The sequence below is a fragment of the Bubalus kerabau genome, chromosome 6, assembly GCF_029407905.1.
Source record: "Bubalus kerabau isolate K-KA32 ecotype Philippines breed swamp buffalo chromosome 6, PCC_UOA_SB_1v2, whole genome shotgun sequence".
In the NCBI taxonomy this organism is placed as follows: Eukaryota; Metazoa; Chordata; class Mammalia; order Artiodactyla; family Bovidae; genus Bubalus; species Bubalus kerabau.
In genome coordinates this window covers 107,815,861-107,960,039 of record NC_073629.1, presented here as the reverse complement: position 1 = coordinate 107,960,039, position 144,179 = coordinate 107,815,861, and the positions used below count along the sequence as shown (strand labels likewise).

General features: G+C 44.2%; 3 long non-coding RNA genes and 2 other non-coding genes across 5 annotated transcripts in view; 1 reads left to right on the top strand and 4 right to left on the bottom strand.

Annotated features, from left to right (window-relative positions):
- The window catches only part of LOC129656301 (uncharacterized), a 19,945-nt gene extending 6,035 nt beyond the window's left edge, over positions 1-13,910 (bottom strand). The window contains exons 1-2 of the long non-coding RNA XR_008716315.1: positions 12,214-13,910; positions 11,282-11,475 (exon numbers count right to left, since the gene is read on the bottom strand). This is a non-coding gene — a long non-coding RNA (uncharacterized LOC129656301). The remainder of the gene's footprint in view (positions 1-11,281; positions 11,476-12,213) is intronic.
- On the bottom strand, positions 4,998-5,070 carry TRNAG-CCC (transfer RNA glycine (anticodon CCC)). The gene has a single exon. It is a non-coding gene; the product is annotated as a tRNA-Gly (tRNA).
- Positions 13,911-50,042: 36,132 nt separating the features above from the next.
- LOC129655656 (uncharacterized) lies at positions 50,043-117,958 on the bottom strand. Its single transcript, XR_008716071.1, has 5 exons — positions 117,875-117,958; positions 67,534-67,667; positions 53,671-53,740; positions 53,158-53,341; positions 50,043-50,347 (listed from the first exon to the last, which is right to left on the bottom strand). It is a non-coding gene; the product is annotated as an uncharacterized LOC129655656 (long non-coding RNA).
- Positions 67,568-67,640, top strand: TRNAG-UCC (transfer RNA glycine (anticodon UCC)). The gene has a single exon. It is a non-coding gene; the product is annotated as a tRNA-Gly (tRNA).
- Positions 117,959-118,205: 247 nt separating the features above from the next.
- Positions 118,206-122,366, bottom strand: LOC129655655 (uncharacterized). The gene is made up of 2 exons (XR_008716070.1): positions 121,859-122,366; positions 118,206-118,467 (listed from the first exon to the last, which is right to left on the bottom strand). It is a non-coding gene; the product is annotated as an uncharacterized LOC129655655 (long non-coding RNA).
- Between the last annotated feature and the right edge of the window lie 21,813 nt (positions 122,367-144,179).

Sequence of the window (144,179 nt, the reverse complement as noted above, 5' to 3'; positions counted from 1 at the left end):
TAAGCAATGTGATACATGCCAAGGATACAAATCTTATAAAATTCCTATTCTCAAGAGCTCATTGTCTAATGGAGATATAGACAATGCAAACAAAAATGGCAACATATAAGTCTTGTGTAAGACAGAACAATGGTCGCCAAAGAGGTCCATGTCTTGGTCCTGTGTCTGGGAATTTGTGAATATATTACCTTCAGATCAGATCAGATCAGATCAGTCGCTCGGTCATGTCCGACTCTTTGCGACCCCATGAATCGCAGCACACCAGGCCTCCCTGTCCATCATCAACTCCTAGAGTTCACCCAGACTCATGTCCATCGAGTCAGTGATGCCATCCAGTCATCTCATCCTCTGTCATCCCCTTCTCCTCCTGCCCCCAATCCCTCCCAGCATCAGAGTCTTTTCCAATGAGTCAACTCTTCGCATGAGGTGGCCAAAGTACTGGAGTTTCAGCTTTAGCATCATTCCTTCCAAAGAAATCCCAGGGCTGATCTCCTTCAGAATGGACTGGTTGGATCTCCTTGCAGTCCAAGGGACTCTCAAGAGTCTTCTCCAACACCACACTTCAAAAGCATCAATTCTTCGGCACTCAGCCTTCTTCACAGTCCAACTCTCACATCCATACATGACCACAGGAAAAACCATAGCCTTGACTAGATGAACCTTTGTTGGCAAAGTAATGTCTCTGCTTTTGAATATGCTATCTAGGTTGGTCATAACTTTCCTTCCAAGGAGTAAGCGTCTTTTAATTTCATGGCTGCAGTCACCATCTGCAGTGATTTTGGAGCCCAGGAAAATAAAGTCTGACACTGTTTTCACTGTTTCCCCATCTATTTCCCATGAAGTGATGAGACCAGATGCCATGATCTTCGTTTTCTGAATGTTGAGCTTTAAGCCAACTTTTTCACCCTCCACTTTCACTTTCACTTTCATCAAGCGGCTTTTTAGATCCTCTTTACTTTCTGCCATAAGGGTGGTGTCATCTGCGTATCTGAGGTTATTGATATTTCTCCCGGCAATCTTGATTCCAGCTTGTGTTTCTTCCAGTCCAGCATTTCTCATGATGTACTCTGCATATAAGTTAAATAAACAAGGTGACAATATACAGCCTTGACGTACTCCTTTTCTTATTTGGAACCAGTCTGTTGTTCCATGTCCAGTTCTAACTGTTGCTTCCTGACCTTCATACAAATTTCTCAAGAGGCAGATCAGGTGGTCTGGTATTCCCATCTCTTTCAGAATTTTCCACAATAAATCTGCCTGCAATGCAGGAGCCACAGGTTTGATCCCTGGGTTGTTGGGAAGATCCCCTAGAGAAGGAAATGGCAACCCTCTCCAATATTCTTGCCTGGAAAATCCTATAGACAGAGGAGCCTGGCAGGCTACAGTCCATGGGGTCACAAAGAGTCGGACACGACTGAATACATAAACTACTATATTATTACCTTACATGGCAAGGAGCACTTTGTGGATGTGATTTAGTTAAGGATCTTGAGATGGGGAGATAATCCCAGATTATCCAGGTTATTGTAATCACAGACTAATCATCACAGTCCTTATATGAGAGAGGCAGCAAGATCAGAGTCAAAGAGAGAGATCTGAAGATGCTACACTGCAGCCTTTGGAGATGAAGGAACGGATCATAAGCTGAGAACTCCTCCCTAGAAGCTGGAAAAGGCAGGGAAGTAGATTCTCCTGAAGAGCCTCCAGAGGAATGCAGCCCTGCCCACACCTTGATTTGGGGCAAATAAAACTCATTTTTGGACTCGAGAACAGGAAGAGAATAAATTTGTGTTAAGTCACTACATTTGTGGTAATTTCATTACAGCAGCAACAGGAAGCTAACGCACTGCCTGGCTGAGCACCCGGTTCTTATAACATCTCCCGGCGTGTAAGAGGTACCTCCAGGTGCTTCTCTGGTGATGCTTCCAGGGTCAGGTCCTGGGGAGCATCTCAGAAGGTCTCCTTGGTGTGCTAAGTCCCACGGCCTCTCGTGGCAGACCTGGGGGAAGAATGTGATATCTCTGACTGGCCACAAATTCCACCTTCTCTTGGCCTCTGCTGCTCCTGTCCAGCCACCTGGTTGCTCCAGGCTGAGGCAGGACAAAGAGAGGACCAAGATGCAGTCCCTGCCCTTCAGAAAGGGAGGCATCTGAGAGCACCTGGGGTATCTGAGCATGCCCTGTAGCCTGGGGCCCTGGTGAGGAATGACTCCACCTCTCCCTTCTAGGTTTTGACTAAGACCTACCCAAATACATTTCATACAACCACCCAACCCACACATTTGTGTGTGTATGTATGTACATGTGTGTGTGTGTAGGACTATACTTAAGTCTTTGAGAGATAGCACTTAATACATGTGACATGTTCTGATTATGTTTTATTCTATGCTATGTTTTACTATAAAAATGCTGGTGCCAACTTTTATTAAAGTGATTTTTCAACCCACTGCTTTTAGATGGTTGTGCCAACACCCCCTTACTGGTCTCTGTCTCTAAACAGTGGTTCTCAAGCAGGTATTATAGTTGCCTAGGAATTTTTAAAAAGGCCCGTCCTCCAGAAATTCTGCTGTCACTGGTCTGGGGAGGAATCCAGGCATCAGTATTTCCGCACAGATTCTCAGGTGAGTCACGCCTGCAAAGCAGGGCTAAGAATCACAGCTCAAGAACCATGGCTCTAGGCCCACACCCACCAACACATGAATCTGCTGAAAGTTGATTCAAGCAACGACAAGTACCTTCTCAGAATATTTCATTGCAGCACACACTGCTACTGCTACTGCTGCTAAGTCGCTTCAGTCGTGTCCAACTCTGTGCGACCCCATAGACGGCAGCTCACCAGGCTCCCCCGTCCCTGGGATTCTCCAGGCAAGAACACTGGAGTGGGTTGCCATTTCCTTCTCCAATGCATGAAAGTGAAAAGTGAAAAGTGAAAGTGAAGTCGCTCAGTCATGTCCGACTCTTCATAACCCCATGGACTGTAGCCTACCAGGCTCCTCCGTCCATGGGATTCTCCAGGCAAGAGTACTGGAGTGGGGTGCCATTGCCTTCTCCACACAAACACACACAATTCCAGACCCCTTGCCTCTCATGAATAGGTCCCATCAGACATTTGCAGGCTTGTTTTCCGGATACCACACCCTTTGCCCTGAAGCATTCTGAAGATGGTTTCCCACTGTCTGCTCCTAGACTGGAAAAGCCCTTCCCTGTGTCCTCCTTCAAGCCCTGACTCAGGTTACACCCCCTCTCAGGAGCCTCCCCCACATGTCCCTGTTTCCCCCAGTCCAGCAACAAAACTCAGCCCTCAGCCACTATGCTCAGGGATCACCTATTACCTACCTGCCTTCTTCACTTGTGTTATTAACTGTGCTTGCTTATTCTCTGTATTCTTGATGCCCTGGCATGGAGGGCCTTGCCCACTAGGGAGAAACTGCCTCTCCCAAGGGCTTGTTAATTACCAGAGACAGTAAACGACTCCCCTGCAACTGAGGCTTTCAGATCAAACCAACCAACCCAAACCTACCCTCCAACCACTTTCTTTATTGGACTCTCTCGGGGCTCTTACACTCTGGGGCCAGAATCACCCCAGGACCATGTGACAGACAATTTAGGACAGCCCCGCACCCGCCGAGCCTGCTGAAATTATCCAGACTAGCAATTCTGAAACCTGCCTGCCCTGCCTTGCCCAGCGCTCCCCGTCTCTGCTCCTGCCTCCTGAATAACTTGGTGCTTCCGCATTTGGTCTTGCAGGGTGTAACCTGCCCCCCCCCCCCATCTCCTGGGAGCTGCGAGTAGCACAGTCTTTTCAATGGTAACTATGGCTGATCTGTTGCCCTCACCATACCTCAATAGCAATAAAGTCTACCTTTTAAAAACAATTGGTCTATGGACTCCCCCAACCCCTTCTACTAACACGGTCTTGCATTGAGTCCTCCCTGAATGACAGGCTCTGCAGTCAGCCTTTTCCCTGCACCATCTCATTTGTCCTTGGCAGCCTGGTGAGGCAGGTACTGACCACTCTCAATTTACACAAGAGGAGCAAAGCCAGCCACTGACAAAGCCAGGATTCAAACACAGGTCCATCCGGCTCCCAAGTCAGCTCCAGGTTCCCTCTATAGGAGTGGTCTCACACTCAAAGTCTCCAATCTCAACCACAGGATCTTTGCAAACAATACTGCTAGGCACAGCTGTGCAGCAGTCACAAAGGGCCTGGCATGGAGCAAAGGGACAAGAGGAATCCATCTGCTGTTGCTTGTCACACCAGATATCCTTACGCTGCTTCCTTCCAGAAAGGGCTCCAGAAGGGTTTCCCACCCAGGTGCCATTTAGACTAGCCTTATCGAAGAACCATAGCCCATTAATGCCTCCTGATCTCATTTCTCTATTGCATTGTGTGGAGAAAACACACTCTGAAGGGCACCTACCACAAACATCAGGCTGTCACAGATGTGTCAAACCAAGGCTCCAGGCTTCAAGCACTGAGATCAATCCTGACCCTTCCCTTTAATTAATTCTCTCATCCCCGTCGTGTTTAACATAGACTGGAGCCTGTGCCTCAGATGAGTTCATCTGGCTCTGCAAGAGGGGATTCCCAGAGATGCTTTTTTCTGAACAAGCCGTCTTGTCAGTGTAACGTCTGTGAGTATAGCTTTCCACTTGAGCTCTGTTATAATACCAAGTGGTCCTTGTCCCTTGAAACTAGCCTTAGGAGTTACAAATGACACCCTGGTGAACAGCTTAACGCTGCCTACTATGAGGCCATCCTACCCCTCCTACCCATGAGCAGGTTACTTACTTAATGCACTAAAAGGGAGATGGGGTCCACCCAAAACAAAGTTCAGAGCTCTTGCCTTTTAAAATCCATATCTCAGCTCTTCCACAAGAATGTCATTCTTTTAAAAAAAATTATTTATTTTACCTGGCTGAGTCAGGTCTTAGTTGCAGCACATAGGATCTTTAGTTGTGGCATGCGAACTCTTGGTTGCAGCATGTGGGATCTAGTTCCCTGACCAGGGATCAAACCTGGGTCCCCTGCATTGGGAGCACAGAGTCCTAGCCACTGGACCACCAGCGAAGTCTCATGAATGTCGTTCTTATAGATGATATCTGCACACAGTATCACTTCCATGGACAACATCCAGAGGAACTGTGGGCATTTAGTGGGGACCCAAAGATGGCACCAGAACAAGGGTCCTTGTTGCCCCAAATCCTTAAGCACAGGAACTCCTGAAGTCACCAAATGATGCCATCTGTGCCCTGATATCACAGTGTGACATTTTCCCCCATAGAGCCAGGGAGCTCCACAGTCTCACCTGGGAGCGCAAAGGCTGGTGGCCCCTGTAAAGAGGGGACCCTGCCTCTGGTCCAGAGCCTCATATGGCTGGATCTACATGGCTTCAGAGAGGGCTGCTGAGGGGCAGTGCCCTGAAAGTCAGTCCAAGCAGGAATTGTTAGCTACAAAAGGAAAGAAAATGTGTTTCAGCAATCATGGGGTGCCATATACAACAGTCAACAAACACAGGATTCCATTGCTGGCGTGACCCTTGGCCAGGGACCTCTCCACCCTGTTTCCTACCCACCCCACCCTACTCCCTTCCCCTTGACTAACTCTTTGCTCCAGGATTGGGTGCAGGGTGGTTTTCATCTCAACTCCTCCACTTACTGATTGTGTGAGCTTAGTCACATTGTTCAGCACCCCGAGGCCTCAGTTTCCTAACTGGTAAATTGGAGGTAAAAGTAGTTCTTACCTTATAATATTATGAAGGGTTCTTGAATGTAAAAGGCTTAACTCTGCCCAACATAGTGATAAATGCATAAACCAGTCTCAAACTTCCTGGCCTTCGAGTGTGTTCTTCCCTCTGCCCCAAATTCCCTTCCTTCTTCTTAGCCTGGAGAATTCCTACTTTCCTTTCGAGGTTCATCCCTGATGATATCTCTTCTAGGAAGTGTTCCCCATCCCCCTCCAAGCTGTCTCCATGGCTTCCTCCGTGCTCCCACACAATAGTGCTCCCTCACCAACAACAGCAGTAAACACACTTGGGTACCATTTTATTTTCACAGTTCTCACTGAACTGTGACATCCTGAGGGCAGAAATTATGTCATCCACCTTTGGAGCCCCAAATTGTGGTTCCATTCCTCTTATAAAGCAGACACTCAGTAAAAGTTGGCTGATTTAATCTACGTAATGGATTAGTTGTGTTCGTTAATGAGGGAGAAGCAAGGAAAACACACAGAGGGGTCCGACAACCACGTAAGGCATAGCGGGATTCAGCGTCTCTTTGAGAAATGTAAATAATAAACCCTACAGCTGTGATGTTCTACCCTACTGATTTAATTCATCTGCGGTAGGACCTGGGAATCCAATATTTTTTAATGTTTCATATGTGATTCTGCTGTGTAGCCAGATTTGAGGACTACTACTCTCCCATCCTGTCCTAGGAGTTCAAAGGAGAGGCAACTCCTAGGACTTTCCATATCCACACAGCCTGGCCACATCCCTCTAGGAGTGGCGTCTACCCACAGGGGCTGGTCTGTTGGCTCCAATCTGGCCACTGAGCATCATGGGAAAGGTAGAACAAGTTAAGAAAGATGGAGAACAGTATGTGCGGTGCTGTTCTGTGCTTGGTCACTCCGCCATGTCCAGCTCTTTGCAACCCCATGGACTGTGTAGGCCACCAGGCTCCTCTGTCCAAGGGATTCTCCAGGCAAGAGTACTGTGGGTTGCCACGCCCTCCTCCAGGGGATCTTCCCAACCCAGGGATTGAATCCAGGTCTTCTTCATTACAGATGGATTCTTTACCATCTGAGCCACCAGGGAAATCCACAAATACTGGAGTGGGTAACCTATCCCTTCTCCATGGGATCTTCCCAATCCAGGAATAGAACCGGATTCTCCTGCATTGCAGGCAGATTCTTTACCAGCTGAGCTATCCGGGAAGCCTTGGAGAACAGTATGGAGGTTTCTTAAAAAACTAAAAATAGAGCTATCATATGACCCTACAATCTCTCTCTTGGGCATATATCTGGAGAAAAACATAATCCGAATGGATACATGCACTCTAGTGCTCATTGCAGCACTGTTAACAATAGTTAAGATGTGGAAGCAACCCAAGTGCCCACCTATAGAGGAATAGTTTAAGAAGATGTAGTGTATATACCCTGTGGAATATTACTCAGCCATTAAAAAGAATGAATTAACATCATTTGCAGCAACATGGATGGACCTAGAAACTGTCATACTGGGTGAAGTCATAGAAAGAAAAATATTATATGATATCCTTTATGTGTGGAATCTCAAAAGAAATCATGCAAATGAACTTATTCTCAAAACAGATATAGATTCATGGTCTTAGAGAACGAACTTATGGTTACTAAAGGGGAAGAATGGGAGGAAGGGATAGTTCGGGAGTTTGAGAGGGAAATGTACACACTGCTATATTTAAAATGGATAACCAACAAGGTTCTACTGTATAGCACAGGGAACTCTGCTCATTGTTATGTGGCAGCCTGGATGGGAGGGGAGTTTAGGGGAGAATGAATACCTGCATACGTGTGGTTGAATTCCTTTGCTGTCCACCTGAAATTATCACAACATTGTTAATCAGCTACACTATATTTTATTTACATAAAATGAAAAATATTTTTAAAGAAAAAGGGATCGACAGGTGGGGTGCAGAGGACTGGTGAGAGGGGTATGGGCTGAGGAACAGGATCCAAGTCAGGCCAAACTCAAGATCTTTCAAGACCCATGTCGACCCTCACTTCTCCTGAGAAGCCTTCACTTGAGCATCTCCATGCCCTAAAGCTCTCTGCAGTTTTCCCCAGCTCAGAACTCTTCTGTGTGTATCATCCTTGAATCTCAGGGACCCTCAGATAATGGGTGAATGCCAAGGTAAAATCAAAAGTCTGAATTACAGAGCATTTTAAAACCTGAAAAGAAAAGCAGGTTAGCTGCCTTCACATGTAAAAGGTTCTCCCACTAAAACCTAACAGATTGGACCCAAAGCTTCACAGAGGAATAGGAGAGTCATCTGCAATTAGCATGCTGCTATATGTAAACAGCAGCCTCAGAGTAGTTGAAAATAGTTTGTTTGCTTGTGTGAATTAACATTCCCTTGCAATATTATGATAACAATGGTCTACCTTAGTTTCTCTGCACACCCCACCTAATCTTGTTTACATTCTTATTAATAGTGAAAAGGAAGCCTGGTTTTTACTGGCTTCAAATCATCCTAGACTGCAAACCACTGAAGTCTGAATTAATGAGCTTAAACCGTATGCATTTGCATCCTGAAGCTGTCTCAGCTGTCCTTACACAGGCTTTCCTTCAAGGACCATCTCTCCTACCTCCTTCCTCATGGCAGATTCTACCATGATCCTATCTGCAGACAAGAAAGTAGAAGCACAGGAAGCTGATGCAAATTGCCTGAGTTGCACAGCATTCAGGGGAATCTGTCCTGGGATCTGCGTTCTGAATCATAAACATCCCAGTCCTGGGAAAAAGATTCAAATTCTAGCTCTGCCATCAACTGTGTTCTCTTGCACTAGTCAGCATGCCTGACCAGCCCTGGTGCTTCCCCGTGTGGCCCTCCCAAGCATGGTGTGCTCCCACTCTGAGAAACTCTGAGTAGCAAACTATCTTCTCAATGACAATTGTTCCCTGATCTGTTGGCCTCACCGTACTTGAACTTGGTTCCACATCTGTGAGATGGGGATAAAGTCGCTGACCTCTCAGGTTTGTTACAGGGATGAAATGAGATGACGCATGTAAAGCACTTAATGTAGCATCTGCCGCACTGTAAAAACCTAATGATAGGGAGTATTATAACTAGCCGTGTTCCCATTGTTTTATACTCTTTGCTCCTAACTCCCACACGTTACAGGTAAGGAAACCAAGACCTACAGATGTGTGGCATAGGCATCAGGCAGGGTTATGTGGCAAGTGGATGAATGGGCAGCACTGAAACTCGGGTCTCCTCCAACAGCCCCTTTCCAGTTGCTGGATTCTCATGTTGGGGTCCTGCCTTCCCTTCTACAGATGCTGTGAATCATCAGGACCAGTCTTCACACAAACACACACACAAACACACACACAATAACACACACACACACACACCCTAACTCTGTTTGCTCCCACTAAGGAGGTCTTGTTTTTAAGGCACACCTGTAGATGAAACCATCAAGGTTTTCTTATTCCTTTGCTCCCCAGTTTACCTAACGTGCTTTTCAACATGTGACACCAGTAACAGGAGATGGTGTGAGTACACATGGCTGCCTTTATAAAGCCTGTAATCCAAACCATTCAGGGGAACAGAGTGCGTTCCATCCAAGCCCACTTTTCTTTAGCTCTCTAGTTCTTTTCTAATTCTTCAAAAGGTGTAGGAGGGAGGGTGCCTCCACTTCTCCTACCGCCCCAAAATGTCAGCAGCAGCAGCTGCCTGGACTCACTGCAGCATAGAACACAGTGGAAACCTCCCAGAACCAAGAGTTCCCTCCCTCCTCTACACCAAACTCTGTCTCCCGGCTGTGATGTCCTTTCCTGGGCCAGGACCATCCAATACCCAAGTCTTTCTGAAATTAAAACCCCCTGGATCCAATTTGAGCAACACAGTAATTTAAATAGTATTGGATTATAAGCCAAAGTATAAAACAAATATCAGTGAGTCCATACAGAGATAAATAAACAAGTGCATGAATCGATAAATAGGAGGAAGAGGCCAATCTCTCGCAGAAGAATTCCAAATAACTTATGTAGATGCTCTGCCCTCAAGAAGGTGGAACTTAACTCCCCATGTGTACATGTGGGTTGTGACCAGTGACATCTTTCTGAAGAAGACAGTACAGAAGGGAGGAATAAAGAGTCACTTTTCAGTGGAGAAACCTGACCCACATGACCTCAGCCAGGTGATCAAGGTTTGTATAAACATGATAAATCATGTGGGTTGTATGTACCTTGATATGATGAGATGAAAATGGTATCTCACCTCTGGGGTCATCCCTCCTAGGCTAAGCATGAGAAAAATATTGGACAAATTCCAGCTGAGGAACATTCTGTAAAATACCTGACCAGCACTCCTCACAACTATCAAGGACATTAAACAAACAAACAAAAAAAGAGAATCCAAGGAACTATCACAGCCAAGAGGAGCTTAAGGAGATAGGATGACTAAATGTAATGTGGGATCCCAGGTGGGATCCAGGAACTGAAAAGGAGCATTAGGGGAAAACCGTCTAGTCAAGGCTATGGTTTTTCCTGTGGTCATGTATGGATGTGAGAGTTGGACTGTGAAGAAGGCTGAGCACCGAAGAATTGATGCTTTTGAACTGTGGTGTTGGAGAAGACTCTTGAGAGGCCCTTGGACTGCAAGGAGATTCAACCAGTCCATTCTGAAGGAGATCAGCCCTGGGATTTCTTTGGAGGGAATGATGCTGAAGCTGAAACTTCAGTACTTTGGCCACCTCATGCGAAGAGTTGACTCATTGGAAAAGACTCTGATGCTGGGAGGGATTGGGGGCAGGAGGAGAAGGGGACGACAGAGGATGAGATGGCTGGATGGCATCACTGACTCGATGGACATGAGTCTGAGTGACCTCCGGGAGTTGGTGATGGACAGGGAGGCCTGGAGTGCTGCACTTCATGGGGTCGCAAAGAGTCGGACACGACTGAGCGACTGAACTGAACTGAACTGAAGGAAGTCTGACTGAAGTGTGGACTTCAGTTAATAAAAACGTATCAATATCGTTTCATTAAGTGGGATCAATCTACCACACTAGGTAAGATATGATGATGGGGACCTGGTAGTGGGTTATATGGGAACTCTCTGTACTTTCTTCAGACTTTTTCTCTAAACTATTTGAAATAAAAATACATTTCAAAAATAAATCCAAACAGAAGAAAACCTCCTTAGATAGTCCAAGACAGACCTGATTTTGTTGCATGACCTCGGAATCATGAATAATGCTGTTGATGGGGGGGACCCTTTGTTCACCAGTCTCAGAGTTCTCAAGGTGGGGCAGTGGGAGACGGAGCCTGTCTCCCCTTTCCCACCAACTCCCTTTTCATCTGCTTTCTGTTCTCACCTTTCACACAGCATTTGCCCTGAAGCAAAGGATTCCTCTGCTTGAATAAGCAAAAATGACTGACCTGGTCCAGACCCATCGGAAAATGTCCAGAGAAAGGAAGGGGCATCTTCTGGTAATGCACCAAGGGCATGACAGAGCTGGAGCTGGGACCCCACAGGGTGGGCACCTGAGACCATCCCCCAGGTATTACCCAGGATCTCACCCGTGAGCTTGGAGTTCCTTGAGGCAGGGACAGTGCCTGGTTCAGCTGTGTCTGTGGGACTCAGACGTGGGACAGGGACTCAGACATGGGACAGCAAGTCCTCAGGAATGACTGAGCAACACTGTTTCCATCATGTGATTGTTCCAAAATGCCAGTGCCATGTATAACCAAATCACTCTTCGGGAAACCTGAAACTAAACCACACTGTAAATCAACTATATTCCAATATAAATATTTTAAAAGAGATAAACCCTCCAAATACCATTTTGCTTTTACTAAAATGCCAGTACCATTCAAACCTAAAAATCCTGCTGGCATATCAGAGAATTTCAAAGTTAAGGCCTCTCTGGTCTGTGTCCATATATCTGGTTTTACTAAAACAGTCTCTTCTAGCGAGCTTATGTACTGGAGATCAACTTTAGACATTCATGCATCCATCCATTCATTCATTTTAAAAGATTTATTGAGCATCTCCTACACATTATGAACAATAGCAATAATAACAATTCATACAATAAGCATTCATTGAGTACCAGCTCTGCGTCAGGCTCAGTCCAGGCATGACAGATACAACCCTGAACAAGAGAGACACATCACCTTTCTGCCTTAAGAGGTATCCCTAATTGTTATTCAATGCTTCCTGAGTGCCAGGCATTTGTGCTCAGAATCTTTCATTTAATCCTCACAATGGCCCTAAGAAGTCAATACTATTGATGTTCCTGGTTTTTTTCTTTTTTTTAATTCTTAACTATTTTAAACAATTTTAAAGGTTACACACTGTTTGCAGTTATTACAAAACATTGGCTAGATTCACATGTTGTACAATACATCCTTGAGCTTATCTCATACCCAGTAGTTTGTACTGCCCATTTCCCCACCCCTATTTTTCCTCTCCCCACCCCCACTGGTAACTACTACCTCCTTCTCCATACCCGTGTCTGTTTCTTTTTTGCTATATCTGCTAGTTGCATTTTCTTGATTTCACATATAAGTTATATTTGTGATAACAGTATTTGTCTTTCTTTGTCTGACTTATTTCACTTAACATAATGCTCTCCAAGTCCATCAATGTTGCTGCAAGTGGCAAAATGTCTTTCCTTTTTACGGCTGCGTAGTATTCCATTGTGTGTATGTATGTATGTATGTATGTATGTGTGTGTAATATATCACATCTTCTTTATCCATTCACCTGCTGATGAACACTTAGGTTCCATATCTTGTCATTGTAAATAATGCTGCAATGAACACTGAAGTGCAAGTATCATTTTTAATTAGCGTCTTTGCTTTTTGGGGATATATACTCAGGAGTGGAATCACTGGGTTATATGGTAGTTCTATTTTTAGTTTTTTGAGAAACGTCCATACTGTTTTCATAGCGGCTGTACCAATTTACATTCCCACCAACAGTGTATGAGGGTTCCTCCACATCTTTATCAACATTTGTTACTTGTGTTCTTTTGGATGATAGCCATCCTGACTGATGTGAGGTGATATCTCACTGTGGTTTTGACTTCCATTTCCCTGATGACTAGCAACGCTGAGCATCACTGCATGCACCTATTGGCCACTGGCATTTTCTCTTTGAAAAAATGTCTATTCAGTTCTTCTGCCCATTTTTCAATAGAGTTGTTTGATTTTTTGATGTTGAGCATATATGCTATTATATATCAATCCTTGTTGGTCATATCATTTGGAAACATTTTCTTCCATTCAGCAGGTCTTCTTTTTGTTTTGTTGATTGTTTCCTTTGCTGCACAAAAGCTGTCAGTTTAATTAGGTCCTGTTAATTGTCCCCATTTTTTCAGATGAGAAAGCAGAAGCCTAGTTACTTGTCCAAAGTCACTCCTTCAATAGGTAGTCGAACTGGGATTTGAACCTGGGCATTCCTTATTGAGAACACTTGTCCTCAGTGTCCACACGGGGAGTCAGCGAGGGTCCTGGGTGCCTGGCTGGTGAAGAAAACACTCCAGGCACCACCGTCAAATGGAAAATAAAGCAGCCTTTTATTCCCAGCAACTGGCCAAGAGCTGACGTCCCTTCCTCACCCCCTTACGTGCAGGACTACAGGAGGACCCTGAGGCCGGGAGGAAGGCTCTGCCAGGAGACCTGAGCAAGGTCTCCTTCCTCAGCGCTCCTGAAGCTGAGCCGGAAGTCCCTCCCCGCCGCCCCGCCACCCGCACCCCACGACTTCCTCCCGGGTTCAGAGGCAGAAGCTGAGGAGAGGAGGGTGGCGGGGCGGTTGTCTGACGGGATTAACAGGCGGAGGAGGTGCAGAGCCTCTGTTCCTGCCTTGAAGACACAGACACCCCACCCACTAGCACAGTTTGTTCAAGAGGATGTCTTTACTCTGACCAGATTATCAACACGTGATGAGAGGTGCTCAGTCAGGAAGGGCTGAGAGGGGGCCCTTCCCTGGGAGGAAGGGAGGCCCAGTGCTTTCTTGTCTCTGAGCAGAGAGGAGACAGGAGGAGAGGGGGAGAAACGTATCCTCAGGGCACCGTGGGCACAGGTGACACGAGGAGAATAAGACGTGGTTTCTGTTCCACAGTGACTCACACGAGGGTGAAGTCCACTAAAACTTATCCATGAGTAACAATCCAGCAGGACTGATGAGCTGGTTAAGGGGTAGGAGGGGTTTCCTGGAGGAAGCATCAGGCCTTCATCCCAGGTGGGTTTTGAAGGCTGTGTTGGAGTCTCCACCCAGAGAAGGGGTAGGAAGAACTCAGCAGAGAAGGCACAGAAGCCCCAGTCTGGAGACTATTCTCAGGTGGTGGGTGTGCCTGGGGCATGGAGAGTCCTGACAGGAGCCTGAAGAAACTCTGCTGGGAGGATGGGCTGGAACCAGACTGTATGGGGCCTCGTGGGATGCTGGCGAGCTTGGCCTTTTTCTCCATGAGCAGTGAGCACAGGGGCAAGTTCTGCGTTTCTTGGTTTTGTCAGGGGAGGGAAGAGTTGTGGGTTGGGGGCTTATGCAGTCCTATTTGTGATTCAGAAATTGATTCTGACAATCACTCTGAAGAATTCACCATCATTCAAGTAACTGTGTGGCACCTACCATGCCCCACACTCCATAGAGGGCTGGAGATAGAACGGTGAACAGAACAGACATGATCTCAGCCATCATGGAACCTAAGGACTGGCAGAGGACATGAACATTAGGTAAGTATTTTGTCCCGATTCTGACAGATCAACTGAGGTGAAACCCAGAGGGTGATGAGTATCTATATCTAGGGAACATATAATCTACTGGGAAGATGAGAAGGCTTCCCTGAACAAGCAGCATTTAAGGTAAGACCTGGAAACTAAGAAGTATCTGCTCAGGGGACAGAAGCAAAATGTTCCAAGGGAATGAAGGCCATGTGGTGAGAGGAAGACGGCACAGCAGAAAAAGCACAAAGTGGCCACATGCCTGGAACGCAATGAGCGCTGGAGAGGGTGGCTTTAGATGAGATTGAAAAGAGAGACAGAACAGAGCCTCGAAAGCCAGGGTGAGGATTTAGGACTCTATCTCACTATCAGGGTCAAACCATTAAAGGGTTTTAAGAAAGATTGTGACAAGATCCCATTAGCATTTTGGAAAGAATTTTCTTCCTGTTAGAATTAAAAAAAAAAAAAATCGAAAGGGTGCTCAGTGAAAGCAGGGAGTCAAGATGAGAATTTAGGGATTTCTCTTTTTAAGTGAAGAGGAAAAGGGAGGATGTGATTCTGAGAATCTGAGCTTGGAGGAAGCAGATGGCAACTTAGGATCAGGAGGGAGCCCATAGGAGAAAGAAGCAGATGTCGGCAGGGACCAGGAATGTCTAGGCAAGAATTCCTGCCACCCTCACTATTAGAGAACAAGAAAGCAGAGGTGAAACTTCCCAAGAGGTGGGAGGAATTGGGCTGGGGAAAAAAAAGACCCAGACAGGCATCCTGGCATCTCTAAATCCACTCCAAGGGAGCTGGCAGGAAGGGGTCAGGAGTCTTATAAGCAGCTGTCCTGACCCCCAAGGGACAGAAAACATCCTCCCAGCTGGTGTGTGAAGCAGAACAAAGGCACAAAAGTTCCCCACTGGCTGACATTTTGGGGAGCTCACAGAATGGCGAGCTTCTCCTATCCAACCCCGGCACCAATGAGGAGCTGAAACATATTGTACCCATTAGAAAAGAAATGCAAATCCGAGAGTCAGGCATTTGTGTCCATGACAACAGGGGGAACGTATTTTGGCAAATCTGAGTTCATTTATATTCAAATAAATATTTCAGTCTATGACTCTGGCACTTTTTTGCATGAGATATTTCAGAACCATATTGAATGTTGCTCTCATGCTAAGAACTTGAGAATTAAAATGAGGGCCAATTTCAGAGTCTGTCAGGCTCCAAGATTTGGAGTTGGTTTTACCTCAAGGAATGAAAAGGAATGATAAACGAGGGGGGTGATTCAGCACATTTGTATATAAACTTTTTGAACAGGAAAGGCCGTTCCAGTATTGTCCCAGGAAGCCCCCTCTTTGTAAAAATGGAACAACAGACCCAAGTCAAATCCTTCTAGAATTCAGGGCTCCTGATTCTCCAGCCAGTGTTGTCTTCAGTCCGCCCAACCAGTTGATGGAATAAGAAGAGCAGATAGGCTAAGACTTCAATACATCATCAATTGTTTCTTTTTCAAGGGAGGTTGTTTTTCCTTAATTATAAAAGCAATCTATGCCTTTTGTGAAAAATCTGTATTTTACTAAAAACTCCAAGGTATTATCTCTAGTAAACCCTGTAATTCCCCATAAAATCACTAGTCAGTTTTAACATTCTCTTTCAGCCTTTGTTCTGTGTCTATATCTTTTACATAGTTGAAATGTTAGCTTGCCTACAATTTTGCATCAGGAGCATTACTCTGAGTCATTAAAAACTTTCCTTGTACAAAAAAAGTTCATGGATGAAGAACATTCCACCCATAAATATACCGTAAATTTACTAAATCATTTATGTAATTCACTGTTGGGCATTTTAGGTAGTCTCCAATTTTTTTTTTTCCTTTACATAACACTGTGTTGGATACCTTTATGTTTAAGTCTTTATTTACCCATCAGATTACTTCCTTGGACTAGATTTCTAGACATGCAATTATAGATCTAAAGAGTATAAGCATTTTAAAGTCTCCTGGTGTATATTGTATTCCAGAAAAGGTTGTACTGTTTGCTAGTGGAATGTGAAATGCTAATCACACTATACTCTTACCCACAGTTTACACACCACTGAGGTATCGAGGTCAAGCCAGTGATGGTAGGATGAGAGAGGTCCAGATGAATAATCTGCTACCATGGTTTAGAGGAGTAAGGAGAGGTATGTCTGCCTTTGCAATGGGAAAATTTCCCTAATTAGATGCTGATTCTGCTGCTGGGAGAATCTCCCACATTCATACCCATTGGTGACTCCTGACTGGGCTCTCAGAGATTCTTTCTTGTCCGTTACCTTCTGTAGCCACATATGAAGTGGGTGTTGAAGAGTATTCCCTGCAACTTGTGCAACTTTTGCAGCTGCTTTCTTCCTGTGTGGGATCAGGAACTCAGGAGTTGATTTAAGACTAATCAGCCAAATCTCTCTTGAGCTCATCTCTCCAACTGTGTCCCCCAGAGCAACAGGCTCCATAGACATGTGGTCTGTCCTCCAAGTCCTCATAGGTAACAGTTGTACCAAAGGTTTGCCCTCTATAACATGGGTCTCTGAGCTTCCCAGATGGCTCAGTGGTAAAGAATCTCCCTGCCAGTGCAGGAGATGCCAGTTCAATCTCTGAGTTACGAAGATTCTCTGGAGAAGGAAATGGCAACCCACTCCAATATTCTTGCCTGGGAAATCCCATGGACAGAGGAGTCTGGTGGGCTACAGTCCATGTGGTTGCAAAAGAGTAAGGGATGACTTAGCAACTAAACAAAAACAACCATGGGTCTCCATATTTTCCTTGCTGTATGTCACCTGATAAGCAACAAAATGTACATATTTCAGGTTTTTATAACAGCCATGTCCTACTTCTGGTATCAAATTCTGCATTAGTAAAAGTAATGCTTTGATGCTGGATCATAAAAACCCTCAAAATCTTAGAAGATTAACAGCTTTCACCTTTTTAAAAATATAATAGTAATAGTTTCCTTGAAGTCCAAAAAGAGGGTCTTGATCCAACCCTAAGTGGGCTGCTGTCCTCCACTAATGACTTCATTTCCCAGGTTCTTTTTATCTGGCAATTCTGTCATTTTCATTCCTTGCCTTCTGAGGTCATCCCACTCATTGGTGTCAAGGTGGGAGAGGGAAAGAGCATGGAGAATTGAATGCTGGAAATTCTTGTGGCTGATCTGAGTTCAGTTCAGTTCAGTCCCTCAGTCATGTCAGATTCTTTGCAACCCCATGGACTGAAGCATGCCAGGCCTTCCTGTCCATCACCAACTCCCGGAGCTTGCTCAAACTCATGTCCATTGAGTCAGTGATGCCATCCAACCATCTCATCCTCTGTCATCCCCTTCTCCTCCCTCCTTCAATCATTCCCAGCATCAGGGTCTTTTCAAATGAGTCAGTTTTTCGCATAAGGTGGCCAAAGGATTGGAGTTTCAGCTTCAGCATCAGTCCTTCCAGTGAATATTCAGGACTGATTTCCTCTAGGATGGACTGGTTGGATCTTCTTGCTGTCCAAGTGACTCTCAAGAGTCTTCTCCAACACCACAGTTCAAAAGCATCAATTCGTCAGCACTCAGCTTTCTTTATATAGTCCAATTCTCACATCCATACATGACTATTGGAAAAACCAAAGCTTTGACTAGACGGACCTTTGTTGGCAAAGTAATGTCTCTGCTTTTTAATATGCTGTCTAGATTGGTCATAACTTCTCTTCCAAGGAGCAAGCATCTTTTAATTTCATGGCTGCAGTCACCATCTGCAGTGATTTTGGAGCCCAAGAAAATAAAGTCTGTCACTGTTTCCATTGTTTCCCCATCTATTTGCCATGAAGTGATGGGAACAGATGCCATGATCTTAGTTTTCTAAATGTTGAGTTTTAAGCCAACTTTTTCACTCTCTGCTTTCACTTTCATCAAGAGGCTCTTTAGTTCTTCTTCCCTTTCTGCCATAAGTGTGGTGTCATCTGCATATCTGAGATTATTGATATTTCTCCCGGCAATTTTGATTCCAGCTTGTGCTTCATCCAGCCCAGCATTTTGCATGATGTACTCTGCATATATAAGTTAAATAAGCATGGTGACCACATATAGCCTTGACATACTCCTTTCCTGATTTGGAACTAGTCTATTGTTCCATGTCCATTCTAACTGTTGCTTCTTGACCTGCATACAGATTCTCAGGAGGCAGGTCAGGTGGTCTAGTATTTCCATCTCTTTCAGAATTTTCCACAGTTTGTTGTGACCCACACAGTCAAAAGCTTTGGCATAGTCAATAAAGCAGAAATAGATGTTTTTCTGGAACTCTCTTGCTTTTTCGATGATCCAGCGGATGTTGGCAATTTGATCTCTGGTTCCTCTGCCTTTTCTAAAACCAGCTTGAACATCTGGAAGTTCACAGTTCACATACTATTGAAGCCTGTCTTGGAGAATTTTGAGCATCACTTTTCTAGCGTGTGAGATGAGTGCAATTGTGCGGTGGTTTGAGCATTCTTTGGCATTGCCTTTCTTTGGGATTGAAATGAAAACTGACCTTTTCCAGTCCTGTGGCCACTGTTGAGTTTTCCAAATTTGCTGACATATTGAATGCAGCACTTTCACAGCATCATCTTTCAGGATTTGAAATAGCTCAACTGGAATTCCATCACGTCCACTAGCTTTGTTCATAGTGATGCTTCCTAAGGCCCACTTGACTTCACATTCCAGGATGTCTGGCTCTAGGTGAGTGATCACACCATCGTGATTATCTGGGTCATGAAGATCTTTTTTGTACAGTTCTTCTGTGTATTCTTGCCACCTCTTCTTAGTATCTTCTGTTTCTGTTAGGTCCATACCATTTCTTTCCTTCATTTTACCCATCTTTGCATGAAATGTTCCCTTGGTATCTCTAATTTTCTTGAAGAGATCTTTAGTCTTTCCCATTCTATTGTTTTCCTCTATTTCTTTGCATTGATCACTGAGGAAGGCATTCTTATCTAGCCTTGCTATTCTTTGGAATTCTGCATTCAAATGGGTATATCTTTCCTTTCCTCTTTTGCCTTTTGCCTTCTTTTCTCAGCTATTTGCAAGGCCTCCTCAGACAACCATTTTGCCTTTTTGCATTTCTTTTTCTTGGGGGTGTTCTTGGGATGGTCTGGATTGGTTCACATCAATTCCACAGACATTCTGTTGACTAGAACTTAGTCACAGGGCCAAGCTAAACTGCAAAGGAAAATGAAACATGAGTTGTCTCTAAGCCAAGGAAGAAGACAAATGGCTTTAGGTGAATTCATAGTGGTGTTTTCCATACCTTTCAAGGTCCAACCTCACACCTGCACAGCTCATCTCATCCACCTCTCCCTAATCCTGGCCCTGTCAACAGAGCCCATCTTTAACTAACATGCTGACATCTTGTTCAACATAGATTTTTTAAATTAATTTTGACTTTTTAAAGTATTATTTGTCTTGATGACTGAGTTTGGGGCTTTTCTTAAATTTTGCATCAAGGTGAGTGTCCACTCAGCTCACCTAGATCCCAATCCTGCTCATGTTGTATAATCAGGAAGAAAAAACTCACTAGGCACTAATTTTTCCCCAGTTAGTGGGACTCATTTTCCACTTTTTTCTTTTTGAAAGAACAGCTCACCCATGAGGGCCCTCCATCGTTTATTATCCCACATATCATTGTGGAAATAGCATTAGACATGGAGGCAAGTCCTAGCTCAGCCACTGACCAGCTAGCTGTGTGACCTTTCACAAGTTGCTTGACCTCTCTGTGTCTGCTTGTTTATCTGTACAACAGGAATCACAGTCATGGGTCATGGGGTTCCTGGGCTAAATGAGAGATCACATGGGAAAGACCTCAGGCCCAGGCTCATGGAGGCATTTGACAAATATATGCAGGATCTAAGTCAAGAATGTTTCATGAAAAGCCCAGTCTATGTTATATAAGAAATACAAAATCAAATTTCTGTCCTCGTGGATTTTGTACCTTAATGAAGAATCAAATGGAATCCTGTGTGCAAAGAACTTTGAGAAAGAATCAAACCATTTGCACATCCACAACCACAGAGAGGCCAGGTTGTGGCTTCAGTGTCCTTGATACTTGTGGTTTTAAATAGACTGCTTGGTAGAGCAGGAGAGGGGAGCCTAGATTGCAGTGGGTGGTGATACAGCTTCATTTTAAGTGCCGTGATCCCCCTAGCAACACCTATCAACCTGAGACTCCACCATGCCTTGTATGAGATACCTGCCAGGAGCTCTTTCCCAAAGGTTTCATAGTCCTTGCTACAAAACATTTTTAGCACATTTAAACCAGCATTTAGAGCATGGATTAAAGTGGTCCTGTGACATCATGTGGGGAATATATAGAAAACTTCCCTGAGCGGAATATTTGATTTAGCCTCCTTGTCAACCACACATCTGTCTGGAGCAGCTGCAGACCAAGCACTATTCCTGGCACTGTGGGCAGAAGGAGAAGGAGGGGCATAGACTCTGCCCCTAAGAGGCTCACAGTCAAGGTGGGAAGGCAGGATAGACACGTGGAATGGAGGCACATCTTTATTACTCAGAACTCTTTGGGCTGCAAGTGACTGATGCCCTATTCAAGCTAGCTTAAGCAAAGAAGGAGTTGATTAGGATGGGGCTGTCCCAAAGAACCTGAGGAATAGCCAGAACCCAGGACTTGAGTGTGGCTGGACCTCTCTGCATCTCCCTCTCTTGCATGACAACATTCTTTCATCTCTTGTGGCCTGACTTTCTCCCCACACACAATGAAACGTGTGGTTGGGCTGCCAATAGCTTCAGGGCTTGAGATGGGATGACCTCAGCTGTCCCCAGAGAAAGACAAATCTGACACCCCTGGTTCTGAATCCAAAACTCCTGGGGAAGGCATTGATGACTTCTCTCGACACGGATGCCACTCCTGAACAATCAGTTGTTTCCAAGGACAGAATTATAGCGCGTCAACATGGCTCTTGAGATGGTTAAGTGGATGGAAGAGGGGCGGTTCCTGGGAAAGAGGGGCTGCCGAGACACCTGGCAAACCACATGATCCTCCAAAAATGTCCCCAAGAGAGGGACATTAACAGAAGGTCAGAGAAAGAAGTGAAAGACTTCAAACCCTGGGCTGTGGTAGTCAGGGATGGATGGCTTCTTGGAGGGGGAGGGCCCAGCTGAAGCAATATCACATGGATTGCACGTCAAGATACGTTGTCTGAAAGAAGACGAAATACACTTGCCCTTTCCTCCCTTCTCCTACAGAGGGTGAGTGTGAAGGAGAAAGGTGATGAAGCCCTCAGAAGCCAGCCCAAATATTTTCCAGATACCGAGGTAGCTTTTACCCACATGATCTCAATTAATCCCACAAAAAGCCTGTGAGGGAAAAATGAGCATCCCATTTTACAGATGAGGAAACTGAAGGTAGCCAAGAATAAGTAACCTGCCCCAGATCACACACTCTTAAGTGGAAGCGCCAGGTTTTGAGCCAGGTAAGAGTGGGACCACCTGGCTTGGCTTGGTGCCCCTCCTCTGCTGCATGCTCCTAATAGTTCCTGGAAGGATAGGTGCTTCAAAAAAAGGAAAAAAAAAACAAAAACACCTCTTCACTTCCTCTGGAACACTCTTTTAAGATGATATGTTAGTCCAGGTCCTCTGAGATTTGATGTACAAAAACTTCCTAGGGAAATAAGCTGTGAAAGAAGTGGGAAATGTGCCAGGAGAGGCTGGGATATAGATCTCACCCTGAGTAAACGGGAGAGGAAGGAAGCAGGGAATAGAGGGAGGGAGGAAGTAAGTTTTGGTGGAAACATCCAGGACTATAGTGAGATTTCAAGCCAAGTGCAGCCATCAAAGAGTTCTCGAGCCAAAGTTACCCGTAAGTGGAGACTTCCTTGGTGGTCCAGTGGTTAAAAATCTGTCTTCCAAGGCAGGGAATGTGGATTCAATCCCTGGTCAGGGAACCAAGACCCCACAGGCCTCAGGGCAACTAAGCCCATGAGCCACAATGAAGACCAGCACAGCCAAAATAAATTTATAAATAAATAAAATGCCAAACTGTTAGGGGAAAAAAACCAAACAAATTTACCCATCAGAAGGGTCCCATGTCTCCTAGAAACAAGATTGCCTTGGTATCCCCACCATGTTCTGTCATCAGCTGGGGACAGCCTATAGGAGGCATGGCCTCCGGCAAACACATGAAGGATTTCAGAGCTCAGCAAAGGGGCTTCTGATCAGTTACATCCCCAGCCTCCAGAAATCTGAGCGGTGAGCTCACACAGCCTTCACAGAAAGGCTGCCTCAAACTAACATTCATTTTTAATCATTGTCTGGAAGATACAAATATCTTATTCCCAATGTAGGGGATCAATAAATGATTTAAAAAGTAAACGACGAACTCTTCGGTCCCTTTTTTCTTCCACAATTGGTGATTGCCATCCTGTTTTCCCATTTAGCCTTGGACAGTTCAGTTCTTTTCTAGCCTTTGCCTTCCTGATTGTGTTCCTACCCAATAATGCTATTTCTTTTTCTATTTCTCTTGGAGACTGGAGCCTTCTGATATTTGTTTCCTTTCCAGGTCTAGGTATGATTGTAGATTTGATCCCAGAATGATAGAAACCCCAAATGGTAAGACTTTAAACTTTATAATTTATTCCCTGTGGTGGGCATCTGAAGCACCCCGCTCCTCCTCCACCATAACAATCCTTGTGATAACTTCTTAAAAAGAGCTCACATAGTAAACTGCAAACTCCATCAAGGTAGGAGCTATGACTAACATAGTGTATCTCCAGATCCTTACTGTGGTTCTTGTCTCAATAAATAACTCTTACACTAATAAATCCCCCAATCTAGTCTAAACCTATTTGATGACTGACTGATTGGTTTATTTTTACCCAACGGACAATCTAATGATATTTCAACATTTCTAGATTATCAGTTTCACTTAGTAATGTGGTTGATTGCAATTGATCCCCATTGCAAGCAATCTCAGCTCTATGTCTACTTTCTGGGTGAGGACTCCAGGATCACCTGAGACGGTGTGATTTCTGCCATTCTTTATTCTACCACTGCCATCATCAACCCCAACCATGACCACGACAAGGTTGCCTTTAGACTAAATAGAGGAAGCATCTTCTTCTACATCATAGACAGCCTTTAGAGTTTGTGCATGGCAGGCTTCTGAAATGTGGCATGATCTGATTTGAGATTCAGCAGGCTACACCCAAAATCAAGGAGGCTGTACCAACTGATCAGAGGTTAGTTTAGTGAAAGAATAAGGGTCACTGTGATGTGGTTTAAAGAGCCCTGAACTTAGAATCAGAATTCAAGATCCATGATTTATCATTCTCTAATCATGGATGGCCACATATATTCATTCTATCTTTTACCTTATTTGTAAAGGGAGGTGATCACTCAACTCAAGATTAATAAAACATAAATGTGAAGGGAGAAAAAGAAGATACCAAAAACATGAGCCATAAAAGAAAAATTAATAAACTGGACTTCATAAAAAGTTAAAACTTTTGCTCTGCAGAAGACGCTCACAAGAGAATTAAGAGGCAAGCTACAGAGTGGAAAGAAATATTTTCAAACCACGTATCTGACATAAAATTTATATTTGGAATATATAAAAAATTCTCAAAATGTAAGAAACTGGCAAAGGAACTTGACTAGACACTTAACCAAAAAGGATATAATGGGGTCAAATAAATATATGAGAAGATGTCTAACATCACTAGTCATTAGGGAAATACTAATTAAAATCACAGTGGATAGCACTTCTCAACCAGTAGAATGGCAAAAAAAAAAAAAAAAAAAATATTGACAATACCAAGTGCTGGTGAGGATGAGAAGCAACTGGAACTATCATAAATTGCTGCTGGGAATGCAAAATGGTACAGCCACTCTGGAAAAAGTTTGGCAGTTTCTTATAAAGATAAGCATCCACTTGCCATATAGACCTCAGCAATCCTACCCCTAGGTTTGGATGTTTAGCCCAGAGAAGTGAAAATGCATGTTTACACAAAAACCTGTATGTCAGTGTTTAGCAGCTGTTAGGGACTGAACGTTTGCGTCCCCTGCCTCAAATATTTTCATGTTGAAATTGAATCCCCAATGTGATGGTATTTGGAGGTGGGAATTTTAAGGGGGAAATTAGGTCATGAGGGTTGACCCTCATGAATGAGATTAGTCCTCTTATACAAGGAACCCCAGAAAGCTCTCTCACCTTTTCTGATGATACAGTGAGAGGTGGGAGGTCTGCAGCTTAGAAGAGAGCACTCATTGAAACCCAACCATGCTGGCACCCTCATCTTGGATTTCCAGCCTCCTAAACTGTGAGAAATAAATTTCTGTTGTTTGTGAATCCCCCAGTCTATGACAGTTTAGACAGCAGTTTTATCTATGATAGCCAAAATCTGAAACAGTTCAAATCCCCTTCAGTGACTGAATGGAAAACCAAACTGTGGTATATCCATACATAGGAAACTATTCACAATTAAAAGGAACAAACTATCAATAAACACAACTTAAATGAATCTTGTAGACATTATGTTGAGTGAAAGAAGTCAATCACAAAAGCTTACATACTGTATGATTCCATTTATTTGATGTGCTTAAAAAGACCGATGGTGGGGTAGAAAGCAGATGAGTGTTGCCAGAGATTATGGGTGGGGGAAGGTGTGCTGATAAAGGGAAAGTCCAGGAAAATATTTAGGGGTGACAGAAGTGCTCTGTAGTCTGTAATGGTGGGTACATGAATCTATTCCACGTGTTCAAGTCCTTGAAACTGAATATTATAAGAAAAAGAAAGTTAACTTTATTGTTTTATTTTAAATTATATTGGTGGTTTATATTTCTATTGGACAGTGCTTGTCTAGTCTCTCAGTAGAATGTTATATGTTTGCCCTAAGCCAGAGCAGAAATTGTCATCCTGATACCCTCCTCTCCCAATGTCTTTGCACTTCCCACAATGGTGATATAATTTCGTATATAGTTGTCTGTCTCCACCCCAGACCATAAGCACCATGTGGGCAAAAATGTGACCTTCATGCCCAGTTCCTAGAACAGAGGAGATGCTCAGTAATATTTGTTGAATCCATCCATCCATCCATCAGTCAGCAGGCTGCACACTTGAATTTTTGGAGAATTAAGATAAAATGTTAAATGTGGGTGTACATTCTGCTTTCTTTAAAATGGGTAGCTAACAAGATCCTAGTGTACGGCACAGGGAGCTCTGCTCAGTGTTACATGGCAGCCTGGATGGGAAGGAAGTCTGGGGAAGAATGGATACATGTATGTGTATGGCTGAGTCCCTTTGCTGGCCACCTGAAACTATCACAACATGGTTCATCAGCTGTACTCCAATATAAAATAAAAAGTGTTTAAAAAAAACATTAAATGGGGTGCTTTTGAACCCCTCCCATCCTCTGATTATCACAGGGTCCCAGGGCTTGGCCCATGGTCTTTGAGAGAGCTGAGACCGGGGCTAATAGAAGGCCCAATCAGCTTTCAGCTGAGAGCCACAGAGGAAAAAGGAACTGATGCCCAAGTCCTAGGCAAGGACAGCCGGGAAGCTCACCAAGGAGGTGGGAGGCGGGTAATAATAGGCTCTAGATTCACGAGTGAGCCTCAGAGAGGAGACAAGACAGTTCTGTAGATCTGAAAGGCAGGGTCTGGAAGCAAAATCTTCAGACAGGGAAGGAGTCCTGTCAGTCCACAGTATCGGCTCACATTCCTAACACTGTGGTTTATTATTCTTTAGAAGGTTGATATTCCCAAACTAAGTGGGGGAAATATGATGCGTGCTGTCACAGATATAAAGTGGCCATGTTTTCAGCGTGGCGCACTTTCCAAGGCAAATGAAAATTGTTATGAAAACAATTTATACCGAGCAGACATGCATGATTGCCCGTGATGACCTTTTGCCAGAGAAAATGGGTCTGATAAAGAAAAAATGTGGGCTCATTAGGACAAATTAGAAAAAGCAAATGATTGCTCTTAAATTATGGAAACTCCAAGACTGAGAATCTTGCTGTCCTTTTAAGACATAAAAACAATAAAACACAAAAAGAAATTGTTTATTCAGAGAAAAGCATTGCAATTTGTGTGAGGAGATGTAGTTTTGTTTCTTGGGCGGTTTGAAAATGAAGGTTTTCTGTAAACTAAATGAAATTTAATTGACTTATTAACTCTGCAATGAATTCTCCTTCCATAAATCTAGCAACAACTAAAAATAGAAGAGGGAAAAAAGCACTGAGAATGAGCAAAATGACACTTAACTTTGTATAAATGCTATCCAAGGGATATTTCCATCAGTGCAACATGACAGAATCGGGGGCACCAAATGGGTGCTTCCAGTAGAAGAATGTAGATGCCTAGAATTGGGGAAGAAAGGTGGGAGAGCAGTGGGAGCGAAGACCTCACTCAGGAAAGTCTGAACATCCTGCCACTTCCCTGATAATCAGCCACAGGCATATCACCCTTCGCAGTTTACAAAGAGCCTTCACAGATATCACTTCATCAAACGCATGCAGAAATTCTTCTCATTCATATATGCCCATTTCACAACTGAAGAAACTGAGACTGGATAAAATTAAATGATTTATCAGCTAGTAAACGCCACGGGTAGTATGAAAGTGTAAGACTCTCCACGCTCTCTCCCAAGCAATCCCCTACTCTCACTCTGATTTAGGTAACTTTGAATCCTCTGACCCAGAATTTACTGATTCACATATCACTCTGTAGGGAAAGTCAGGAAGAAGCGGAGAAGAAGAAGCCTTTTCCATACAAATCCAAGCAGGTCTCCAGAATAGTACTCAGAGAAGAAATACGTATCAGAGAAAATAACCTAATTCCCTAATCAGATGCCCCTCAAATCTCAGTGTTTAAGCACAAGAAAGGTTTATTTCCAAGTCAGTGAGTGGGACTGTGCTCCAAGCCGTCACTCAGGGATGTGAGCTCCTTCCATCTGGTTGCTCCATCACCTCTTAGGGACTAAGCATCTTCCACTGGATCACTGCAAAAGCCAGAAAACCAGACAGAAGGAGCATGTGCCGCGTCTCAGGAGGGGCCGAGCCTGGAAGCAGTCTTACTACTTCCGTCCATGCTCCATGACCAAAATGAGTTACATGACCCCACCTCCATGCCAGAGGAATGTAAGCTGTGGAGGGAGGGGAAATCACAGATATTGATCAAGCATTAGCAGTCTCTGCCACAAATTTTTAAGTGTCTCTTTGAGTGTAAAATATTTTCCCTGGTGCCCATGAAAGACCCTCTCTATGAGCCCGCAGGCAGACCCTCACATCTCTGGGTGATTTCCCAAGTGGGACCACCTGACTACACAAGGTTAGACACAGGACTTTTATTTTTTTTTTTTTAGGTTGAAGGAAGTGGACCTTTCAGGCTTATACAGCAAAATCTCTCCATATATTTTCTTCCAACATAGCTGAGTGAAAGGGCAAACAGAAATTTGAAAGCGATGATTGCTTCCTTTGTAGGGGAGAAGGATACCCACTGAGTTGGGAACATATATGAATTCTGATTTGCAATCATTTCCACTATTTATGAGGTCACTGGACTTACTCCTGCTGAGTCCAATTTACAAAGAGCTTTGGTTGGATCAGGGAAAGGAATATTAGAATCCCGTTGACTTCATGATGGCCAGAGGACGATAGATACCAAATGCAAAGAATGTATCAATGAACTGCAAGGGAGCAGACACCTCCACATCAGCTCCAACATCACAACCTGCTTCATCTAGGTGGGTGGGAAGACAGATCTCTCGAGGGAAACTATCAGGGTTGGGTGCACCAACTTTGCAATTTGACTACACACCCCAAAATCAGACGGAGAGTTTTCCAAGTTTAAAAAAAAAAAAAAAAACTTGCATGAAAGGATTCAGGAGGCCTAAGATAACTGAAAGAGCTTTTTTTAACACCATCATCACATCTCACGCCCAGGGGCACTATCAGATGTCACCTGAGCACTGGTCTTTCTGGTTCTGACCTCTCTGTGGTGATCTACTGCCAAATCCCCAATAGTCTGCTAAAGTCCCACATACGTGCATGTGTGCTAAGTAGCTTCAGTCATGTCTGACTCTTTCAGACCCTACAGACTGTAGCCTGCCAGGCTCCTCTGTCCATGGAATTCTCCAGGCAAGAATACTGAATTGGGTAGCCATTTCTTTCTCCAGGGGATCTTCCTGACCCAGGGATCAAACTTGCATCCCTTGCCTTGGCAGGTGGGTTCTTTACCACTAGCGCCACCTGCTGCTGCTGCTAAGTCACGTCAGTCATGCCCGACTCTGCGACCCCATAGACGGCAGCCCACCAGGCTCCGCCGTCCCTGGGATTCTCCAGGCAAGAGCACTGGAGTGGGTTGCCATTTCCTCCTCCAATGCATGAAAGTGAAAAGTGAAAGTGAAGTCGCTCAGTCGTGTCCAACTCTTCGCGACCCCATGAACTGTAGCCCACCAGGCTCCTCCGTCCATGGGATTTTCCAGGCAAGAGTACTGGAGTGGGTCGCCATTGCCTTCTCCTGGGAATCCCCAGATGTCCCACAGGCATATCTGTTTCAGCACATTCAAACCTGAACTCATCTCTCCAGCCCAGCCCAGCCCCCGTGCCTGCTCCTTCCCCACCATCACCATCTAGGTAAACAGTGCCTCCCCATACAGTCACCCAAAGCACTGACCCAAGAGTGAAGGATGCCTCCCACTCCTTCACCGATGGCTCCACTCAGTCCTCAAGTTCAGCCAATTCTACCCCCCAGATGACTCTCAAATTATTCTCTCATTCATCCTGGAATAAAGCAACTGCCTCTTCTCTGGATTTTCTGACAGTGAATTGCCACTCCACCCCACCCACCCCACTGCCACCAAAAGAAATCAGCCCACTGCAACACTCCCTTGCTTAAACCCTTCCAGGGAATTCCTTCATTTGCTTGTAAGGCTCCTTCTCTGTTTCTCCCCCAGAGGTCCTCTCTGGTGTGATCTCTGGTCATTCTGCCCATAGCCCATTCGACCATGCTTTTACGACACTAGGTGACTTGCAGTTCTCCTGACTTTCCTCCTGACTCTGATACTTGCAATCATGTCTTCTTCACATGCTGCCCACCTTCCACCCATTCTCTATGGAGCTGCCTTTAACACAATGATCAACTCATTTGAAAGCCTAATTAGGATCCCAGTCTAATGTACCTGCCGATCTTCTGGAGTCTGATCACTCCTGTTCTTACCTCTATGATGGCACTTGGGATGCTATGGGGTCATCAGAAACCTTCTTCCTTCCCACTTTGCTCCCCCCACCCCACCTGTGGGATCCTTGAAGTGGAAACACTGTCCCTTGAGTTCTCTAACAGTCCACACGAGGTCTAGGGAGGAATAGAGGCTCAGTACATGGCCAATTGCTGAATGATCATGTGAATTAGAAAATAAGTTATGTAGAAAGTGTTAAACCCTATTCAAATGTATTCATCCCCCAAGAGGGTGGAGAAAGGGTGGTAACAGGCTGAGCTTGGGCGAGGACAGCTCAGATAAATCAAACAATCTGGACAATTCAGTCACCACGTGCCCAAGAGACGTGTATTGTTATCAGAGAAATAAAACATATTCGCTCATCCCCAAAAACCAAACACTCAGTCACGCTGCAAGTACACGCTTTGAAAAAGATTCTGTAAAAATACAAAGCAGATGTTGTCACTGATACCGTAGTCAAACAGAGTAAACCCAGAGGCGAAAACAAAAGCCTTTGTGAAAACTTCTGTTCTGGTTGAGATTGCCTAGTGCCTAGGATCAGACGCTCACGCAAACCAGTGTGAATCAAAAGGTGGCTTGAGGGTTTTTGTTTGTTTATTGTTATTGTTTCTAATGGTCCCAAAATAAGGTCGTGCGGAGATGAGAAGCACGGCTCCAGACGGAGACCCCATGGATCCAAAGCCAGTTCTGTCGCCTTCTGGCTGAAAGGCTAAGTTGGGCAGGTCCCTTCTCTGAGCCTTTCCCGCACCCTCAAATAGGGTGGGAATAGAATCGAGCATAAGGTTGTCAGGGAGGTGACCTGAGATCACAGACATAAAGGCTGAGCACAGTCAAGGCTTAATGAAGGTGATGTGAGATCATGAATAAAAAGGTTTATTTGCCAACACAAACAAATGTCTGTTCACCAATAAATGTTCTAGTGTTTATCCGGGAGAATGTTCCAGAACACTCCTGGAGGAAGGAAGGCAAGTGAGGACATATCAGCAGCAGCTAGTATCTCCACCTCCGCTTCTCAGCTCATCTGCCCCATTTACCTCCCTCCTTAGACTGACTTCCTCCACTGACTGTCTGCTCCCCAGCCTCAGCCTGGCAGGGTCTCTGGCCTGTCCTGACCCTGACCTTCCCAGGGTTCCTAGCGAAGCAGCCCCAGGCAGGGTCAGCCTCTTTGAGCACCAAACATTTCTAGGAGAAAGACAATGTTTGGAACACAGGAGATCAGGTATACAAACCTGGACCAGCTATGTGGGAGTGAGGAAGGGCAGGGAGGAGGGCGGGAGAAGGAGAGGAGAAAGGACAGGACTACCTCTCATTTTCATGGGTTTTACAAATCCCAGCTCCATCATTTAGGAACTGTGTGAGTTGACCACACAACTTAATCTCTTTGAGTCTCTGTTGCTATTTTGTTAAGATAATCCTAGATTTTTTCACATTTGAGCATCTTAAAATTGGGATGTACCTTACAATTGATGTTTGTATTTAATGTGTGTCCCTGACCTCACCTCAAAAGATTAATAAATGAATGGTGTACCTTAGAATCAAGGAATTACAAACCAAGACCTGTCACACAAGATTGTACTGCAGATTGCATGAGCCAATGTGAGTTAAGGGTTTGGCAAAGTATCTAGCATATGAGCAGATGTCCAAAAAGGGCACCATGTTATCACAATCAGGACACTGAGACTCTCTCCCTGTGAGTAGGAGCCTGAGCAGAAGAGGCTACTTTTGGAAGGGTAGATTTCTGGGAAAGGCATGACTGGAATGTCAGACAGTTTCAACCAGGTAGAAAGCTAGCAGCTTGAGAATTTGCTGAGAAATAACCACATGTTCAAGTGTAGAGTTTTATTTGAAACAGGGTTTGCTAAAAACAGAGGAGCTGGGTGGTGCAGTGTATGGAACCTGGTCTAAGAGTAGGAGAACTGAGTTCCAGTCCCCTCTCTACCACTGCCTCATTGTGTGACCTTGAGTAAGAGCCTTGCTTGGATTCTCCCAGAAGCAGACTGAGGGAAAGGGGTCCTAATGCAAGTGATTTGTTTGGAATATAAAAGAAACACTGGTGGGGCATAGGGATATGAAACAGGGACGGGAAGGCAAATAGTAAAGTGTGCATTGCTGTTGTTTATTCACTAAGTCGTGACGACTCTTTTGTGACCCCACGGACTGTAGCCTGCCAGGCTCTTCTGTCCATGGGATTTTCCAGGCAAGAATACTGGAGTGGGTAGCCATTTCCTTCTTCAGGGGATCTTCCTGATCCAGGAATTGAGCCCACGCCTCCTGAATTGCAGGCGAATCCTTTACTGCTGAGCCACCAGGGAAGTCCTAAAGAGTGCATTATCACACCAGTTACTGCGTGGGCAACAGAGCTTCATCCCACCACCTGACTACAGGTGGTCAGGGTAGACCTGTAGCAGCATTATCCCATCCTCAGAGAGCAAGGAGGCTGGAGTATTTATGTACCCACTCCTGTCGATCATTGGCTGGGGACTGCTCAAGAAGAGCACTTAACTCCCTGGGCACATTTGTGAGCTGCAGAGGTAAGAAAAGTGAGCTTTGACAACCAAGGAAAACCCTCAGGCACAGAAATGTGGGTGCTGGCTGGTGTGAGTTGACGTAAGTGGGCTGAAATGGTAAGGCAAGGGGAAATGCACAAGGTACCAACAGCATCTGCTGCAGAAAATACATCCTCTTTAGTCTCAGAGCCCCATCTGTGAAATGGGGCTCTGAGACTGAAATTTCACATTTTTATTCTTTAATGTAACCATATGTCTGCAACCTGGGTGTATTAATCCAGATCCAATCAAGAGAGAAAAAAACACACGGTAATTTAAACAGGGAAAGTTTAATATAAGAAATAGTAACTATAGCAAGTGAGATTACATCAAACTCAAAAGCTTTTGCAAAACAAAAGAAATCGTCAACAAAATGAAGAAGCAGCCTACTGCCTACTGAATGGGGGAAAATATTTGCAAATCATAGATGTCAAAAGGGGTTAATATCCTGAATATATGAAGAATTCATAAAACTCAATAGTCAAAAAAAAAATGGGCAGAGGATCTGAATAGACACTTTTCCAAAGAAGACGTGCAGACGGCCAACGGGTACATGAAAAGATGCTCAACATCACTAGTCATCAGGGAAATGCAAATCAAAATCACAATGACATATCAGCTCACACCTGTTAGAACGGCTGTTATCAAAAAGACAAGAGGTAACAAGAGTCGGAGAGGCTGTGAAGAAAAGGGAACCCTTGTACACTGTTGGTGGGAATGTAAATTGGTGCAGCCGCTGTGGAAAACAATATGGAGATGTCTCAAAAAGTTAAAAATAGAACTACCATATGATCCAGCAATTCCACTTCTGGGTATTTATCCAAAGAAAATTAAAACATTAATTCAAAAAGATATATGCACCCCTATATGTTCACTGCAGCGTGATTTACATTAGCCAAGATATCAAAACAACCTAAGTGTCCATCAACACATGAATGGATAAAAAAGATATGGTATACATACACAGTGGAGGAGGAAATGGCAACCTATTCCAGTACTCTTGCCTGGAAAATCCCATGGACAGAGGAGCCTGGCGGGCTACAGTCCATGGGGTCACAAAGAGTCTGTCACAACTGAACACATCAACACACACATACACAAAGGAAGATATTGCTAATTCAGCAATAAAAACGAATGAAATTTTGCAGTTTCTAACAACGTGGGTGGACCTTGAGGGCATTATGCTAAATGAAGTAAGTCAAAGACAAATACTGTATGATCTTATATGTGGAACCTAAAAAACAAACAAACCCAAGAAAATAGATACAGAGAACAGACTGGTGGTTGCCAGAGATGGGAGGTGGAGGATAGGCAAAATGGTGAAGAGGTCAAAGGTACATATCTCCAGTAATAAAATAAATAAATCCTGGGTATATAATATAGTGACCAGCACGACTACTATAATTAATACTATATTGCATATTTGTAAGTTTTTAAGAGTATAGATTTTTCCCTTTTTTGTCAACAACAGAGGAGAGTAGATTTTTAAAGTCTTCATTATATCCAAAAAAATTCTTTCTGTAATGTATGGGGACAGATGTTACCTAGACTTATTATGGTCATCATTTAGCAATACATATATTGAATCATCATTATATGTATGAAATAATATAATGCTATATGTAATTATATCTTAATAAAAATTATTTTTAAATTTTAAAAAAACAGTAACTATAACCGGAGTAACAAGTTTTTGCTGTTTTTTTTTTTTTCAAATAGGAACAACAAAGGGTAAGTAAAGAGAACTCTAAAGTATATTGGACTAGCAGCTATAAGGAGCAGCCAGGACTACCCAAGGACTGAGCTACAGCCCCCAAGGAAAAGCCCCAATCCTCACCACCTGCACTGAATCCCTGAGCTTTTCAGGGAGTGTCTGGGTGAGCTCCATGGAGAGGCAGAGCAGCAGCCCTCTTTCCAACTCTGTGTCACACATCTGGACCTAGAGCCTAAAAATGTGTAAAAAACAGCAATTTTCTTAAAATTCTGTTGATGATTATCTTACCTTGGGACAAAGTAAAGATCAAATAGGAGGTATGTTCACGTTCTCCAAAAGCTGAGACAGGAAAGCAAAAGGAACTTTATGTTCACAAGCAAATGCTGATATAAATACAATATATAAATAAAATAAAATATAAATATAAATAAATAAAATATAAATATAAATTTTCCAGCATGACTGTATTTTGATGCACTACTAAGAAAGATAGAAATGACTGGCCTGTGAGGCCGGCCCCCTCCCACCTCCCCACACCACCCCCCAACCCTGCTTCTACTAGATAGGACTGGGAGTGCAAAAGCCAATGAGAAGTAAATCTTAATGAGTAGCCAGTGTCCACATTTTGACATCAGAGCAGGAGAACACTCTAAAGGCAACAAGATCCAGACCTAGGCCAGAGGTTCTGCATGTGTCCTGCTGATTTCGATGACATTTTGAGACCCCACTCAATTTGCCGGTACTGGGGGAAGTCTTCTCTCTGCCTTATGTTTCCAACTCATGTCATAAAGGAGGCTACATCTAGCAACACTCACCTCCCCTCGACATCCTGAACTTAATTCTCTTGATGAAAGAGAGATGGCTAATCTGATTGGTCAGATCCAGACATTCATTGAACCATATTTTACGAATGGACAAAGTTTCTGTGGTTGATGGCAAGATATAGGACATCCCATTCCTCCTCCTTCCATCCTTCCTCCTAAAACATGGGGCTTTTTCTGCTTCCTGGCCAAGCCTAGCTCTTCCCTAAGCATTGGCTTTAATTCATACAAAGAAATTTGAAAATAAGCAACTTTGGGCGAGAGAGACCAATGATAAGCAGACCCCACTTCTGATGAAAGTTAAGGAGAGGAAGGATAATGACAGAGTCCCAGTCATAGCCCCAGACAGCTGGAACACACATCTTACTTATCTGGATAACACTGAGACCTGGCTGAACTTCTTGGCTTCCTGCATTAACAAGTTCCTAATGCCAGGTGCCAAGAAGTAATTTAGCCATGGTCCAAAAGAAGCCACCTCCGTCTCAGGGGAAGAAAGCCAGATGCTGGAAGGAGCTCCCCTAAGCTTAGGAAGGCGAACTGGAAGGACAGGATCTCAGTTTTTTCTTCCCATCACACACCAAATGAATGGGCTCTGCCCCAAGCTGGTGCGTGTTTAGTGCTAAATCCCATCAGCGCATTTGGGTGTTTCTCTAAGTAAGTGAAGTCACTCTGTCGTGTCCGACTCTTTGCGACCCCATGGACTATAGCCTACCAGGCTCCTCTGTCCATGGGATTTTCCAGGCAATGGTACTGGAGTGGATTGCCATTTCCTTCTCCAGAGGATCTTCCCAGACCAGGGATCGAACCCAGGTCTCCCGCATTGTAGACAGACGCTTTACCGTCTGAGCCACCAGGGAAGTGGCTGCCCTTAATCTCTTGACTATCTGCTGAGGAGACGTCTCCCGTGAAAACAGTGCCTCCATTATCACTCTGCACCCCTTCTTGTCCTAGAAGAGTGGTCCCCAACCTTTTAGGCACCAGGGACCACTTTCGTGGAAAACAATTTTTCAGGAACCAGGGGTGGGTGTGAGGGATGGTTTAGGGATGATTCTCATAGGAGGGTGCAACCTAGACCCCTCACACGGGCAGTTCATGGCAGGGTTTGAGCTCCCAGGTGGCGCAGTGGTAAAGAGTCAATGCAGGAGGCTCAAGAGATATGGGTTCGATCCCTGGGTCGGGAAGATTCCCCTAGAGTAGGAAATGGCAACTCACGGCAGTATTCCTGCCTGGAAAATTCCATGGACAAAGGAGCCTGGTGAGCTACAGTCCAAGGGGTGGCGAAGAGTCAGACACGACTGGGCGACAGAGCAATTGCTACTATTGACGCCATTGATTTGACAAGAGGCAGAGCTCGGACAGTAACGACAGCAATGGGGAGTGGCTATAAACGCAGATAAAGCTTCGCCTCCCACTCACCTCCTGCCATGCAACCCAGTTCCTAACAGACCGGAGACTGATACTGGTCTGTGGCCCGAGGGTGGGGAACCCTGTCCTGGAGGCTGTGTCCTCCCTCTGCTCTGTCTTGGTCTCCCTCTGTTCTATACACACCTTCTGCAGTGTAAAAATGAAATCCTCAATCTAATTATTGTCCACTCAGCCTTCGCCTCAAATGGAACCTCCTGGTGCAGCTTTCCCTGACTCTCCCAAACTAGATAGTGTCCCCAAACATATGTTCTGGTAGCATCCTACATCTTTCCTCTACAGCCTTACCACATCTGTGATTTTAATATTTCGGCAAGTTATTGGTACCTGCCTTCCCCACTGGACTGATACTCCATTATGCCAAGACTGTATCTGTTTTGTCCACTCCTTATTTCACATACATGGATACAGTAGGCACATAATAAATAGTCAAAGGGATGCAGAGTGGTCAAGACTCTGAAGTCAACCCAGCTGAGTTTGAACTCAGAGCCAGGGGACTAATGTGGAATAATAACAGTATCCTTAGGGGCTGTAGGAAGGACTAGATCAAAGTACTAAAAATAGTGCCTAACACACAGTAGGTGCTCAATAAATATTTGCTGATATTAGTATGATTGTCATTAGTCTGATTTGGGTTGGTGGGTGAGGTAAAAGAGGTGTGGACTCTGTTCAGCTGGCATCACTGGTATAGTGTGTGTGTACCAAGGTGTTGCAGTGGGCACTGGCCTCCCTGAGTGCCACTCAGACAGGAGGCTCATATTTCTGGGAAGGGTCAGCTTCCCAACCCAGTAACTAGCCAGAGCATGCTCTCTCCAGAGCTGGGTGACTTTGGAATTACCTCTCATTGATATTTCATGGCCAATTAAGTGGGTGAGGATGAATTGGCATCATCGGAGCAATGTCATCAAATTGTCACTTTAAAGTAATGTATGTTGCGAACAACAGGGTGAGAACAGCAAAATGGAGAGTCTGGGTACTCACGGCAATAGAGCAAGGTGAAATGTCAGTGCGTATCAATGAGGACCACAGGGGTTTCCAAATATTTTTACAGTAACAGAGGCCTTTTACCAGGAGGTCATCTTATAAGAGATCCAATGTATAAAACCTTGAGTGGGGCAGATTTACTTGAATCGGGTGCCCCAGGGGCCTAGCTGAGCTGATTCTGAGCTGTCCTGAGCTTTGGTTGGGAGGGAAGGCATATTCATAGCACCCATGCAAATAACTTCTGTGTTACCAGGGTCAAGTTCATGGGCAGGTGACCTGTGCAATCATCCAGGGCCCTATGCTGGGAAAGGCCCATGTTTGATTTAATGCTCTGCTATAATTGTCTTAAAAATCCTATCATTTTTAAGTAATTTTTATTGGAGTACAGTTGCTTTACAATGTTGTGTTAGTTTCTGCTGTACGGCAAAGTTAATCAGTTTCCCTGGTGGCTTAGTTGGGAAACACTCCACCTGCAAAGCAGGATACTTCCTGCAAAGCAGAAGACCCAGGTTCGATCTCTGGGTCAGGAAGATCCCCTGGAGAAGGAAATGGCAACCCACTCCGGTATTCTTGTTGGGAAATCCCATGGACAGAGAAACCTGGAAGACTACAGTTCGTAAAGTGGCATAGAGTCGGGCACAACTTAGCAACTAAAGCACCACCATACATATATCCAATACTTTGGCCACCTGATGTGAAGAGTGGACTCATTTGAAAAGACCCTGATGCTGGGAAAGATTGAAGGTGAGAGGAGAAGGAGATGACAGAGTATGAGATGGTTGGATGGCATCACCGACTCAATGGACATGAGTTTGAGTAAACTCTGGGAGTTGGTGACGGACAGGATAACCTGGCGTGCTGCAGTCCATGGGGTGGCAAAGAGTTGGACACGACTGAGCAACTGAACTGAACTGATGCATACATCCACTGTTTTTTAGATTTCCTTCCCATTTGAGTCACTGCCGATCACTGAATAGAGTTCCCTGCACTGTACCGTAGATTCTCATTAGTTGCCTATTTTATATATAGTAGTGTATACATGGGGAGAAGGCAATGGCACCCCATTCCAGTACTCTTGCCTGGAAAATCCCATGGATGGAGGAGCCTGGTGGGCTACAGTCCATGGGGTCGCTAAGAGTCAGACACGACTGAGTGACTTCACTTTCACTTTTCACTTTCATGCATTGGAGAAGGAAATGGCAACCCACTCCAGTGTTCTTGCCTGGAGAATCCCAGGGACGGGGGAGTCTGGTGAGCTGCTGTCTATGGGGTCACACAGAGTCGGACACGACTGAAGCGACTTAGCAGCAGTGTATATATGTCTATCCCAATTTCCCAATTTAGCCCACCTCCCCCTGGTAACCCCAAGTTTGTTTTCTACATCTGTGACTCTATTTCTGCTTTGCAAGTAAGTTCATCTGGACCACTTTTCCTAGATTCCACATATAAACACGGTACATTTTTTGGTAGAGATATTTGTAGAGAAATGTAAATCAAAACTACAATGAAGTATCATCTCACACCAGTCAGAATGACCATCATCAAAAAAACTACAATAAACGCTGGAGAGGGTGTGGAGAAAAGGGAACAAATGTAAGTTGGTAGAGCCACTATGAAAAACAATATGGAGTTTCCTCAAAAAACTAAAAACAGAGCTACCATATGATCCAGTAATCCTGCTCCTAGGCATGTATCTGTAGAATATGATATTGAAAGGATGCATGCAGCCCAATATTCATAGCAGAATTATTTACAATAGCCAGGACATGGAAGCAACCTAAATGTCCATCACCAGAGGAATGGATAAAGAAGATGTGGTGCATATATACAATGAAATATTACTCAGCCAGAAAAATGAATTAATAGTGCCATTTGAAAATCTTAATCATTTTTTTTACTTTCATTAAACTTTTTCTTTTATATTGGAGTATAATCAATTAATGTTGTAATACTTTCAGGTGGACAGCAAAGAGACATATGCATATATCCATTCTCCCCCAAACTTCCCTCCCATCCAGGCTTCCATATAACACGGAGCAGAAATCTTAATTGTCTTTAACAAGGGCCCCCACATTTACACTGGACTCTGAACCCTGCCGATTGTGTGGCAAGCTCTGGCACTCACAGGCAGGATCCTTTTCTTTGAGCTTCATTCCTTTGGGGCTGGTCTGGGGAGCTAGGGATGGAGCAGGAAGCTCATATTGGTCATCCAGCAGGTCTGAGCAGTGGAGACTCATGGGCCTTGGGATCAGACAGATCTAGTTTTTAGATCTTATACTCCCTACCACTGTATGACCATAGGCAAGTCACCTTTCCTCTCTGGGACTCAGTTTTCTCATCTGTCAAGTAGGAACAACACATCCTTCTCCCTATTAGTACAGTGGGATCCAGTGAGATACCAGATGGTTCCCAACGTTTGTTGCCACCACTGATTTCCTTTCCCTGTGCTTCATCCTCAAAGGTCCCTTTTAAAGATCCCCAGAGCCATCTATCATGCTGGCTGACCACAGACTCTGGTCATCACAGGCTCACCAACATGCCAAGCACGGGGAAAAGAGGTTGCTTTCAGAAGTTCTTCCTTCTCCCTGCTTGCCTGCCCCGCTACCACAAGGCTAGAGCAATCTTTCAAAACCACTGTAAGTTTCCAACTCCCTCTAGATCGAGACTAAATTTCTTTTATTTTTTAATTTGTTGTTTAATTGGAGGAAAATTGTTCCACAATGCTGTGCCCATTTCCAATGTACAACACAAATCAGTCATAATTATACATATATCACCTTCCTCTTGAGCCTCTCCCCACTCCCCCCATCCCACCCATCTAGGTCATCATGGAGCATCAGGCCTGTTGTACAGAATGAAGTAAGTAGGAAACAGAAAAACAGATATTATATATTAATGCATATGTATAGAATCTAGAAAAAATGGTATTGATGAACCTATTCCAAGGCTAAGGTTCTTGATCGTCGTACTGTAGAGCTGGGGAGTTGGGGTTCACCTATCTCCCCAACCTCCTTCCCTTCCTCTCAGCACCTGCACACAAATCCTGTTGAACTTCTCAGAAAACTTAACTCACTTTTACATCCCTCCAAACTTTTATTCACTCTTATTCTTTTCCTAAAATGCCCTCCCTCCAATCCCACCCTCAAAAACACTCCCCTTGAAGATACAGACCTCTCTGAAACACTTCCTGCCTCTCTCCCCACTGGGTCCCCTATTCTCCCACAAGGTCTTGCACATGAGTGCAAGGTCTCCCATGAGTCTTACTGGACTATTTATGTATCTCTCACCATGAATCCACACTTAAGGTCATGGGTTTGGGGGACAGATCACCCAGGTTCAAATTCTGACTCGCCCACTTACCAGCTACATGATTATCTCGTTGTCCAGTCGCTAAGTCATATCCGACTCTTTGTGACCCCATGGACTGCAGCACACCAGCCTTCCCTGTCCTTCACCACCTCCTGGAACTTGCTCAAATTTCTGTCCATTGAATTAGTGATGCCATCCAACTATCTCATCCTCTGTCATCCCCCTTCTCCTCCTACCTTCAATCTTTCCCAGTATCAGGGTCATTGCCAATGAGTAGGCTCTTCGCATCAGATAGTCAAAGTATTGGAGCTTCAGCTTCAGCATCAGTCCTTCCAACTAATATTCAGGGTTGATTTTCTTCCTTGCCTCATGCCTCAATTTCCCCTATAAGATGAGGAAAATAGCAGTACCTGTTTCCCAGCATTGCTGTGAAGACAAAATGAGTTCATGAACCCCAATACAATTCTAGCTATTGTGGTCATCCCTCAGTTAATCTTCACACACCATTTACTACCTGCCCGCCACTGTGCAGGGTGCTGAGGATACCATGGTGTACAAGACACACATCATTGCTGCCTGAATTTCTTGGTTTTTAAAACAAATAGCCATAAATTCTTTGCCTTTTTCTCATTGAGAGGTAGAGGCAATGTTCCCTCCCCTTGAATCCAAGAGGGATTTTGGACATTTCAATCAATAGAGTATCATGCAAGCATTGCTAAATAACTTCTGAGAGTAAGTCATAAAAGATCAAGCAGCCTCCACCTTATTCTCTCAGCACAGTCATCCATGTTAGCCACAATGGAAGAAGTCCACCTGCTCAGAGAGTTCACATTTTGCTGCTCCAGGAGATAGCCAGAATCAATTGCCAGCCACATATGGGGGCTATCTTGGTGTCCAGCCAATCTGAGCCTTCAGATAACTATAGCCTTCTTTGCAACCACACAGGTGACCCCAAGTGAGAAATGCCCAACAAAACCTGCTCCAAATTCCTGACCCACAATGCCATGGGCAAAATAAAACAGTTGTAGTTTTACATCACTACAATTTGATGTCATTGTTGTGTAGCAATTTCTACTGCAACATGGGCTCACTTGGCTGTGGGATCCTCAAGGAAAGAAGTCATGTTTTATACACCTCTACCTCTCCTATCGGGGGCTTCCCAGGTGGCTCAGTGGTAAAGAATCTGCCTGCCAATGGAGGCGACACAGGTTCGATCCCTGGGTTGGGAAGATGCCCTGGAGAAGGAAATGGCAACCCATTCCAGTATTCTTGCCTGGGAAATCCCATGGCAGAGGAGCCTGGAGGGCTGCAGTCCATGGCGTGACAATGGAGTATAACATGCTTTAGCAACTAAACCACAATGAGCATGCTCAGTCGTATCCAACTCTTTATGCTCCCATGGTCTGTAGACAGCCAGGCTCCTCTGTCCATGAAATTTTTGAGTCAAGAATACTGGATTGGGCTGCCATTTCCTACTTCAGGGTATCTTCCTGACCCAGGGATTGAACCTGCATCTCCTGTATTGGTGAGCAGATTCTTTACCACTGCACCACTCAGGAAACCCAATAACAACAAAACAACCCCGTGTGTGTGTGTGTGTGTGTGTGTGTATTCCATGTGTTGATAAACCTTCTATGTAGGTGTTATGTTAGAAGAATGCTGGAAGACTGTTCTATGCAAATCTGTGAGTTAGAAACAAAGATAGATCATTTAGAGATGTTCCGAGATGTTTCTTAGAACTGATCTCAATTCTTCCAGGAGATGTTGCTTAATCAAGAATTTGGTTGCAGTAAATTGCCATGAATGCCATCTGTGGTATGCAGAATAATGGCCCCCAATGATATCTACACCCTAATTCACAGAATCTGTAAATATGTTACGTTAAAAGAACAAAACAGAATCCCAGTGGCTCAGCAGTAAAGGATCTGTCTGCAGTGCAGGATATACAGGAGACAAGAGTTCAGTCCCTGGGTTGAGAAGATCCTCTGGAGAAGGAAATGGCAACCCACTCCAGTATTCTTGCCTGAATACTGAGGTCAGAAGAGACTGGCAGGCTACAGTCCCTGGGGTTGTAAAAGAATCAGACAACTAAACCACATGACTAAACAACAAAAAAATGGAATTAGGGTTGCTAATCAGTAGATAAGGAGATAAACCTGAATTATCCTGGTATGCCCCATATAATCTTCAGGGTTTGTAGAGGTAGAAGAGGGAAGCAGGAAAAGTCAGAGGAAAATGTGATCATGGAAGGATGGTCCAAAATGTACAGTGTTACACTTTGAAGATGCAGGAAACAGCCTTGAAGAGCCAAGGAATATGGGAACGTGGCTAGGGGGCAACAGCCCCTTCCTTTCTGGGCACAATGGGTGACCTCTAAAATATTTTTTTTAAAAAGCTAGAAAATGGATTTTTCCCAAGAGCCTCTGGAAAGAAACACTGTACAGCTGACATCTTAGTTTTAGACCACCTCTGACTTCTGACTTACAGAAATGCAAGATAATAATGTGTATTATTTAAAACCACTAAATTTATGGTAATTCGTTACAGCAGCAATAAAAAAGCAGTACACTAACTTTATAAGCATGTCTTGATTCACCTTTCCCCATCTAACTCTATAAGTAAATGTCTTGATTCTTTAAAAACAAGGCCTCTTGCAGCTCTATTTACAGTAGCCAGGACATGGAAGCAACCTAAATGTCTATCAACAGAAGAATGGATACAGATGATGTGGTACATATACACAGTGGAATATTACTCAGCCATAAAAATGAATGAAATTGTGCCATTTGCAGAGACCTGGATGACCCAAAGACTGTCATGAGTGAAGTCAGACAGAAAGAAAAAAGCACTGTTATGAGTCAAGTAAGACAGAAAGAGAAAAACAAATATCATATATTAACATGTATATGTAAAACCTTTAAAAAATGGTATAGATGAACTTATTTGCAAAGCAGAAATAGAGACACAGACTTACAGACAAACATATGGATACCAAGAGGGGAAGTGGGGAGCAGAATGGATTGGGAGATTGGGATTGACATATATTTATATACTACTTCTGCTTTATTGACTATGCCAAAGCCTTTGACTGTGTGGATCACAATAAACTGTGGAAAATTCTGAAAGAGATGGGAATACCAGAGCACCTGACCTGCCTCTTGAGAAACCTATATGCAGGTCAGGAAGCAACAGTTAGAATTGGACATGGAACAACAGACTGGTTCCAAGTAGGAAAAGGAGTGCGTCAGGCTGTATATTGTCACCCTGCTTATTTAACTTCTATGTAGAGTACATCATGAGAAATGCTGGGCTGGAAGAAGCACAAGCTGGAATCAAGATTGCCAGGAGAAATACCAATAGCCTCAGATGTGCAGATGACACCACCCTGATGGCAGAAAGTGAAGAGGAACTAAAGAGCCTCTTGATGAAAGTGAAAGAGGAGAGTGAAAAAGTTGGCTTAAAGCTCAACATTCAGAAAACGAAGATCATGGCATCTGGTCCCATCACTTCATGGGAAATAAATGGGGAAACAGGGAAACAGTGGAAACAGTGTCAGACTTTATTTTGGGGGGCTCCAAAATCACTGCAGATGGTGACTGCAGCCATGAAATTAAAAGACGCTTACTCCTTGGAAGGAAAGTTATGACCAACCTAAATAGCATATTCAAAAGCAGAGACATTACTTTGCCAATAAAGGTCCATTTAGTCAAGGCTATGGCTTTTCCAGTAGTCATGTATGTGTGTGATAGTTGGACTGTGAAGAAAGCTGAGCACTGAAGAATTGATGCTTTTGAACTGTGGTGTTGGAGAAGACTGTTGAGAGTCCCTTGGACTGCAAGGAGATCCAACCAGTCCATTCTAAAGGAGATCAGTCCTGGGTGTTCTTTGGAAGGACTGATGCTAAAGCTGAAACTACAGTACTTTGGCCACCTCATGCGAAGAGTTGACTCATTGGAAAAGACTCTGATGCTGGGACGGATTGGGGGCAGGAGAAGAAGGGGATGACAGAGGATGAGATGGCTGGATGGCATCACCAATTCGATGGACGTGAGTCTGAGTGAACTCTGGGAGTTGGTGATGGACAGGGAGGCCTGGCGTGCTGCAATTCATGGGGTCGCAAAGAGTTGGACACGACTGAGTGACTGAACTGAATTGATGTATAGAAGAGATAGCTAGTGAGACTGTATAGCACGGGGAACTCTATTCAGTGCTCGGTGGTGACCTAAATGGGAAGATAATCCAGAAAACAGGAGATAATTGCATATAGGTAATTCACTTTGCTATATAGCAGAAACTAACACAACATTGTAAAGCAACTGTACTCCAATAAAAACAAACAAGGCCTTTTCCCTCTTTGCTTCTCTCTGCCTCCCCAGCCCCATACACCCTAATTCTATGTGGCAAGAGGTAGGTGAGAGGACATATTTGCTCAGTCAATGAATACTTTTATTAGCCGAGATTTTGGAATACCTTTGATTGCAGATTCAAGAATGCAATTAACATCCAAAAAGACTCAGGACCTTCTGGGGTACTTCTCTGATGATTCAGAAGATCCTTTATCTTATTGCAGCTCAGAGGGTATACTCATGGGAACCAGTGTGTAAACATACAAAGACATGAGTTAATCCCCTCTGCTCTTCAGGACTCTAAATGTCCTCAGGTATCTAAGAACAGCAGGACATTGTTGCTGGGCCATAGGAAGCAACATCCCAGTGAGTGAGGAGCTTAGTCAAGTGGTTCCAACTCCATTTCCTGTCTCTGTGGCCTTGATTAAGTTTCTAGACCCTCTAGGCCTCAGTGACCTCCTGAATAAAATGAGAGACTTGAACAGTGTTGTCCCCCAAAGTCCTATCTGATGTCAGATTTTCTGGCAACTCCTTTCCAGCATTTGTCAGGAATTTCTGGCATTTAGAAATGCTCAAGAAATTGGACTTGCAAACCGGCCCTTCTGCTGATGACTGATGTTTGGGTTTTAAGGCTGTCACCTACTGATGGGTTGAAGGAAAATATACAGTCTTGATTAGAAATATGACCTCACAGCTTAGCTTCTTGCCCCAGGGGGAGGCCTACACATTGGAAGAAGGAACCTAAGCACCCAAGGAGCATATAGATGCAAAGGACAGGAAGAGTTCCAGTCAAGAGATGGCTGAGAGTTACTTTTAAATGATTCAGAAAGAGACACCAGACCAAGACTTGCCCGACAGTCCAGTGCTTAAGAGTCTGTGCTCCCATTGCAGAGGGCACAGGTTCCACCCTTCTCGCACCCTGTGTCCAAGGTGTGGCCAAAAACAAATAAACTAATTAATTATTTTATAAAAGAAACACCAGGCTGAAGACCATGATTTAAATCCCTGCTCTAATTCTTACTCCAAGCAAGTTACTTCTCACCTCTGAGCTTGTTTCTGTCTTTGGTTTCCATTATAAAATATATCATACAAGAGAGGGCTTAAAACACACATGCAGAATTATTATTGTAGAATAATAATGAAATGAAAATCCACATACACAATCCCAGTTAAGAAGTAGATAGAATGGTGTCAATATCTTAGAAGCCCCCTATGTACTCCTTCTCTGACTTACCTGGTCCCTGGTCCCACCCCACCCTAAGGTAACCACTATCCTCAATTTGTTTTAGTCATTCTTTAGGTTTTCTCTGTAGTTTTACCATTTAATTATGGAGTCCTAAGCAAAATATTGGAGAAGTAAATGGCAACCCACTCTAGTACTCTTGCCTGGAAAATCGCATGGAGGGAGGATCCTGGTAGGCTACAGTCCAAGGGGTCGCAAAGAGTCGGACACGACTGAGCGACTGTCTTGTCTTGTCTTGAAGCAAAATATTATTGTACTTTACTTGTTTATGAGTTGTCAATGAATAGAATCATACTATAGATTTTCTTCTATGACTTCCTTCTGTCATTCAACATTTATTTGTAAATTCATCCTACTTAATGCATATAACAGCAATGTATCCATTTTTATTTTAGAATAGTATTTCATTGTATAAGTTTGACAGTTTCATTATTCATTATACTATAGATAGGCATGTTGGCTGAGTCCATTATCTTTGCTATTATAGAAAATGATGCTATGAACACTTTTGTACACATCTCTGATATATAAATACAAGAGTTTCTTTAGGGTATACTCTGGGAATGGATTTGTTGGCTCATAACTTGTGTATGTTTAGCTTTGCTAGAAAATTCCAGTTTTTCGAAGTAGTCGCACAAATTCACATTCCCAGCGGGAGTAGCTGAGAGTTTCTTATTCTACATCCTTACCAATTCTTGGTACTGCTAGAGGTTTTTTTTTGAGCGGGGCAGCGGTGGGGGGTTGCGGAGGGGAATCTAATAGACATGTAATAATATCTCTGTTTTAATTTGAAGTTTGCTGATTACCAGTGAAGTTGAACATTGTTTCATATATTTATTGCCCATTTCATGTTTCCTCTTGTGGAAAAGATCTGTTTATGCTTTTTGCCTGCTAGTCTATTGCAAATGTATTATTCTGACACACTGCAACCGTTCTTCAGTGTTCTGTGTATTAATCCTTTGTTGGTTATGAGGATTATCATTTCTTTTCCTAGGGTGTGGCTTATCTTTTCACTCAGGTGCGTCTTGTGATGAATACGCTCTCAATTCTAATAGAGTCAAATTTGTTAATCTTTGTCTTTATAATGTGCATGTTTCATGACCTCAAAGTTTTGAAGTTATTCTCCTATATTATGTTCTAATCATTTTCTAGTTTTTCTCCTTTATTTTCAGTGATATAATCCACATAGAATTTATTTTTGTGTAGATTATAAAGCAAAAACCAAATTCCTTTTTTTTTTTTTTCAGTAAGAACTACCAATTTTCTCAGCACTGTAGACTATTCTTTTCCCACTCATCTGCAATATCTGCTCCATCAAGATTCCATGGACATACAATTTGTTTCCAGGCTCTTTCTTCTTTCCATTGACCTCTTTTTCAATTACTTCCTTGATTATTATAGCTTTATGATAAATGTTACTATTTAGTAAAGAAAAATCCCCTCAACTTAGTCTTCTGCTTTAGAAAGATTTTGGCCCTTCCCTACACCATATAAATATAAGAAGCAGTCTGTCAACTTCCCACTACATTGTAAATCTAATTGAAACTGCATCAAATCAAAAGAGAAGTTTGGGAAATTTATATCTTTATAATATTGGATATTTTGTCCAAGAACATGATGTATCTATTTATTTAGGTCTTAACATATTTCTGTAAGATTTTATAATTTTCTCCATAAAAAATTAGTAATGCATTATATGCACTCCTAGATACTTTTATATTTTTGTTGCTAATGTGAATGATTAATTTTAAATTAATTTTCCAGCTGATTGCTACTGGTATATACAAATTCAGTTGATTTTTGTATATTGATTTTGTATCCAGCAACCCTGCTAAAGTTTCATTTTGATTCAAATAATTTATAATTTCTTTTGAGTTTTCTACATAGCCAATCATAGATCTGCAAATAACAATTATTTTTGCTTCTTAACTCCTAGTCCTTATTCTTTGTATTTAATTCTTTACACCTATATCTTGGCAGGAACCTGGCAAATGGGATCAGTTTTACCATTATTCCTATTTTTACAAATGAGGAAACTGAGCCTCAGAGAGGTTAATTTGCCTAAGGTCTCACACCAAGAAATATACAAAATCAGGACTCAGACCCCAGTCTAGCCATTCCAAAATCCGTATTTTTATCCCCTATGCCATGGATTTCTTTTTCCTTCCCCATCATGCAAATACATTTGAAGTTTGTAAAAGAAAATCTTGGCCCATAAAAGCATTGGTCTGTCATTGTGTATAAGAATTTTTATTTCTTTGCTTCTTTTAAAGAAAAAAAAAAAAGATTATTTTGAATTGGTCAATACATTTGTACCCTCTTGGACACATGGAAAAAAAAAAAAACACTACAGGGTGAAAGGGCCTCACACACTGCTTCCCATATCTTTGCTCATTCTATCCTAATGGCAGCCAGTAAGTTGAGTATCAGTATCCTAGTTCTGCAGTGAGGAAACTGATGTTCAGAGAAATGAATGTAAAAACGCAATGACCCAAACAACGAGCTTTTCATGGCAAGGAGAACAGCAAAATGTGTCTATCGTATTAACAAAAAATTGAAAAAGCCTCCAAGTATAATTTGCGACTTGGTTTTACAGCCCCAGGTAAATACAAAATGATGAAGCCTGGGAAAAGTTCCTTGTGTGTTCCCTGCAGGTCCATGAAGACAAAGAACACCTCTGTGGAGTTCTTCATGGGTACTGAGAAAGGAAAGAACTGGGAAGTCATTTGCTCTTTTGCATGCATGCATGCATTTAATAAATAGAGTATTTATTACGGGCCACCCCTCTGAGTCCTGGAATAAATTTGGGGAATACAGCTGGGAAACCAGACACAGTTCTTGCCCTCATGAAGCTTTCAATCCAGCAAAAGAATTAGGCATTAAGCTAGTAAATCACTGGCCCACTTTCACAGTGCCCATCTCCAGACTCCACCATCAGGCAAACAGAAATCCTGTGTGAAGCTCATGCAGATTGTGCTGCGCTTCCGAGTCTCCAGGTCCCCCTGCAGAAGCAGCCACAGCCCTGGGGCAGGGAGGGGAACTCCCTTCCTCTCCCCACCTTGGTTTCCTGAAGTCCTGATGCTGCTGGGAGCCTGTCCATCAGAGTGCCAATCGCAGGGGAAATTGAATCCAGAGGCTCTTTCTAGTCGTGTTTGCTCACTTTTTTCTTAGCATGATCTTTGGTTTCATTATATTTAGGTATTTCTTTTATTTATCCATGCACCAGGAAAAAAAAAAAGGAAGATGCCTCTTTTAACCAAGCGTGAAATGTATTAGGAACCTAAAGTTGAGAATAATGAACTTTTTTTTTTCCTCCTGGAAAGCTAGCCTACAGGAGAAAAAAAAAAAAAAATCCATTCAAATAATTTCGTTTAGTCCTAAGTATAAAATAACCGAAGTCAAGGTGTCTCTGCTGTTATTATTTTTTCTGATGTTTTTGACACCCGCGTGTGGAGTTCTCTGGCGTTCACAGCTTCCAGAGCTGTGAGCTCCCACTTGGTATATTCGTAATACTCCTTAATATTTTCATTTTGATGTAATTTGCGGCCCCAGCTTTTTAAATATCCGCTCTGTAATAATGTTTAATTTCAGGGGTCACTCCGCCAAGGAGTATATTAAAGCTTATAAAACTCATTTCCAAAGCTCAAATATCAAGCTGTGATCAGGTTAGGAGGGCAGCGTCTGTGAATATTTCATCTTTTATCATGCTGATAATAAGGAGATGACAGAGGCACATTATTACAATGAGAGAATTGCTCATTTCAGGCCTGGTGCTGGAAGCTGGGGTCTGCAGTGTGTATTACTCAATAAGAGCAATTCTGATATGAAAAGCAAGTTTACTGAGGCACCACTGTGTCTTATTTGATTGGAATGAATAATATATGGAACTGCCGTTCGGGCGGCTGCCGGCCGGGGGAGGGGAGCCTGGCACGGAGAGGTGCACTTGGGGATAGACGGCGAAATAATTTATCAAAGGATATGTTTTACGGCCTGAAAATAAAGTTAAGATAACCACTGTTTATTAGAATCATTATTTCGGAAATCTGTATTCTGGAAATCTTCAACACGTGCCGGCTTACGCCCGAGAAGAATCGTGATCCGATGCGTTTGGCTGGTGGAGAGGCCTTGTAATTATGTATTTGCACACAGGAGCTGAGTGAATTTGACACCCGGGCCGATTCCTGCCACATTCTCCATTGGCAACTTTCATTATTGCTTTGCGTCAAGCCAACTTCATCAAGCGGGAACCTTAAAACTCTGGTCTTTCCGGGGACTGAGATGATGAAAAGCCATCAGGAGAGGGAGCATCTTCTGGCTGCTGGAGAAAATCAGGCATGGACCACCTCTAATTACTTCCCCCCATGCTGCCGCCACCACTGCTCCCACATCCATCCTCTCCTCCTCCATTATCGTGGAAGAGGAGTGCCCCCTCCGTTCTCTTGGAGGTATATCAACCTCCTTCCCATTTGTTCTGACCTCCATATAGACCATTCTCCTATCTCCAGGGTCTTTAAGGGCTCCCCCTCATCTGGTTCCTTCCCTTCCATTCATGAATGTGATCAAATTCCTCCCATCCTAGTAAAAAATATGTTTCTTGACCTTCCATCGCCCTCCAGCTATCACCTTAGGTCTTGTCTCACCATCTCCTCCAAGTGTCTCATAAGAATCAAATACACCTACTGCCCCATCAATTCCAATGATACCACTCCCGCCAAGGCCATGGATGTCCTGCTAATGGCCATATCCTCTGGGCAATTTGCATCCTGCACCTAGCTTGACCTCTCAGCAGCACCTGTCCCCCTGTATCAGGACACCACTCTCTGCTGGTTCTCCTCCTTCCTAACTTCCTATTCTTTCTCTGGTTCCTTTCCTGGAAACTCTTCCTGGCCTCCCTGAAGGTAAGAGGGCTCTGCAAGACTACCCCCATGCTCCCTCCTCACTTTGCCCTCTCTGCTGAGCAGCAGCTTTCTCAGCTGTAACTGTAACTAATCACATTGGCAGCTGCCTCCTGACATGAGCAATAGTAATTGGTTTGTGATCTAACCTCTTTCTAGGAGCTCCAGATCCATGTATCCCCCTGGGTGCCCCACTGGCACTGCAAACAAAATAGGTGGAAATTTTAGCACACACAAACAGGGACTTCCCCAGTGGTCTCATGGTTAAGACTCCACCCTTCTACTGCAGGGGCATGGGTTCAATCTCTAGTTGGGGAACTAAGATTCGACATCCCACGCAGCCAAAACACACACACACCTTCCTTCTCTTTCTCCCGATTTCTCTGAAATGGCAACAGAACACTGAGGGAAATTCAGTTCAGTTCAGTCACTCAGTTGTGTCCAACTCTTTGCAACCCCATGGACTGCAGCACACCAGGCCTCCCTGTCCATCACCAACTCCCCCAGCTGGCCCAAACTCATGTCCACCGAGTCAGTGATGCCATCCAACCATCTCATCCTCTGTCATCCCCTTCCCCTCCTGCCTTCAATCTTTCTCAGCATCAGGGTCTTTTCCAGTGAGTCAGCTCTTCGCATCAGGTGGCCAAAGTATTGGAGCTTAAGATTCAGCATCAGTCCTTCTAATGAATGTTCAGGATTGATTTCCTTTAGGATTGACTGGTTTGATCTCCTTGCAGTGCAAGGGACTCTCAAGAATCTTCTCTAACACCACAGTTCAAAAGCATCAATTCTTTGGCATTCAATCTTCTTTATGGTCCAACTCTCACATCCATACATGACTACTGAAAAAACCATAGCTTTGACTAGATGGACTTTTGTCGGCAAAGTAATGTCTCTGCTTTTTAATATGCTGTCTAGGTTGGTCATAGCTTTTCTTCCAAGGAGCAAGCATCTTTTAATTTCATGGCGGTAGACACCATCTGCAGTGATTTGGAAGCCCAAGAAAATAAAGTCTGTCACTGTTTCTATTGTTTCCCCATCTATTAGCCAAGGAATGAAATGACAGGACCAGATGCCATGATCTTGGTTTTCTGAATATTGAGTTTTAAGCCAGTTTTTACACTCTCCTCAATCACTTTCATCAAGAGGCTCTCTCTAGTTCCTTCTCGCTTTCTGCCATTAGAGTGGTATCATCTGCATATCTGAGGTTATTGATATGCCTGCCGGCAATCTTGATTCCAGCTTGTGCTTCATCCTGTCTGGCATTTCACATGATATACTTTGTATATAAGTTAAATAAGCAGGCTGACAATATATAGCCTTGATGTACTTCTTTCCCAATTTTGAAACAGTCCATTGTTCCATGTCTGGTTCTAACTATTGCTTCTTGACCTGCATACAGATCTCTCAGGAGGCAGGTAAAGTAGCCTGGTATTCCCATCTCTTGAAGAATTTTCCACAGTTTGTGGTGATCCACACAGTCAAAAGTTTTAGTGTAGTCAATGAAGCAGAAGTAGATGTTTTTCTGGAACTCTCTTGCTTTTTCTTTTTTTCTTTTTTTTTTTTTTCTCTTGCTTTTTCAATGATCCAACAGATGTTGACAATTTGATCTCTGGCTCCTGTGCCTTTTCTAAATTCAGCTGTACATCTGGAAGTTCTCAGTTCACGTACTATTGAAGCCTTGCTTGGAGAATTTTGAGGATTACTTTGCTAGCATGTGAGATGAGTACAATTGTGCAGTAGTTTGAACATTCTTTTGCATTGCCTTTCTTTGGGATTGGAATGAAAACTGACCTTTTCCAGTCCTGTGGCCCCTGCTGAATTTTCCAAATGTGCTGGCATAGTGAGTGCAGCACTTTCACAGTATCGTCTTTTAGGATTTGAAATAGGTCAGCTGGAGTTCCATTATCTCCACTAGCTTTGTTCTTAGTGAAGGAAGTTGCACAAACCAAAACACAGGACATCTTCCTCAACACCTCCATTCTCCCCATGTCCCACTTACCAGCAATCAAGTCCTATTGATTCTTTTATTTTCTAGAAAACAAACAGATCTTTTGCCATTTCTGATTATAAAAGTAATACACATTTTTTCGAAGTTTTTAAAATTGTACAGAAATAACAAAGAAGGTATAAATCACCCAACACCCTCCATCCATAGATATTCAGTTAACATTTGATATATTGTACACACATCTAGGAGAAGGCAATGGCACCCCACTCCAGTACTCACCTGGAAAATCCCATGGATGGAGGAGCCTGGTAGGCTGAGGTCCATGGGGTCGCTGAGGATCGGACACAACTGAGCGACTTCACTTTCACTTTTCACTTTCATGCATTGGAGAAGGAAATGGCAACCCACTCCAGTGTTCTTGCCTGGAGAATCCCAGGGACAGGGCATCCTGGTGGGCTGCCGTCTATGGGGTCACACAGAGTCGGACACGACTGAAGTGACTCAGCAGCAGCACACACATCTAGACATTTCTTTTTAATTTGGACATTCAGTCACTCAACGCTTATTGAGTGCTTACTATAGGCCAATCATTGTGTTGGATATATATGTATGTTTATACACACACACACACATATATATACATTTCCTTTATAATTAAAAATATGGAATCTTAATAGACACAAACCATTCTTAACAAGGCACATCTTTCCATTTTGATTAATATAAATCCACATAATATATCTGAATAGGTTCATAGTATTCCACTTAATGGCTATAGCATAATTTACTTACTTAATCCAGTTCCTTCTGATAGATCTTTAGGTTATATCCAAAATTTGATGTTATCGCTTATATATGGAATCTAAAATATGACACAAATGAACATATCAGTGAAAAAAAAACCAGACTCACAAATATAGAGACCAGACCTGTGGTTGTCAGAGGGGAGGGAGTCAGGGGAAGAACTGGGAGCTGGGGTCAGCAGATGCAAACTATTACACACAGGAAGGGTGAACAGGGTCCTATTGTATAGCACAGGGAGTATGGTTACTATCCTGTGATAAACCATAGTGGAAAAGAATATATATGTGTAACCAAGTCACTTTACAGCAGAAATTAAACACAACATTGTAAATCAATTATACTTCAATAAAATTTTAAAAAGCAAAAAAATGTGGTGTTATCAATAATTTGCAATAAACATCCTTATACATAAATCTTTTCTCATTTGTTCAATTACTGTTTTAGAATAAATCCCTGGAAGGAGAACTGTGGGATCAGGGATATGCACACTTTTAAGGCTTTCAATAAATATTGGAAAACATCCTCCAGTGGTACAAGAACATTTGCTCCCCATCAACAGTATGAACGTTTCCCTACACCCTCTTGACACCAAATATTATCAATCTAATTGGCCAATCTGCCAAATAAAACTTGTTATTGTTTAATTAGAAGGGAATGGCAAACCACTTCAGTATTCTTGCCTTGAGAATCCCATGAACAGTATGAAAAGGCAAAATGATAGGAGACTGAAACAGGAACTCCCCAGGTCAGTAGGTGCCCAATATGCTACTGGAGATCAGTGGAGAAATAACTCCAGAAAGAATGAAGGGATGGAGCCAAAGCAAAAACAACACCCAGCTGTGGATGTGACTGGTGATAGAAGCAAGGTCCAATGCTGTAAAGAGCAATATTGCATAGGAACCTGGAATGTCAGGTCCATGAATCAAGGCAAATTGGAAGTGGTCAAACAGGAGATGGCAAGAGTGAATGTCAACATTCTAGGAATCAGCGAACTGAAATGGACTGGAATGGGTGAATTTAACTTAGATGACCATTATATCTACTACTGCAGGCAAGAATCCCTCAGAAGAAATGCAGTGGCCATCATGGTCAACAAAAGAGTCCAAAATGCAGTACTTGGATGCAATCTCAAAGACGACAGAATGATCTCTGTTCGTTTCCAAGGCAAACCATTCAATATCATAGTAATCCAAGTCTATGCCCCAACCAGTAATGCTGAAGAAGCTGAAGTTGAACGGTTCTATGAAGACCTACAAGACCTTTTAGAACTAACACCCCAAAAAGATGTCCTTTGCATTATAGGGGACTGGAATGCAAAAGTAGGAAGTCAAGAAACACCTGGAGTAACAGGCAAATTTGGCCTTGGAATATGGAATGAAGCAGGGCAAAGACTAATAGAGTTTTGCCAAGAAAATGCACTGGTCATAGCAAACACCCACTTCCAACAACACAAGAGAAGACTCTACACATGGACATCACCAGATGGTCAACACTGAAATCAGATTGATTATATTCTTTGCAGCCAAAGATGGAGAAGCTCTATACAGTCAGCAAAAACAAGACCAGGAGCTGACTGTGGCTCAGATCATGAACTCCTTATTACCAAATTCAGACTTAAAGTGAAGAAAGTAGGGAAAAAACCACTAGACCATTCAGGTATGACCTAAATCAAATCCCTTATGATTATACAGTGGAAGTGAGAAATAGATTTAAGGGCCTAGATCTGATAGATAGAGTGCCTGATGAACTATGGAATGAGGTTCATGACATTGTACAGGAGACAGGGATCAAGACCATCCCCATGGAAAAGAAATGCACAAAAGCAAAATGGCTGTCTGGGGAGGCCTTACAAATAGCTGTGAAAATAACAGAAGTGAAAAGCAAAGGAGAAAAGGAAAGATATAAGCATCTGAATGCAGAGTTCCAAAGAATAACAAGAAGAGATAAGAAAGCCTTCTTCAGCAATCAATGCAAAGAAATAGAGGAAAACAACAGAACAGGAAAGACTAGAGATCTCTTCAAGAAAATTAGAGATACCAAGGGAACATTTCATGCAAAGATGGGCTCGATAAGGGACAGAAATGGTATGGACCTAACAGAAGCAGAAGATATTACGAAGAGGTGGCAAGAATACACAGAAGAACTGTACAAAAAAGATCTTCACAACCCAGATAATCACAATGGTGTGATCACTGACCTAGAGCCAGACATCCTGGAATGGGAAGTCAAGTGGGCCTTAGAAAGCATCACTATGAACAAAGCTAGTGGAGGTGATGGAATTCCAGTTGAGCTCTTTCAAATCCTGAAAGATGATGCTGTGAAAGTGCTGCACTCAATATGCCAGCAAATGTGGAAAACTCAGCAGTGGCCACAGGACTGGAAAAGGTCACTTTTCATTCCAATCCCAAAGAAAGGCAATGCCAAAGAATGCTCAAACTACCGCACGATTGCACTCATCTCACACGCTAGTAAAATAATGCTCAAAATTCTCCAAGCCAGGCTTCAGCATATGTGAACCATGAACTTCCTGATGTTCAAGCTGGTTTTAGAAAAGGCATAGGAACCAGAGATCAAATTGCCAACATCCGCTGGATCATGGAAAAAGCAAGAGAGTTCCAGAAAAACATCTATTTCTGCTTTATTGACTATGCCTAAGCCTTTGACTGTGTGGATCACAATAAACTGTGGAAAATTCTGAAAGAGATGGGAATACCAGACCACCTGACCTGCCCCTTAAGAAATCTGTATGCAGGTCAGGAAGCAACAGTTAGAACTGGACATGGAACAACCAACTGGTTCCAAATAGGAAAAGGAGTACATCAAGGCTGTATATTGTCACCCTGCTTATTTAACTTCTATGCAGAGTACATCATGAGAAATGCTGGATTAGAAGAAGCACAAGCTGGAATCAAGATTGCCAGGAGAAATATCAATAACTTCAGATATGCAGATGACACCACCCTGATGGCAGAAAGTGAACCGGAACTAAAAAGCCTCCTGATGAAAGTGAAAGTGGAGAGTGAAAAAGTTGGCTTAAAGCTCAACATTCAGAAAATGAAGATCATGGCATCCGGTCCCATCACTTCATGGGAAACAGATGGGGAAACAGTGGAAACAGTGTCAGACTTTATTTTTTTGGGCTCCAAAATCACTGCAGATGGTGACTGCAGCCATGAGATTAAAAGATGCTTACTCCTTGGAAGAAAAGTTATGACCAACCTAGATAGCATATACAAAAGCAGAGACATTACTTTGCCAACAAAAATCCGTCTAGTCAAGGCTATGGTTTTTCCTGTGGTCATGTATGGATGTGAGAGTTGGACTGTGAAGAAGGCTGAGCACCGAACAATTGATGCTTTTGAACTGTGGTGTTGGAGAAGACTCTTGAGAGTCCCTTGGACTGCAAGGAGATCCAACCAGTCCATTCTGAAGGAGATCAGCCCTGGGATTTTTGGAGGGAATGATACTGAAGCTTAAACTCCAGTACTTTGGCCACCTCACTCGAAGAGTTGGCTCATTGGAAAAGACTCTGATGCTGGGAGGGATTGGGGGCAGGAGGAGAAGGGGACGACAGAGGATGAGATGGCTGGATGGCATCGCTGACTCGATGGACGTGAGTCTGAGTGAACTCCGGGAGTTGGTGATGGACAGGGAGGCCTGGCGTGCTGCGATTCGTGGGGTCGCACAGAGTCGGACACGACTGAGCAACTGAACTGAACTGATTGTTTGATTTGGATTTATTACGACTGAAATGGAATATCTTTTTATACTTTTCTTGCTTATTTCTATTTCTTTGGCAAATTGCTTGTTCATGCCCTTTGCCAATTTATAAAATAGTTTTAAAACTTCCTCTTTATGTGTATAAACTCTTTATATGTAAGAAATAACAACCCTTCATCTATCATGTATGTTATATACACTTATAAAATAAGTGATATAAGTCTTCTGTTTTTGTTTATGACATCTTTAGAACAGCAGCTGACAATTTTTACATAGTCTAATAACTTTTTAATGATTTCTTCTTTTGGGGTCATGCTAAGAGAGGACTTTGATGCCACCAAATTTAAAAAGATAGAAAGATCTTTTCTTATGGTACCTTTCAGTTATCCATAAGCTTTGGTTTTTACGTTTTTGATATTTTTCTTCCAAAATTTCTCTTGGTATAATATTTGTTAATTTTCACATATAGGAAAGCACCTAAATCAATATGAATATGGGATTATATTGCAAAAATTTTTGACCATCAACAAACTAAAAATAGAAGGAAATTTCTCAACCATAAAGGGCATCTATAAAAACAAACTAAACTACAGCTAACATGATACTTAGTGCTTTTCTTCTAATATCAGGGATAAGGCAAGGATGTCCACTCTTACTATTTCTAAACAGTATGTATTACAAATCCAGGCCTTAAAAGAGAAAGAGAGAATTAGAAATAGAAGATATAAACATTAGAAAGGTAGAAGTTAAATGGTCTTTTCTTGCCAATGATGTAAGTTCAGAAAATTCTCAGAAATCTACCAAAAACACCTAATGAACAAACAAGAAAAACTAGCAGCAGCACAGAATAAAAGATCAATATATTAAAAGCAATGGTATTTCTAGTCCTTAGCAGCAAATAATAAGAAAATTAACATTTTTTAAATGATACAATTTGTGGGTGTCAAAATTTTTTTAAATCTTAGAATAAACTGAAAAAATATCATAATATCTCTACTATAATGACATGAAAATGATACAATATTACTGGGAGAAATTAAGCAAGATATAAATAACATGCAGAGATATACCACAGTTATAGATTAGAAGAGTCAATATTGTTAAGTTTTTCATTCTCCCCAAATTGATCTATAAATTCAATGCAATATCTATTAAAATATTAGAGAGATATTTTTGCACAAGTTGACAAAGTGATTCTAAAACTAAGTGGAAATACAAAGAATCTGGAATAACTGAAACAAAATAGGGGGAAAGGAGCAAAATTAGAGGATTTATATTAGCTGATTCCAAGACTTATATTATAAAGCTCCAGTTATGAAGATGGAATGATATTGGTATAAGGGTAAACATATACATCAGTTGAATAGACTAAAGAGTCCAGAAATAGACCAATGTATGTACAGCCAGTTGATTTTCAATGACACAAGCACCAACATAACTCAATGGAGAAAAGACAGTGTTTTAAACAAATGGTGTTAAAATAGCTACAAAGATCTAGCACAGCCATAAATAAATAAATAAAAGTTTGTCAGTTTCCTACAAAGTTAAGCATATGCATATATAACCTGGAGATTCCAATCCTATGTATTTATCTAAAAGAAATTATATATGTGTGTATATATTATGCATATAATATATATACAAATTTGCATATGTCATATATACAAAAATGTCATATATACATAAAGTAGAGAGTCTTGGCAACACTTGCATTCATATAGCTTGAAACTCTGGTAACAATCCAAATATTCATCCACAGGTGAATTGATAAACAAACTGTGCTATATGCAGAAAACAGGCCACTGCTCTGCAATAAAAATGAACCATTGATACATTCAACAACATGGGGAATCTCAAAATAATTATGCTGAGTAAAAGAAGCCAGGTAATAAGGGGTATGCGTGGTAGGATTTATGGGCCTCAGTTTATATGACTGAATAGCAAAACTAACCCACAATGCTAGAAATCACAGCTATGGTTACCTCGTAGTAATTCGACATGGGGGCACCAGGAAACTTCTTGAAGAGACAGAAATGTTCAACCTCTTAACAGGGGTGACCATTACATAAGTATACACCTATATCAAAAGTTATCAAACTATACGCTTAAGACATGAATTTTATTGCACGTAAATCACACTCCAATAGAGCTTATCTTTTAAAAAAGCATTAGAACAGGATTTTGACAGCTTCTTGGACCTAGTATATTTTCCTTATATTGCAGGTTCTTTACTATATTAATCAAGATTCATTTGGGATTTTTTATTTTGGCCAAGCTTTTTTTGCAAGATCTTAGTTCCCCAACCAGGAATCAAACTGGCACCCACTGAAGTGGAAGCTCAGAGTCTTGACCACTGGATCACCAGGGAAGTCCCAAGATTCCTTTGATTTTAAGTAACAGAATTGGGAAAGGAGAATTGAGTTCAAAATTGGGAAGAGAGTACGTCAAGGCTGTATATTGTCACCTTGCTTATTTAACCTATATGCAGAGTACCTCAAGAGAAGTGCCAGAATGGATGAAGCACAAGCTAGAATCAAGATTGCTGGGAGAAATATCAATAACCTCAGATATGCAGATGACACCACTCTTATAGCAGAAAGTGAAGAGGAACTAAAGAATTTCTTGATGAGGTGAAAGAGGAGAGTAAAAAAAACTGGCTTAAAACTCAACATTCAAAAAACTAAGATCATGGCATCTGGTCCCATTCATGGCAGATAGATGGGGAAACAATAGAAACAGTGACAGACTTTATTTTCTTGGGCTTCCAAATCACTGCAGATGGTGTCTACAGCCATAAAATTAAAAGATACTTGTTCCTTGGAAGAAAAGTTATGACCAACCTAGACAGCATATTAAAAAGCAGAGACATTACTTTGCCAACAGTGGTCCATCTAGTCAAAGCTATGGTTTTTTCAGTAGTTCATGTATGGATATGAGAGTTGGACCATAAAGAAGACTGAACACCAAAGAGTTGATGCTTTTAAACTGTGGTATTGCAGAAGACTCTTGAGAGTCACTTGGACCTCAAGGACATCAAACCAGTCAATCCTAAAAGAAATTAACCCTGAACATTCATTAGAAGGACTGATGCTGAATCTTAAGTTCCAATACTTCAGGTACCTGATGCGATGAACCGACTCATTGAAAAGACCCTGATGATGGGAAAGATTGAAGGCAGGAGGAGAAGGGGATGACAGAAGATGAGATGGTTGGATGGCATCACCAACTCAATGGACATGAGTTTGAGCAAGCTCGGGAGTTGGTGAAGGACAGAGAAATCTGGCATGCTGCAGTCCATGGGGTCGCAAAGAAACAGACACGACTGAGTGACCGAACAACAACAACAACTGGCCAAAAAAGTTCATTTGGATTTTCTGTAACATTTTACACTTCAAAAAGAACTTTTTGACCAATCCCATATTTTAAGAACAGAAGTTGGGCTGACCAGCATGAGGATCTCGGGGAGATCTGGCCGTGAGGCTGCTCTCAGGGACACCAGTGCCCTGCATTCCAAGAGTACTGAAGCTGCGAGCCTCTGCACCCTGTCTGGACAGTGGTGGACAGGGAGGACGCTGCACAGCTGCAAACAGGAAGCTGGGTAACGGCCTGCCACTGGGGCAGGCTCGCAGTCTATCTATTCAAACCATTTTTTCCAGTTGTCCTTTTCAGAAAATGGTGTCCATAAGCGGCATAGAGAAGAACTTCTGGGTGTCAGACCTTGGCAGCAGCCACTAGAATTGCTTTTCATCATGAGGGTTCTAACACCTACCTTCCCATATAAAGAGAGAGCAGGGCAAAGAAGGAACATGATTCTTCATTGACCATTAGCGTTCCCAAAGGAGATAAATTATTCTGCTTCGCAACCTAAATTCAACTAGATGGATATTGCACGGCCAAATAATATGCCCTTCAAAGCCCGTGAGATGTGGGCTCTACAGAACTTTTGCTGGTTGGCAGCATGTCTGAACCCATGTGAGAAGGGCATCAGAGTCTACCCCTTGGCATTCCAACAGACACCCAAATACTAAGGTACTATGTGCTTGATATGGGGCTAAGCTCTTGGCAGTGCTGAGAGGAAAGATGAAGGAAGGGGAGGGTGAGGGGGGTGATGCATGAAGTCACATAGCCACTCTCTAGTCAAAGCTCACAGGAATTGCACACTACCTGCTCCGTGTCTTTGCCATACTTACTATACCTTGGAGAACCCTCTCTTGTCCCTTCCACCTCTCCCAGTATCTCCACGTGTCCAAACATCACCCATCCTTCTAGATACAGCTGCAGGGCTGGTCCCAAGGCAGTGCGGGATGAGGCCACCCTCCATCACATCCTCCAGAGCACCCCCCCACCCACTCCATTAAAGACCAACCCACCCTGATTAGCAAGTCTATAGACTCAGAAGGAGAAAAAGTGCTACTCATCTCATTTATCGGGCATATTATTCTCGTCAGCGGCTTTTAAAGGATTTTGCTAATGGCTCCGGGACTGTTCACACCATCACAATTAAGACATAGCTAATAAATTAAGTTTTATGGACATAAATCAGCAGGTATGCTTATTCAGCTGTTACACCTCACTTAGAAGTGGGCTTCGCACCTTAAGATGAAGCATGATTTCCATTCAGGAGTTGTAATGGCCTTGTTAATGGAATATTAATTACCTCTCTTGTTGGACAGCAAGATGTCTGCTCCTGCTCTCCTGCCAACAGTGTTCTTAGAGAAACACATTTTTCCAACTTTGTGTCACTATGGCTGACAGATCTCACTAAACCCACTCTGTCATCCCTCGCAGAAAGACAGGTTGAAGTTCACTGTCCCTTGAGGAGTCAGATAAACAAAACCTTAGGTGGTTACAGTGATGGTATATGGTCTACCCTCCCAAAAAACACCGAGGTGTAGAAGAGGCATTGGGCTGAGGGTCAGGAGGACTGGTTTCTTACTTCCCATCACGGTCGGTTCAGGCTGCTATGTTGTCATTCAGTTATTAAGTCATGTCCGACTCTTTGCAACCCCGTGGACTGCAGCGCACCAGGCTTCCCTGTCCTTCACTACCTCCCAGAGTTTGCTCAAACTCACGTCCATTGAGTTGATGATGCCATTCAACCATCTCATCCTCCATCACCCCCTTCTCCTCCTGCCCTCAATCTTTACCAACGAGTTGGCTCTTCACATCAGGTGGCCAAAGTATTGGAGCTTCAGCATCAGTCCTTCAGGTTGCCATACACTGGCTTAAATAACAAACTTTTAGTTCTCACAGTTCTGGAATATGGGAAGTCCAAGATCAAAGCACCGGCAGATTTGGTGTCTGAGAGAGCCCATCTCCTGGCTTGTAGAAGGCCACCTTTTTCCTGTGTGCTTACGTGGTGCTTCTCCCTCTTCCTATAAGGGCACTAATCCCATCATGAGGGCATCACCATGTGACCTCATCTAAACATAAACATCTCCCATAGGACTGTCCCCCATCACGTTGGAGGATAGGGCTTCCACCTATGAATTTTTGGTGAGGGGGACACAAACATTCAGCCCATAACACTTCCACCCCATCAATAGCTAGCATTATGACCTCAGGTAAGCCACTTACACTCTCTGGGCATCTGTTTCCCATTTATTACATGATATAATAAAGCGACCATGGATAAAACTGAGTGAAAAACGCAATCCTTAGAAAGATATCAGTATCGGACCATGTGCAGTATGCTCAGTTGTGTCCGGCTCTTTACAATCCCATGGGCTGTAGCCTGCCAGGCTCCTCTGCCCATGGGATTTTTCAGACAAGAATACTGGAACGGGTTACCATTTCCTACTCCAGAGGATATTCTTGACCCAGGAATCAAACTGGAGTCTCTTGCATTGGCAGGCAGGTTCTTTACCACTGTGTCGCCTGGGAAGTATTGGTGATAACCTTGCCCAGACCACAGAGGGTGGGTCCGAGAGAGCAGTGCAGCCAGCCTCTGCATTTTCTCAGCAGCTTCAGGACAGTGCGGGAGGCGGCCGCATTCAGTGCAGTTAACTGGGGAGGGCAGGGGGACAGGAGCGCAGCCCTGTCATCAACAGTGTGAGCTCCCCACAGGGACCCTTGGCTCACAGGAAAGCAGGACTATGCCATGAGAAGACCTCGAAGAGCAGTATTTTCCAGCAAGAAGATAAATGACAGTTGAACTGCGTCGGAGCGGTGATCTTGCCCTGGCCTTGGACCAAGTTGATTCTAAGAACCTGCTCAGCAAAGGCAGAGCTCAATCAGGACCTAACACACCTGGGCCCAGACCTGCTGCACCCCCAAATCTCTGTGCTATCTTAGACAAGTCCACACACCTCTCTGACCGCAGTTTCTTTCTCTCAACCTAATGATCTCAAGGTCAAACAGCCTCTTCCTCTGAGAAATGCCAGTTAAAATTGCTTCAGAATGTGCATCACCTTTCTTTCCTTCATCTAGGGAAAAATCCTCAGACCCAGGATCTGCTGGAAGAATTCCTTTCTTTGCATCCATTTAGCATATCAATTCTCGCATTTTCTGCTTGAACTTGAGAGCAAAGGACTCTGGAGCTGCGCCGTTGCCTATTTAATGCAAAGTTTTGCATATTCTCCTGGACTCTTTGCCCTTGAGTTGCCCACCACAGGCTAGCCCTGCTCCCTGGCTGAGGCTGAGGCCCACTCTCTCCACAGCTAATTGGGGCAGCTGCTCTCCCCTCACATCCTCCCCTCCCCTTGTAGACAGTGAAGTTCCAACCCAAAGTAGGAGGCAGAGAAGAGGTATAGAATGAGGGGGCGGAGGGTGTTGCAGGTGCTAAGTGGTCTGGGAAAAGCAATGGTCTGCAAAGCTCATGAGACAAAACCAAAGCAACTGATATTCTGATTTGAGCTACTGGACAGCAAGGGGCCCTGGAGCCAGAGGCTCTCACATAAGCAGTTGCATATTTTAATGTCAGTAGCGTTCAGGAGCTCCTAGGCTCCTCGCAAAAGTAGAAGAGGGAGGGAAGTGCCAAGGTGCCTTTTCTCCCCTGTGGCATATTGTCCTCTATTCACTCCACAGTGAAACTGCAGCCCTAGAGAGAGAAAGCTGCTTCTTGCCAGGAGTGGCCTTCAGAGGTGCTTTGGTCAGCTGTTACTGTGTAACAGACAATCCCAGTCTCATACCAAATTAAGCATTCATTTAGCTCAAGCATCTGCATGCACATCAGTTGAGGGTCAACTGATCCAGGCTGGGCTCAAGTTGCAGGGTGAACTGAGGCTGCTTCTCATTTCTTTCACAATTCTTGGTCCAGAGGGCTAGCTGGGGCTTGTCCTTCTCAGGACAAGAACCAAGGCACAAGAGAGCAAATGGAAACATAACACACTCCTCCAAGCCTAGCCCAAGCTGACACCCTATGTCTTCTGTCCCTTTCCATTCGCTGAATCAAGTCACATAACTAAGCCCAAAGTAAAGGGCCAGAGAAATATATTTTGCTGTATAGAAAGGACTGCAGAGCCATTTGGCAAAGACATAGATACAGGGAAAGGTAAAGAGTTGGGACCAATAATGCAATCCACAAAAGGAATGAGTCCCACAGCGCTTCATGGCTGATTGAACATTTTTCACACTTTCCTTAATTTACCCTTTATAACAGCCCTAAGAGACATATAGCTCCACCTCTATATTCATTCATTATAGATGAAGAAACTGAAACTCAGAAAGAGAAGTCATGCCAGAGATCACAATGTCATTAAGCATAACAATGTGTACATCAATCTCTTCATCTAACTTCAAGCCCAGAAATTTTGCCATAACTCAATGCTGGCTTTCCTTAAGGAGACCCTAGAGTATCTGGGATTTGTGGAAAGGCTCTCCCCATTACTTATATGAGTCTCCCATTGTCATATAATTTTATGAACAGCCAAAAGGAATTTCATTTTCTTAACCATAAATTAAAGAAATCAGGATGAAATGGATGAAATGTGGAACAGCAAATATCTGGCATGCATGCTGCCTCTAACCACTCCCACATCCATGACAGACATCACTAATCAATGATGGCACTCTTTCTTCATGAGCCTCAGAATAAGCTGGAGACAGTCACTGCTACTGAATGGGAGAGGACACAGAAGAAGGCTGTTTTTAAATGCTGTATAAACGTTTTCTGAGGCTCATCTAGTCCCCAGAGGCTATGATTCTGAAACCAACAAAAACAGCAGGGAAATAACAGTGTAAAAAGGCCACGTGGCTGAGATTAGAACTGATTCTAGTCCCACCTCTGCTATAACTCACTCCATGTGGGAAAGACAGTTAAATTTAACAGAGCATTTGTTGCATCAGTTTTGTGACCTTTTAAACCATTTATTTCAATTCCATAAACATTAATTGAGGATCCACTGAATGCCAAGCACTGCTATCAAGGAAATAAAGAAATGAATGTGACACCATCCCAAGGATGGCAGGGGGTGGAGAAAGCTCTGATTTCTGAGGTCCGGTCCAACACTAATACTCCACTAATATGAGGCTAAACAGCACAAAACACTGTCATGGGACTCATAATCCTGCAGGTCCCCAAGCCTGAAGGTCTCCTTCAAGGCAGGAGTATGGGGGTTATTATGCATGAGAGGATCTGACCCCAGAATGGGGATTGCCATACTCCAGTGTTCTCCATGCTCCTAGAGTGGAAAACAAATGTCATTTCAGGGCCAAGCCTTTTCAAACTCATCTTCCAGATTTTAGGTTGTAAATTCATGCTCTGCCACCACCAGCCTTGGGATCTTGAGGCTTCCACTCCCTCGCTGAGCAACTGCTTTCCTTATCTGAAAAATGGGGAGCATCCTCACTGCTATGGTGGGAAGTTGTCTGATGCTATTCAACAAGCAAATGCCTGTGGCCCAGATGCCCTAAATGAGTTCACATCCCTTTCCTTCCTCTCCTTCCCACACCCCATGCTCCAGCTCAGACCTCCCTCCCAACCTCAGAGCTTCTCCACCCTAGCTACACAGGGGAGTCCTTGGGGAACTTTTCAAAAGTAGAAATGCCTGGGTCTGATGTCAGACCAATGGAATCAGAGCCTCTGGGGATGGAGCCCAGCGAGTCATTCTTTTTGAAGCTTCCCAGGTGATGCTGATGGGCAGTCATGGGTGAGAACCACCACTCTGGCTCTTAGAGTTCTCCAGAGAAACAGAACCAATAGACATTAAGATAAAAATATAGAAATAGAGGTAGGCAGGTAGATAGATGATTGATTGATGATAGATAAATATTAAAGAATAGATAGAGATTTATTGTAAAGAATTTGCTTGAGATTATGGAGGCTGAACAGTCCCAGGATCAGCAGTCAGCAAGCTGGAGCCAGTCATATAATTCTAATCTTGGTCTAAAAGTCTGAGAACCAGGAGAATCAGTGTATAATTCTAGACTTAGTCCAAGTCCAAAGGCAGGAGAAGACCAGCCCAGTAGTCAGGCAGCAGCAGTTCCCTCCTACTCAGGTGTTTTGCTCCATCCAGGACTTCAGTAGATTGAATGAGGTTCTGCTTCACTCAGTCTACCAATTCAAATGTCAGTCTTATCCAAAATACCCTCACAGACACACCCAGAATAATGTTTAACCAAATATCTGGAAACCCTATGGCCCAGTAAAGTTGACACAATCCACTACCACCCGGGCCTTGGCCAACTTCTCCAGGCTTCCCAAACTCCCCAGTTCCATGGCTTTGCTCTTGCAGTTTTTTCTGCCTGGAGTGCCATTTCCCCAGCCCCAGCATTTTGCTAATCCAACTCTGAGCAGCCAACAGTCAAACTCCCTCCTCCAGGGAGCCTCCCATGAGCCACACCTGGGTTTCTGAGAGCAAAGCTGCTCCCCAGTGACTGGGATGGCTCAGAGCCTTTCCTCAGCTCTGCTCTCTGTAAAGCTTGCCCCACCAAGAGGCAGGGAGAGCCAAACGGACAAGTCCTTGGGAGAACTGGAAGGAAGGGTCCATGTGAAAGCCAGGTGTGGGTTACCTGCTGCTAGTGATCAGGGACCAATTTGTTTGGAGATCAAGACAAAATACTGTGAATGTCCCGGTATCAGCACAGCTGCGGGCATCACTGAGGTCACATAACAGAATCCTCCAGTTTCTCCAGCCCGCTTCCACATCCTTCCACCTGCCCAAGGCACACTCCACCCGCCTCAGATCTTACCCTTGTTCCATATGCAGATGTGCAAGGAGGGACTTCCTTGGTGGTCCAGTGGCTAGGACTCTGTGCTTCCAATGCAGGGGGCCTAGGTTCAATTCCTGGTCAGAGAACTAGATTCCGCCTGCCACAACTAAGATCTGGCACAGAAAAATAAGTAAATAAATAAATAATTTTAAAAAGAGAAGAAATGTCCAGAGATAACACAGACTCACCCACACTCACAGACAGCACTCTCCTGCTCCTGCCCCAGCTCCTTCAGAGATGTCCCCGGTGGCCCTCACCTGCTCTCAGGAAGAACATTCTCCCCACTGCAGAACGCCCATTGTCCCTCCTAACCTGAGGCCACATCATGTCCCCAGTAAAGGCAGGAAGGGACTTGTGCCTGGTGCTGCCTGTCCTTTCAGCCCCGGGTTGTAAACAGCTCATCCCAAGGGCTCCAAGGCCAGGTCCCTGGGCTCCATGGACCAGACCCCAGGCTGCCCTCCCCACCACCTGCCTCTGCCTCCAGAGTCCCACGTGGGAGCCTCACCCCTGGCCAATCAACTCATGCATATGGATGGACACACAGCGGTGTGACCTGCCCAGGCTCAGAACTGACCACATTTTCATTCAAGCTTCTTGGCAGCACACCAATCATTCTGCAAAATTGAGGCACTTGGGACAAGTCCCTGGAAGAAATTTGGAGTCTGATCCCCACTACCCCTTGATGGGTTCTCCAGGAACACCTCCTACCCCCAGTTCTGTGGATTCTCACCTTAGGGGGAGTCAGGAGGTTACTCCTCTTTCAGAATTTTCTTCTTGGAATTGTTTGTGCTTTGCTTTATTCAAATATCTAAAATTTGTCCTATTCATATTTTCTCTATTTCACCATGATTATAATCCTCATTTGCTTCCTTGCTCAGGGGCACCTTGACCCACCAGCCCCTTTTTTTCTCAGTATATCTGCCATCTCGCCAAGATCTCTCTCCCACAAACATAGCATTGTCCATCTCTAGTGGGATTTGGAGCCCTGGTCTGCCTATGGCAGTTCTGGGGCCTGTTTAATTCACTTTGGCTCCCTCTTTTCCTCCTTTCCTTCAATGCACACCCGAGCTTGTTGGGGCACCTGAAGGGTGAGGTGGTACAAGGAGATAGTTTCCCTACTTGGAGCACCCATCACACCAAATGACCATCCATCTGCAGTGGAGGGTAGGAGGGGGTCGGGCAGGGGGAGTCCGTCCTGTGAGTATATGAAGTTTAACAGGTGTGTGGGTATGCTGAATGGTACGTGTGTGTGTGTGTGCATGCATGGTGTACGACTTCCTGTGCGGAGGAGCGGATGTGCATAAGTGTGTGGAGCATATCCTGCCTGTATGTGAAAAACAACAGCTCACCTGTGTATAGATGCAGGTCTCTGGTTTACACACATGGTCCCAGGTTTGCGATGGATCAACTTAATGATTTTGTACTTTACCATGATGTGAAAGCAATACTCATTCCACAGAAAGCCTCCTTCAAACTTTGACTTCTGATCTTTTCCTGAACTAGTGATATGTAGTGGAGAAGGCGATGGCAACCCACTCCAGTACTCTTGCCTGGAAAATCCCATGGACGGAGGAGCATGGTAGGCTGCAGTCCATGGGGTCGCTAAGAGTCAGATACAACTGAGCGACTTCACTTTCACTTTTCATTTTCATGCATTGGAGAAGGAAATGGACAGGGGAGCCTGGCGGGCTACCGTCTATGGGGTCGCACAGAGTTGGACACGACTGAAGTGACTTAGCAGCAGCAGTGATATGTGGTACGTGCTCTCTCTTGATGCTGGCCAGTGGCAGCAGCTGCAGCTTCCATTCAGCTACGCGATCGTGAGGGTGAGCAACCAATGCACTTACAACCGCCCTGTGTCCAGACAACCATTCTGTTTTTCACTTTCAGCACAGTATTCAACCACATGAGATATTCAGCACTTGATTATAGAATGGGCTTCGTGTTAGATGCTTTTGACCAACTGTAGGCTAACAGACGTCTTCTGAGAGTGTTCAAGGCAGCCTAGGCTGAGCAATGATGTTTGGTAAGTTAGGTGTATTAAATATATTTTTGACTTATGGTATTTTCAATTTATGATATGTTTTTCAGGAAGTAACCCCACCCTAGGTTGAGAAAGGTCTGTAGCATATTCAGTGTTTGAGCTTGTGTGCTGTGTAGGATATGTCTGCTCTGTGGAGAGGTGAGGTGTATGCAGGAGGATGCAATGGGTTTGAGGGGAGCTGAGATGGGAGTGCTCACACTAGCCGGGAAGGAAGCAGTTGAGCCCTTTGTCAGATAAGCCCAAGGCATGAGCTCTTTAGAAAGGTGACCCCAGGTGGAGGTGAACAGGCTGATCCCAAGTAGAAAACATTATGAGTCAGAGTTAGACCCAGGACACCTGGGGGGTAGAGGCGGGGCTCAGGATGGAGGCTGGTCCCTCACTGGGGACAGAAGAGAAGAGCAGCTCCAAACAGGCAGACCAGGTAAGCTCTGGCCTAGCATAGCCTTCAGAAAGTGTGGCGTAGAAAGACCTGTGTTCAAATCATGGCCCATCTCACATCCTAACTGTGTGTGCTGGGCTTAGACTCTCAGTCATGTCCAACTCTTTGCAACCCTATGGACTGTAGCCCACCAGGCCCCTCCGTCCATGGAGATTCTCCAGGCAAGAATATTGGAGTGGGCTGCCATGCTCTCCTTCAGGGGATCTTCCCAACCCAGGGATGGAATCTATGTCTCTCACATTGCAGGCAGATTCTTTACCATCTGAGCTACCAGGGAAGTGCTCCTAACTGTGTGACTCCAGGCAACTTACTAACTTCTCTCAGCTTCAGTTTCCTCCTCCACAAAATGTGGTGGTGTAGTTGCTAAGCCACATCCTACTCTTGTGACTCCATCGACTGTAGCCTGCCAGGCTTCTCTGTCCACGGGATTTTCCAGGCAAGAATACTGGAGTGGGTAGCCATTCCCTTCTCCAGAGGATCTTCCTGACCCAGGGATCAAACCCAGGTCTCCTGCACTACAGGCAGATTCTTTACTGACTGGGCTACCAGGGAAGACACAAAATGCAATGCTATAAGTATTAAAATCAGATCAGATCATATCAGTCGCTCAGTCACGTCCGACTCTTTGCGACCCCATGAAATCGCAGCACACCAGGCCTCCCTGTCCATCACCAACTCCTGAAGTTCACTCAAACTCACGTCCATCGAGTCAGTGATGCCATCCAGCCATCTCATCCTCTGTCGTCCCCTTCTCCTGCCCCCAATCCCTCCCAGCATCAGAGTCTTTTCCAATGAGTCAACTCTTCACGTGAGGTGGCCAAAGTAATGGAGTTTCAGCTTTAGCATCATTCCTTCTAAAGAACACCCAGGGCTGATCTCCTTCAGAATGGACTGGTTGGATCTCCTTGCAGTCCAAGGGACTCTCAAGAGTCTTCTCCAACACCACAGTTCAAAAGCATCAATTGTTCAGTGCTCAGCCTTCTTCACAGTCCAACTCTCACATCCATACATGACCACAGGAAAAATCATAGCCTTGACTAGACGAACCTTTGTTGGCAAAGTAATGTCTCTGCTTTTGAATATGCTATCTAGGTTGGTCATAACTTTCCTTCCAAGGAGTAAGTATTAAAATAGAGTATCATAAAAAAGACTTATGTTTACTTAGCACAATGCCTAGTACCCAGGGAGCACCAAGGAGGTGGTCATTACACTGTTCCTTTTTAAAATATTTATTTATTTATTTATTTGGCTGCCTCAGCTCTCAGTTGCAGCATGCAGGATAGGATCTTCATTGCATCATGCAAGATCTTCATTGCATCATGAAGGATCTTCATTGCATCATGCAGGATCTTCATTGCATCATGCAAGATCTTCATTGCATCATGCAGGATCTTCATTGCATCATGCAAGATCTTCATTGCATCATGCAGGATCTTCATTGCATCATGCAGGATCTTCATTGTATCATGCAGGATCTTCACTGCATCATGAAGGGTCTTTTGTTGCCACGCATAGACTCTGTAGTTGCAGCACTCAGCCCTCTAATTGTGGCACGCTTGTTCCAGAGCACATGACCTCAGTAGCTGCAGCTCGAGGGCTTAGTTTCTTTGCAGCATGTGGGATCTTAGTTCCCCAACCAGAGACTGAATCCATGTCTCCTGCCTTGCAAGGTAGATTCTTAACCACTGGACCACCAGAGTAGTCCCACAGTGTTCGTACTGTTATTTTCCTCCACAGCCCCACTCCTGGTAGCATCACGGGAGATTCTGCTAGAAGACTTTGCCCTGCCAAGCCTGAAGGACATGGAGGGTTTACAGCACCATCTTTACAGGATGTACTGCCTTAGCCCTGGGATGCATGTCCTTGGAGCACTCACAGGCCCCACCTGCTCCCTTGTCAGAACTGGGACCTACTGGGAGGGCAGTTGTTGTTTGGGAGGCGGCATGTGAAGTGTGTATGTGTGTTTGAGGACGCTGACTACCCTGGCGTTGCACCTCCACCCAGCCCTTTCATACAGCCAAATCCTAGCAAGCATCTGTTCATTCATCTGCTCTCGCATGGATTGAGAACCTGCTGGGCGCTGTCCTAGGTGCTGGGGACATGAGGGTGATTGCAGTATTGGCTGAGGGTGTTCAGACATTCCAGAATAAATGTCAGCTTAAAGTATCAAAATATTAATACTTTGTTGGTATAATACTTTATTTCAGTACTTTTCAAAGTTTGAAATCTGAATAATTTACATCTGGAACAATACCTAGAAAATTGTACACTATATCAAAATTTCCGGTTGGCCCAAAAAGCACTCATTTAGAAATTCATCTATCTGTATTTTTCCTGGAGGACCCCATGCCCGAAGGGCAGCGGCTAAGAAGAGTTACCCCACGTCTGAGGGCAGGGGCAGCGGCCGAGAGTGCCAGGCTGCAACGGCGCAGGAACGGCCGAGAAGAGCTACCCAAGTCCGAGGTCAGGGGCAGCAGCAGGGAGGAGTTACCCCGCGTCCTAGGTCAGGGACGGCGGCCAGAAGGAGCTACCCCATGCCCCGACACCCGAGGCCATGGGCGGCGGCCAAGAGGACCAACCCCACGTCCAAGGAGCAGTGGCAGCGCGGGCGCAGGAGGGCCTAGAGGAGCTATCCCACGTTGAAGGTCAGGAAGGGGGGCGGTGAGGAGATACCCCTTGTCCAAGGTAAGGAGCAGCAGCTGCGCTTTGCTGGAGCAGCCGTGAAGAGATACCCCACGCCCAAGGTAAGAGAAACCCAAGTTAAGATGGTAGGTGTTGCAAGAGGGCATCAGAGGGCAGACACACTGAAACCATACTCACAGAAAACTAGTCAATCTAATCACACTAGGATCACAGCCTTGTCTAACTCAGTGAAACTAAGCCATGCCCATGGGGCAACCCAAGACGGGCGGGTCATGGTGGAGAGATCTGACAGAATGTGGTCCACTGGAGAAGGAAATGGCAAATCACTTCAGTATTCTTGCCTTGAGAATCCCATGAACAGTATGAAAAGGCAAAATTATAGGATACTGAAACAGGAACTCCCCAGGTCAGTAGGTGCCCAATATGCTACTGGAGATCAGTGGAGAAATAACTCCAGAAAGAATGAAGGGATGGAGCCAAAGCAAAAACAATACCCAGCTGTGGATGTGACTGGTGGTAGTAGCAAGGTCCAATGCTGTAAAGAGCAATATTGCATAGGAACCTGGAATGTCAGGTCCATGAATCAAGACAAATTGGAAGTGGTCAAACAAGAGATGGCAAGAGTGAATGTTGACATTCTAGGAATCAGCAAACTGAAATGGACTGGAATGGGTGAATTTAACTCAGATGACCATTATATCTACTACTGCAGGCAAGAATCCCTCAGAAGAAATGGAGTAGCCATCATGGTCAACAAGAGTCTGAATACAGTACTTGGATGCAATCTCAAAAATGACAGAATGATCTCTGTTCGTTTCCAAGGCAAACCATTCAATATCACAGTAATCCAAGTCTATGCCCCAACCAGTAACACTGAAGAAACTGAAGTTGAATGGTTCTATGAAGACCTACAAGACTTTTAGAACTAACACCCAAAAAAGATGTCCTTTTCATTATAGCGGACTGGAATGCAAAAGTAGGAAGTCAAGAAACACCTGGAGTAACAGGCAAATTTGGCCTTGGGATACAGAATGAAGCAGGGCAAAGACTAATAGAGTTTTGCCAAGAAAATGCACTGGTCATAGCAAACACCCACTTCCAACAACACAAGAGAAGATTCTACACATGGATATCACCAGATGGTCAACACTGAAATCAGATTGATTATATTCTTTGCAGCCAAAGATGGAGAAGCTCTATAGAGTCAACAAAAACAAGACCAGGAGCTGACTGTGGCTCAGATCATTAACTCCTTATTACCAAATTCAGACTTAAAGTGAAGAAAGTAGCAGCAGCAGCAGCAGGGAAAACCACTAGACCATTCAGGTATGACCTAAATCAAATCCCTTATGATTATACAGTGGAAGTGAGAAATAGATTTAAGGGACTAGATCTGATAGAGTGCCTGATGAACTATGGAATGAGGTTCATGACATTGTACAGGAGACATGGATCAAGACCATCCCCATGGAAAAGAAATGCACAAAAGCAAAATGGCTGTCTGGGGAGGCCTTACAAATAGCTGTGAAAAGAAGAGAAGCTAAAAGCAAAGGAGAAAAGGAAAGATATAAACATCTGAATGCAGAGTTCCAAAGAATAGCAAGAAGAGATAAGAAAGCCTTCCTCAGGAATCAATGCAAAGAAATAGAGGAAAACAACAGAATAGGAAAGACTAGAGATCTCTTCAAGAAAATTAGAGATACCAAGGGAACATTTCATGCAAAGATGGGCTCAGTAAGGACAGAAATGGCATGGACCTACCAGAAGCAGAAGATATTAAGAAGAGATGGCAAGAATACACAGAAGAACTGTACAAAAAAGATCTTCACAACCCAGATAATCACGATGGTGTGATCACTCACCTAGAGCCAGACATCCTGGAGTAGGAAGTCAACTGGGCAGTAGGAAGCATCACTATGAACAAAGCTAGTGGAGGTAATGGATTCCAGTTGAGCTATTCCAAATCCTGAAATATGATGCTGTGAAAGTGCTGCACTCAATATGCCAGCAAATGTGGAAAACTCGACAGTGGCCACAGGACTGGAAAAGGTCAGTTTTCATTCCAATCCCAAAGAAAGGCAATGTCAAAGAATGCTCAAACTACCGCACGATTGCACTCATCTCACACGCTACTAAAGTAATGCTCAAAATTCTCCAAGCCAGGCTTCAGCAATATGTGAACCATGAAGTTCCTGATGTTCATGCTGGTTTTAGAAAAGGCATAGGAACCAGAGATCAAATTGCCAACATCCGCTGGATTATGGAAAAAGCAAGAGAGTTCCAGAAAAGCATCTATTTCTGCTTTATTGACTATGCCAAAGCCTTTGACTGTGTGCATCACAATAAACTATGGAAAATTCTGAAAGAGATGGGAATACCAGACCACCTGACCTGCCTCTTGAGAAACCTGTATGCAGGTCAGGAAGCAACAGTTAGAACTGGACATGGAACAACAGACTGGTTCCAAATAGGAAAAGGAGTACATCAAGGCTGTATATTGTCACCCTGCTTATTTAACTTCTATGCAGAGTACATCATGAGAAACACTGGATTGGAAGAAACACAAGCTGGAATCAAGATTGCCGGGAGAAATATCAATAACCTCATATATGCAGATGATACCACCCTTATGGCAGAAAGTGAAGAGGAACTAAAAAGCCTCTTGATGAAAGTGAAAGAGGAGAGTGAAAAAGTTGGCTGAAAGCTCAATATTCAGAAAGCGAAGAATATGGCATCCAGTCCCATCACTTCATGGGTAATAGATGGGGAAACAGTGGAAACAGTGTCAGACTTTATTTTGGGGGGCTCCAAAATCACTGCAGATGGTGACTGCAGCTATGAAATTAAAAGACGCTTACTCCTTGGAAGGAAAGTTATGACCAACCTAGATAGCATATTCAAAAGCAGAGACATTACTTTGCCAACAAAGGTTTGTCTAATCAAGGCTATGGTTTTTCCTGTGGTCATGTATGGATGTGGCAGTTGGACTGTGAAGAAGGCTGAGTGCCGAAGAATTGATGCTTTTGAAGTGTGGTGTTGGAGAAGACTCTTGAGAGTCCCTTGGCCTGCAAGGAGATCCAACCAGTCCATTCTGAAGGAGATCAGCCCTGGGATTTCTTTGGAAGGAATGATGCTGAAGCTGAAACTCCAGTACTTTGGCCACCTCATGCAAAGAGTTGACTCATTGGAAAAGACTCTGATGCTGGGAGGGATTGGGGGCAGGAGAAGGGGACGACAGAGGATGAGATGGCTGGATGGCATCACTGACTTGATGGATGTGAGTCTCAGTGAACTCTGGAAGTTGGTGATGGACAGGGAGGCCTGGCGTGCTGTGATTCATGGGGTCGCAAAGAGTCGGACACGACTGAGCGACTGAACTGAACTGAACTGATTGTTAAAAATCCCATGACCACCAATACAGTATACTAACGCATATATATGGAATTTAGAAAGATGGTAACAATAACCCTGTGTACGAGATAGCAAAAGAGACACTGAGGTATAGAACAGTCTTATGGACTCTGTTGGAGAGGGAGAGGGTGGGAAGATTTGGGAGAATGGCATTGAAACATGTATAATATCATGTATGAAATGAGTCGCCAGTCCAGGTTCGATGCAGGATACTGGATGCTTGGGGCTGGTGCACTAGGACGACCCAGAGGGATGGAATGGGGAGGGAGGAAGGAGGAGGGTTCAGGATGGGGAACACATGTATACCTGTGGCAGATTCATTTCGATATTTAGCAAAACTAATACAATTTTGTAAAGTTTAAAAATAAAATTAAAAAAAATAATAAAGTTATCAAGAGACAAACAACAACAAAAAAATCCCATGACCTGTCACGGGGTGGTTGGCCATTGTTTGCTTTTTCCTTTTGTTGGTTGGTTTGAGTAATATTAGTAATTTCAGTTCAGTCCAATTCAGTCACTCAGTCGTCTCCAATTCTTTGCAACCCCATGGACCGCAGCACTCCAGGCCTCCCTGTCCATCACCAACTCCCAGAGTTTACTCAAACTCATGTCCATTGAGTCAGTGATGCCATCCAGCCATCTCATCCTCTGTTGTCCCCTTCTCCTCCTGCCTTCAATCTTTCCCAGCATCAGGGTCTTTTCAAATGAGTCAGCTCTTTGCATCAGGTGGCCAAAGTACTGGAGTTTCAACTTCAACATCAGTCTTTCCAATGAACACCCAGGACTGATCTCCTTTAGGATGGACTGGTTGGATCTCCTTGCAGTCCAAGGGACTCTCAAGAGTCTTCTCCAACACCACAGTTCAAAAGCATCAACTCTTCGGCCCTCAGCTTTCTTTATAGTCCAACTCTCACATCCATACATGACTATTGGAAAAACTATACCCTTGACTAGACTGACCTTTGTGGACAAAGTAATGTCTCTGCTTTTTAATATGCTGTCTAGGTTGGTCATAACTTTCCTTCCAAGGAGTAAGCGTTTTTTAATTTCATGGCTACAATCACCATCTACAGTGATTTTGGAGCCCAAAAAAATAAAGTCTGACACTGTTTCCACTATTTCTCCACCTATTTTCCATGAAATGATGGGCCTGCATGCCATGATCTTCGTTTTCTGAATGTTGAGCTTTAAGCCAACTTTTTCACTCTCCTCTTTCACTTTCATCAAGAGGCTTTTTAGTTCTTTTTTGCTTTCTGCCATAAGGGTGGTGTCATCTGCATACCTGAGGTAATTGATATTTCTCCAGGCAATCTGGATTCCAGCTTGTGCTTCATCCAGCCCAGCGTTTCTCATGATGTACTCTGCATATAAGTTAAATAAGCAGGATGACAATATACAGCTTTGACGTACTCCTTTTCCTGTTTGGAACCAGTCTGTTGTTCCATGTCCAGTTCTAACTGTTGCTTCCTGACCTGCATACAGGTTTCTCAAGAGGCAGGTCAGGTGGTCTGGTATTCCCATCTCTTTCAGAATTTTCCACAGTTTATTGTGATCCACATAGTCAAAGGCTTTGGCATAGTCAATAAAGCAGAAATAAATGTTTTTCTGGAACTCTTGCTTTTTCCATGATCCAGTGGATGTTGGCAATTCGATCTCTGGTTCCTCTGCTTTTTCTAAAACTAGCTTGAACATCTGAAATTTCATGGTTCATGTATTGCTGAAGCCTGGCTTGGAGAATTTTGAGCATTACTTTACTAGCATGTGAGATGAGTGCAATCGTGCGGTAGTTTGAGCATTCTTTGGCATTGCCTTTCTTTGGGATTGGAATGAAAACTGACCTTTTCCAGTCCTGTGGCCACTGTCGAGTTTTCCAAATTTGCTGGCATATTGAGTGCAGCACTTTCACAGCATCTTCCAGGATTTGAAATAGCTCAACTGGAATTCCATCACCTCCACTAGCTTTGTCCGTAGTGATGCTTCCTACAGCCCAGTTGACTTACTACTCCAGGATGTCTGGCTCTAGGTCAGTGATCACACCATCATGATTATCTGGGTCATGAAGATCCTTTTTGTACAGTTCATCTGTGTATTCTTGCCACCTCTTCTTAATATCTTCTGCTTCTGTTAGGTCCATACCATTTCTGTCCTTTACTGAGCCCATCTTTGCATGAAATGTTCCCTTGGTGTCTCTAATTTTCTTGAAGAGATCTCTAGTCTTTCCCATTCTATTGTTTTCCTCTATTTCTCTGCATTGATCACTGAGGAAGGCTTTCTTATCTCTCCTTGCTATTCTTTGGAACTCTGCATTCAGATGTTTATATCTTTCGTTTTCTCCTTTGCTTTTTGTTTCTCTTATTCTCACAGCTATTTGTAAGGCCTCCCCAGACAGCCATTTTGCTTTTGTGCATTTCTTTTCCATGGGGATGGTCTTGATCCCTGTCTCCTGTACAATGTCATGAACCTCATTCCATAGTTCATCAAGCACTCTATCTATCAGATCTAGGCCCTTAAATCTATTTCTCACTTCCACTGTATAATCATAAGGGATTTGATTTAAGTCATACCTGAATGGTCTAGTGGTTTTCCCCCAGTTTCTTCAATTTCAGTCTGAATTTGGCAATAAGGAGTTCATGATCTGAGCCACAGTCAGCTCCTGGTCTTGTTTTTGCTGACTGTATAGAGCTTCTCCATCTTTGGCTGCAAAGAATGTAATCAATTTAGTTTCGGTGTTGACCATCTGGTGATGTCCATGTGTAGAGCCCATGTGTGTTAGTTATTTACAGTTTCCCTAAAGCCAGTCTGGGTTCTGCTGTTCTTCGGAAGCCCTGACAGGGTTTCCTTAGAGTGGGGATGATGAATACATTAAGGCAAACAAGAAGAGGGTATGGCAGCAGGATTGGAAGATGGGAGAGGGATAAGAAAAGAATGAGTTTCCCAAGTCTTTCCGGCTTCCTTTCCCTAGGATTAGATTCAATCAGTCCCAGAAAAGGGACTGATTCCTTGTTGGCACCTAATTCCCCTTCACCTGCTTCTGCTGCTGCTGCTAAGTCACTTCAGTCGTGTCTGACTCTGTGCGACCCCATGGACAGCAGCCTACCAGGCTCCCCCATCCCTGGGATTCTCCAGGCAAGAACACTGCAGTAGGTTGCCATTTCCTTCTCCAATGCATGAAAGTGAAAAGTGAAAGTGAAGTCGCTCAGTCATGTCTGACTTTTAGCGATCCCATGGACTGCAGCCTACCAGGCTTCTCTGTCCATGGGATTTTTCAGGCAAGAGCACTGGAGTGGGGTGCCATTGCCTTCTCCGTCCCCTTCCTCTAGGATAATTTAATTCACTTTGACCATCAGTCTCCTGATAGAACAAAATTGCCTCAGTCTTTTACTCTGGTTTTTCCTTAGGAAAAATTTAGGAGAAAGTGTAGACGGCTTTGGTGGCCATCTCTCTCTCTCCTGTTTAATAAAGTGTCAATATATAGGTCTTTCTTAAAATATCATATTGTCACTTTGATCTAATGCTACAGCTATAACCACTATAATATGTTGATAAGCAAAACTCCTTATCTTCAAGGAATTCATATGTTGATAGAGGTGACACAATAAAGTGAGCATATATTGATACATAATTTCAAATACTGATATAATTAGATCAGCTAACTTTTGCTTCATGACCAATCATAGTAACATTTTATGATTTTTTTAATGACCATTTATTCTTGCTCATGAGACTACAGGTTGTTCAGCTCAGCAGCCCTAGTCTGGTCTGGATTCCTTTATGTGTCTGCAATTGGCTCCAGGTCAGCCTGGCGGCTTTGTTTCCCAGAAAAGACTGGCTATTGGCTGAGATGCCTCAGTTTTTCTCCATGTGTTCTCCCATCCTCCACCAAATTATCTCAGGATTCTTCACAAGGGAGTTGCTGGAGTCCAAGAATGAGAACAGAAGATCACATAGCTCAGAGCGAACACACCTTTACTTCCAAAACAGTCTGTTGGCCAAAGCAAGTCATAAGTCCAGCCCAGGTTTGAGGAATGGAGAAATAGATTCCCTTCTCAATGGAAAGTGTTGCAAAGTCACATTGCAAAGGAGTGTTGACGGAGGGTTGGAAAATTGTGGCCATCATCGGAATCATTGACATGTGTGATAAAGAAAATAAAAGGAAGCAATGGGATAACAAAGTGACAGGGTAAGAAGCTTCTTTGATTGGGTCAGAGAAAACCTGTCTGCAGAGACAAAATTTGAGGTGAGACATGAGTGATAAGAAACAGCAGCAATGCTTCACAGATTAGGTAGATGAGCACAGCATGGGCAAAGGCCCTAAGTACATAAAAATCTAACTGTGCTCAGGATTCAGAAAGAGGTTGGGTCTACTTGGAATAAATAAATAGGTGGAGGAAATGCTAACAGACCAAATTAGAGAAATAGGGGAGGATCATGTTTGGCCTTATAGGTTATTGTAAGATATTTGCATTTTATTTTAAATGATAGGAAGTCATTTGAGGGTTTGAAACAAGAAAGTGAATTGATCAGATTAAAATTTGGCTGCTGTGGGGAGAATAGGCTAAACTGGGAACACACCAGAGTGGAAGCAGGTAGGAGCATATTATAATAGTCCAGGCGAGAAATGATCAAGACAGAGACCAAAGTGGTAGCAGTGAAGTTGGTAAGAGTTGGGATGCACTACAATATATCTTTGAAGCAGAGTATATATAGGCCTTGCTAATGGATTAGATAGTAAAGAAGAAGAAAAAAATAATTAAAGGTGATTAAAAGTTTTTTCCTTGAGCTTCTAGGTGGATGATGCATTAGTGAATTGAACCACATCACTAAAGATACAAGGACTGAAAGAAACATGTTTGCGAGAGGACTAAGTTGAGAACTATACTGTGGGCATATTAAGTGTAAGAGGCTACGACAACAGGGAAATATACTCAGTATTTTGTAATAATCTATAAGGGAAAAGAATCTGAAAATGTGGGTCTATATATATGTATATATATATGTATGTATATATGTACTGTATGCCTGGAACTAACACATTATAAATAAATTATACTTCAATAAAAACAAATAAGCTTTAAAAGGCGTGATAGACATTCCAGAGATGTCAGATAGACTACTTGGATGTCTGAGTTTGGGATTCAGAAGGGAAATTGCCCTGGAGATATCCATTTTACAGTCAACAGCAAATCTAGCATGACGTTAGATAAATCTGCCAGCAGAGATAATAGAAAAAAGAAGGGGACCTATGCCAATATTCAGAAGTAGCTCAGAGAGAGGAGAAAGAAGATAATGAGACTAAGAAGTGACCATTAAAACAGAAAAACAAAAAGAGAAAGAAAAAAGTGTTTCAAAAAAGAGGGAGTGATAAATTCTGCTTCCAGCCAAGATAGAGTAACAGGAGCCAAATACCCTTACATCTTAAATTTACTAGAAAACCAAAGCATTGTTTCATGTGAAGTTTTAAGTATTGTGCAAAAAGCAGCACAGAAATTTGATCCCTCAAAGAAGGCAAACTGTTCCGCTGTACCAGGTCAGCATCTGGAGGCATTATTCGGGTCTTAGCAAAGGGAGTGGAGACCATAATAAAACCTAGCAGCCTGACGGAGAAGTCAAAGATGAAAGTTCAGGAAGGCCAAGATGGCTAGAATTTGCAAGGCTGAGTCCCAGAGAGGAGGGATCTTCACAAATAGAGACTTTTAGAGATCTGCAAAGGTTTCCCCTTCTATCTGGGTACTGAACAGCAATGCATAAGCAAAAACTATCTAAAGATGGAGAAAGAATATCAGGAAAAAAACAGGCAGAACAACTTCCAGAGCTCACACAGGGCTAAGAGTAAACCTCATGACACATGGGGCTTTGGGTAGACTCCTCCAAAGGGAATTGCCTTGGTATTGGAGATAAATTTTACCTAGACTAAAAGTTGCTTTGGATGTGCCATAAAAAAGCTTAACAAGGTGGAAAGATCCAACTGATTCTGAGTAACTATGCACAGGAAAAAAATCCAGCACCACTTATATAAATACAATAATATCCAGAAACCCACAATGTACAATTAATAATATCTACTATTTAATCAGAAATTACCAGAAATGCAAAGGAATAGAAAAAATTTTTCTCCATAACAAGAAGAAAAATCAATCAGTAGAAACAGACCCACAGATGGTAGAACAAGCAGAAAAGGACAGTAAAACAACCATTATAAATACACTCCATTTTTCAAGAAGGCAGAGAAAAACATGCCTGTGATAAGGGAAAAAAAGATACAATAAAAAAGCAAAAGCAAATTCTAGAGATTAAAAATATAATATACTAAATGAAAAATACACTAGATGGGATTACCAGGATGTTTGAAACAGCAGAAGAAAAGATCAGAACCTGAGTCACAAACATAGAAAACAAACTTATGGTTACAAAGGCAGGAAGTGGTAGTGGGATGAATTCAGAAGTTGGGATTGAATTGACATATATACCTTACTATACATAATACTAATGAAAACCTCCTGCATGGCACAGGGAACTCTGCTCAATTCTCTGTGGTGACCCAAAAGGGAAGCAAATCTTTAAGAGTGGATATATGCATATGTATAACTGGTTCACTTTGTTTTACAGCAGAAACTAACATAACATTATAAAACAACTATACTCCAACTAATTAATTAATTAGTCAATTAACTAAATTTTTTAAAGAGAAAAGATAGCAGTAGAAACTATCAAAAATGAAGCATTAAGAGGAAAGAGGCTACGAAAAAAAAATTAGATCATTACATCCTGATAATCACAAACAAAATCAAGTAGCCTAACTTATGTGTGATTGAAGTTCCATAAAGAGAGAGAGACATCTGGCAGATATAGCATTTGAAGAAAGACAGTCAAATGTTTTTTCCAAATATGGTGAAAATTATAACCCCACAAATTCAGGAATTTCAATGACCTCCAGACTGAATAAATCTCAAAAAAAAATTCAAGAAACATCATAATCAAAATCCTCAAATTCATGATTTTTTAAAAAATGTTAAAGCAGTCAGACAATTATATACAGAAAAACAAAGACCAAACAATGACTGCAAACTTCATGTCAGAAATTTCACAAATCAGAGGAAAATAGGAAGACATTATTGAGACACTAAAGAGAAAAAGTTGTCAACCTAGAATTCTTTAACCCAGCAGAAATTCCTTTCAAATCTGAAGATGAAACACATCCTTACCCCAGAGATAGTGTAGGTTGAGTTCAAGACCCCACAGTAAAGTGAACTCTGCATTAAAGCAAGTCACATGCATTTTTTGGTTTCCCAGTTATGTAAAAGTTGTGTTTACATTATGCTGTTTACACTATACTGTAGTCAATTAAGTGTGCAATAGCATTACATCTAAAATATATATATATACCTTAAATTTAAAATGCTTTGCTAAATATTGCTAAAAATAGTGCTATTCATTACCTGAGCCTCTGTGAGTCACATTTATTTTCTGGCGCAGGGTCTCGCCTGGGTGCTGATGACTGCTGACACAATTAAGTGTAGACAGTGTCTTTGTGCATGTGGTGACACTCGTCTCCCACGAGCAAGGAGAGGGCATGGAGCTCCCTGACGACTTCCTCCTCCAGGCTGGTCCACGCCTTTGTAGAAGCCCACTGTGCAGATGAGCAGGTCGTGACTCCAGGCCAGGCGGCCAAAAGCAGTTGCTGAAGCTTGGAGTGACTAGGGCAAATTCTTAAAACAATCATCTCATCCTTTCACAAACAATTTTTCTGTAGCTTGCAATGTTTTTTATGACATTTTTTTCAGTGGAATTTTCAAAACTGGAGTCAATTCTGTCAAACCCTGCCACTGCTTTGTCGTCTAAGTTTATGTAATATTCTAAATCCTTTTTTGTCATTTCAACAATCTGCATAGCATCTTCACCAGAAGTAGTTGCCATCTCAAGAAACAGAATTTCTTGCTCCACCCATAAGAAGCCATCCCTCATCCAGTAAAGTTTTATCACAAAATTGCAGCAATTCAGTCACATCTTCAGGCACTTCTAATTCTAGCTCTCTTGGTATTTCCACAACATCTGTAGTTACTTTCTCCACTGAAGTCTTGAACCCCTGGAAGTCACTTGTGAGGCTTTGAATCAATTTCTTCCAAATGCCTGTTAGTATTGATATTTTGATCTCTGCCCATGAATTATGAATATCCTTAATGGAATCTAGAATGGTAAATTCTTTCCAGAATATTTTAAATTTATTTTGTCTAGATTCATCAAAAGAATCTTTATTCATGGCAGCCATAGCCTTATGAAATATATTTATTTCTTAAATGATATGACTTGAAACCAAAAATTATTCCTTGATCCATAGACTGCAGAATGGATGTTGTGTTAGAAGGCATGAAAACAACATTAATTAAGCTTGTCGTACATTTCCATCAGAGCTCTTGGGTGACCAGGTGCATTGTCAGTAAGCAGTAATATTTTTGAAAGGAATCTTTTTTTCTGAGCCTTATGTCTCAACAGTGGGCTTAAAATATTCAGTCAATCATGTTGTAAACAGATGTTCTGTCATCCAGGTTTTGTTGTTCCATTTATAGAGCATGAGCAGAGTAGATTTATCATAATTCTTAAGAACTGTAGTATTACCTGGTGGCTCAGATGGTAGAAAAATCCACCTGCAGTGTGGGAGACCTGGGTTTGATCCCTGGGTTGGGAAGATCCCCTGGAGGAGGGTATGGCAACCCACTCCAGCATTCATGCCTGGAGAATTCCCCATGGACAGAGGAGCCTGGTGGGCTATAGTCCATGGGGTCACAAAAAATCAAACATGACTGAGCAACTAAGCATATACTAGGATTTCAGAATAGTAAATGAACATTAGCTTCAACTTAAAGTCACCAGCTGCATTAGCCCCTAACAAGAGAGTCAGTCTGTCTTTTGAAGTTTCGAAATCAGGTATTGACTTCTCCTCTTTAGCTATGGAAGTCTTAGATAGCATCTTCTTCTAATAGAAGGCTGTTTCATCTATGTTGAAAATCTGTTGCTTAATGTACCCACCATAATGAACTACCTTAGCTAGATCTTCTGGATAACTTGCTGCAGGTTCTATTAATACATAAGCATTTGCTGCTTCACCTGGCACTTTTATGTTACAGAGATGACATAAACCTTAAACCTCATGAATCAACTTCTGCTAGCTCCAACTTTTCTTCTGCAGCTTCCTCACGACTCTCAGCCTTCACAGAATTGAGGAGGGTTAGGGCCTTCCTCTGAACTAGGCTTTGGCTTAAGCGAATATTGTCGCTGGTTTAATCTTCTATCCAGACCACTAGAACTTTCTCCATATTAGCAATAAGGCTGTTATGCTTTTTCATCATCTGTGTGTTCACCAGAGTAACACTTTTAATTTCCTCCAAGAACCCTCCCTTTGCATTCACAACTTGGCTAACTGGTACAAGAGGCCTAGCTTTCAGCCTATCTTGACTTTCCACTTGCCTCCTCACTAAGCTTAATCATATCTAGCTTTTGACTTAAAGTGAGAGACATATAACATTTCCTCTCACTTGAACACTTAGAGGTCATTGTATTAATTGATTTCAATTAATTTCAATGTTGTTGCATCTCAGGGAGTAGGGAGAGGAAGAGAGAAGGCAAAACAGCCAGTCAGTGGAGCAGGTAGAACATGTATGCTAAGTCGCTTCAGTCGTGTCCGACTCTGTGCGTCCGCAGAAACGGCAGCCCACCAGGCTCCCCCATCCCTGGGATTCTCCAGGCAAGAACACTGCAGTGGGTTGCCATTTCCTTCTCTAATGCATGAAAGTGAAAAGTGAAAGTGAAGTCACTCAGTCGTGTCCGACTCTAGCGACCTCATGGACTGCAGCCTACCAGGCTCCTCCATCCATGGGATTTTCCAGGCAAAAGTACTGGAGTGGGGTGCCATTGCCTTCTCCGTAGAACATATATAATATTTATCAGTTAAGTTTACAATCTTATATGGGTGCAATTCATGGTACCTCAAAACACAATAGTAACAGCAAAGATCATTACCACCATAACAAATATAATAATAATGGAAAACTTTGAAATGTTTTGAGGATTACCAAAATGTGACACAGAAACACAAAATAAGCAAAGGCTGTTGGAAAAATGGTGCCAATAGATTGTTCGATGTAAGGTTGCCACAAACCTTCAATTTATATAAAGCACAGTAGCTGCAATGGAGAAGGCAATGGCAACCCACTCCAGTACTCTTGCCTGGAAAATCCCATGGATGGAGGAGCCTGGTAGGCTGCAGTCCATGGGGTCGCGAAGTCGGACACGACTGAGCAACTTCACTTTCACTTTTCATTTTAATGTATTGGAGAAGGAAATGGCAACCCACTCCAGTGTTCTTGCCTGGAGAATCCCAGGGACGGGGGAGCCTGGTGGGCTGCTGTCCATGGGGTCGCACAGAGTCGGACACGACTGAGGCGACTTAGCAGCAGCAGCAGCAGTAGCTGCAAAGAGCAATAAAGTGAAACACAATAAAATGGGTATGCCTATAAAGACTTTTTAGACAAACAAAAGCTCAGACACCTTATTGCCAAAAGACATGTACTACAAGAAATGATAAAGGAAATTCTTCAGGAAAAAGGAAAATGATACTAAGTGGAAATTTCTATCAACACAAAAGAATGAAGTGCACCAATATTGTTAAATATGTGGGTAAATATAAAAGACTCTTTCCTTTCATTTTGAATCTCTTTAGAAAATAATTAATAATTTAAGTAAAAACTAATAATAATGCATTTTGGAGTTTACAGTACATGTGCAAATAAAATTTATGAAAACAACAACAAAAAGGACAGGAGGGGAAATACTGTTCTAGGTTCTTATACTATGTGAAATGTACAATGTTGCCTGAAGTTTGACTTTAAGAAGTTAAAAATGTCTATATAAATTTTATATCAAGCATTTTAAAAATATAACAAAGAGACATAGCAAATAAGCCAATACTGAGGATTAAACGGAATCATTTTTTAAATTCATTTATTATAAGAGCAAAGAAAGAGGGGAAAATAGCAAAGAACATATGGCAAATAGAAAAGAAATAGCAAAATGGTAGATTTAAACCCAACTATATCAACAATTTTAATTAAATATAAGTGGTCTAAGCAACACAATTAAAAGGCATAGAGTGCCAGATTGGACCCGTCTGCATGCTATCTACAAAAGCCTCACTTTAAATATAAGGACATACATAGGCTGAAAGTTAAAGAATGTTTATAAAATTATGCCATACTAACACTAATTTTTTTTAAAAAGCTACATTCATAACAAGTAGATTATCAGAAAAATCACACACTTACAGAACACACCACTGAAAACAATACACATTTCTTTCAAGTTCACATGAAACATTTACTAAAAAAGTATTTTGGCATAAAACAGGTCTCAAATAAATGTAAAATAATTAAAATCTTGCAAAGTATGCTCACTGACCACAATGGTTTTAAACTAGAAATCAATAAGAAATACATATTTTATCTGAAATCCCTCAAACACCTGGCCTCAGCTGAACATCACAGCAGATCCAGAGGTGCAGCTCTTGGAACCTGGCAGCCAAGTGTACTCACAGCAGCTCTTTTGAAGGGAAGACTCTGTGATCTACTTCCAATGGCCACCATCCATGGTTGACGTCATCATAAAGGAGCTTTTTTCTCAGAGGACTTACTAAACTCATGATAAAGGGATGATGAGTCTGATTAGTTGGAAATGATCTAAGACAGGGTAGGTCAAAGCAAAGCTATTCTAACTCAAGTAAGACTTAGGACACTTCTGGTTTATTCGTTTTTTCATCTGGCATTGTTTGGTTTTATCAGTTGAAGGTAGAGTAAAGCAAATTGTCTTTTTTTGGTTCGTTTCTAATGGTTTATGAGGAATGCTGCTGAGATATTTTCCCAAAGTTGATTGTTCAATCTAAGATGCCAATGAAAATCAGGCCTAGGCCTCATCTTGGTCTGGGATAGTGGCTAAGATCAGAAGGAAAGGAAGTCTGAGCCCAGCATTGCTCACAGCCCTCATGCTTTGCTCCAGGTGTCTACAAACTCATTAAGGGTCCCCAGGAATTGAATTTATTATGGTCAAGAGTCAGTGGAGAAAAAAGTCAACAGCATCAGATTCTTTAGGGAAAAGAAACAAACACACACACACAATACTATGGAGCACTGAGGCTGAAATATACAGATGAGTAAGGAGGGGCACCTGAAGAAGGCATCTGTGCCGTGTAGAAGGACAAGGTCTAAATCCTCTTGAATTTCCAACCCCTAGAAGGTGCAAAAATGTTTGTTGAGTGAATTAGTGAATGTGCAGAAGGGCAACCTCCCCTGACTTCAGAAGGAACTTTGGGAGAACAAAACAGAAGCCATCTCCAATCAAGAAGGACCAAAGACAACCTCCAAAGACCCAGAGTCAAGAAGTCCTCCTGGTGGCGGAAGAGGTGAAACTGAACTGGGCCATGGGATAGGCAAGAGGAAATCGTGGAGGCTCCCTGGAAGCAGCAAGAGGTCAGCAAAGATGAGGCGGGCCAACAGCTCTCAAAGAACACAAGGGGAAGGATTGAGAATAAACCTGTGATGGGATCTGAGTCAGGAAGGTATTGTTTTTTTTTTTGGGGGGGGGGGTTGTTTTTTTTATTCCAGAGGTCTTCTCTCATCCCCAGGCTAACAGGGCCATAAGAATCTTGCTTGGTACAGATAGATGCAGCCTTCTCATGACCACAGGGAGATGTAATAATTACCCTACAGAGACGGTGAGGTGAACAGGCAGAGTCTATTAGGGAAGGTCCAAGAAGGAGAGCTTTCCAAAGGAGGGAGTGGGCTGCTGGTACACAATGGGGAAGGGCCATAAAGAGCCCTCAAGGATCCAGAGCCTGAATGGAGTGGTATCAGAAGAACAGATCCAGAGGTGTAAGGGTCTGTTTTTCCTGATAGAGGAGGTGATCTGAATATAAATGATTCGAATTCCAGGGCCCTCTACTTCCTGACTGTGTGTGCAAGCTGATTGACCCCTCCGATTCTCAGTCTTCTTGTCTATAAAGTGGTTGCTGTTGTTTGTTTTGTCGCTAAGACCTGTCTGAGTTTTTTAAGACCCCATGGACTGTAGCCTGCCAGGTTCTCCTGTTCATAGAATTTCCCAGGCAAGAATACTAGGGTGGGTTGCCATTTCCTTCTCCAGGGGATCTTCTCAACCCAGGCATCAAACCCTGCATCTTCTGCATTGGCAGGCAGGTTCTTTACCATTGAGCCACCTAGAAAGCCCAGAAATAATAGTAACAGCAGCCAGTGAGCTCAATACTTGCTCTGTGTCAGGCGCCTCCTAAGTGCTTCATACCCCATAACTTACGTACACCTACAACCACCCTGGTATTATCTCCATTGTATGGGAGGACCTGTGGCACAGAGTGGTCCAGTAGCTAATCTAAGGCCACACAGCTAAAAAGTAGTTAAGCTTCCAAGACACTGGCTCCTAAGGGTTTTAAGGCACAGGAATATAACATTTATCTCAAGAGTAGTTAGTAGATATCAAATGAGACAGTGCTGGGGCAGGAATTTTCCACACCCATCCCCAAGGCTTCCCCACACCCCACCTTTGCCCAGTACAGAACTCTGTGTATCACTGGTGCTCAAAGACCATTGCTGACAAGGCTTTGTGAGGCAATGAAACCCTGGGATCAGGCCTCAGAGAGGAGTTGATTGGAGATCTGTGTTCTCATACATTGGCCAAGGCAGATGCCAAAACCAGACTCTCTCAAGAACAGGCTTCTGCTTCGAGGCCTCTTGTCCCCTCTTTGTGCAATACTAGCAAAGGCACCGTGTGTTCCCCAGGCCAAGTGTAAGACTGGCAAAGCAGGTGTGAGATTAGTGGCTTTCCTGTACAACAAAGACTTTGCTGCAGGCAGCAGAATTCAATATGCAAACCCCAGCACCCAGGCCTCAGACCCCACCCTCCCGGCTGGGTGGACAGCGGCCACAGGAACCTGGTAATGTATGTGCGCTCCGGCTGCTGGGCCCAAGTTATTATTCATTACGGTTTTCTATTACCCAGTGATAAATGATGCCCCCAGGCTGACGTTGCCCCCAGAATGCTTATTACAGCTCACTTAAGTAGGCGTTGATTTAGCTTAAATCGGTTGTTCTGTTCAGCCCAGACATGGGCCTGCCCTAGCTCTGCCTGCAAGACTCCTTTCACCAAGGCTTAATTGAATTCTAACTATTCTCAGCCTCCTTTTAGGGAGGGGTGGGGTAGGAGGCCCATGCAGGGCCCCAGGGTGGCCCGAGCCCCAGTGGTCTCTCCAACCCTATGCAATCCCTAATTTGATGAGGGTCTTCCCTCTGACTCTAGATGATAAATTTTGACAAACAATTCCAGTGAGGCCGGAGTCCCGTATGGTCTTAACTCATAGGGAAATGATGAAATCTCAGGTAGAAACAGCCCGTGGGGTGTCATTGTGACTGTCCCTAAGTCCTGTCCCTGGTTCAGGCCACTGTTTATTGGCTGCGCTGACCCATCCATCTCACTGCCTGCCAGAGCAACAGAGTCAGTGCTGACTCTTCACAGGAATCCAACACAGCTGGGCCACACTAAAGACCCAATGGCCCCAACAACTAGGACCACCATCATTCGTTCACTTGTCAGAGAGTCCCCAAGGACACAGTGTGACCACTATGAACAGAACAGACAGTGCTCCCTGCCATCATGGAAGTCACTCGCAAGAGCAGTTAGTGACTACTCTAGAGCCTTGTTTATTTATTGTCAATTATGTGCCAGACATTGTTTTATGGGCTTTACCCGTCCTACCACATTTGTGACCACAACCCTGTGCTGTTTTATCTGTTTTACAGAAAAAGAAATGAAGGTCACTGGAGTGACAAAAGGTCAAAAGCAATGGTGCAGAATGAACAGAAGCTTATAACCGCAGTGCTCTACTTCTCCTATGCTGCTATGTCGTTATACATTTGTTATACCATGGCAAGATCCCCTGGAGGAGGAAATGGTAACCCACTCCAGTATTCTTGCCTGAAAAATTCCATGGACAGAAGAGCCTGGCAGGCTGCAGTCCATGCAGTGGCAAAAGAGTCAGACATGACTGAGCAATTGAACGCACAGAGAAGGTTAAAGGTTCGTATGCACTTTTCACATTCATTAATAGTTCCCAACAACCTCTTGGACGATCGATCTTCATGTCATCGTCTCATAGAGGCTAAGAACAGGGGCTCCATGATCAGATGGATCTAGACTAGAGTCTTTGTTCTGCCTCGTCCTAGTAGTGGGCACTTGGGAAAGTTATCTATCCCCTCTGAGCTTCCACTTCCTTGACTTTAAAATGGGTTTTAATAATAGTACTACATCAGCGGTTGTGAGACTTAAACTGGAAATTATGGCACTTATAATTTCTAGCACTATAAATAGCACAGCACCTTGTATACGACCTGTGGTCTTGAGTCCTTGGCAGAAAAGAGGCAATGCCCAGGAGATAAAACGTTCTTGGTGGGATATAAAGCTGTCTTCTATGGAGACAGTCCAGGAGGGTGTCAACAGGAAGACCAAGTCCTAGGAAGACCTAAGGATGTTTGGGAAAGAGAATTCCTGTAGGGACAGAGTCTGAGGCTCAGGAACTTAGAGGGAATTGGAAGTCTTTGGGTTATTCGGTATCTTCTGCTACCATTGCCTTTTCTTTCTCTGGTAGAAAAGTTCTTTTTGAAAAAGCAGGGCAACCAAGGGAAAGGATGTTCATTAAATAGCAATCATAATAAAAACAATAATAATGGGGCTGGCACTTTTCCAGCACTAGCAACGTGTCAGATCTGTGCTCTGCTTGATATGCAACTCATTTAACTTCAACCTCTGAGGCAGGTACCATCTTTATCATCCATTTTGCAGATAAGAAAACTGAGGCTTGATGAAATGAAGCCTTTGCTTGACTAATGTAGCCACAATTACTAAGTAGCTAAAACAAGATTCAAACCCAACTGTATCTAATTCCAAAGCCCACTGTCTTACCCACTGGTTTTCCTTTTCCTCCCTACCTCCCTCCCCTACTCCACAGCCTCTGAGGAAAGAGTTAACAACACAAACCCGAGGGGAATCGAGGCAATTTTACAAACCCATTGCCTTCTCCTCATACTTAACTTCTCAAAGAGCCCTGCAAGCTGAGGCGGCTCAGAGAATGGCTGGAAGTCAGAAATGACCACCGCCTGGAAGGTGGTCAGAAACCACAAAGCCATTCTCCACTTAGCTGGGCAAATCATAAAAACAGCCCAAACCATCAATCACATCCTCAGTGTAGTCTCCCAGCTTTCATTTTTATTGTTGGTTTTTTCTTTTAATTAACAGTGGAAAGAAATGCTGTATCCAGTTTTTCCCTCCCTGAGCTTCCAAACTTGCTACCTGGATTTGTCTGGAGCCCGTGGGGAGACCCAGCAACATGTAGAAGTGGGGAAGCTACAGAGGGAGGAGGGAGATCTGGGTGCCTGTGACCCAGCCAGGTCACCTCCTGGTATGAGCCAGGTCACCTCCTGGTATGCAACTACCTTTGGGGCCCCGGTATCAGTCCCAGGCTGGCTGTTTTCCGGTGCAGCAGGATATACACACAGATGTCCACCACCCCCACACCCACCAGGCACGTGCCACGTACTGCCCGGCCCTCCCTGCATCGATCCAAGGCCCAGAGAACGTCTTCTTTAGACAAGGTCACCTTTGGCTGCTAATAAGACTCAGCTATGGAATTATTCATCAGCTTTAAAAAAATACATCATTTTCATCATAAAAAATAATATAACCATGTTACAGAAGAATTGAAAAATAGAAGAAAAAAAGAAACAAAATAAGCCATAACTCATTTGACCTGACACAACCACCATTAGCATTCTTGATGTGTTTCTGCTCTCTCAGAAGCTCAGGGTTTTGCCTCATGGTAACTGTGGTACTCTTGCAATTGTGTATCCAATTTTTTAGATTCTTAACATTTTCTAGTGTTACACCCAATCTGCATAACTGTCATTTTAGTGACTACCTTGTACCCCATGGAGTTGTGCCATCTTTTACTAAGTTTTTCTATTTATGAGCTTGTCACCACCATAAGCAATGCTGCAATGAACATCTTTTGTTTAAAATGAAGTATAGTTGATATATAATGTTGTATAAATTACAGGCGTACAATAGAGTGATTCACAATTTTTAAATGCAATGAACATTTTGAATTTATTGTTTTATTCCTCAGCCTTTGGGGTTATTTCTTTAAGATAATTTTTCAACATAAAAGCAACCTCTGGGTCAGAGGTACCAATTTTTTGACTCAGTGTTAATGCTACAAGCATAAGCGAGTATCTTGTTCATTGCAACATCATCAACATTGGTGTTATCTTTTTATCCTCAACTTACTAGTTTGATAAAGAGATGTTTCTGTTGTTGCTTTTTTATTGAAGTATAGCTAACACTTTATAATTGACATACATCACTATATTAGTTTCAGATGTACGACATAATGATTTGATATTTGTCGATATTGTGAAACGATCACCACTATGTCTAGTTAACATCTGCCACCATTCTTGGCCACAGATTTTTTTCCTTTGATGAGAACTTTTAACATTTACTCTTTTAGCAACATTCAAATAGGCAATACACCATTATTAACTGTGGTCGCCATGTTGTACATTACTTCCCCAGGTCTGATTTATTTTATAACTGGAAATTTGTACCTTTGACTCCCTTCACCCATTTCACCCACAACCGTCTCTTCTGCCTTTGGCAACTACTAATCTGTTCTCTGTATCTATGAGCTCAGGCTTGTTTGTTCATTTATTTTTAGATACCACATATGACATTTGTCTTTCTCTGTTTGACTTATTTCACTTAGCCCAATACCCTCAAAGTCCACTGTTGCTAATGGCAAGATTTCCTTTTTTTATGGCTGAATAACATTCCAGTGAATATATATATCACATTTTTTTATCCATTCATCCATCAGTAAACAATCTCTTTCTTGTGCAGTTTGCTTTGGGAAATGGGGATTCTTGAGAAAGGTGATAGTATCTTGTTATTTTTAAGAGTTAAAAGCTTTGGTCTCAAATAAACTCGGGTTGAAAATATAGTTCTGCCATTTCACGAGCTATATACATTGCCTTGCTTAATTCTCTCTAATCCCCTCCTACTCATCTGTAAAGTGGTGATGATGGTGTCACCTCTCTACTGGGTTGGCATTAGGATAACATGAAAAGATTTGTCTTAGTCCAAATAGTAGGGAAAGAAGTACATCAAGACTGTATATTGTCACCCTGCTTATTTAACTTATATGAAGAGTACATCATGAGAAATGCTGGGCTGGATGAAGCACAAGCTGGAATTCAGATTGCCGGGAGAAATATCAATAACCTCAGATATGCAGATGACACCACCCTTGTGGCAGAAAGTGAAGAGGAACTAAAAAGCCTCTTGATGAAAGTGAAAGAGGAGAGTGAAAAAGTTGGCTTAAAACTCAACATTCAGAAAACTAAGATCGTGGTATCTGGTCCCATCACTTCATGGCAAATAGATGGGGAAACAGTGGAAACAGTGACAGACTTTATTTTCTGGGCTCCAAAATCACTGCTAATGGTGTCTGCAGCCATGAAATTAAAAGATGTTTGCTCCTTGGAAGGAAAGTTATGACCAACCTAGACAGCATATTAAAAAGCAGAGACATTACTTTGCCAATAAAGGTCCGTCTAGTCAAGGCTATGGTTTTTCCAGTGGTCATGTATGGATGTGAGAGTTGGACTATAAAGAAAGCTGAGTGCCGAAGAATTAATGCTTTTGAACTGTGGTGTTAGAGAAGATTCTTGAGAGTCCCATGGACTGCAAGGAGATCAAACCAGTCCTGAATATCACTGGAAGGATGGATTCTGAAGCTGAAACTCCAATACTTTGGCCACCTGATGTGAAGAGCTGACTCATTTGAAAAGACCCTGATGCTGAGAAAGACTGCAGGCAGGAGAAAGGGACGACAGAGAATGAGATGGCATCACCGACTCAATGAATGAGAATGAGATGGCATCACGGACTCAATGGACATGAGTTTGAGTAAACTCCGGGAGTTGGCAATGGACAGGGAGGCCTGGCATGCTGCAGTCCATGGGGTTGAAAAGAGTCAGACACAACTGAGTGATTGAACTGAATTCTTGGCATATGATTAGCAACACATGTCTCCCATTGTAGCTTATCAATAACTTTAAAGAATTAAAAAGTCTGATTGCAAAAACATTTATGGGGTCCATGAACATTTGTAGAGGCTCTGAGGTTGCAAAAATCAACAAACCACTCTGGTAGGGGCTAAACAGGAAGAGTAAAACAATTTCCTAGTGTTGTAGTTAAGCTCAGAAACTGCAGGAGCTCAGGGCAGAGCCACACCAAATCTGAGAAGATGGGAAGCAAAGAAGATGTTACAGGAAAGGCACAAGATAGACATTAAACAGCGGGAGTGTTCTCATGGGTGGAGATGGGAGGGGGTCCATAGGGAGGGGCATTCCAGGTCAGGGAGAGAACATAAGCAAAGGTTTGGAAGTTAGGAATTTCACCCAGAGTGGATTTGGGGAACAGCAACTCATCCTACTGGGTTCATGGGCAATAGATCTGGCCTCACTGGGCAGCTGATCTGATTCCAGGATGAGCCTGCTTCATAGAACTCTCCACTAACTTCTTCACCTTCTAATTAAAGCTAATATTCAACAAGGCCCACTTGGGTGGAGGGACATTTAAATTGTAAAGCTTCTCTCTTAGAGCTGACTCTTAACATGCTTTGAGATCAAAGGATGCTAATAAATAAGACTATCCTATCCAGAACCCCAGAGCACTAATCAGTGCCTTATCAGTAGGAAAGACTTGCCAACTAGGAGGCAAGAAGGGTACCAGTGTCTTATCAGGAAGCCTTGCTTCCAGAGCCTCTTTCTCAGGGTCTGGTGGCTTCCTCTGTCCATGGCCCCAGTAGAGTATTATGGCTGCAAGCGGTAGACATAGCCCACATCCGATAAGGAAGTATAATAAACTCCATCCCCTAGGACCTAATGCCATTGTCGCCTTCTCCATCAAGCCCTCCACCATCTCCAAAGGATGACTTCCTCCTCAGTGCTAACACAACCCGCCTTCATCCTCTCTTAAGCCCCATCCACACTCATTAGTCAGTTACCTATCATCATATCTTACCTCTGTACTCACCTGCTAGATGGCTGCCTTAGTCCATTTGGGTTGCTCTAACAAAAATACCATGGACTGGGTGCTTAAACAACAGGTGTTTATTTCTTGCAGATCAGAAGGCCTGGGAAGTCCAAGATCAAGGCGCCAGCAGAAGACCTGGTGTCTGGTGAGGGCCCACATCCTGGTCCATAAAGCCAGCCGTCTTCTGGCTGTGTCTTCACATGGAAAAGAGGGGGAGGGTGCTCTCCAGGGTCTCTTTAATAAGGGCACTAATCTCATTCATGAAGACCTTGCTCTCATTACCTAGTAGTCACTTCCCTCTTTCTAATACCATCGCACTGAGCTTCAGGTTTCAACATAGGATTGGGGAGAGGGTGGAAATAAACGTTCAGGCAATGGCACCCCACTCCAGTACTCCTGCCTGGAAAATCCCATGGACGGAGGAGCCTGGTAGGCTGCAGTCCATGGGGTCGCTAGGAGTCGGACACGACTGAGCAACTTCACTTTCACTTTTCACTTTCATGCATTGGAGGAGGAAATGGCAACCCACTCCAGTGTTCTTGCCTGGAGAATCCTGCGGACGGAGGAGCCTGGTGGGCTGCCATCTATGGGGTCACACAGAGTCGGACACGACTGAAGTGACTTAGCAGCAGTAGCAGCAGCTATAGCAATCGGAAATTCCCTGAGGGTGAGGTGTGTTCTGTTTCTCTTTGCCTTTGTTCCTTTCATTTCTGATCGGAAACCCATTCCAAAGTCACTGAAGCAGAATATAATCAAGCAAATGGGGATTTCTCTGGACACAGAGTGAAAACTGACCATCATGGGCAAGACTGGGACCAGGGACCCAAGCACTAGAGCATCCTTAAGCCCCTCTCCTCCCCCTCCTCCAGTGTCCCTCCTCCTCCTCCCTCCTCCACTGTCCCTCCCCCTCCTCCCTCCTCCTCCTCCCTCCTTGTCTCCCATTCCTAGAGCCTCTCTTCTCCCTCCTTCTCCCTTTCCCTTCCTCAGCTCCACCAGACCTCCTGTCTCCTCTCCAGGTATTCATTTCTTCTTTCTTTTCTCTAGACAGCTGCTTCTTGCAGAAGGCCCAGAACAGCCTTCCTACAACTTCTCAGTTAATTCAGCAGCTACGAGTGACCCAGACTAATTCCAGTCTTGATTCCAAATTTCAAGGTGATAAGAATCCTATTGACCCAGCTCATGTCAGATGTTCACCGCTGATCCAAGAGTACTCATGGTATCTAACACTTATGGAGCAGTTTTTAAGCACCAGGCACTGCTCTGAATGCTTACAGGTATTAACCCACTTAATCCTTACAACAAGCCTTTGAGGTAGATGCTACTGTTGTCCCCATTTTACAGGTGAGGTAGGTATTGTAACCAAAAATCAGGTCTCTATGACTGAATTCAGCTGGTAATGGAAGAAGCCATGACATAAATCCAGGGAGTCTGACTCCAGAGTCCAGGCCTTTAACACTATACTGTATTGGTCTTGAACACTGTGTGGAATTCATCCTTAGAAGCATGCAGCTGTTAAAGAAACAGGACCCTTAAAAAGTCTTCATGCCTGCTCAAAGTAACAGTTGGATGGATAGATGCCTGGGTGGATGGATGGGTTGATGGACTCATGAGTGGATGGGTGGAAATTTAATAAGCCATCTCCTCCTTGCTCAGCCCATTACACAGCAAAAGGCTCCATCAGCTAAATCACAACTCTGACCTTATCCTTAAAATTGACAAGAAAGAGCTGGGGAGAGGATTTTGTGCTTCCTTACCTTCAGGGCCTTGATGTTGAAGGGACAAAAGTTGAAATTCCTTGGCAGAAAAAATAACCCACTCCAGCTTTTATTCACTGGATTATCTCAGATGAGGAAAGAATGGTGGAGAATGCTCAGACTATAAAGAACAAGAGTAATTAGACCACTAAGGAGAGGAAGAAGAGAAGGGTTGGGGTTCTTGGAGATTTCTAAGTTGGGAAGAGACCAGTTAGCACACATGATGGAGAGTTGCTGTGATGAGAAGGTGTGGGAAGCAGGAGAAGGTAACTGAACACTAAGATCTGTAGCTTTTGGACCCATGTGAAAGACTCCTATGACCAAGTGTAGCAGAAGGGCTGAGGAGCACCCTAACTTCTAAACATCAAGTAAACTTGGACAAAAAGCTAATCCAATCACCAGAATGAACTGAAAACCTCAGTGGACTGGTAGCATTGGAGGAAAGGTTAACAAATAGAAACCCAGTTATAGACCACATATTGCCAGCCTAGATGGGTGGGTACTCAAAACAGGTAAAGTCTGACTTACAGAATTCGAAAGAAGTGTACTATCTCTTAAGTTCTAGAGCTGTCACTTATGCGCCTCTGATAGTGGACTTCCTAGTGCCCAATAAGCCGGTGCTTGTCCCCAGTGGGGACAGGCTGGGTGAAAGCTTCTTCCCAGCCCTGGCTTCCCCACGATTCAGCTGTCTTCCCAAGCAGATGTTGCTTTGCCTCCCATGGACACTAAACACAGAATATACCAATCCTCTATTTAAGTCTTCAATACCTTTTTGTCCTCAGAATCACATCTAAACTCTTTAGCTGGCCTACAAGGTCCTCCATAAGATGTCATGTCCCCAGCTGACCCCAGCTTCATCTTCCCACAACCTTCTCCCCCAAAGTCACGCTGGTCTTCTTTCCATTTCTTGAGCAAACCCTGTGGTCTTAAAGGCTTTGAGCTAGCTAGTCTCTCCATCTGAATGCTCTTTCTCCCAAACAGCACCCCCTGCTCAGAAATAACACACACACACACACACACACACACACACCAGTCATCTCTTACTGTCCTTCAGATCTCAATCTCCCTCAAATGCTTTCAACATTGTGTCTGAAAATCTATGAGCACATTGAAAGTGGTTGTGGTTTCACTGTCCTCCCTCCTCCTAAAGTGTTCTTATTGAGTAGTTCATGTTCTAATCAATGGTACGTGTCAGATTTTTTTAAACTATAGTCATTGTGAAATGAATGAAACATAAGCCTTCTGCTCCTTCCCCTACAGCCCATTCTTCTCTGCTTCTGAGACCAGCGCACTCACTCACCTGTCCCCTGAGAGCCCCCTGTCTGTGCTGAGTCCGGTTGTAAGCACCTGATCCACTGCCACCCTCAGAAAACTCCAACAGGATTGTCTTTTTCATGAAGTAGAGGGGCAGGGCGCCCCACCATTCCATCATGGAGTGTGTCAGTACCTCAGGTACAAAGGTTCCAATGTCTTGACCCAGATGACAGTCTCTGATCTCCAACAACTGGAGCAGCCAAGCACCCTGATGGAGTTTCCTACAGAAGAGCCAACGTTTTCCATGTTCTAGACTGAATTATTATAGCCAGAGGGAGCCATTCATCAGCTTTGACATTGCAGGAAGCTTCCTAGGCAAACAGCTTTATTGCTGCGTGAGATTAACCCAGACTGTAGTAATTTGTAACAAAGATAAGAAAATTGCACTGGTCTCATAGAAATAAATCTGAATTCCAGAGTGGACAAAGGGGACTTCAACTTGAAATCTGCTATTTCAGATAGAATCAAATTTATAACAGCCCCTGAAGAGCACGAAAGTCCAAGTAGTGCAGCTACTTGTTGGAGCTGCCAATTCAAGCCCCGCTGCCGGAAAATCAATGTAGCTGGAATTCCTAACGAGCCACAAGTCCGAGCCCCACCCAACTTTTATGGAAGATTATTTGGCCTGTTTGAGAATCATTTCCTCATCCATCTTCATGATATGAAATGTCACAGAGTGGCCAGTGAGGGAGGGGATGTGAGGTGAGGGGATCTGCCTCTTAACAGCTATCTGATCTCAATGAGCCAGACACCCCTCCCAGAACTGTTGTGAGGATTAAACGGGATAAGAATGTAAAAGTGGAATATAGACAACAGTCATTAATGAGAGTCTGTTAACCTAACAGATACTATGGGCTGAGATCTTACAACCGCACTGGACAAGGAGTTAAATTCACCAGGTTTGTTATGTTTAATCCTCCCAATAATCTTTAAAAAAAAAAAAAATGAAACAAATGAACTTACTTATAAAACAGAAATAGACTCACAGACATAAAAACAAATTTATGGTTACCAAAAGGGAAGGAGAAGGAGGAGGGATAAATTAGGAGGTTGGATTAGCATATAAACACTACTATATATAAAATAGATAATCAACAAGGACCTACTGTATAGCACAGGGGACTATAGCCAATGTTTTGTAATAACATATAAGAGAAAAGACTGAAAAAGAAAAAGAAGTTTTATGTATATATATATAACTGAATCACGTTTCTGTACTCCTGAAATTAACACAACATTGCAAATGAACCATGCGCACATGTGTGCTAAGTCACTTCAGTCGTGTCTGACTCTTAGCCACTCTAAGGACTGTAGCCTGCCAGGCTCCTCTGTCTATGGAATTCTCCAGGCAAGAATTCTGGAGTAGGTTACTGAGCCCTCCTCCAGGGGATCTTCCAGACCCAGGAATTGAACCCGTGTCTCCGGCAACTCCTGCTTTGCAGGCAGATTCTTTACTGCTGAGCTAGTGGGGAAGCCCAAACCAACTATACTTCAATTTAAAAACATAAAGAAAATTGCTAAAAATGAAGAAAAAAAAAAATCAGGGGGTTCCTGTACGTACGTGCCTCTTTACAGATGAAGAAACTGAAAGCCAGAGAAGTTACGGAACCCACCCAAGTTCACAAAGCTGGTAACTGGCAGGACATGGATCTGAACACAAGCCTTTGGCCAATGTTCAGAGGCCTCTGCTACACAGAAATCTCTGTATTAGTCACAGAGATAGACGAGTGACAATCTTGTGGTGCAGAACCCACAGAGCACACAATCTGACTAACACACACCCGCAAGTCCCTTTACCACATTAATAGTAAGTAATGTGCATTAAGTGTTTGTGTGTTCCAGGCATGTTCTAGGAGCCTTATACAGGTCTCATTTGGTACTTACATCACCAGAGGGGGAAGTGGACACTATTATTACCCCACTGTATTGATAAAGAAACAGGCTCAGTGAGGTTAGGGGACTTACCTGAGATTCTTCACTGCTAGGTAGTAGAGCCAGGAAACTAACCTGGGCTGCATTCTCACATTTCTATGGTAGATGCTATCAGGGAGAAATGCTGGAAGATCCAGGGGAATCTGGGCTTGAAAAGGGGTCAAAAGTCTCCCCGGAAGAGGTAACTGGAGCTGGATGTTGAGAGAGAAGCAGGAGTTTATCTAGCAAGCAAAGGGGAAAACCAGGCAAAATCTCAAATTGCTCTGGGACCTTGAATGACCCAACCCATGCTATGCTGGGTGTAGCAGAAATTGTCCAGCTGTATGACACGACCAGGAAGAGGATCAGCTGCACCAAGCTGACTGTCCAGAGTGTTGCCTAGAGAGCGGGTCCATGCTACCTGTCTCCACACAACCAAGGCCCACACCAGCCTGGCCCAGAGAAGGCACTCAGAACCCCTGTGTGGACCTGATCTGAGTCCATGCAAACTTGGACCTAAAGAAGTTCTGGAAGACTGGGTCATCCAAGGGCCTCATTTTACACTTAGCAAGCTGAGATCCAAAGAGGGAAGGAATGAAGGAGGCTCTTCAAATTCCATGTGTACCCGGCTCTAGAAGTCCCCAAGGCAAAGCAGGCATGCAGGAAGGAGCAGGGAGTCGAGGAAGTAGCTTTTGGTCTCGGGGTCTGGCTGGAGGCCTGAGTTAAAGTGATGACTGAGGATAGAAACTATTAGAAGGAAGCCACATAGCATGGGAGTTGTTGCCAGGTGGACCACAGACTGATGTGGGGTTCTGCCTCTCACTGGCTGCATAAGCATGGACAAATTAACCTCTCCAAGCATCAGTTTCCACATTTGGAATATGGAGATACTCGCCTCCACGGAAAGATTGCTGTGAAGATTAAGGGGAAGGATGCAAATAAAGACCTCAACACAGTGCTTGGCACATAGTAAGTGTTCAATAAATAGGATTACTAGGGACCCCAATTACACCTTTTTGTAAACCCCAATCGGTGACGTGTTGAGCTGATTCCCCTCCCTTGCCCCACCCCATTCATTTCTCGCTGCTCTTCCTGCCTGTCAGAGCCTTTCCCTGTAACTCAGAAATGCTATAATTGGTGGGATTCAATGGTGACTCAGCCCACTAAGATCATTTCATTTCAAATGACAAAGAGGAGAAAGAAGTAGATTGATCTCAGTTGGTGGCTGAGACCAACAGGTGTGGGCAAAAGATCCCATCCCTCCCTCCAGGCCTCCCCTCACCCTTGTGTGAAAAGGTAAGCCCACTCAGAGGTGGGCTCCTCTTCCGTTGTTGTTCAGTCACTAAGTTATGTCTCTTTGCAACCTCATAGACTGCAGCACATCAGGCTTCCTGTCTTTCACTATCTCCCAGAGATTGCTCAAACCGATGTCCATCGAGTCAGTGATGCCATCCATCCATCTCATCCTCTGTCACCCCCTTCTCCTCACCCCTTTCTCCTGCCCTCAATCTTTCCCAGCATCAGGGTCTTTTCCAATGTGTCAGCTCTTCACATCAGGTGGACAAAGTATTGGAGCTTCAGCATCAGTCCTTTCAATGAATTTTCAGGGTTGATTTCCTTTAGGATTAACTGGCTTGATCTCCTTGCAGTCCAAGGGACTCTTAAGAGTCTTCTTCAGTGCTGCAATGAACATTGGGGTACACGTGTCTCTTTCCCTTCTGGTTTCTTCAGTGTGTATGCCCAGCAGTGGGATTGCTGGATCATAAGGCAGTTCTATTTCCAGTTTTTTAAGGAATCTCCACACTGTTCTCCATAGTGGCTGTACTAGTTTGCATTCCCACCAACACTGAGGAAACCAGAAGGGAAAGAGACACGTGTACCCCAATGTTCATCGCAGCACTGTTTATAATAGCCAGGACATGGAAGCAACCTAGATGTCCATCAGCAGATGAATGGATAAGAAAGCTGTGATACATATACACAATGGAGTATTACTCAGCCATTAAAATGAATACATTTGAATCAGTTCTAATGAGGTGGATGAAACTGGAGCCTATTATACAGAGTGAAGTAAGCCAGAAAGAAAAACACCAATACAGTATACTAACACATATATATGGAATTTAGAAAGATGGTAACAATAACCTTGTGTACGAGATAGCAAAAGAGACACTGATGTATAGAACAGTCTTATGGACTCTGTGAGAGAGGGAGAGGGTGGGAAGATTTGGGAGAATGGCATTGAAACATGTAAAATATCATGTATGAAACGAGTTGCCAGTCCAGGTTGGATGCACGATACTGGATGCTTGGAGCTGGTGCACTGGGACGATCCAGAGGGATGGAATGGGGAGGGAGGAGGGAGGAGGGTTCAGGATGGGGAACACATGTATACCTGTGGCGGATTCATTTTGATATTTGGCAAAACTAATACAATTATGTAAATTTTAAAAATAAAATAAAATTAAAAAAAAAAAAAAAAAGAGTCTTCTTCAGCACCACAGTTCAAAAGTATCAATTCTTCGGTGCTCAGCCTTCTCTGTGATTCAACTCACATCCGTATATGGCAATATCCATGGATCTCTGAAAAACAAGAAGACAAGTTCCAGGATTTTGCGGTAGAGCACGGATGCTTCTTCTTGCAGGCTATCAAAATCAAGTTTTGGGAGGGAGGGTTCGTTTTTGAAATTTACACAAGCAAAGTTCCCAAGCATGCATCCCGTCTGGGGTGAGCACATCACCAGGTCATTTGCCAGCAACTCCCCACAGCAGTCACTTCCCCCAAAACAGGTCCTCCTCCAGAGTGCATCAAGATGTCTCTTTCATACTTTGCCCAGAAAGAAAGTAAATATTTTTCAATGAAATTCAGTGATCAATTAAACACCGTCTCTCTTTAATATGAACGTTGAACCAACAGCGGCTGCACATTCCAACAAGAATATTTAAAGCAATTAAACTTTAGCTACTTTTAAAACAAATTCTTTTAAATGCTAATGACCATTGTTTTCGCACTTGATAAGTAAAATTTTGTGTCGAGCAAGGTTAGATGATTGCAATGATTTAATTGTACTTCTCAAAGAAAGGAAAATGTTAAGAAAAAAAGCTAAGATGGACCTCTTACCACATTCCTACCGCAAAATGTCCTATAACAATAGAGCCGTGATTTGCTGAAATTAAAATGCTATTATGGTGAAATTAGGGCTTCAATATTTTTAGCAGCTTTAATAGGCCTTGCATTTTAAGGGACATCTGATAATAGATAATTACATTTCATCTTAAAGAAACTGAGTTGTTTTCTTAAGGAAAATACTTTTCTTTCTTCCAGAGAGGTTAGAGCCGAGCCATCATTAGAAGCAGCACCCAGCCCGAGATTCCTGCTTCAGCTTGGGAAATAGAGATTAGCATATAAATAGCCTTCGGTGCCTGCTTGATTCCAGCTATTTTGCGTTTCAATGTGGCATCAGAATGCACTTAGCAAGAAATGTTCGAGAGGAGAAAGAGGTTTGTAATATGTCGCTTTTATAGAGGGGGGAACTTTAAGTATAAAAGATCATCCACTCCTCTGTGGGCTTTTTTCTTTTTTGTATCCTTTCAATGCCCCAATTACCGACTCCAAGGAGCCAACAGGCCCCCTAGAACGGAGCCTTAGTTTACACTGCAGCTCTCTCTTTGGACCAGGAAAATAAGTCAAAATGGTGCACGGGAAACAAGACAAATACACGGGCTTCCTCCCGGATTCAGTGGGAGCCCTCGGGGGGCACAGCCGTGCCCTTTCTCCTCACCCCCCATGCTACCCATCAGCAGCGGAGACAGGGGACAGCTCCTGGGACCCATTTGCTGGAGTGATGAGGGAGACTCCTGGCTTTCTGCCTGGAGGCCGGCTTCCCTCCTGGGAAATCGCAGGGACTGGGCGTGAAGCCCAGGGCTCTCTCTGCCCTCACTTCCCCAGCCCCACACCCACCCCTACACACACACACACACACACACACACACACACACACACTCTTTCTCTCTGTGTCTCTCTCTCAGGCTGACTGGGGGTCAGAGTGAGTCTTGGATGACAGCAAGATGATTTTTACAGCCCATACTTCCTCTGCTTTGGCACAGCTGTTTGAAGGGACTTGGTTTTTCCTGGATGTGGCAGTATCAGAGGAACTGAGGCCAAGCCCATGGTGTCCCCTAGATCCTGGGGTGTCTTGAACCAACCTAGAGTCCAGGGTTCTAGGGCCAGCCTCCCTGCTATCTTGTTATGGAGTGATCTTACCAGCTCTAAGCCTGTGTCTCCCCCCATACCCTCATCTATAAAAAGGAGAATCACAAATCCTGCCCTGTCCACTCACGAGCCATCATAAAGAAGAAAGGACATGTGACAGGACTTCCTAAGCTCCCTTCCTTGTGAGCAGGAAGTGATGAGGATGTAGGTGAGCCAGCAGCTCACCCCGCTCCCAGCGCTCTGCCCAGCCTTCCCAACCGGAAGTCAGAGCAGTAAGGAATAAATGTCCTTTTCAGGAAGCCAGTGAAAGGGTAAGAGCCCACAGCTGTCAGAACCAATGTGCCCATCTGGGTTTTTGGGAGAAGGTGTATGAGGACAAGGGATGAGACTTAAGTTATGACTGGACTGGGCCATCATGTTCCTGCCTCCCCATTGGTCACATCCACTCAGTGAATCTCTTCTTTGCCCTCAAATAGGAAAACCAACAACAACAAACAAGAGGCATCTTCCAGGGATGTTTTGAGACTCAAAGTGGAAACCTGATGGAAAATTTTCAGGAACTGTAAAGGTTGAGGCATTTCTTACTTCTTGTCCTTGCAAGTAGAGGGAGTAAGCATCTCCCCCTATACCCAGGGCTCCGTGGCAACAGGGCTGGGCTAGGGTAACCAGAAGCCCTTTCCCTCTGGCCTCATCCCTCACGGTGGGATAGTGTCCTGTGGGCCCTGGGCACTCCCTGGTCCCTACAAAATTTTCCCGGGCTCCGCACAGGGGCCCTCACAGGCTGCACCATATCCCGCAGATCCCAAGGACACTGCCTGTCTGGAAAGGTCCCAGCACTTCCCCAAAGGCCCTGATAGGCCAAGGATTCTAACCCACGTGCCATGGGGGCCCCCTCACGTGGGCTCCTCAGTGGGAAAACTGTCAACAGGCAGGGTTTTCATTTCTGCCCTCTCTGGGCCACAGCTGCAAACATTCAGCACTGATGGAAATGAGGCTGATTCTGGGCTTCACCAGTGAAAACCAGGTTTTCTTCCCAAAACACTATGTTGAAACAAAGATGGCTCCCTTCAAGAAAACTGAAAGGGTTACTTGGGGGCTTGATGATATGCTGGTGCGATGCAATAGAGGGGGCAGGGGGCCTGGGCCAGAGATCCAGGACCTGGTCAGCTCTCCACTGCTGACCATGGGTGAGTTATTTCCATAGTGTAACTGTGACATTTCCCTGGCTATAAAGTGAGAGTTCTGCATCAGACTGTCTCCAGGGGCCCTTCATGCTCAGACATCCTTTCTTTCCTATATTACTGTTCTTGTAGTTTTTCTGGCCTGAGCCCTTTTCACTCCAGCCAGGAAGCCAAGCATCATCTATCTGTCTTGCCAACCTGGACAACTATAACATCAGCTTCCATTTACAGGCTCTTTGATGCTCAGAGAGGCTGACTGGCTGACCCATAATCACACAGCTCTAAGAGAAAAGCCAAGATTCAACCTCAGGCTTTGACTCAATTTCAGAGCCCCTATTCCTAATTATAAGCAGGGACATTACTTTGCCAACAAAGGTCCGTCTAGTCAAGGCTATGGTTTTTCCTGTGGTCACGTATGGATGTGAGAGTTGGACTGTGAAGAAAGCTGAGCGCCGAAGAATTGATGCTTTTGAACTGTGGTGTTGGAGAAGACTCTTGAGAGTCCCTTGGACTGCAAGGAGATCCAACCGGTCCATTCTAAAGGAGATCGGTCCTGGGTGTTCTTTGGAAGGAATGATGCTAAAGCTGAAACTCCAGTACTTTGGCCACCTCATGTGAAGAGTTGACTCATTGGAAAAGACTCTGATGCTGGGAGGGATTGGGGGCAGGAGGAGAAGGGGACGACGGAGGATGAGATGGCTGGATGGCATCACTGACTCGACGGACGTGAGTCTGAGTGAACTCTGGGAGTTGGTGATGGACAGGGAGGCCTGGCGTGCTGCGATTCATGGGGTCGCAAAGAGTCAGACACAACTGAGAGACTTAACCGAACTGAACTGATTCCTAATCATCATACATTCTAGCATTTTCCTGGGTGACTGCCTAGTTACTGTTTACCATCAGTGGGATTGTAGGACAGTCTGTGTCTCTGGTGCCTCAAACTGTTTTCCAAAATTTGATACAAAGAACATTAATTCTACTGTATGTTAATGATTTTCCTTAAAAAAAAAAGTTTTCATGATCAAATGAGTTTGACATTGAGTAAAATAAGTCAACAGCTTCTTTTTTTTTATGGCTGTTCTTTTTTTTTTTTTTTTTTTTATTTTATTTTTAAACTTTACAATATTGTATTAGTTTTGCCAAATATCGAAATGAATCCGCCACAGGTATACATGTGTTCTCCATCCTGAACCCTCCTCCCTCCTCCCTCCCCATACCATCCCTCTGGGTCGTCCCAGTGCACCAGCCCCAAGCATCCAGTATCGTGCATCGAACCTGGACTGGCGACTCATTTCATACATGATATTATAGCTTCTTTTTTAACTGTAGGGCTTCTCCAATCCTTTAAAATGTGAATAAGGTACAATTTTAATCTATAAGAGGGAATGAGAGTGCAACCATTTTTCCCAAATCTATTTGTACATAGTCAACCCCACCCACCTTTTTATTTTTCTTGAGCAACATGTGTTCCACTAAAGGACTAGAGTTCTCTAACTTTGCAACTCAAAATACAATCCCCAGACCAGTAAGATGGGTCAGTTATCACCTGGGAGCTAGTTAGAAATGTAAAACCTCAGACAAAGTGTGAGTTAACAAAGTGTGAGCTGCATCAGACAAAGTGTGTGTTAACAAGATGCCCAGGTGGTTCATGTACACAGGGAAGCTCAAGAAGCATTGGTCTGCATACATGTGTAGGAAAACATGGCTGATTCATCATGGCCTGTGTCCATGCAGTAGCCATCAAGCCAGAAAATCCAGCAGCGAAAAAAGCACCAAGCATTTTTTGGTCTCAAATGGACCCAACAGCTGGATTTGGAATTAAGTTTCAATACAGCAACATCACACAAACAGAATCCAAGGGGGTCCCACAACAGAAAGTCTCCCTCTGTTCCCAGTGGGACATAAAACTTGACAGAGATAGAGGGATGATCAGTACTCTGCTAAAGGCCTGTCTAGAATGTGGACATGGAAAGCACTGCCTATGTCTTCCTAAAATGTGAAGGTATCTTCTAAAAATTAGAGCTTTATTAAGGTAAAGGAAAAGGTTACCCACTCCAGTATTCTGGCCTGGAGAATTCCATGGAGTGTATAGTGGGGGGTCACAAAGAGTCAGACACAACTGAGCGACCTTCACTCATTAAGGTAAAATTGACATATGAAATTGTTGGGTATGTAAAGTGTACAGTGTGGTATTTGATATGCATATACATTGTGAAAGGATTCCCCTTATCTACTTAATTAACACATCTACTATCTCACATACTTGTCTCTCTCTTTTTTTTTTTTTTTTTGGTCTGTGAGAACATCTAAGTTCTACTCTCTTAGCAAATTTCAATTATACAACACAGTGTTATCAACTGTAGTCACCATGTTTTACCCTAGATCCTCAGACCTCATTCATCTTATAGCTAAAATCTTGTACCCTTTACCAACTTCTCCCCATTTCCCCAACTCCTGGAAACCCCTTTTCTGCTCTCTGTTTCTGTGAGCTGAAAATTTTTTTTTAGACTCCACCTACAAGGGATACCACGCGGTATTTGCTTTTCTCTACTGGGCTGATTTCACTTAGCAGAAAGTCCTAAGGTCTATCCTTGTTGTCTCAAATGGCAGAATTGATTTCTTTCTCGTGGCTGAATAATTTTCCCTTGTATATATGCATACCACATCTTCTTTCTCCATCATGTATTGATGGGCACCTTAGTTATTTCCACATGTTGGCTACTATGAACACAGCTGCAGTGAAAGTGGGAATGCAGATAACTCTTTGAAACCCTGTTTTGTTTCTTTTGAATGTATACATAGAAATGGAATTGCTGGGTCATATGGCTTTATTTTTTAATAAATAAAAGTTTTATTTTTTAATTTTTTGAGGAAATTCCATACAGCTTTCCACTGTGGCTACACCAGTCGACATTTCCACCAATAGTGCACAAAGTTTCTCTTTTTTCCACATCCCCACCAGTGCTCGTTATCTCTTGTCTTTTTAATCACAGGCATTCTAGTGGGTTTGAGTTACAATCTCATTGTAGTTTGGGTTTGCATTTCCTTGAGATTAGTGATACTGAACCCCTTTTCATGCAGCTGTTGGCCATCTGCATATCTTCTTTGGAAAAACGTCTATTCAGTTCCTCTGCCAATTTTTTAATCATATTGTTTTGTGTTTTGTTTTGTTTGTTTTTGCTGCTCTGTGAATTTTTTGTATATTTCTGATATTAACTCCTTATAAGATCAGTGATTTTGCAAATACTTTCTCCCATTCTGAAGGCCGCCTTTTCATTTTGTTGATGGTTTCCTTTGCTGTGCAGAAGCTTTTTAGTTTGATATTGCCCCACTTGTTTATTTTTGCTTTCATTGCCTTTGCTGTGAAGGTCTTTCGATTCTTAGAATGAGTGAGTTTCCATTTCCTTTGATCCGTTCTCAATCCCAGAAGTATTCAAGGTTATTGGACATCCCTGAGTTTATCACCTGGGACACTCCCGGGAAATGACCCAGTGGTTCCTACCCTGGCATCTGAGAAGACAGCCTCAAGGGCACAAAAGCTTGTCTCAGGTTTTGAAAGTCACAGCTGAAATGACCCATTCATGCAAGATAAGACTTCTGCCTGAAGAAAACTGCCTTTGCTTTTGGCTGCAATTATTTCAATTCATGTGGTCACACTCTCTCAAGTTGACCTGACATTTCAAGCTGCAGTTTGATATATCCCTTGCTCAACACAAAATGGGGAAGAAAATTAGTTTTTAACTTAACAACTTCAGTGTTTGAGGAGAGACAAAATTTTTCAAAGTCTACGTGCAGAGACATTCAGTAACTGGTCTGAAGACACAGAGTTTGCAAGTGATGGCATTTGCATTAGAACCTGTTTGACTCCAAAGTCAAGACCCTCCCCACAGTGGAGGCAGCCCAAGGACATATATCCACGTTGTCATACTCTTCACCTTTAGCTCCTATGGAGTTTGCTCTTCCCCAGGCCCCCTCTTTGATATAGCAAGGTGCCATGTCTCCCTCTCTACCTCTCCAGAACATATCCTGTCTTTGGGTTTGGAATCTTTCATAGACATCTTCATTGAGTTCCCTTTTTTCAGGTGATTCTCAATGTACCAGCTGGCCAAGAATTTTTTCCCATTCTAAATTGGCATGCAAATCATTTCCTGCGGCTCCCTGCGGCTAGGATGAGTCTGCTTCCCTTGTCAATGGAGGAAAGAACTTGTCAAAGATTGAACTCTCCAGCACTCTCTAGAGACCAGGTAACTAGGAAACTGTCAATCAACTTGGATGCATCCCACAGCCAAGATATTCAACACGGAGCTTCTAACTGCTTCCCAATCTTCCCACCTGCAGTATGGCATCCCCATAAATTCAGGTGGGGGAAAGTGCCTATTCCTCTCTATTCTTCACCAGCAACACTCCCCCACCCCCTCAGCCTATCTTATCTATCAGCAAGTGTTTCTCACTCTACTTCCAAAACGTGTGCTACATTCATCACTTCTAGCCTTCACCACCATCACCACCAGGTCTAAACTACTGTCATTGCTCATCTGGACACTGCAAGAGTCTCCTAACTAGTCTTCTTGCTTGTACTCACGCTCCCTCCAAGGCAGGCAGGGTCATCAGCCACCAGAAACAGCATCAGATCATGCCATCCCCTGCAACACACGGGAGACCTGGGTTCGATCCCTGGGTTGGGAAGATCCCCTGGAGAAGCAAATGGAAACCCACTTCAGTATTCTTGCCTGGAAAATCCCATGGATGGAGGAACCTGGCAGGCCCCAGTCATGGGGTCACAAAGAGTCAGACATGACTGAGAGACTTCACTTCACCAGAAAATAAACTCGATGAGATCTGGGACCCAACTTTCATATTCACCTCTGTATTTCCAGGACCGCAACAGTGCCTGTCACAGAGGAGGTACTCAGCAAGTATTGCTTACTTGCATGTGTGAATCAAGCCATAGCCTTAATTATAAGCAATAAGAATTTTTTGTTATTTATATAAAAATGACTCTAGTTCTTTATTTGGCTTTTTTTTTTTTTTTTTTAAATTCTTACATCGTGGTTGTTCCTCTCTGGTTTCAGAGGAGATAGCAACATACCTAGACCCCGAGCAATTCATTCCTCCCCTTCCCTCCAGCCAGCAGAGGCAGAGTAAAAGGAATTTGCGACTTACACGCACAGATACATCTCACTTAGGCTATGTTGCTTGAGAATAGATGGGAGATTACGCTGACTGAACTGGACATTTTCCATTTTTATTATTTTAATCACAAACATAAACTATTAGGGGTAAAATCAAATGGAAATCTGCCTATCAATTTCACAATTAGCATCTCATTTCAAGAGACCAATCAACTCAAATGAGGGCCAGTGACCTTAATCTTTCCCCAAATACAGTGCTTGATTCCTCTTATTAGTTGAAAATCTCCAAACTATGAAATATTTGGGTTAACCCCCTGTTTGCATCAATGATGTGATTAACACATTTAAATAAGCCAAGGGATTTCTGTGACCTTTGTGTTACGGTTTGTATAGACAAAAGCAGAAGACTAAGGCTGTGCAAATCAAGTAGGAAAAATAACAAGGCTGCTGAAATAGGACCTCTTTTTTCATTTATTTTTCTAAGACTGTAGAAGGAAATTGACTTTTAGGAGACTTATTTTGCCACCGATTAGCTAAAATTTAACCCAAGAGGAGAGTAAATCCCAGAAATCAAAGGCAGCTAATTTTAATCATAAAAGTCTGTTGGAAATCCAATCACACACACACACAAATTTTCTCTGTGATATAGGAGAGTTGTGGGGGTTGTTTTGCTTGTTTGTTTTCATTTCTTTTTCTTGTTTACGGGTATTTCATTTTAAAGTTAGTCCCTGTTAAGTAATTGGAGATTACAGAAAGATTGCATTGTATTTTCACTTGGTCTCAACTGAAGACATTGAGTAAGGTATCCCCCCATTCTACTGTCTCATGATTTTTTAAAATTTGTTTTTAATTGGAGGATAATTGCTTTACAGTGTTTTTTTGTTTTTAAAAAGAAACAGAAAAAGACAAATTTGACCTAGCAAACAATGCATCAGTGTGTGTGTGTGTTCTGTAGACTCCTTGCATCTACAGAACATCGATATTCCTGCAGGATTTAGAACAAGACCATATACTCGGCTAACCCCGCCTTCCCCAAAACAGAAGATTCCACCTAGGAAAACACAGGTGATGTATACACAAGCACCAACCAACCATTAGAACTAGTCAGACTAATGGGTTTGTTTCAGCTATCTGGCCAATTCCACTGTGGAGTAGATGTGAGGAACACAAGATGCTGAAACTAAATGGGAAACATTTCAAGGTCAGCCAAGAAGCCGCCAATCTTGTTCACCTGACTCTGTTGACTGATGTGCCTTGATGGCTCCATCCAAGTCTTTGCTGAGGTGACTGATTTTCCTTCACCTGGCATGCATCAGTGATTGGCTATCTGAGACCTGTAGAGCTAGAATTTTTTGAGCTACAAGAAATAGAGACCAACATAACCTGAGCTGAGGCAGCAAAGGGAAATTCATTCAAAGGATATGGAATTGTTTCCCAGAACTCCAGAAGACCTTGTTCTGTGTCCCATTTTTGTTCTCCCCAGCACTTCTTCCCAGTTCGCAAGGCAGAAGGAAATGGTCATCCCGGGTTCCCAACTTCCCACCAAGCCTCTTCTAGAGACCATTCCTGCCTGTACTAGAACCTTTGGGTCTCAGATTCTGAGGAGAAAGAATGTGAATCACCAAGTTTGGATCGGGTATCTGTGCTGGCCCTTCCAACCATTGCTGAGAAGGATGCTGCATGGCCCAGACACACTGCTGCTGCTGCTAAGTCGCTTCAGTCGTGTCCGACTCTGTGTGACCCCATAGACGGCAGCCCACCAGGCTCCCCCGTCCCTGGGATTCTCCAGGCAAGAACACTGGAGTGGGTTGCCATTTCCTTCTCCAATGCATGAGAGTGAAAAGTGAAAGTGAAGTCGCTCAGTCGTGTCCGACTTGCAGCGACCCCATGGACTGCAGCCTGCCAGGCTCCTCCGTCCATGGGATTTTCCAGGCAAGAGTACTGGAGTGGGGTGCCATTGCCTTCTCTGCCAGACACACTACAGGGGTTCATAGCCAAGAGTGAGGGGGCAATTCAGGAAGTTCTCTGTGAGCTGGGCAGAATCTCCCAGAAAGTATCCAGAAAAGGACTGGATTGTCACAGCCAGAGACAGCTGGCTGTGAACCAGCCCAACACACAAAGCCAAATGGTTCCCATTGTACTCCCGGTCATGCCCTCTCCTCGGGTGAGAGGCTGGCACCCAGTGGGGATTGACACCCTGTGGCTATACAACATTCTGAGAGAAGAGCCCTGGCTACCCTCCCTGCGAGCATCCTGTTTTCATCTTCGTCATACTGTTTATTAAAGACCATGGCGGTGGTGGTTTAGTTGCGAAGTCGTGTCCAACTCTTGCAACCCCATGGACTGTAGCCTGCCAGGCTCCTCTGTCCATATGGATTCTCTAGGCAAGAATACTGGAGAGGGTTGCCATTTCCTTCTCAAGGGGATCTTCTCGACCCAGGGATCAAACCCAGGTCTCCTGCAAACTGCAGGCAGATTCTTCACCAACTGAGCCACAAGGGAAGCCATTACAGTCTGTAATTCTACATTTATTTATAAAACATGTTCAGTAAGCATCTGTCTACCACTCAACCTGACACTATGAGGTCAGATACTATACTGGTTTTAATCACATGTCTGGCACCATGTCTGGCATATAATGGATTCTCCCTAAACAGTTGAATGAATGAAGTAATAAATAAGTTAAATAAATAAATGAAGTAATAAATAAATGGAGGAGGCCAGGGAAGTTTTTCCAGATGATTTGGAACATGAGTTGAGGTTTGAAGGATGAACAAGAGTCTTTTGGGAGAACAAGTGGTGAGAGAGTTCCTGGAAGAGAGAATGACAAGGACAAAGTCAAGGAGGCACAGAAGACAAGTACCATGGAGACTGTGAGGCAGGTTGGGACAAGAGATCTGGCTGAGAGGGAAGGTGAAGGCCATCTCATGCAAAGCCTTGTGTAGAGCTTGGAGGATTTGGAGCAAGGAAGTACGTGTCTAGATTTTAGACAAATCTATCTGATGGGAATGTGGGGACTGGATTAGGGGTAGGAATGTTAGGGAGTTTATGTGGTCATCCAAAAGAGAAAAGAAATGGCAGTGGGAGTGGGGAGGGAAAGATTTTAAGAGCTATGAAGTAGAATCAGCAGAAACTCAGAGGATACATGTCTTATCTTCCCAGCGGGCTTTCCAAGTGGCTCAGTGGTAAAGAATCTACCTGCCAATGCAGGAGACACTGGTTCAATCCCTGGATCAGGAAGATCCCCTGGAGAAGGAAATGGCAACCCACTCCAATAGTCTTGCCTGGAGAGTCCCATGGACAGAGGAGCCTGGCAGGCTACAAAGAGTCAGACATGACTGAGTGACTGAGTATGCATGCACGTATCTCCCCAGCAAGATTGTGAGCTTCTGATTCTGTCTTTCTCATCCCTGGGCTACCAGGGCTTGCAGAGTACCCACTAAGTAACACATGGTAGACATGTGGAAAAAATAAACTTAAGAATGATTGAATGATAACCACTAACCAAAGGCAGAAATAGCAAGCTGGGGTGTGATGCTGAGCAGTATCCTTGGAGGGTTTCCTGGAACCTCCCTACTTATACATTTACCCTGCCTCCAAACATACACAGAGCACCTAACCTTCTTTTATAACCACCTCAATCTCAGCACATGTCAGGCCTCAGGGTAGCATCACTGTTTTGTTGTTTAATTTTGAATTTTAAATTCGTTTCAGTTTTATGGAGATAAATATTAATAGCTGACATATAGCACCATGTAAGTTTAAGGTATAGGGCATAATAATGTGTTTACATATACTTTGAAATGACTACCAATTCCCCACCCTCTGCCTTCCATAACCACAAATCTGATCTCTTTTTCCATGAGTTTGTTTTGATTTGTTGCTTTTACTGTTGTTGGTTTCTTGTTTGTTTTTTCGCTTTCACATATAAATGAGGTCATTTGTCTTTCTTGGTCTGACTTATTTCACTTAGCATAATTACCCTCAAGGTTCATCCATGTTGTCCCCGCAGCAGGGTTTCCTTCTTTTTTATAACACCTCTGTTTAACAGGCTGAACTGGAGTAGATTGAAATGGAATAGAACAGATCTCCTATTCTTTAGAAACTGTCTAATCTACAGACATGAAGGGGCAAGGAGGGGTTGGCAGAACTTCTCTCCCTGCAAAGACTGAGGGTAGATGGGCAGGAATCTGTCCAGGGCTTCTAGAAGGATGACTTAACCTAACTCAGCTGCCCATCTGAGCTAAGCTCCAGGAGAAGGGAGGATAAAATCTTCAATGGTCCAAAACACTGTGATACACATAGGTGAAGACCAGGATCCCAAAGCCTCTAAGAGATGGACTGAGCCTGAGCAAACACTGGAAACTCTAACCTTAGGAGACAACACACAGGAAAGAAGGGTGGACCCAGCTCTGTTCTCGGTAAACATACAATTAATGATGAATGAACAAATCAGCTCATAAACGACTCCTTTCTACCTATTCATGGCAATTTTTTTAAAAAGTTAAGACTAGAAGTATATAATTTTTAATGAATAGAGATACTACATTTTATCTCTTCATGATTTTCTTGCTCTATATTATTTCAAGCCGGAAAACAGTTCATTTTAAACAGTGGTTTCCTTTCAATAAAAAGCCATAGAGGGAAATAAAGAAACTGGATCCGGTCATACAGCCTGACGTTCTCCAAGCCTGGTCTTTCAATCTTCACAGGGAACCTTGCTGTCACCCGTCCATCTGTTGGTGACAGTCACCCCAACAGGAAGTAAAAGGCCCAGAGGGGAAACATTAGTTCATGACTATTTCACACCTTATGTTCGGCCTGAAAATTGTCACTGTCTTCTTAGTCAGCACTTTCCCGTAAGTACGTCGATGGAAATTCTCTACACACACAAATTAGTTTGACTGAATTGAAAATCATGAAGAGGAAAAAAGGAAAAGGAAGGGAAAGCTGCATTTTGTTTAAAAAATAAAAAAGCTAAATAGCACTGTAAATATATTGGCAGGTTTTCTCATGTCTTTTTGTTTATGCAGATTTAACTTAAATATTTCCCCATGGTACTGAAAACCTCTGCCCAAACATTACTTTTAGCAGTTGTATGATATTCCTTCAAGTAGCTGGGCCATGGGTTATGTAAGTAACCACTAGCCTCGGGGCCAATCACAGGTGTCATATATTGCTAGATTACACGCAATGCTGTAATGACTCTCCCTGTGCCTAAGGCTGTTTTCATATATCAGGTTAACTAGCTGGGAGGGATTCTGGGACAAGCAATTGAGGCGGGTAATAGACATACCCCATGCCCATTTTCTAAGACATTGCCTTTTTGTGCCTAGGACAGATGAAGAGGCAGGACCGAGACTGTGACTTTTCCAGCTTGAAGAACCATCTAACCCAAAACTCTCCCACGACTTGCTGCTTCACAATCTCCAGGGCAGGGTTCAGGCATCTGTGTTTTTCAGCCCCTCCAAGGGAAAAACCACTGGGCCACACCACACATGGAGAAGGCCTCACGGGGAGACAGCTGACAGTGGACTCCACAGGTCAGGACTCATCACTGAAAATGACTGAAGCCGGCTGTAGATAATTTAAACAGCAGAAGAAGACTGGGAGAAGCAGGCTCAGAAGTAGGGAAAAACCCAGGAAGCCAGGAATTGGGGTAGAACACACTGTGGCCAGTCCTGGAGCCACCTCTGCCTGCTGACCCCACGGCCACCAGGATACGTTCTGATCTGCCCCGACCTCTGGACATCACTCACCCCACAATCCCTGTATTAGGCGAGGACACAGGGTTAGCTGAGCATGGACTGGTGCCCATGCACATGGTACCCAAGCCCCCTCCCTTCCTAATGGGGAGGCAGAGCTTTCCCTCCCCCTGCCCCCCAAATAGGAAGAGTATTTGAATACCAGGTCACCTGGGAAGACAAACATCTTCTATACACACCCTTGACCTTTCTAACTCGGCCTGATTTCCACAAAAACCCTGAGAAGGAGGCAAAGCAGGACTTACTCGGCATCTCACCAACAAGGAAACTGAGGCTCAGATTCCTTCCTTACTGAGGCTCAGTGACCAACTTACCAACTTGATAACGAGAGTTCTTTCCGCTCCTCAGAACTACCTGTTTGTGGTCTGATGCTGTGGAATGTTGACACCAAATGTCTCACTTGAGCAACGTGTTATTAGAAGAGCATGCACCATCTCAATCATTAGGTACTCTACTTCCTAAACATACTGATCTGCACATCGTTTGTCTGATTTTGTTATAACAACAAATACTTTTCTCTCCTGGAGAAAATGCTCAGCACCATGAGCTCTTCTGTTCTGCCATTCATTGTATTAAATTTTAATACCCCAATGTGTAGATTAAAACTTAGAGGTGAAAAATCTAGTCCTTGCAGACAAAACCAAATACCACTTATCATAACATTTATTAGGAATACTATTTGAAAATGTGATTCTGATGTTCATTGGAAACAAAAGTGTTACATTGTTTAGAAGACTGTCTTTCTCTCCTGTCTTTCTCTCCATAACAAAATAGCGCAGATGGGGTGGCTTATAAACAGAAATTCACCTTCTCCCTGTTCTGGAGGCTGGAAGTCCAAGATCAAGGCACCAGCATGGTCGTGTTCCAGTGAGGGCCCTCTTCCTGCTTCATCGCCAGCATCTCTTCCCTGCATTTTCACACAGTGGAAAGGGAGAGGGTTTTTTCTCAGGCCTCCTTTGATAAGACATGAATGTCATCATGAGGGACCTGATCTCATGACCTAATCACCTTTCCAAATGCCCCACCTCTTAATTCCATCACACTGACTGGGGGCGGCTAGGATTCCAACATATGAATCTGAGGGAGACAGGAAGAAATCTCAAAGAAAGAAGCTGGAATTTGTGAATTTCTAGAACTGTGCTAAATCTCAGAAGCACCTAGCTTTTTGTATTCTTTTTCTGGACTTAAAGAACCAACTGTGAGGGGTCCTGGTGGAGGATACAAGGGACTTCTCTGTTGGACAATGGTAGGCCTTGAGATTGGAGGCCACAATACACCATCTGGAGAAAGAAGCACAGAGTGAGGTCGGTGCCCATGGGAAACGCAGGGAGCCAGCAAGTGATGAGGCATTTCCGACTTGGCCTCTGGGTGAAAGGATATTTTGACATGGACTAAAACACAAGTCATTAGTATTTCATCTCCTAAAACTATAGCACACTTGTTCTTGGGCTGGTATCTACATATTTAATAATGACGAACTCTGTATAATAACTAAGAAATGCTTTTCAGATGTTTAGCAAAGTAGAGCTTAGTGTTGTAGACGTACTGTAACTGCAGTGTAAAATAATGGGTATTAACTTAAAACTGGACCAAAATAAAGTAGAAAAATAATTTATTGGTTTTAGTGTGTGGGATTATAGGTGAGTTTTTTTCTGTAAATATTTATATTTTTACAACTTAAATAAAATATTTTTCTGTCTTAAAAAAATATTGTATCTTCTTTATTAGCAGCACAGTGGGTGATGGACATCCTTCCCTATTTCTCAACCCTAGCCTCAGTCCTCAACCCCAAGAATTTGGTGAAATTGAGTAATCAGAAATGGTGTGTGGATCCAGGATGTCTGGATCCAGGAACACATTTTTTATAACAAAATAATGGTATGTAATTATATATTCTTACTTATGTTTGTACAGTGAAAGTGAAATATGCATAAGGAAAAGAATCTAGGGTATAACTCATACTACTGTCATCTCTGGGAACAGAAGAATTATAAAGAACAACACTTTCTACATTATATATTTTGGTAGATTTGAACTGTCTTCAACAAGCAACTGTGTCTTTTGTCATCAGGCAAAATCAACAAACAATGAAGATAAATGTCATCTTTAAATGGTAATTTTCCCACGTGTCAAACCAAGCAGATACCGGCCCATGAAAACATCTCTTCCCACAAAACAACCAACAGCCCCGATTAGGGCCACAGAAGAAACTGAGTCACATCTCGCCTTCCCACCCTCCTGCCAAGCTGCAGTCACAGGCTCATCCTCCTGATCTGCCCCAAGCCCACTAGGACCAGGAGAAGGAGCCCCCGGCAGTATTTTCAGTTGGCAGCTTTCAAATGTCAATGGGTTAAAATGGATCAATGGATGAAGAAAAGATGGTTTCCCAGACTGTCATCAGGGGAGAAAGTCCATCCTCTGTGGCCATTTTCACGTTTCCCAGAGACTCAATAGAGAAATGTGTATAATATATAAATAATAGAACATCAAGGTTGAGAGAAGAATCTGGGAGTTCCTAATGACCTGACGAGAAGATGAATGAGGGAAGAAATAAGGTGAATGTGAAGCGATCTCATTCTGGATGGTTATTAGAATTATGAGCAAACGGCCCCGGGCTTTTAAGTCAAGTCATACTGCTCCAGAGTTACTGTTTGGAGACGCACAACGGGACGGGAGAAGCTTTTCATGCTCAGGCATCTCAGCCGAAATGTCAAGAATGTTGTCCAGTTTAAAAACTGACTTAATAACATTAGTGTCTCCTGCCTGAGCCAGGAAGAGACCTCTGTGGTGCCAGATGTCAGCACACAATTTCTCTCTCTGCCCAGCCAATTCATCTGAGTTTCTAAGTCCCACGGGGGTGGGGTGGGGGTATGGGGTTGGCTGGATGTCCACCCAGGAAGCCAGTTAACAGCCTAAGGTGTGGCAAGCTCCAGGCCTCTGCTCCAGGCCCTCAGTCAAAGAGTCCAGAGGAAATGCCAGCTGTCCAAACAGTTCAGGGGTCTGTCGCACCTTCCCCGGGCAGAGACAAAGGCCTGGGAAGGCAAGCCTGCTGTCTGACCCACCTCTTAGCACGAGACCCAGGTTATGAGCAAGAAACTGAGATGTATCAAAGAGGCTCACAGAGCTGGCAAGGGCAGAACTGAGCACCAGAACTCAGGGAGAAGACATGTGGGGCCTCTTGCCCTGAGTACTGGGGATCCAGCTGTGCTGCGCTTAGTCGCTCAGTCGTGCCTGACTCTTTGTGACCCCATGGACTATAGCCTGCCAGGCACCTCTGTCCATGGGGATTCTCCATGCAAGAATACTGGATGCCATGCCCTCTTTCAGGGGATCTTCCCAACCCTGGGATCGAACCCAGGTCTCCCGCACGGCAGGCAGATTCTTTACCATCTGAGCCACCAGGGAAGCCCAAGAATACTGGATTGGGTAGCCTATCCCTTCTCCAGGGGATCTTCCTAACCCAGGAATCGAACCAGGGTCTCCTGCATTGCAGGTGGATTCTTTACCAAGTGAGCTACCAGGGAAGCTAAACACCCAGCCCTTCCATCCCCTGCCCCCACCCACTAACCTCATAGCCTGGAGGTAAAACTGACAAATGACTACAAATAAAGATACATGATAACAGCTCGGAAGGAAAGATAGTCTGAGAAGCCTCCGCCAGGAGACCAGAGTCAGACTGGGGCTAAGACTTCCTCAGGGGAGTGGTATTAGGCTGGAAGCTCCAGGCTGGGGAGGAATCCAGTGCTCCAGACTAAGGAAGAGCATGTGTCAAGGTCCTAGGCTGGAAATGTCCTTCAGATGATTACCAAGTGGAAAAAAAATGTAACATGGCTGGAGAGTTGTAAGGAAGGACCAGAGGGTCACAGACAGGACTGCTGGGGCCAGGGAGGCAGCACAATGAGCAGCGGCAAGAGCCTGGGCTTTGGAGCCCGCCAGTCTTGGGTTCAAATCCTGACTCCACCTGCAATCAGCTGTGTGATCCGAGTAAGTGACTTTACCTCTCTGAGCCTATCTCTTCAAACACACACACACAAAATAGGGAATAATCCCTAGGTCTCTAGGTCAACGTCAGGGTTAAATGCTGGGGTCCAGCCCCGGCTGATCCAGGGTATTCGAAGCGGGGACGGCGTCGGCGAGGATAAGGATACAATAGCTTCAATTAGATATTAATTAAAGATATAAAGAGTAATAGAATGAGGAGAGCTCAGTAGGAAAATTCGGTGGAGAAAAGAGGCTGAGTAGCTTGGTTTACGCGGGAGACCAATAAAACTTCAAGACAAGAAGTTTGCACAACTTACGTAGGCCGCAGGCGTCTTTGCGTTCTCCCGAAGGAGAGGAGACACTGAGGCCTCCCCGGTCGGATCTTAGAAGCCCAGGCATAATTAGCAAGCATGGCGGGTTCCGCGCTCCAGATGGAGACTCAGCCAGAATTTGAGAGAGCGAGCGACATGGGGAGACCAAGTTTCAGTGAACAAGGCCCGCACTTTATTTACCAAAGTAGTTTTTATACCTAAAGTTGTGCATAGAGGATAATGGGGGAAGGGGTGGAGTCATGCAAGGACAGCAGTTCCTGGTCCTAATCGAAGCCAGGCTTTCAAACTTATCATATGCAAAAGTTCAGGTGAATTACATCATCTTCTGGCCAGGAGGCCTGTTAACGTTTTAAGAAACTTATCTTTCTCTAAAGGTGATTATTCCAAAGTCAGGCACCAGCCTCCAAAAAAGCATTGGACAAAGCTGCATTCCTATAGGGCAAAGGTGAGGTGGGCTCAATCAAGAAAACAATTAACTCAAGGGTCCAACGTTACAAACATTGAGGCTACTACTTACATTTCTATACACCCATTATATCAATCAATACACTGCCAAGGACACAGTAGGTAAGGAGTATGGAGGCTTAGCAGCAAACATTTGCTCAATAAGTGAAAAACCCTTCACCAATACAATTTCTAATCAATCTTTTAACTACTCAAAATAATCTGTGTTTAGACAGTTTAGAACATCTCCTGCCTCTCACAGTTGGGAGGCTCTGAACTATCACATGTGGCCGGAAAAACCTATTCAAGCAGGCTAGAGGATTTCCAAAGGAGTTTGTAGGTTGAAACACTGTCACACCCAGGAATTATTAACTGGAGCTGTAAGCTAACTCTTTTTTCAGAGAGAGGTAGTGGGGGACAGCCCCTGTAAAGTCAGAGGTGTAGGTGAGAGCACAAAGCCGAAAGTAGGCAGACTCTGGCTTGGGGGTAGATGCTCAAGAATTTCCAGGGGGACTCATGATGCTCGATCCCGCCTTTGTGTGTGCCGAGCCTCCTTCCTCATGACCTTTGCCATGGGCGGAGCTCCTGCTCCCGGCAGTGATAGAATTCCAGTTGAGCTATTCCAGATCCTGAAAGATGATGCTGTGGAAAGTGCTGCACTCAATATGCAATATGCAATATGCACTCAATATGCAATATGCCGGTTCCCGGCAGTTAAATATAACACACACCAAGTGCTTTCCCTGGTGCTGGTAGCATTTGGGGGGCCATGTCTTAGGACAGACTATGCTAGATTGCAGGAAGGCCAAAACCATGACATCTTAGAGGTGTAATACCATAAAGGTTTATTTCTTACAAAAAGTCAGATGTGGGTCAGTCTGCCCACCTTTGTATGGAATATTTGGCTCCAAGTTCTCTGTGGCAGAAGCAGAAAGAAAGATAGAGGGAGCTCCTCAGTTTTTGACTACCTTAGCACAGAAGCAACCCTGGCGGCTCAGCTGGTAAAGAATCTGCCTGCAATGTGAGAGACCTGGGTTCGATCCCTGGGTTGGGAAGATCCCCTGGGGAAGGGAATGGCTACCCACTCCAGTATTCTGGCTTGGAGAATCCCATGGAGAATTCCATGGTCTGTATAGTCCATGTGGTTGCAAAGAGTCAGACACGACTGAGCGACTTATACAAGGGCTTCCCAGGTGGTGCTAGTGGTAAAGAACCCGCCTGCCAATGCAGGAGATGCAAGAGACACGGGTTTCATTCCTGGGTCATGAAGATCCCCAGGAGAAGCGCATGGCAATCCACTCCAGTATTCTTGCCTGGAGAATACCATAGACATAGGAGACTGGCAGGCTACAGTCCAGAGGGTCGCACAGAGTCGGACACTGAAGCGACTTAACACACACACCCAACAGGTGTCACTTCTGCTCATAGTCTATTGGCCAGAAGTCATCACATCGCCCAATCCAACTGCAAGGGAGTTGGATTTTCCTCTTACATTGGGAAACATAAGAGGGAATATAGATACTGGATGAGTACCAACTGCTATAAACCACATGAAATTTTTAAAAACTCCTAATATTATTTGACCCAGAGTTCTTACTTTCTTTGAATTCTCTCCAGGGCCCCACAGAGCCATGGCTTTTAGCAGGGAGGCCAGAACTCAGGGACCTAGGGGTCATTTTGTTTGTCTTGCCCTGAGGACTATCCACCCAGTTTGCCTCTCCAGTCCACCCCCAGCGAGGCACCAAAGTTGTCCCCGGCCACCACCGCAGGACAGATGCCCAGATCTGTGACCTCCTCCCACTCTTGCCTGTTTGGGAGCCCTGGGCACGGGCTACAGATCATCTAGGCTGAAACTTCTGCAGAAAATGCCCTTCCTGAGCAATTAGGCCAACACAAACAAATTGGCCCAGAAAATCAGGGTTCCCACAGACACAGGGACTTGATCTTGAAGGAAGACAACATTTCCAGGCTTGTACCTCTTAATCAACACAATTATGCAGAGGCCTCTGCCGACAGTGCCCCGACTAGTCTCTATCCAAGCTGCAGATATTGCTTGAATGGTAACAACCTAATTAGAGGAGGAAGGAGAGTGGAGAGGGAAAGGACAGCCACCCTGCTCTTTTTCGGGAGGCTGCATGCACACGTTCAAAGGAGCCATTCGGGCAAGTGGAGGGCCCTCCAGAGTCCTGAGAGCTCCAGGTGAGAGGAAAATGGCAGCTGAACGCTAGGAAATCAGCACCACCTCCTGTAAACAGTGTACCCTTCCTGCTTCTAATAAGCCTATTTTCCCCCAGCTGGAAGGGGCCAGCAGTGGCAGGGAGGCCTTTGATGTGAGTCACTGGAAGCTTGATGCTGGCGTGGAGGCATTCTGTAGCAGGTTGAGCCCTTTCATCTCAGCAAAAAGGATCACCCCCTACAATCTTGGGCCCACCTGGAAGACAGGTCTTTTACAACAGCGATGCTGGAATCAGCTGGCAAAGGAAAGCAGATGGTTTTGCTTTCACTCCTCTTGATCAAACTAGCCCAGAAGCTGTGTGGCTTCCTGGAGGCAGAAAGGGACGGGTACGGGTGGGGCAGGTGTGGGGAGGCAAGGTTGTCACCAAGGAATAGATTATGCAAATATATTCATTGGTAGAAACATGAATGTTCTTAAGGAAGTCATCTGACTAAATTAGGAAAAGTGATTTTTGATCAATGAGCAGAGTTAGACCAAACTCCCCATAAGAGTCTGCAGCTTTTCCCCCAATCACTGCCAATGAGGCAATTGCCTCTGCTTGCAGAGCCAAGGCCCTGCTCAGCTGAGGACCACGGAGTGGGAGGGGTGGTCACACTCACACCAGCTGCTCACTCAGCATCCCTGAGAAGCCAGGGCAGAGCCAATGTGTCCATTCACTCAACGGGATGTACCAGCAGATCCTAAGCAGAGCCTGGGTGGGTGACCAAGAAGTCCTACACACACACACACTCAACTTTCCATCAGTTGACTTACAGAGCAGCTAAGGATGCTTTTGAACTGTGGTGTTGGAGAAGACTCTTGAGAGTCCCTTGGACTGCAAGGAGATCCAACCAGTCCATTCTGAAGGAGATCAGCCCTGGGTGTTCTTTAGAAGGAATGATGCTAAAGCTGAAACTCCAGTACTTTGGCCACCTCATGCAAAGAGTTGACTCATTGGAAAAGACTCTGATGCTGGGAGGGATTGGGGGCAGGAGGAGAAGGGGACGACAGAGGACGAGATGGCTGGATGGCATCACTGACTCGATGGACGTGAGTCTGAGTGAACTCCAGGAGTTGGTGATGGACAGGGAGGCCTGGTGTGCTACGATTCATGGGGTCGCAAAGAGTCGGACACAACTGAGCGACTGAACTGAACTGAACTGAAGGAGACTTCTAGAAAAAGAACTCAAAGGACGTCAGCACCTGGGGCACAGCTACCTGAAAGCGGTAGGCAGGCATGTCTGGGAGCTGGTGCAGAGGTCAAGTCCAAGGAGGGCCTATGGATCCAGGAAGACAGTCCACCCAGGAAAGGGCCTGGCACTTCAAAGGCCTGAGGACCAGCGAGCGGTGCTTCCGATGGCTGCTTCGCCTGCCTGCCCCCACCCAGCCAGCCCCAGGAGAGAGCAAGGTGGTGAGGCAGAAAATCACAGGAGCTATAGCACCCCGATGCCCAGGCACCCCTGCTTTGGACTCCCTTTTAAAAATGCCAAACCTGACAAAGGGGACAAAATTCCCCACAGCAGGGTAACAGGTGGAGTCCTGAGCAGGCAGGGATGGTGGTCTCCAGAGAAGAGCAGCCCCTCTACAGCTGAGGGCCCAGGGCCAAGGTGGTCTCCCCAGATGGGGGAAGCAGGGCTTAGTCAGAGATATACACTGCGCTGCCGGGTGTGGGGGTGGGGCAGAAATAGTGGCTGCCACAGCACCGTGGTTAGAAAAGGCCAGAGGACCCCGTGGGAATGCAGTGTGACAGCCTGAGACCTGCTGAAGCCCTCGAGTTGGGGGAAAGACAGGGTCCAAGTTCTCGTGATGCTACAGTTGGGGGCACAGGAGAGTGGGGCCTACATAGTAAGGGGCTTCACCTGCACCCAAAGGTTGTGGATGTTTCGGTCACACAAATACTCCTGACACTCACTGTGGCCCAGGTCTTGCACCTAGGGAATATGGGCAAGTCCCTCATCATTTCTGCACTCAAAGTTCCCAGCCCAGTGAAAGTGAAGACAGATGAACCTAAGATCGTAGCAAATGTTGCAGAGTCTCAGCCTAAAGCACTGACCGTGAGGGAGCAGAGAGCGAGCCATGCTGCCTGGGTGAGTGACGGAGGCCTTCTGAGAGGAGGTGGCATTTGAGTTGGGGCTTGAAGGTGAATAGGAGCTCATGAAGTGAAGCTGGAGGAAGAATAAGCCAGGCAGTGAGACCCTGAGTGAAGGACTGCAGGGGGAGGGCAAGTAGGGCTCGGAGGAGCTGGAATGCCTGGTGTCTCACCTGGGGAAGGAAGGGAGGTAGGGTGGGGGTGGAGGAGGGCTGGGAAGTGCCTGAGGCCATGCCAGGCTGTTGGATCCCCACTCAGAACCCAGACATGTGATGGTGTCAGGGCCTCCTGTTCTTCATCGTCTTGCAGTGGACACCCTACAAAGACACCTGTTTCCCAGGGCTGCACTCAGAGTAGGAGAGATACCACTTATGACAGCGACTCCAGAGTGACCTGCTGTCAGCCTGCCGAGCTTGAGGAAGATCAGAGGTGGGAGCAGGACAGAGCCACACAGCATTGCTGCTCTTTCTTTTCAAAGCACACTCTACCCCACTGTAATCTCTAGTCCCCTAGAAAAGGGCTGTTGTTGTTTAGTCACTCAGTCGTGTCCAACTCTTTGTGAACCCGTGGACTGCAGCACACCAGGCTTCCCTGTCCTTCACCATCATCCAGAGCTTGCTCAAACTCATGTCCATTGAGTTGGTGATGCCATCCAACCATCTCATCCTCTGTCGTCCCCTTTTCCTCCTGCCTTCAATCTTCCCCAGCATCAGGGTCTTTTTCAATGAGTCAGTTCTGCCCATCAAGTGGCCAAAGTACTGGAGTTTCAGCTTCAGCATCAGTCCTTCCAATGAATATTCAGGACTGATTCCCTTTCTAACTTCCCCTATTTCTCAGTGGGAGGGGGAACCCAGCTTCCCCCACTCCTGCCCCACACTAGCAAGTTTCTCTACCCTTTCACAACTCCCTTTCCCTGCTCCCCTTTTTCAGATGAGGGAATAAGGCTCAAGGTGGCTGAGCTGCCAACCCAGTGAATATAACTCAGATGTAGAAAGGGGCACACACTCCAGAACGACCATGGCCCCACATCAACCTAGTTCAACCTTGGAGGTAATTTGGCCTCTGTGAAGCCATGAACCTTTTCACTCCACGAGGCCTGGGAGACCCTAACCCAGGGAATGGTCCTGAACTCCTACAAGGACTTTTCCAGCCTGAAATTGTTTATTTATATTTATTTTTGGTTGCACTGGGTCTTTGTTGCTGCGCACAAGTTTTCTCTAATCGTGGCAAGCAGGGGCTACCCTTTGTTGCGGTGCTCAGGCTTCTCATTGCGGTGGCTTCTCTTGTGGAGGAGTACAGGCTCTAGAGAAAGGACTCAGGAGTGGCACGCAGGCTTAGTTGCTCCATAGCATGGAGGACCTGCCAGCACCAAGGATCAAACCCACAGCTCCTGCATTGGCAGGCAAACTCCCAACTACTGGACCAGCAGGGAATCCACAGGCCTGAAAATTTAGCCAGTGATGCAAACTGCTGGCCAAGGAGAGAATGCAGTGGAAGTTGTCACGGGGTTTCCATTTCCAGTGCACCCATTAGTTGAGTGTCCTCACCGTAACTCACCAGAACTTGGGTGACATCTCAGCTGTCCACATCCCAGGCCACACACCCATCATCTCCCACCCTATCCGCTGTAACTGCCACCTAACTTCTCTCCCTTCCTCCCCTTATCACTACCACTCACTTCCTCTATTCTCTATGAGGCAACCAGGAGAAATTTGTGGAATGCACACCTGATTGCATTCCTATTTAAAACCCTTTCAAAGATCCTCATTGCTTTAGGAAAAAACTAAACTCCTTCATGATGCAGAGAACTCTCTCTCCCTGACTGAGTCTTGCCCGTCTCCATTAGAGCCATACTGGATTTCTTTCACTTAGGTTAAACATTCTCCACTCTCTCACCTCTGGACTTTTGCACATGCTGTTCCCTCAGCCTAAAACACTTTCCCCAAATCTCCACTAACTTCTGCAATCCTTCAAGGCTCAGCTTAAATATCACTAGCCCTGGGACTTCCCTGGTGGTCTGGTGGCTAACGCTCTGCACTCCCAATGCAGGGGGCCCAGGCTCAATCCCTAGTCAGGGAACTAAATCCCACATGCCACAACTAAGAGGTGGCATGCCTCAACTAAAGATCCCAAATGCTTCAGTGAAGATCAAAGGTCCTGCACATCACAGATGGCATAGCCAAATAAATAAATAAATACCATTATTCCTATATAGCTTTACCTAATCGTCACTCACCCACCCTGGGTCCCAGATGAGCTCTGCATTTTACCTTCTATAATGCCTACCTTTCCTCATGCAACTTTTATTGCCCTTGTCCTTAAATTCATTTGTTATAGATGTCTTCCTCGATAGACTATAAGCTTCAGGAGTGCAGAGGTGGCATTGTCTTGTTCTTCTCTGTACTGTATTCCTAATTCCAAGCAGTGTCTCATTCGTAATAGAGATCAATAAATATTTGATGAAGAAAGAAAGCAGAAGAAGGAGAGAAGGAAAGGAGGAGGAGGTCTTGTCCTGTAAGAGCTGCCTCCCTTCCTTGGCTGTGTTAGTCACTCAGTCGTGTCTGACTCTTTGTGACCCCAGGCTCCTCTGTTCATGGGATTTCCCAGGCAAGAACACTGGAATGGGTTGCCATTTCCTTCTCCAAGGGATCTTCCCCACCCAGGGATTGAACCCTATGTCTCCTCAATTACAGGCAGATTCTTTACTGTATGAGCCTCCAGGGAAGCCCCAACTGAAAAAACCACCCTCAGTAACACTAAGGAGGAATGGCATTTCATGGTGACTCATTCACTCCTCACAACACGATGAGGTGAAGGCCATCAGCGGACCCCTTTGAGGAGTCTCAGGGTCAGAGAGCAGAAGCAGTTTGTCCAAAGTCACACAGGTAACAAGTGAGAGCATTGGGAATTGAATTCAGATCTGAATCTAGAGACTGAGCTTTTAACCAGTACTGTACACTGCCTCCTGGGAAGATCGCACATGGTCCTAGGCTGTAAGGATCTTCTGTGTACAAGACGGAGTTCACCACGAAATAAAATAGGCATGAAGCTGCCTCTCCAAAGTGAATTACATGGAAGGAGGAAAAGTTTAATCTTGAAATCCTTAAAATATATTCACACAAAACCCAAACTAATCACTCTTAAAGACACCAACCCCTCACATATCACCTGTTATCTGAGCAGAGAATGGAAGCAAAATCCTCACTTGACAAGTGTGTAAGCCGGAGAAGATAAGGAAGGTTAGAGAAAACTGTGACCTCCAAGACTGCGGGGCAGAATGAAGAGAAATGAAGATTTTATTCTTAAATATGTTTAGGCCCAAGAGAGAAAAATGCCTTCCTCCCTTTGTACCCAGGAGGTATGTTCAGCGGAGCGGCAGCTCAGTCCCCTTGGCCAGGCCAAACCAAGCCTCCCTGGACACAGAAGGAAAGCAGGAAAGCTGGTAAAGATCTTTAACTTTGGCAACATTTTCTGTTCTTTCTCAAATGGCTGAGCCCTCCTTGGGAGCACAGCAGATCTGGGTATGGTGTGGCATTCTGTGTGGGTTGGCTACCTGACGTCATTCCCCCCTCCCTGCTTACAGAAGGCCTATTTTCTTCTTGGTATCAGAAATTTACAAACTCATGCAAGTATATTTTGATTTGTCTAAGCCAGTTGAAGCCATTCTATCTCTCCAGCCAATGACTGTTTAGGAATAGGGATAGAATGTAATTCTAGACTCCAACATATGAAAGGGGTAGGGGGTTTCTGCTGGAGGACTTCTAAGATCTTTGATCTTAAAGACAGATGCCCAAAGCTGCTGCAGCTATATTGTGACCATGAAGAAAACAGCTGAGAAGACACAACAAGAACTTGAGTCCCTGGTGAGGTCAGTAGACGACAGAAATAATCAACCCCGAAATTGCCCTAACTCCAGGTTTCTTATTATGAATCATTAAACTATCTACACTGCCTAAACATTTTTGGGTTGAGTCTTCTATTTCTCGTAGCTGAAAGTAACCTAACTGATATGTGTGAGGAAAGAACTGATCTTGGAGTTTAAATAGATTCAAGTTCAAATTCCAATTCTGCAGCATAACCTTGAGCAAACCCTCAGACCTTTCTAGCCTCACCTTCCTCATCTCTTCCTATAGGGATTAAACTCATTCTCTAGACAAATATTTATGGATGCCTAGTCTGGAGGCAAGATGAGTGGCATGGTCCCTGCCCTTCAGGGGTACAGTTTGATAGGAGAATCCTAACACTTGCTCAAATAACTACCATATTTCCATTAATATATAATTATTATTGTTGTTCAGTCACTCAGTCATGTCCAACTCTTGGCAACCCCATGGACTACAGCACGCCAGCCTTCCCTGTCCTTCACCATCTCCTGGAGCTTGCTCAAATTCATGTCCATTGAGTCAGTGATCCCATCCAACCATCTTGTTCTCTGTCATCCCCTTCTCCTCCCACCTTCAATCTTTCCCAGCATCAGGGTCTTTTCCAATGAGTCCAATGTTGTCTAGGTTTCTTTGGGCTCCAAAATCACTGCAGATGGTGACTGCAGACATGAAATTAAAAGACGCTTGCTCCTTGGAAGAAAAGCTATGACCAACCTACGCAGCATATTAAAAAAGCAGAAACTACTTTGCTGGCAAAGATCCATATAGTCAAAGCTATGGTTTTTCCAGGAGTCATGTATGGATGTAAGAGTTGGACCATAAAGAAAGCTGAGCACCGAAAAATTGATGCTTTCAAACTTTGGTGTTGGAGAAGACTCTTGAGAGTCCTTGGATAGCAAAGAGATCAAACCAGTCAATCCTAAAGGAAATCAGTCCTGAATATTCATTGGAAGGACTGATGCTGAAGCTGAAGCTCCAATACTTTGGCCACCTGATATGAAGAGCCAACTCATTGGAAAAGACTCTGATGCTGGGAAAGACTGAAGGCAGGAGGAGAAGAGAACGACAGAGAATGAGATGTTTTGATGGCATCACCAACTCAATGGACATGAGTCTGAGCAAGCTCCAGGAATTGGTTATGGACAGGGTAGCCCGGTGAGCCACAGTCCATGGGATCACAGAGTCAGACACGACTGAGCAACTGAACGGAAATGAACTAAACTAGGTTTGTCATAGCTTTTCTTCCAAGGAGCAAGCATCTTTTAATTTCATGGCTGCAGTCATGATCTGCAGTCATTCTGGAGCCCAGGAAAATAAAGTCTGTCACTGTTTCCATTGTTTTACCATCTATTTGCCATGAAGTGATGGGACTGGATGCCATGATCTTCATTTTTTGAATGTTGAGTTTCAAGCCAGCTTTTTCATTCTCCTCTTCCACCTTCATCAAGAGGCTCTTTATTTCCTCTTTGCTTTCTGCCATAAGGGTGGTGTCATCTGCATATCGAGGTTATTGGTACTTCTCCCAGCAATCTTGATTCCAGCTTGTGCTTCATCCAACCCGGCATTTTGCATGATGTACTCCGCATATTAAGTTAAATAAGTAGGGTAACAATATATAGACCTTGATGTACTCCTTTCCCAATTTTGAACCAGTCCATTGTTCCATGTCCGGTTCTAACTGTTGTTTCTTGACCTGCATATGGATTTCTCAGGAGGCAGGCAAGGTGGTCTGGTATTCCCATCTCTTGAAGAACTTTCCAGTTTGTTGTGGTCCACACAGTCAAAGGATTTAGCGTAGTCAATGAAACAGAAATAGACATTTTTCTGAAATTCTCTAGCTTTTGAAATGATCCAACGGATGTTGGCAATTTGATTTCTGGCTCCTCTGCCTTTTCTAAATCCAGCTTGTATATCAGGAAGTTCTTGGTTCACATACTGTTGAAACCTAGCTTGGAGAATTTTGACCATTACCTTGCTAGCATGTGAAATGAGTGCAATTGTGCAGTAGTTTGAACATTCTTTGGCATTGCCTTTCTTTGGGATTTGAATGAAAACTGACTTTTTCCAGTCCTGTGGCCACTGCTGAGTTTTCCAAATATTGAGTGCAGCACTTTCACAGCATCATCTTTTAAGATTTGAAATAGCTCAGCTGGAATTCCATCACCTCCACTAGCTTTGTTCTTTGAGATGTTTCGTAAGGTCCACTTGACTTTGCACTCCAGGGGTGAGGCTTAATCAAGAAGAAATTAACAACCTCTGAGGCTTCCAGGGTACCTGGGAGATGAGTCTAATAGGCTGAGGATCTTGAACTTAAGTCTACAGCGGTGGGAGCCACCACAGAAGGAGAGTAACACAGTCATGTGCTGAGATTTGTATCCTGGAGTGATCCCTCTGGTTAAGGAATGAAGTGCAGAAGGGACAGCAGCAATGGAACAGTTAGGAGACTGCTTCAGGATGAAGCCAAGCCTGAGGCAGAGGAGGGGAAGGGAACTAGTCTCCCAATGTGGCCTCCAGCAATCCCTCCCCTCCCTCTGTGCTTAGCTGCCCTTCGCATCAAGAGGTGGAGACTGGTTTCCCCTCCCCCTGAATCTGGGTAGACCTGTGATTTGCTTTAATTCCTGTGATTGTGAGAATTAGCATTTTTCCCTATGGAGGTCAGTGGCCACATAGAGAAACTCAAACTAGACTACCAACCATCTTGGGCAATGGGACGCAGCTACAGGAGTGACCTCTGTAACAGTATGGGAAGTAGAGTCACTCGTCTGAAACCAATCAATCTACAGAATCATGAAAACTAACAAATGTTCATTTTAAGCCACTAGCTTCTGGTGTGCTTTGTTACACGGCAATAGCCAACTGATACCTACAGGGATGGAGAGGTGGGGAAGAACGTGAGGGACTATTATGAGGGTCAGGGAAAAAGATCCTGAAAGTTGTGTACACACAGTGCCAGGACTGCAGCTGGTGTCTGTGTCCGTGTGTGTGTGTGTGTTGGTGGGCAGGCTCCCTAGAAGAGCTTCTGCAGTCTCTTGAGTAGAACCTGAGCCCCCACTCTCCACTCTTGGAATGCAGGGGGCAATGTCAAGAGGCAAAACTCCTTACTTCTGATGTGATGTGACAAACAGCTGCACACCCTCTAAAGGCAAGCTGCTGCTGTTGAAGCCAGGGGGAAGGGCTCTGCCGGAGGCTCCTGTGGGGTTCATGGTTCACTTCCACATAGAAATCAAAGTGATTCAGAGGAAGGGGTCAAGATAGGCTTTGTGGAAGAGGAGAGCACTTCTATTTTTCCTTCAGGGACAGAATATGCCCACAAGGGATGCTAGGTAGAGAAAGCATCCTGGGAAGACGAAAGAGCACCTGCAGAGGCACAGAGGCGGGTGGGGCACAGGGGCATGCCGGGAACCAGGAGAGGTAAGGTCGGGGCTGGTGATGGGTGCAAGGGCCTCTGGGAGCCTCAGATGGCAGCCCTCAGATTCTGAGCAAGAGTTGCTCTTCTGCTCACAACCTTTACTGTCCCCTCCCCCCGGGCTCTTGGGCAGCCTGGCCTTAGAATTGCCAAGAGCCTGGCCCACCACACCCTGGCAACCTTCCTTCAAACTCCAAACATTTAAAACATTCAGGATTCATGCAGAGAAGGGAAACTTGCGGTCAGGAGTCAAGCACAGCTTCTAGTCCAAGCTTGTGACTCACTAGCTGTTTAATTCTGGGCAAATACTTTATTGTCTGAACTTTAGTCTTAGTTGTAAAGTAGGAACCAATAATGTTACCCACCTCACAGGTTAGCTGTGATGATTAAACATGATAAGGTGTGTGACAGTATTTGGAAGTTTTTTTTACATGGCCTTTTTCCCCCTCCTCACTCCTTTTGGTTCTAAATGGAGGAAGTATGTCTAAATAATACTGCCTTTTTTTTTTTTTTTTTTTTTGCTACACCCTGTCCCCTTTTCGGGTTTTTCCCTGATAGCTCAGTTGGTAAAGAATCCACCTGCAATGTGCGAGAACTGGGTTCGATCCCTGGGTTGGGATCTTCCCCTTCCCACCCTAACGGGCAAGTTTAGGAGAGAGTCTGCCGGAACTGAAGCCACTTAGCATGCACGTCCGCCCTCGGGATCTGCACATGCGCTCTGCTCTGCCTTCTTCCGTGCTGGGTACCCACAGCGCTCTAGGGCACAGCAGCCTGTTGATGGGTCCATGGAAGTTCAGAGAGGTCCCTGAGAGTGAAGAGTGAATTTGAGGGCAAACAGAGAGTACCTGGCACGCCACCAGCCGCAGACTGGTTCACTAAATCGTAGAAGACTGCGACAATTGAAAAACATTCAGCCATTATAAATCATATCAAAAAAATATTTATTGAAAAGGAATTCATTCCATCTTTCAGTGGAAAGGTACATATAAAACCTACAACATAATACAGCTTTGGTTAAAAATATATATACCCACATAGAAAAAGCTTAAGAAGGTTACCTCCAGATGACACAACTGTGGGTGATATTTTTCCTCTTTGAATTTTTCATCATGTTCATACTGAACATTATTGGGGTTTGAGCAGGCCCAATAAATACTTCTGGTTTCCCCATCCAGGATCTGAACTAACTAAATAGAATACAAAAGAGTAAGATAGGTAGAGATCAAAGAATCGATTTTATTACTGATACTGGCAGGGCTGGAAGTGGGGCTTAGATGCACAGTCACAATGAGCTTCCTAAAATCAAACCTCTGAATTAGACAGACTTATACAGGCAGCATGATCAACTGCCCCTACACTGGAGGCAAATGGCCTTGACATTAACAATAACGACAAAAACAATAATCGTCATCATCACCACTTAGTGGATAGTTACTATGTCCGAGAGACTGTGCTGAGTGTTCTGTGTACATGAACACATTTCATCTGGACAACAATCCTGAAAAATATGTTTTATTGTCCTCTTTTTTCAGGTGAAGAAGTGGGACACCTAGGTTAAGTAATTTCCCCAGAGTCACATAACAGGTGAGCTAGAATTCAAGGCCAGGTTGTCCAAGTTTGAAGTCCATGCTCTTCTCTCTTGGAGGGCATGTCAGGTCAATGCCAGGATTTGAAACAAGTTCAAAGTCACTCGCAAAAGAAATTTCCCAACTGCTTATGATGAGATCCCTGTTGAAGGAGCAGCGACCCAGACACTTTGTCTGGTACAGAGCACAGAGTTACAGGAAATCAGCTGGTGGTGGATTCAGACAAGCTGGGACCCCATGAAATGGTTATGTGGCCCCAGAAAAATCCATCTCCTTTCCAGGCCTCAACTTCTCTGTCTGTAGAGTGAGGGTAATAGGTGAATTGACTAGGCTGGCCCCTTCTAGCTCTGAGAGGCAGAGATCCTGGGAGCTCTGAGGCCCAGAGTCTCAGCTGAGTTGTGGTCCTGCTGGGCCTGAATGGAGTGGAGCCCAGGCCTGCCACGTAGAGTACAGCCTTAGTCCTCACAAACGGGTCTTGGTCAGAAAAGAGGTCTGGTTCAGAAAATAGCAGTCAACTGGCAGATGTCTCCTGGGCCATGTTCAGCTGAATCCAGGAGACAGCCAGACAAGACAAATTAAGACATAATAAACTCTTACCCTCGAATCTCTGAAGAGGCCTGAGAGTGAACCCAGGTCAGCCCCACTTTCAGGACCACATTGTAAAGCAACTATAGTGGATGTGGAAGTCACTCTGTCCACTTCAAGTGACCACAGGAGACCGAAGGAGTTGCCACCACTGTAGCTGAAGCAAGAGCCCGAGAAGATGGTGGACTTGGTAGCTGAGATCATATAAGTGATGCCCCCATGTAGAGGGAATCCTTTCAGCCCTGCCCTCCGCATCCCTGCCGCCCTCCGAAGCCTGCAAAGGTGAACACCTGAAACTTCCTGCCCAAATGCCTTCTCTCTGGATGGAAGCAACTCTCAACCAGCAGCAGAGACAATTCCCCAGCTTCCTCTGCCCAGAGGTAATTCCAAAAGACGTGTTCAGGCTATCTCCCAGAGTTCCCGGGGGATTACACTCTGGGGGATCACTTGGGCTGGATTCTTCCTTCCAAGTTCCTCTTCTTCACCTTCACCCCTCACTGATGTTTCCTGGAATCAGCTCCCTGGATCTTACTTCATGTCTCTGATGGTCAGGTCAGGCGGATGTGTTTAGTACCCTGATTTCATGGCATCCTTGCAGGGTTCCAGCTCAGGGGGGCAGGCTCCAGCTTGTCATTGAGCTCCCTCCCTTTTCATCCATCTGTCCCTTCCCAGCTGCCTGCCCTCGAGACATCAACCTCCAATATCAGGCAATATGACCGGAACTTACAGAGAATCCCACAGTGTGTAAAATTCAGTCTTTGTAACAAATCTCTTAAGTGTAGATATATATCGTACAGGAAGAAAAATCAGAACAAAGTTTAGTATTAACGTGTTAGTCAGGATTCAGGAAAACCCTACTAAGAGATGAACATGGTCATCTTGTTTCTTCCTGGTGGCAGCCGTTCTTCTCTGATTGAGTCCTCACCAATACACCTTGTTTCTGGGGGGACCCAAACCAAGATAGCCAGGAACTCCCAGGACCTATGGGGATAAATCAGCTCAAGTTAGAGTTCCCGTCGATAGCCTGAGACAGAACTATGGACACAGCATCCTTAGGACAATATTTGGGATGTCATTTTGACCCTTCCCTCTGCCTTGAGAGGTCCATATGCCACATAATCAAGCTTGATACGCCTATCTCACACTCTCTCCTGTTCTTAGAAACAACATTGGCGTAATCTCCAGCATCCAACAAGAAATATTTCTCTTAAAATGTCAACAGCATTAAAAAACACTTTGCTTTTAAGTGGTGGCATGTTCCCTGGTGCTCAAAATCAAGAACCTCAGTGCAGACTCAGCCTATTTTTCTACACAGTTCCCCATAGGTGAATCAGAAAGAGTTCCAAGAGTTACAAAAAGCTGTCCAACCCTTTGTCCAGTTAAAGGATTGTAACAGTTGGCTGGAATCAGGCTGGGATTTTCTGGGGGATCCAGGAGGATGGAACCCATGAAATTTGGGAAACCTCCAGCTTCACAGTCAGCATCCGTGAACAAAGCTATCTGTTCCCTCCTCCACTTTTCCACAAGGCTCTGGACAAACGTATTGGCCTGTTTGCCACCTGCTCACATGTGTTTCTGCTCTACCTGACCCTGAGAAATGCAAGGCAGGATGCTGATGGCAAGCCGGCATCCCGGGCCCACGAGGCAGTGCGTGGGTAGAGTTTAGTGAATGAGATCAAACAAAAGTTGCCCGATATCAAGGCTCTTACCATCGCAGAGCACTGACCTTGGAAGAGCCCTCTGAGAACTTCCACTTCCACCTGCTCCCTCTATAGGTAAGAAACTGAGGCTCAGGAAGGAGAAAGTCATACACAAGCTGTGATCTCCTTGAAGAAGAATGATGACCTGTCTATCTCTGTTTTCTCAGAACCAGCACAGGACCTGAAAGTGAAGTCTCTCAGTCGTGTCCGACTCTTTGGGACCCCATGGACTGTAGCCTACCAGGCTCCTTCATCCATCCATGGGATTTTCCTGGCAAGAATACTGGAATGGGTTGTCATGCCCTACTCTTGGGGATCTTCCTGACACAGGGATCGAACCCACCTCTCTTGTTTCTGCTGCACTGCAGGCAGAGTCTTTACTGCTGAGCCATGAGGGAAGCCCAACACATCTAGAACAGAAGTCAAATCTCCTGACTGCCAGATTCCTCCACTTCTTTTATGCCTCCTTAGCCAACCCTTAAGCTCACATCTGATCAAAAATACAATTTCCCGTCCATTGTTTACCCAGAATTCTTTTGGAAAATTCACCCAGAATCCCCTAGGGTTGCTCACCCAGAATCCTGGCTCCTCATTCAGAAAGCAGAACTTTTATGATACCAATCAAAGGCATTTGGAGGGCAAAGGCATGAAAATCCTAGTTGCTAGGGCAGCTTTTCTAAGTCCATAAGATGAGGGTCTCCAGCTGTGAAAAGGAGAGTAGAAAGAAGACAGCTTTCAGTCCTTACCACCACCTCCAGCCCCACATTCCCCACATAATGGTCACTGGGAGATATTAGCATCTAAATTATTTTAAGGAGATATAATAAGATTCACCCAGCAGGCCATTAATGACGAAAGAGATTATTACTGGAAAAAATCCAAGACTGACTTTGAACAGAGTTGGCTCATCTAAATGACCCTCTCCCTGCACCTCAGATGATCCTGGTCCCCAGAGGTTATACAGATTTGAAAAAGTAACTGCCGTGGAACATGCTCACGTTTATGCAAGAGGGTCTTACGGAAGGAATCTCCGGAGAATTAGGGTCAGGAGTGCATAGCAGTGAGATAAATGAGATGTTCCCTGAATCGTAAGAATCCTCTGTGGCAGAATTTACAGGAAGCATCTCTAGTCTCCATATTTGGCAGGCGTCCAGCCGGAGTTGTCAAGTATTAGATTAATTTTAATTCAATGCAAAAAACCACATTAGTGGAGTGTTGCAATTGAGAGTTGAAACATACAAAAGCCAAGAGTCCTTGAAGTGAATCATTCCAAAGCCTGAGCATCATTCCTGGAGTCCATCAAAAAAGGCACATTCTTCAGAGCGTTCCCCAGCTATCTGCCACCTTTCAGTCAGACTGCTTAGCCAGGCAAATGAGCCACCTGGCAGTGATCTGAAGGGATGGGGCTGTTGATGACTGTTACACCGGTCCGGCTCACAGGAGGTAAAGTTCAAACTCCTTGATATGGCACTCAAGATCCCCCCATGATCTAGCTCCAAATGCCCCTCAAAGCCTCATCTTTCAGTATAATCTTCATGTTTTGCAGGCTGCAGTCATGCTAGCCCTCTGATTACTGTTGGTGATCTTCTTGCACACTTAAATTCCACTGCAGCCCTAGAAGGGAGCAGCCCAGACACCATGTGTTACCAGGGTAACCCCACCTCCAAGCCCCAGCTTATCGTTGAGGGGGAAGGGAGTGCCTGACCAGGGGAGGCAGTCCATTGGCTAGCCATCAGTCAATCAGATTTCTCTTGAAACTGTGAACTAAGAGATACAAATGGTTGGTGGGTGGTAGTGGGTGGTAGCCCATGGATGAGGAAGACATTTTGAGGCAACGTGTAATGGTGAGCAAGCAAAGAGTCACCCCACAGAGAGACCAACACAAGAGGCCACAGGAAGATGGAAAGAGGATGGACCTGGGTTCCTGCCTCTGTCATGAACCTCCTCACTGGGCTTGCTGCTCTCGAGACCTGTGAGGTGCCCCCAATATCCTGATGTATTCTTTCTCTCACAACACATTCAGAGTAAGCAGCTTTCATGGGTTGCTTGAAAATACTCTCACTGGGAATATAAAACAGCAGTCCCTCTTGAATGCAGACAATGTCTGTCATCCCACCGGTCACCCCGTGGGTAGTCACAGGATGCCCCATATGACTGTTTCCCCCCAAGTCTGCATTCATGAGTAATCCTCCAGCCTTCTGCTGAGATTGCCTCACCCAGGAAAGGAAGCCCCATGGGTGGGATACTAGTCAGGGGTCTGCAGAGGAGCACAACCTATATGATATATATATAGAGGTATATCTCATATATAAAGATTTATTTTAAGAAAGTGGATCACATGAATATGGAAACTGGCAAGTTCAAAGTCTGCAGGGTGGGCTGACACGTTGGAGGTCCAGAAAGAGCCAGTGTTGCAGTTCAAGTCCAAAGGCCATCTGCTGCACCATTTGGGGGAGCTAGTCTTTTGTGCTGGCTAGGCCTGCAACTGGTTGGGTGAGGCCCACCCCCATTACAGTGAGCAATGTGCTTTGTTCAGCATCCACTGATTTCAGTGCTAATCTCATCCAAAAACTCAGAAATATTCAGAATAATATTTGACCAAGTATCTGGGCACCATGGTCTAGCCAAGCTGACACATAAAATTGACCACCATCACAGGTGGTAATTGTTTTTAAATGACCCTGGTCCATGAGATGTGGGCTCCTGTTCCTAACACTCTGGCCTATGGAAGTTGAGTGTGACCACAGCCGCTTCTGCCAGCCTCTCAGCTGCAGACCATACTCAAGACCATGCTGGATGCCAATCCACTGTATGCCTCAAACTCCAGGGGTAATATAGGCCCTCTTTTTAAGCTTAGGATAAAGATCCACTCTATGGGTGGGGCCAGGCAGGGAAATGGCATAGCACTCCAACAACTTGTTCAGAAGGACAAGTTCTCAATTGTCTTAGAGCCTAAGCCAACACTGAGAGAGAAAGGACCATGTTGACATCCTTCAGTGTCTCCCGGGGGTTCCCATCTGCCATGAGACCTCCACCATGGGCCATGCTTCTGCCTTTGCTTATAGCCATCCCTCAACCAAGAACACTCTCTCTCCTCCTTTCTCCAACTCCAAGTAGTGAATGGTGGAGCCAAGATTTGAACCCAGTATTTGTTGATCAAGTCCAGCACTCTCTCCATCATTTCAGAGCTGATGGGAAGTAGCTCACTACCTCACACAGACCAGCCTACCTTGAGGAAGCTCCAACAGAAAACTACAAAATGCCTGGGTCAGTTCAGGTGGGCACTGGAATCCAAGACTTAGAGGAAGCCAGTGGTGCAGAGATACCCAGCTTTAAACCAGTATCCAGCTGGGAGCTGGGACTTGGCCATGATGAGTAATATGCTACTGTTAGAAAGATGGGCAAAGGCATGAGCAAATCAGTTTCCTTACTTAGGTCTCTTTTAGGATGGTAAATAACTAACTCATATACACCATCCTCCTTTCCCACATCCTTGGCAGACAGTGCTAATGGAGCACTGCATCTTCCTTCCTAACACAATCTTCAAATCTTATATAAGTCTACAGCATATCCACCTTTTTGCCAGTGAAAAGCCCCTCTGGTCTCTTCTTTCACTTAAAAGGACAATTGTGATTACACAGGGCCCACCTGGATTATCCAGGATTGCCTCCCCATCTCAAGATCTTGAAGTATATCTTGAAGATATATGTCACTTCTTCCTTATAAGGTAAGATATTCACAGGAATGAGAATGCGGACATCTTTGGAGGCCACTATTATGCCCAGCACATGTACCTCATGGGATTGTCTAAGGGTCACATAAAACAGTGCACATAAACAGCTTAAACCCAGTGTCCAGCACTTACTAAGCCCTCAATGAATATTGCCTATTGTTACTGTTATGTTCCCCACCCCCAAACCTATTGCAAATAAGTGTTCAATAAATATTCAATGTTATTATGATTGTTATTGCCATTGGGTCTCCCAGCACTGCTCGAGCCAGAATCTGACTCCAAAGTCCATGCTTTTATCCATTGCATCCTGAATTTTTTAATTGAACATTTTTAAACACCTTCTTTGTGTTAAGCTTCACAGTGAACATTTTCACCTATAGGTATATTCTCAGTCCTCCTCTATGGCATTTCTTACTCTACATTGTATTTAATTTGTTTATGTGTCTCTTTGCCCATCTCTTCAAGGATAGCAACACAGAGTGAAGCAGGAATGGCCTCCCATGGGGCCTGACATAAAATGGGCTCCCCAGAGATGGTCCAGGAAACACACAGTAAAGGCCAGAGCCTGCAGCTCTTGAGGGGCAGGGGGAACGGACCCAGGCTCTCTCAAGACCAAGGTGGGGACCACTGCCCAAGCTTCACAGGTGGCCTGAGATTAGCCACTGTCAACCTGCTGGGCTGGGCTGGGGAGGTTGAGCAGTGTAACACCCCAACACTTGTGCCCTGTCAGGATGCCAGTCTTCTGGAAGAAATGTCCCTCACCAATAATTAGCCAGCATGCACAGGAGCTACACGTGGAGCAGAGCAGGACCTTGGGCTCCATTTGCTCCTTTGCCCAAGTGCATGGCTCGGTTGTCAGCCACTGGTCTGGAAAATTTCCACTTAGCAACATCTCTGTCTACTGTTGGGAGAACTAGCCCAGGCAGAGACACACCTCGGTGCATCTTTGTGAAACCTAAGAAGAGCAAGGGTAGAAATCAGGAGCCTGAAATATGGCAAGTCTTTCCTCTTGCAGTAATAACAGGGATGTGGGGTGGGGTAATGTATGGAGTGGTTAAGAATCGAGTATCCTCTCTGCCATCCTTAAACCCATGCTGCGAGTGTGGCCAGGCTCTGCAATGCCTCCTTTCCTTGGGGAGGTTTGTTTGATGACAGGAGGTCCAGAGAGGCAGTAGACGTTGCCTACGAAGCAGTTCCCTTCCCTGTTTTAAGCCCTAGACTCATTGAAGAAGAGAGCCTGTAATTCTCTTTTGCCCACATTTTCCAGTCTTATCTCTCTCATGTTCCCCTACCCAAGATATGTATACCTGCGTACACACACACACATGTGTGTGTACACATGTGTGCACAGCCACACATGCATTTGCATGTACACACATGCACCCACATACATAAGCCCATGTGTGCAATGCATGTTGTGAGTATGCACATGTACTGCTGTGTATATGCACATTTGTGTTCATATTTACATGCAAGTACACAGGGCCATGCACACACTACACATACACATATGAGTGCACACTATGCTCTGGTCTTATTGAAATACTTGACTTCCTGAACTCATCCCACTTTCTCCTCTCTTATCTCAAGACCTTTGTATCAGCTGTATCTCCTTTCTGGAACATCCTTTACCTCTTTTTTTAACCTAGCTATCTCTTCTTCTTAAACCAAGTCCAAGCTTGCACTTTCAGCCCTCAGCTTCATAAGTGCCTGTTTATTCCCCAACCTGAGCAACAAAATAACACAAATCTATTTTGATGACATTTATATTCCTAGCAACTAGCATGGGCCTGTTACGACTATCTATGAAATGAGAGGGTAAGTGAATAAATGAATGGCTGGACATAGAATCAAATCACTAGTTCACACCCACCACACCCCCAGGAAATTATGTGAGCCCCAGTCCCTGCCTTGGGGCCCCCCCGGGACACATGAGCTATGTCCCAAAATGGCCATGACTTTTCACTATGCACCTCCTGCTCTAGGGCTCTTAGGGCATTTTTGGGGCAAGGGATTAGGGGGTACCCATAGTTTAACTGTAATTCAGAAATACCTTCAGGGTCTCCAAATAATTAACATTCCATCAGGCTGAGTTGTTCCTCTCAATGGACATTTAGAAACACTGTAACTTGAAGTGAAAGCTCATTGCTGATAGCATATCAGGGAAATCTTCAGGAGATACAGTGCCTTGTCCCAGCCCAAACTGATGGCCATGCCAAGCTGAGAGATAATAGGGTGAGGGCTCCCGGGAGGAGCTGGTGGCTGAGGACAGGGATGAAAAATGGCTGCTTCGAACTGGTTTCAGGGCTGGTTTGTTCTGAGATAGAACAAATGAGATTTCCGCCCTTAGACTTCTGTGCAGACTTCTCTCTGGGGAGAAAGCCAGGCCAGGAGGAAGGTGCGTAACCCGGATCACTGGTGAAACTTAAGATGTCACCTCCCCACTTCCCATCCCACCCCTACTCTGTGAATCTAGCACCTGAGAGAGCTCACAATACCAGCCTCCTAAACGCCTCACTTTCTTCTCCATCCCTCCATCCCCAAACCTCTTCTCTTCCTGCGGGCCCCACTGGATGCCACCATTCACCCTCTTGTAGGTCACAAACCTGTCTTCCCCAAACATCCCCTTTCTTATCCTGCCCCTCCCCTCCCCAGTTAATCCCT